The 144179-nt window shown below is 46.1% G+C and overlaps 1 protein-coding gene across 2 annotated transcripts; it reads right to left on the bottom strand.

The window, feature by feature from the left end:
- Window positions 1–73129: 73129 nt before the first annotated feature.
- On the bottom strand, window positions 73130–143949 carry LOC134932282 (uncharacterized). Of its 2 annotated transcripts, none has more exons than XM_063926581.1 (13): window positions 143707–143949; window positions 129301–129963; window positions 119137–119196; window positions 117834–117886; window positions 103777–103921; window positions 103293–103657; window positions 102898–103126; window positions 102549–102666; window positions 102257–102377; window positions 86085–86196; window positions 85457–85569; window positions 77431–77513; window positions 73130–74016 (listed from the first exon to the last, which is right to left on the bottom strand). In XM_063926581.1, the coding sequence occupies exons 1-12, from the start codon at window positions 143944–143946 to the stop codon at window positions 77447–77449; spliced, it is 2286 nt and encodes a 761-aa protein (XP_063782651.1). In that variant the 5' UTR covers window positions 143947–143949; the 3' UTR covers window positions 73130–74016; window positions 77431–77446. The 2 variants fall into 2 exon arrangements, with proteins under 2 accessions (XP_063782651.1, XP_063782652.1); XM_063926582.1 differs by having other exon boundaries at window positions 143745–143810.
- Window positions 143950–144179: the final 230 nt, after the last annotated feature.

Genomic DNA, 144179 nt, shown 5'->3' with positions numbered 1-144179 from the left:
TAGAAGCCCAGTGAATGGTACATATAATATTATTATAATTATGTGTATATTCATATCAGTGTATGTTCTGCAAGATAGCTATCGAATCTGAATCATATCATTTAAAATATAGATTATTGCAGTCATTATAGATCTGTGTGAAATCGGATACATTTGTTTGCTATATAGATAAATTTGAAGTAAATGTATTTAAGGGAGTAATTATAAAAACAGTCGTAAAGGGTTATACAGAACAAATAAATAGCAACTCCAGAGTATAATTTCCCTTAGAAAAAGCTAATCAGGCGTAATTAATAGATAAATCTGGATAAGAGAAATTGTTTCTAAAAAAGACAAAAGCAGCTCCCAGATAAATATTCTGTACTTATTCACAATAGACAACTAGATAAAATAGAGAGCTATTGCTATTTATTTGTTTATTCTAGTTCTGTTTAAGTTCAGGCTGCATTCATTGATTTTTACTATTGAATTCATTGCAATACATAAATGGCGTCAATTAGGAATATTGCTGACAGGAATCTAAGATGTAATTTGTTGTTGAATAATACTATGCAGAGGGAGACAGACTCCGAGATAATCAACCCCCTGGATATGCATCAGCTTTTTTATAAATTAAAAAATCTACTTAAGGCTGAAACACGACACTGGTTAGACCAGATGCTCCTTACTAAATATTTGAAGGAGAAAATTATTCCCAGGGGGCTGAGGATCTTTAAGTCTTGCTCCTTTAAAGATGACTCCATTTTGACTAAAAAGTGGAATGATATACTAGATAAATGTTCTTTTGAATTAATGGAAACTTTAGTAGCATATCGTGAGAATAAGGTCAAAATGGTCTCTGAGGAAATTTTGCTTATCCAGGAGCACTTGAAACCCTTTGAAGTAAATTCGGATTACAGAGATTTAGATTATATACTAAATCAACAAATTGAGGATTATGAACAACAACTCATTTCCTCAAAAAACAAGAAATTACATAGAGATAACTATGATTATAAGAACGACCAAGTGAGAACATTTAATAAGAATAGAGGTAATTTCATACAGAGACCTAAGAAAGAGTTTAGGAGATACCCCATTAGGAAATCTTCTTCTGACCCCGTTTCTGAGAATGCTGCCCATTCTCAACAGTCAGGTGATTATAAAACCAGGATCTATACACATAAATATCAGAAAACCAACACACAGGTTCCCAAACCTGGGCACTCAAGTAATATGGAGAGAGGAGCTAGACCCAAAACTAATTTACCATCTAGAGAGACCCCTAGACCATCAGAATCTTTTTTAGAGAAGGAACTGTACCCCATGTGGAAGAACAGGAACAGAGTAAACCAGTACCCAAATACCCCAAAAAGAAAACATTCAGATTTAGAGGAACAAGGGGAGGTCGAAAGAAATCAAAACAAAAACTTAAGGAAAGAATAAGGAATCAGAGTATTTTTAATCTTTCTGCAAGATCTTTGTCTGAGAGCGAAAAAGCCCTTATAGCTAAGGGTCTGAATTTCGCACCGTCTAAGGAACCTAATTTATTTGATTTGTTTGTAGAGCTTAACCGCTATACCAGAGATCTGTGCAGAAAGCGTTACTTTATGAATAAAAGTTTGAAGAACCAGGCCCAAGTAGGGATTCCAATTGTATTGGATCAGGCAGTTCTTGCAGCAGTTAAAACTCTGCAATCTTTACAACAAGAAAGTAATCCTATAGTGAACTCAACACAAATTTTTGACATAGGAGACCACTCTCTAAAAAGGTTCACAAAGAAATCAGAATTTTATCCCACCCAATACAAAACTAGTTGCATTGAAGCCTTTTACTCATCTACTCTGAGGGAGTTCCAAATCTTGTGTAATGATATTACTAAAAAGAAAAAGAGAAAGAAACAAGATAATCTGCATGGTAATGAGAGGAAAGCTTTAGAAAGTTTAAGTAAAGACCGCTCTATTATTATTAGAGCGGCTGATAAAGGAGGAGGAACAGTGATTCAAAACATTGAAGACTATCTGACTGAAGCCAAGAGACAACTAGGTGACACCAAATTCTATACAAAACTCTGTGGGGATCCCACTTCGAGTTATCAAATGGCCATAAAAATCTTATTAGAGAATGCCCTTGAAAATGGAGCAATATCAAAAAACGAGTACCAATATCTTTACTGCCCCTATCCTATCACTCCCACCTATTATCACCTTCCCAAAATACATAAAACACTCCAATCACCTCCTGGGCGTCCCATTATCTCTGGTGTCGGGTCCCTCACTACCAATCTGTCAGCCTTTGTTGATTTTTTTTTACAGCCACATGTCAGGAATCTTAGATCTCATATTAAAGACACCGCACACTTTTTAAATTTAATTGGAAACTTGGTGTGGAAAGACAATTTTTTGTTTATGACTTGTGACGTTGAGTCACTCTACACAAATATACCACATCAATCGGGTGTAGAAGCACTTTCCAGCTATTTGAAGTCAGATGTTAAACTTAGTGCGGTTAAACAACAATTTTTATTGGATGCTGTACAGTTCATCCTTTCACATAACTATTTCACCTTTAATATGGAGTTTTTTTTACAGATTCACGGTACGGCCATGGGCACCAGGTTCGCCCCAAGTTATGCCAACCTATATATGGGACTCTTCGAAGACCTTCATGTCTGGGGAGTACCCATTGGGGCGAGCCTGGTGTTCTATGGCCGTTACATTGATGATACGTTTTTTGTTTGGGAAGGAGATCACTCGTCAGCTATGGAATTTGTTTCTTCACTTAATAATAACACATTTGGTCTTAAATTTACCAGCACTATACACCCCTCTCATATTACCTTTCTTGATATTGCTTTAGATATTGTGAATGGGAAAATCTCTACTTCCATGTATACCAAAGAAGTAGATTGCCAATCTTTTCTAAATTACTCTAGTTGCCATCATAGACCTTGGGTTAATAATATTCCCAAGAGCCAGTTTTTAAGAATTCGACGAAATTGTTCAGATCAAACAAATTTTTTGAAACAGGCTTCCGAATTGGCAACTACATTCAATGAACAAGGTTACCCTGATATAATAATATCACAAGCACTTGATGAGACATTGAGACGAGATCGCAAGTCCCTTCTAGAAAGAACATCGAACGTGACCTCCGAAGGAGACTGGTCAGATAATTCACCTATTTTTATTTCCAAATTTAATAATCAGTCTCGAGAACTTAGCAATATCCTTAAAAAACATTTTTCCATCCTTAAAGGTGATAATATTCTATCTACCTGTCTCAATGATCAACCTAAAATAGTTTTTTAAAAAGCTAGAAATCTCCAAAATCATCTGCCTCCTAGCCATTTCATTATGGACAAATCAACACCTAGAGCAGAGTCCAACTGGCTAAAGATTTATCAAACAAATAAAAAAGGATGTTTCAGATGTGGAAGACTCAAATGAATTGCATGCAATTCTATCTTTTCAGGAGATCAGTTTATCTCCAACACATCAGGACAGTCCTTTAATATCACTTCTTACATTAATTGCTTATCTGAATATATTGTTTATCTCATTTCGTGTAGTTGTGGACTACAATATGTAGGCCGCACTACACGTAGTTTGAATGTCCGTTTTCTGGAACATAGAAGAAATGTGCTAAATAGATACTGCCTTCATAGCCTTTCTAGACATGTCAACAGTAAACATCAGGGTGACATGGGAGTTCTTAAGATCCAGGGTATTGAACATATTTCCAAAACGTGGCGAGGGGGCGATAGATTTAACACTCTTTGTAAACGGGAAGCATTCTGGATCTTCTCATTGGGAACCCTCTTTCCACAGGGTCTTAATGAGAATATCGAAATGAATCACATCTGATGCTTATGACTTGCTTATATTTTCTGGTAGATCATAACCATGTATTGTTCCCCTCTCCCCTTTAAACTTTTGAAATCTTTCATAATAGTAAGGCTTTGCCAAAAAACTTTTTCATAGTCTAAGGTCAACCACCAAATATGTTAGCTATCTTCTCAGTCCTCCTCCTTATCTTATCACCTTCCTCTTTTGGGTTAAATTGGTTCTTACTTATTCTCACTTATTTTTGCATTATATGCATATGCATGTGTAGCTTTTTCTTGGGTTGATGTCCTCTGAGATTTAGTGCAGCTGGTTTAAATATATCCAGTTGTATCTTGATTCCGGGGGAATTATCAACTCAGAAAAATAAAATAAAATAAATAAATATAATTTATACCATCAAAGGGCTTCCTTAGTATATGTGTATATGTGCTTTGTCCTCATATATAGCTCCATGTGAGATTATTCTTTCTATACACATATTGTTGCAATCTAGTTACCTCTAAAAAGAGTGTATGACTGCTAATTATTTTTAGTTTTTTTATATATGTAGAAAAAACGTTTTCTTTTTGGAATCTATTTTGCTCTCTAGAGAACAACCATTGGAGAGAGCCTATTCCCTCTGCATTTGGTTACATTTATTATAATTTAATATATTTTTATTGCTCTATATATATATATATATATATATATATATATATATATATATATATATATATATATATATATATATATACACTATATGTACATATATACGTTTGTGTATGTGTATATATATATATATATATATATATATATAAATATACTGTAAAGTATCTCTATTTGAAATATATGATCTCCTAAACTCTTATCATCTACAAATAGAAATAGAGAGTAATTCGTTAGAACTAATTTCCATGATACAATCAAACTTAAAATAATAAAATTATAATTATAAATTGTAGATATATATTGTTTTTGGTGTATGTGGGATTAGAACCTGTGTACATCTGCGGGTGTTGTTATGTGAGCGCGGTGCTTACTGACTGAGCCATGGAGATCAGTTCATTTACTAGCATCGTTTTTCTGTGTATCTATGTTTCATGTTCCTGATTGACGCCATGATTTTTAAAACATCTTAAAATATTTTATATTTATTATGTGTCTGTATATAAATTTCTCCTCTTCTTTATTTAGTCCCTTGATAATATGGTCTTTTTATGTACAATTATAGATGGGAATATGTTTCTTTTGAAACTAAATCTAGACACCTAACTCTGGATAGAGCTGATACCAGGTGGTTCAAGTAATTAATGGACCACATATGTTGTAATTAGTAGAAGTCTTTATGATTGGATGCCTTCTATTTAAATATCTGCTTGGACATTGTTGAGAACACCTTCTGGTGAAACCGCATATGTATGCTAGCGGAGAAACGCGTCAAGGTTGCCTACTTTCTACTCACCTATACAGACCTACTCTGATCGCTTTATCATCGACCATATACAGTGACCAACGGAGTATACAGTGATTCTCCATCTCAACTACTCATGTGAGTAATTAACATTCAAATACCGCAGTTGGGCTCATCAAATCCATCTCCCTTGGGAGCCGGTAATTGGAGCAGTGGAAACATATCAACTGTGTAGTGCCGTTTTCCAACGTAACCTCAGTGACTTATTTCAATCTGGTCACCTGCACGAGCATATTCCAGTACTGCACGTGGCTCAACAAATCCATCTTCTGCGGGAGCCGGTACTTAGAGCCGCTTAGCAGTAACTACCGTGAAACGCTGTTATCAGCTGTATCTCCGTGTCACAGCCGTCCTTGTTAACACATTCCAATAAGAGTCATCACTTGGATTTTTTAAAGCTAAATATATACAACATCTACAAGCTTCATTACTACTCCAATATCCATAAAAGGAACTGTTAACAGGACCGTTATTGGAAGCCGTTAGTCATTGCTATATAGCTGCACCCTTGCACATTCCACTGATGGGATTCCTCCTTTTCAGCTGAATAATCTTTAACATAGAGACTTTATCTCATGTGGAAATAACTACAGGAAAATAGCAGCATAAATATAAAAGTATTACTACAGAACTTTCATCAATCGGTTCATATTAATTTCTTATTTTGCATCAGTGACATACCCGTAATTTGGTGATTTTTTACTAATTAATTATAATTGTATTTATGAATGCATCCATTATATGAGTGTATATATATTTTTTTTAAATTTGGTATAAATAAATATTGTTTATATATGATAAATTAGCGCTCTCTATTTTATCTAGTTATACAGAACAAGTGTGGGTTGTGTTAAGTGAGCGATTATAGTTAGTATTGCTCACATTTATAGAGACTGTGTGATTTGTTTTATTGCGGACGCACGTTTTGTACACGTGGCCCTGACAAAGTACAGGACTGCGCATGCAGCGTAAAAGGCACGCACGGTCGCGTGTTTACGCAAAGTTGCGTAAGAGTGCGGACGCTAAGTACAAATTACACGATAGTTCGTTCAATTAAAAGTTGGGGTAGTATACTTTAAATACAATAGCACATAACTATCCGGTTTCAAAAGCAGATTAGTAACTTTTGTTTAAACTGTACTGCCTCTGGGGTAAAAGCTGCCGATCAGAAAGAGTGGAAATTTTCTGTACAGAAAAACGCTGTGTATTTGCGTGAGCTGAAAGTGGAGTGAGAGGATCTGAACCCGGGAATTCGGGATCCCGTCGTTGGTACACCAAGTGAGTGGAGGCTTGGCGGCGTGAGGCGGCTGACTCACGTTAGTATAGATAGTAAAGTACGCAAGTCGTGAGGAGACTTGCACAGGAGCGTGGTAGGGAATTGTGACCCATATAGTTTTTTTTTTTATACGCTCCGGCTGAGGTTTCGCAGCTTGTGATTCAATTCCAGTGGTCGTAGAGCGGATAGGTAACAAGTACCGCATGTTTGTGGGTGCGATACATAGCGCAACTTGATACCCCTTTACGAGCTTATGCGTAAAATCGCGGTATCATCAGCGCTGTGTAGAGCATACGCAAGTGTGATTTGTGTACAAGTGCATAGGGAGTTTTCGCTAGTCTCTCTCAGGAAAATCTTCAACGGTAGATATTTACTGGAAAAGGTAAGTCACTCCTAAAAAACTTCCAGTAAATAGAAGCCAGTTAGGGGCCCTAGGTTGGGTACATCGCGATCCACTATCGACAGTATATCGTAGTACTGGCCAACGTGGGCGAGAGCGGGTGAAGAGCGCTCTGAGAACTTTCACCGTCTGCTTGCATTGAGTATTTTGGTGTTTGTGGAAAAAGGCCCACAATTATGGGAGCCAGTTGCTCAAGTGAGAGACGTATGGTAGCTAGGGTTCAGGCTGAAGGATTGCGGCCGAGAGGGTCAGCAATGTTTATTATGTGTGAAAAATATGGTTCACACACGAGGCTTTTTGCAATGAGTGGGTACGTAACATAGAAACATAGAAACATAGAATTTGACGGCAGATAAGAACCACTTGGCCCATCTAGTCTGCACCTTTTTTATTTTATCCTTTAGGCAATCTCAACCCTTTTTTAACATTAATTCTTTGTAAGGATATTCATATGCCTGTCCCAAGCATGTTTAAATTGCCCTACAGTCTTAGCCTCTACCACCTCTGATGGGAGGCTATTCCACTTATCCACTACCCTTTCTGTGAAGTAATTTTTCCTTAAATTTCCCCTGAACCTGCCCCCCTCCAGTCTCAATGTATGCCCTCGAGTTCTAATACTTCTTTTCCTTTGAAGAATGTTTCCCTCCTGAACTTTAAGACCCTTGATATATTTGAAAGTTTCTATCATGTCCCCCCTTTCCCTTCTCTCCTCCAAACTATACATGTTAAGATCTTTTAGCCTTTCCGGGTAAGTTTTGTGATGTAGGCCATGCACCATTTTAGTTGCCCTTCTTTGTACACTCTCTAATGTATTTATATCCTTCTGGAGATAGGGTCTCCAGAACTGGACACAGTATTCCAGATGGGGCCGTACCAATGACCTATACAGTGGCGTTATCACTTCTTTTTTCCTGCTACTGATTCCTCTCCCTATGCAACCAAGCATCTGACTTGCCTTTCTCATTGCTTTGTTGCATTGCTTTCCTGCCTTCAATTCACTTGAAATAGTGACTCCTAAATCTCTTTCCTCCTCAGTAGTTTCCATTATAGTACCCTTGATACTATACTTAGCCTTTGGGTTTTTGAGACCCAAGTGCATGATTTTGCATTTTTTAGCATTAAACTGTAGTTGCCACGTTCTTGACCATTTCTCAAGCCTACCTAGGTCATTAATCATTTGTATGACCCCTCCCGGTGTGTCTACCCTGTTGCATATCTTTGTATCATCTGCAAAAAGGCATATCTTCCCTTCAATACCATCTGCAATGTCACCAACAAAGATATTAAAGAGAACTGGACCAAGTACAGATCCCTGGGGTACTCCACTGGTAACATTTCCCTCCATAGATTGCACTCCATTAACTACGACTGTCTGTTTCCTATCCTGCAACCAGGTTCTTATCCATTTAACTGATTTATAATACACCCCCAGGCTTTCAAGTTTATTTAGCAGTCTGCGATGTGGGACAGTGTCAAATGCCTTACTAAAGTCTAGATATGCTACATCTACAGCTCCCCCTTGATCTATTATTTTCATCACAGAGTCAAAAAAGTCAATAAGATTTGTTTGGCATGATCTCCCACCAGTAAATCCATGCTGTTTTGGATCCTGTAAGTTGTTTGATTTAAGATATTCCACTACTCTTTCTTTTAATAGTTTTTCCATTACTTTCCCTACTACTGATGTAATGCTTACTGGTCTGTAGTTACTTGCTTCTTCCTTGCTTCCACTTTTGTGCAGTGGAACTACATTTGCTCTTTTCCAGTCCTCTGGAATAGCACCTGTATTTAGTGACTGGTTAAATAATTCTGTTAAAGGTGTAACCAGCACATCTTTTAGCTCTTAGAGTATCCTTGGGTGTATCCCATCTGGTCCCATTGATTTATCCACTTTTAGTTTTGAAAGTTCTGTTAGGACCTTCTCCTCTGTAAATGTATTTTCATCTACCTTATATTTATGAATGTCCTTGCAACTTAACTGTGGCCCCATCCCTTCTTCTGTAGTAAATACTGAGCAAAAATAATTATTTAGGTGATCTGCTATTGCCTTGTCTCCCTCCACCAAATGCCCACTCTCTGTCTTAAGTCTTATTATTCTTCCATTTGATTTTCTCCTTTCACTTATATACGTAAAAAAAGTTTTGCCCCCTTTATCTACTGACTGGGCCATTTTCTCCTCAGCTTCTGCCTTTGCACGTCTGATCACTTTCTTAGCATCCTTTCGTCTGTCCAGATACACCTCTTTGTCGTTATTATTTTGAGTCTGTTTGTATTTCCTAAAAGCCATCTTTTTTGCTTTCACACTAGTTGATACTTCTTTTGTGAACCACACTGGCTTCCTTTTCCTGGTGCTTTTCCTAACCATTTTGATACAAAGGTCTGTTGCACTTAGCATTGCACTTTTCAGTTTTTTCCACCTCTCCTGCACTCCTTCCAAGTTCCTCCAGTCTGCCAATGAATCATTTAAACATCTCCCTATTTTTGCAAAGTCAGCATTTCTAAAATCCAACACCTTTGTTTTTGTGTGACAGGAGTTGGATCCTGTCTTTATACTAAACCATACTGCTTGATGATCACTGGATCCCAGGTGCTCACCCACATATATATCAGATATCCTATCACCATTTGTAAGAATTAGATCTAATATTGAGTCTTTGCGAGTGGGCTCCCTCACCAATTGCTTGACAGATGCTCCCTGTAAGGAATGTAGAAATTTGCCACTTGTAGCTGAACTTGCAAAAGACCCCTCCCAATTTACATCAGGTAAATTAAAGTCTCCCATGATTATGACTTCTCCCTTAAAAGCCATTTTAGAGATGTCCAACAATAGGTTCCTGTCCAAATCCTGCCCCTGGCCTGGTGGTCTATAGATCACCCCAATGCGAATAATGTCCTTCTTCCCAGTTTCTATGGTGACCCAAAGGGCCTCAGTTTTGGCTTCAATATTTTGTATTAAAGTAGCATTTATGCTTTTTTTCACATACATTGCTACCCCTCCTCCTATTCTTCCTATTCTATCTTTCCTAAATAAATTGTATCCTGGTATAGCTAAGTCCCAGTCATGATTCTCATTGCACCAAGACTCTGTAATTGCCACAAAATCCAGGTTATCCCTTGTCATTATCGCAATTAGCTCTGGAATTTTGTCTCCTAAGCTCCTAGCATTTGCACACATAGCTTTAAGAATCTTGTCTTTGCATTTGTTATTAGTAGCCATGTCCAGAGCGTACAAAATAAATTACAAGTTTAAAGTTGAAATTACCTGTTTGGGGATGTTGCTCAGTATTTGTTTTCTTTTGCTAATCGGTAATCATACTCTGTCCTTTACACCATGACTACACCTTACTAAATATAAAGATATAGTACACCTGACCACAATGGGTAAATGTTCAAAGGAGGTAAACACCAGTCAGTATGCAATAATAAAATGTTTCACCGAGCAACTTCCCCACACATGCAATGACATTTACAAGAAATCATTACATCAAGAAACATACATAAGTTTGCCAAAGAGAGAACTGTAGTGAGCAGATTGGGGATGCCTTTTCATAGGTTTTTAAAAACAGATAATATGCATAAGATGAATTACATACTTTTGAGGCATTAAGGCAGTCCTTTTGTGGTAGTGTTGGTGTGTTGATGTTTCCCTTCTGTTTTCCTTCGGTTTAACGCAGGTATAACGCTATTTTTATAATAACACTTTTATGTCAGCACTTCTATGGAAGCACTACCAGCCGATGGCTATCCAGCCGTATACTAGACTTCAAATAGGAACAATATCCATCCGAATGCAATGATTGCAAACTCCACCCAATACAACCCCCCTTTAAGCTAAGGCCATAAATTAGCTTAGAAAAACATACATTACATACCAATAAGGCAGCCAACTATATCTTTACAAAGAGAAAAAAAAAAAACTCGCTTTTTCAATATGCGTAGACTATTCAATCATGATATTCATTTGACATAATCAGCAAATGCAGTACAACTTGCTGGGATGTGTAGTTCCACGAATCATACCTAGACTATTCAATCATGATATTCATTTGACATAATCAGCAAATGCAGTACAACTTGCTGGGATGTGTAGTTCCACGAATCATACCTAGACTATTCAATCATGATATTCATTTGACATAATCAGCAAATGCAGTACAACTTGCTGGGATGTGTAGTTCCACGAATCATACCTAGACTAATCAATCATGATATTCATTTGACATAATCAGCAAATGCAGTACAACTTGCTGGGATGTGTAGTTCCACGAATCATACTTCTATGTAAGCACTACCAGCCGATGGCTATCCAGCGTATGACTGACAAAGATAGGGTATCATTCCCTAGGGTGGGCAGCTTTGAACCAGAGGTACTGCAGAATGTAGGTAGTAAAATATGTCTGATTAAATCCAGAAAACAAAGGATCAGACATAACGATTGTTTAAACCTGTGGCAACAAGATGGGGAGGTGCAAAGGGAACAAACTCGCAAAGCAAGTTCCAAACCTAGAAGGATTTAGGGCACGGACACACCATTACCGACACAGGTCGAAGGGGAAAAGATGGCTACAGTCAATGGTATATCTGTAAATGATAGAAAAATGCAGAATCAATGTGTTAACCTTAACCCGTGCAAGTTGTATTCTGTTTTGAACTCTCTCCAAGGTCATAGGTCAGAGGAAAATGATGCATCCATCCCACTCTCAGCTCTCATCCAGGCAATTGCCTTACAGGAAATGCAGGTGGGCCCTGTCCAACCGGTAAGAGCAGTAACAGTATCCCCCATTGAAAGGACTGGTGAGATCACAGACATCGGTAAGTGTGAGACTGTTCATTACACAGTGACATTAACACCTCACAGTGAGCAGATTAGGAATGGAATGGTAGGATTACATCCTGTCTTGGAAATCGTAACTCCCAATAGGAGGACCGATAGTCAGGGAGTAATCCTCACCAGGAATAATGCAATGTATTGCCCATGGTCCAGATCAGAACTTCGGTCAATCATTTCAGAATTCCCCGATCCCCAGAAGCATTTAGCCAGATGTCAGAAGTATGTAAAGGATTTGTGTAATGCATATGAACTGGCAAACAAAGATTGGCGGATACTTTTGAAAGCGTGCCTACCCCCTAATATTGACACCCAAAAATGTATTACTGATTGTAAATTAGAGTCGGATGGTCCTATGACTGACTAACACAATCAGGAGAACGTGAAACGAATTAACATGCAACTAGAGTTGTATTTCCCCACTACTGTTAAGTGGAGAAGAATTTTCTCCATAAAACAGAGAGAAAATGAAATGGCATCTGAAAATTTCCACCGGGCTCTGCAAATAATGGATAGATATATTGGGCTATCGGATATAGGGAACGATGCGAATTAGAGGGAGGTGGCTGTCTCTGTGCTAATGGACGGGCTCAATAAAACATTAAGGGACAGGGTGCAAACGTCTTTGCCTAATTGGAGAGGGGTCACAGTAGCTAGTCTTAGAGAGTGCGCTATTGGACATCACAAGAATATTGCTAGGAGCAGAGAACAGGAGGAGAAGCTGATGACAGTAAGTATACAGGCTCTGACAGGAAAGTCTCATCAGCCCAAACCCCAGACCCCTGCTGTTTGGAAAAGACAGAGAATATGTTACATTTGTAAAAAGGAAGGGCATTTCGCCAGAGATTGTAGGAGTAGTAGGACACATAGTTAATATAGACCCCCTAGACAGAAAACACAAGCCACGTCATTAAACACATAGACGGGACCAAGGGACATATAGTAAGGAATCACGAGCCATATAGAAAACACAGATTTGGTTAATGGGAAGAACGGAATAAATGCAACTTTACCCTTTGACAAAACTTGCTGGGTTAAGATGGGGCCTCTAAACTTCTGCTTCTTTCTCTAGCAGAAATGGCCCCTGATTAATTTAACAGGAGCTTTGTTAGATATGAAATACATATAATGTGCTCCCGATCAGGAAGTGCAAAGTATGTTAGTCACCCACAAAGGCTAATGTTGCATTTCAATGTTCTAGATTCATGTCCATCACAGGTAGAGGAAATTATCTCACAGATACCAGGTTCCCTATGAACTTAGGATGGACAGGACACTGGATTGATGGCTGGGATAGTTCCAGTAGAGATACGACACATAGAATTTTTTTTAGGGGTATAGACCTAGTAGAAAAGTCATTCACCATAGTGCCCAATCCAGTTGTCAAATTTTATAAAATCCTCTTTGCCTCTACAAACTTATATGTTACTAACCTCTATGTGATTTTTCTTCAAAGTTTCCTCCTCATCTCTTACGTTCACCGACAGGAGGGTACAATACATGGACCCGATTACAGTGAATGATCTAGTACAGGCCTGGTCAACCTGTGGCTCTCCAGCTGTTGTAAAACTACAAATCCCATCATGCTTTGCCACAGTTTTGCTATTAGGGAATGCTAAAACTGTGGCAGGGCATGCTGGAATGTGTAGTTTCACAACATCTGGAGAGCCACAGGTTGGCCAAGCCTGATCTAGTCACTGCTAGATCAAAAAGGCGATTACACACTACTTATTCTTCTAGATCTCTCTGCTGCTTTTGACACTGTTGACCACTTCTCATACAAACACTACAATCCCTAGGTCTTCAGGACACAGCCCTCACTTGGTTCTCATCCTACCTATCTAATCGCTCTTTCAGTGTTCACTTCTCTGATTCTACCTCCTCTTCTCTACCTCTATCAGTTGGAGTACCGCAAGGCTCAGTCTTAGGTCCTCTGCTTTTCTCAATCTATACCTCCTCTCTTGGTAAACTAATCAGTTCCTTCGGATTTCAGTATAATTTGTACGCTGATGATACTCAAATCTACCTATCCTCCCCAGATTTGTCACCATCTGTATTGGCTTGTGTCACTGGATGCCTGTCTGCCATTTCATCTTGGATGTCCTCTCGCCACCTCAAACTCAACATTTCCAAAACAGAATTAATTATTTTCCCACCAGCTAAGAGTAGTTACCAACCTGATATCTCCATAACTGTTGACAATGCAACTATCCACCCTACCCCACAAGCTCGTTGCCTAGGTGTCACCCTTGACTCTGAACTGTCCTTTGTTCCACACATTCAATCTGTCTCTAAATCATGTTACATGCACCTTAAAAACATATCCAAAATACGCCCTTATCTTACACAAGACACTGCAAAAACTCTAATCCATGCACTCATCATCTCCCGCATTGATTAATGTAATAGTCTCCTTACTGGTCTTCCCAAACATAGGCTCTCACCACTTCAATCCATTTTAAATGCAGCTGCGAGGCTAATCTTCCTCGCCAGACGTTCTTCATCTGCTGATCTGCTCTGTCAGTCCCTCCATTGGTTACCGGTATTCTACCGTGTCAAATATAAAATACTTTTACTTACATACAAGGCTATTAACCAAACTGCACCATCATACATTTCCTCACTCATCTCAAAATATCTCCCTACCAGACCTCTCCGCTCTGCACAAGATCTGCGTCTCTCATCCACATGTATTACCTGTTCCCACTCAAAATTACAGGACTTTACCCCGGATTCACCCACTCTGTGGAATGCACTCCAACGCACAATAAGACTCTCCTCTAGTCTCCAAACCTTTAAACGTTCCCTGAAAACTCACCTCTTCAGACAAGCCTACCAAATTTCAGACCGACACACAACCTTCAATGCTTCCCTATCCAGTTACATCCCCTCTGTACAGTCCACATAACCTCACATTTTGTCTTCCAACATTGCTGGGTGATCATATCATACAACCCATTAAGAACCTAGCAATCTGGGCAACAATTATGTAACAGGTAGCATCTATCCTTGTGTATCAATGCCTATTTCCCTATAGATTGTAAGCTTGCGAGCAGGGCCTTCCTACCTCTGTCTGTCTTTGACCAGTTTTGTTCTATAACTGTTCTAATTGTAAAGTGCAACGGAATATGCTGCGCTATATAAGAAACTAATAATAATAATAATAATAATACTACTAATTACAGTTCAAACGCCATATGCCTACTCGGTCCATCAGAGTTCTGCCCAAATCCAGTATATCTCACCAGCACAATGACACCAGTATTACTGCAATGTGCCTGGTCATGCACAAAGGGTGGAGAATGAGAATACTGGTGAAGGGAGACTGTGTACCGACACCAATATGCATGATGGTGTGACAGCCTGTTGGTGAATGCCAAACCTGACATTTTCTTTTTGTTTACTATTATTCCCCTCTCTTCTCTCATCCAGAGACTGTTTACTTCACACAACTGATAACACACGATAGTACATTGAAATGCAAAATTTGTGTTCCCTATAGGAAAAGGCAGTCTGGAAGTCGAAGGGGTATGGTCAGGAGTCCTCAGGACTTTGGACAGGTGGACACGGTAAGCCAGTGGCCCCCAGAACATATCTCCCAAGCCTAGCTGAGGCGGCACACGGTCTGACTCATCTAGGTAAAGAAGGTATGTGCAAGCTGGTAAGAGCCTACTGGTGTGCGCCAGGATTCTCTTCTCATGCAGGTAAGAGAGCAATGACATGTTTTACTTGCTTGAGGAAGAATATTGGTAAGACAATACCAACAGAGCCATCCCATATCCCTCCTACAGACGGACCTTTTCAGGTAATACAAATTGACATCATACAGTTACCACCCTGTAGGAATTTGAAATATGTGTTAGTATGTATCGATGTGTTTTCCAACTGGGTAGAAGCGTTCCATGCTGCCACAAATACTGCTACATTCACTGCAAAGAAAATTGTGCAGGAATTTGTGTGTAGATATGGTATCCCTAGAATGATTGAAAGTGATAGGGGTACCCATTTTACAGGTGAAGTCTTTCAGGTCATGTGCAAACTGATGGGAATTAATAGCAAGCTACATACTCCGTACCGACCACAGGCGAGTTGCAAAGGTAGAGAGAGTGAACAGCACTATTAAGAACAAGCTGAGCAAAGTGATGGCTGAAACTGGATTGCTGTGGCCAGAAGCTTTGCCACTAGTGTTGTACAGCATCAGAACCACTCCCAGGTCTCCGCTTAACTTATCACCCTTTGAAATTCTTTTTGGTCGACAACCTCATGTAATGATAGACCCCCGGGATGATTTGAAATGCAATAATGAAAATAAGAATTTACTCACCGGTAATTCTATTTCTCGTAGTCCGTAGTGGATGCTGGGAACTCCGTAAGGACCATGGGGAATAGACGGGCTTCCGCAGGAGACTGGGCACTCTAAAAGAAAGATTAGGTACTATCTGGTGTGCACTGGCTCCTCCCTCTATGCCCCTCCTCCAGACCTCAGTTAAGGAAACTGTGCCCGGAAGAGCTGACACAACAAGGAAAGGATTTGGAATCCAGGGTAAGACTCATACCAGCCACACCAATCACACTGTACAACTTGTGATAACCATACCCAGTTAACAGTATGAACAACAACTGAGCCTCAGTAACAGATGGCTCATAACAATAACCCTTTAGTTAAGCAATAACTATATACATGTATTGCAGAGAGTCCGCACTTGGGACGGGCGCCCAGCATCCACTACGGACTACGAGAAATAGAATTACCGGTGAGTAAATTCTTATTTTCTCTGACGTCCTAGTGGATGCTGGGAACTCCGTAAGGACCATGGGGATTATACCAAAGCTCCCAAACGGGCGGGAGAGTGCGGATGACTCTGCAGCACCGAATGAGCAAAGGCAAGGTCCTCCTCAGCCAGGGTATCAAACTTGTAGAACTTGGCAAATGTGTTTGAACCCGACCAAGTAGCAGCTCGGCAAAGCTGTAAAGCCGAGACCCCTCGGGCAGCCGCCCAAGAAGAGCCCACCTTCCTTGTGGAATGGGCTTTTACCGATTTAGGATGCGGTAACCCTGCCGCAGAATGAGCTTGCTGAATCGTGTTACAGATCCAGCGCGCAATAGTTTGCTTTGAAGCCGGAGCACCCGGTTTGTTGGGTGCATGCAGGATAAACAGCAAGTCCGTTTTCCTGACTCCAGCCGTCCTGGCTACATAGAATTTCAAAGCCCTGACTACGTCCAGCAACTTGGAAGCCTCCAAGTCCCAAGTAGCCGCAGGCACCACAATAGGTTGGTTCAAATAAAACGCTGATACCACCTTTGGGAGAAATTGGGGACGAGTCCTCAATTCTGCCCTGTCCATATGGAAGATCAGATACGGGCTTTTACATGACAAAGCCGCCAATTCTGACACACGCCTAGCTGAAGCCAAGGCCAACAGCATGACCACCTTCCACGTGAGATACTTTAGCTCCACGGTCTTAAGTGGCTCAAACCAGTGTGATTTCAGGAAATCCAACACAACGTTAAGATCCCAAGGTGCCACTGGAGGCACAAAAGGGGGCTGAATATGCAGCACTTCCTTAACAAATGACTGAACTTCAGGCAGTGAAGCCAGTTCTTTTTGAAAGAAAATAGATAGGGCCGAAATCTGGACCTTTATGGATCCTAATTTTAGGCCCATAGTCACTCCTGACTGTAGGAAGTGCAGGAATCGACCCAGCTGGAATTCCTCTGTAGGGGCCTTCCTGGCCTCACAACAAGCAACATATTTTCGCCATATACGGTGATAATGTTTTGCTGTCACGTCTTTCCTAGCCTTTATCAGCGTAGGAATAACTTCATCCGGAATGCCCTTTTCCGCTAGGATCCGGCGTTCAACCGCCATGCCGTCAAACGCAGCCGCGGTAAGTCTTGGAACAGACAGGGCCCCTGCTGTAACAGGTCCTGTCTGAGAGGCAGAGGCCATGGGTCCTCTGAGATCATTTCTTGTAGCTCTGGGTACCAAGTTCTTCTTGGCCAATCCGGAACGATGAGTATAGTTCTTACTCCTCTCTTTCTTACTATCCTCAGTACCTTGGGTATGAGAGGAAGAGGAGTGAACACATAAACCGACTGGTACACCCACGGTGTCACTAGTGCGTCCACAGCTATCGCCTGAGGGTCCCGTGACCTGGCGCAATATTTTTTTAGCTTTTTGTTGAGGCGGGACGCCATCATGTCCACCTGTGGTAGTTCCCAACGGTTTACAATCTGTGTGAAGACTTCTTGATGAAGTCCCCACTCTCCCGGGTGGAGGTCGTGCCTGCTGAGGAAGTCTGCTTCCCAGTTGTCCACTCCCGGAATGAACACTACTGACAGTGCTAGCACGTGATTCTCCGCCCATCGAAGAATCCTTGTGGCTTCTGCCATTGCCATCCTGCTTCTTGTGCCGCCCTGGCGGTTTACATGGGCGACCGCCGTGATGTTGTCTGACTGAATCAGGACAGATTGGTTTTGAAGCAGGGGCTCTGCTTGACTCAGGGCGTTGTAGATGGCCCTTAGTTCCAATATATTTATGTGTAGAGAAGTCTCCAGACTTGACCACTGTCCTTGGAAGTTTCTTCCCTGAGTGACTGCCCCCCATCCTCGGAGGCTTGCATCCGTGGTCACCAGGATCCAGTCCTGTATGCCGAACCTGCGTCCCTTGAGAAGATGAGCACTCTGCAGCCACCACAGCAGAGACACCCTGGCCCTTGGGGACAGGGTGATCAACCGATGCATCTGAAGATGCGATCCGGACCATTTGTCCAACAGATCCCACTGAAAGATCCTTGCATGGAACCTGCCGAAGGGAATTGCTTCGTAAGAAGCCACCATCTTTCCCAGGACTCGCGTGCAGTGATGCACCGACACCTGTTTTAGTTTCAGGAGGTCCCTGACCAGAGATGACAATTCCTGGGCCTTCTCCTCCGGGAGAAACACCTTCTTCTGTTCTGTGTCCAGAATCATTCCCAGGAAAAGCAGACGCGTCGTAGGGATCAGCTGCGACTTTGGGACATTCAGAATCAAGCCGTGCTGTTGCAACACTTCCTGAGAGAGTGCTACGCTGACCAACAACTGCTCTTTGGACCTCGCCTTTATGAGGAGATCGTCCAAGTACGGGATAATTATAACTCCCTTTCTTCGAAGGAGTATCATCATTTCGGCCAATAACCGCCCTGAGCGATTCCATTTTGAACTTGAACTTCTTTATATAAGTGTTCAAGGATTTTAAATTCAGGATGGGTCTCACCGAACCGTCCGGTTTCGGTACCACAAACATTGTGGAATAGTAATCCCTGCCCTGTTGAAGGAGGGGGACCTTGATTATCACCTGCTGGAGGTACAGCTTGTGAATTGCCGCCAGTACTACCTCCCTTTCCCTGGGAGCAGCTGGCAAGGCTGATTTGAGGTAACGGCGATGGGGAGTCGCCTCGAACTCCAGCTTGTATCCCTGAGATACAATTTGTACAGCCCATAGATCCACTTGTGAGCGAACCCACTGGGTGCTGAAGTTTCGGAGACGCGCCCCCACCGCACCTGGCTCCGCCTGTGGAGCCCCAACGTCATGCGGTGGACTTATTGGAAGCAGGGGAGGATTTTTGTTCCTGGGATCTGGCTGCCTGGTGCAGCTTCTTTCCTCTACCCTTGCCTCTGGCCAGAAAGGATGCTCCTCTGACCCGCTTGCCTTTCTGAGGCCGAAAGGACTGCATTTGATAATACGGTGCTTTCTTAGGCTGTGAAGGAACCTGAGGCAAAAAAGTCGACTTCCCAGCAGTTGCTGTGGATACGAGGTCCGAGAGACCGTCCCCAAATAGTTCCTCACCCTTATAAGGCAAAACCTCCATGTGTTTTTTAGAATCAGCATCACCTGTCCACTGCCGAGTCCATAATACTTGCATTAATTCTAGATGCCAGCAGGCAAATGTCCCTCTGTGCATCCCGCATATATAAGACGACGTCTTTTATATGTTTGATGGTTAGCAAAATAGTATCCCTGTCGAGGGAATCAATGTTGTCTGACAGGGTATCAGTCCATGCTGCTGCAGCACTACACATCCAGGCTGAAGCAATAGCAGGTCTCAGTAGAGTACCAGAGTGTGTATACACAGACTTCAGGATAGCTTCCTGCTTTCTATCCGCAGGATCCTTTAGGGCGGCCGTATCCTGAGACGGCAGTGCCACCCTTTTAGATAAGCGTGTGAGCGCCTTGTCCACCCTAGGGGATGTTTCCCAACGTAACCTATCCGTTGGCGGGAAGGGTACGCCATCAGTAACCTCTTAGAAATCACTAGTTTCTTATCAGGGGAACTCCACGCTTCTTCACACAAATCATTTAATTCATCAGATGGGGGAAAAGTCACTGGCTGCTTTTTCTCCCCAAACATAATACCCCTTTTGGTGGTAACCGGGTTAATATCAGAAATGTGCAATACATCTTTCATTGCAGTAATCATGCATCGGATGGCTTTTGTAGACTGTACATTTGTCTCATCCTCATCCACACTGGAGTCAGACTCCGTGTCAACATCTGTGTCTGCCATCTGAGGTAGCGGGCGTTTATGAGCCCCTGACGGCTTCTGAGTCGCCTGGGCAGGCGCGGGCTGAGACCCCGGCTGTCCCAAGGCTGCTGCGTCATCAAACCTTTTATGTAAGGAGTTGACACTGTCGGTTAAGACCTTCCACATATCCATCCAATCAGGTGTCGGCCCCGTCGGGGGCGACACCACATGTATCTGCCCCTGCTCCGCCTTCACGTAACCCTCCTCATCAAACATGTCGACACAGCCGTACCAACACACCGCACACACACAGGGAATGCTCAGACTGAGGACAGGACCCCACAAAGTCCTTTGGGGTGACAGAGAGAGAGTATGCCAGCACACACCACAGCGCTATATAACACAGGGATTTACACTGCTAATAAGTGATTTTCCCAATAGCTGCTTGTTTGTATCGATTTGCGCCTAAATTTATGTGCCCCCCCTCTCTTTTTAACCCGTCTTGTACCTGGATACTGCAGGGGAGAGCCTGGGGAGCGTGCTTCCAGCGGAGCTGTGATGGGAAAATGGCGCTGGTGTGCTGAGGAAGAAGGCCCCGCCCCCTCAGCGGCGGGCTTCTGTCCCGCGTTTTGTGTGACTTAATGGCGGGGGTTTTCACACATATACAGTGCTAGACTGCATTATGTGTGTCATTTGTGCCAAAAGGTAATATAATTGCTGCCCAGGGCGCCCCCCCCCCCCAGCGCCCTGCAACCTACAGTGACCGGAGTGTGTGGTGTGCTGTGGGAGCAATGGCGCACAGCTGCAGTGCTGTGCGCTACCTTAATGAAGACCGGAGTCTTCAGCCGCCGATTTCATCTGTTCTTCTGTCTCTGCAAGGGGGACGGCGGCGCGGCTCCGGGAACGGATGATCGAGGTCAGGCCCTGTGTTTGAACCCTCTGGAGCTAATAGTGTCCAGTAGCCTAAGAAGCACAAGCTAGCTGCAAGCAGGTAGGTTTGCTTCTCTCCCCTCAGTCCCACGTAGCAGTGAGTCTGTTGCCAGCAGATCTCACTGAAAATAAAAAACCTAACAAATACTTTCTTTCTAGCAAGCTCAGGAGAGCCCACTAGGAGCACCCAGCTCTGGCCGGGCACAGATTCTAACTGAGGTCTGGAGGAGGGGCATAGAGGGAGGAGCCAGTGCACACCAGGTAGTACCTAATCTTTCTTTTAGAGTGCCCAGTCTCCTGCGGAGCCCGTCTATTCCCCATGGTCCTTACGGAGTTCCCAGCATCCACTAGGACGTCAGAGAAATAAATGTGAAATATTTGGTTAGGATGAGCCGGCAGCTGAGAAATCAACAAAGAAATCAAAAGCTGGTGATTCCTGAACTACCGAACAGTAATTGTCATGACATTGAGCCTGGGGATTATGTGATGATACGAAATTTTCTACGCTCAGGTTGCCTCATTGACAGGTGAGAAGGACCGTACCAAGTCTTGTTAACCAGCACGACAGCACTAAAGGTCGCCGAAAGAGAGACTTGGGTCCACTCGTCCCACTGCAAGAAGGTCGCTGACCCGGAGAGAACTTGTGACAAAGTAGTTTGGTAACTGTGTGTTCCAAGTGAACTGTGTGTTCAAAGAGCAAGGCAAAGAGAAGAACCTCGTATCACTAGAGTGTTTGTTCCGGGAAAGTTGAGGCAGGACTGTTGAACGGCACCTGAGCGCGGAGAGCAACAAGATCAAGGACGGTTGTCGCACCATTTTCTTTTTTCTCCTCCCCCCCTCCCCCCTGCATTTTTCCTTTCTTTTCTCCTTCTTATTTTCCTTCTTTCCCCTAACGAAATGGATCTATCACAAGAGACTGCGTTTCAGGTTCTGCTAGTAATTCTGTTTTTGATCATGACAATTTGTTTTGGTGAGGGTCCCAGAGAGGTCGAGCAAGGATCTGGAATGGGTTCTGATGGCGAGTACGAATTTGTAGGATCTCAGGAGCAGCACATCACTCGAGTAAAGGCTGGTATCAGTAAGCGCTCTGGTAGTCATGGAGCTCGGAGGCAATGTGAAGGGTTATTGTCTGATGAATATTGTATTTGTAGGAATTGTGAGAAGATAGTCGAAGATGGGTGCATCCAGAGATGTCAGTCCAACATTAATATCGACATGGACCGCCATCCGTTGAGTGATTACCACTCACTAGTGGGTAAGGTCTTAAACCAGACAGAATGTTGGGTGTGCTCACAGGTACCTCAAGGTCAGAGTAAGTCAGGATTAGTACCATACCCTTTAGCAATAGATGAGGTACTCGAATTACGGGGTGGGAGACCGGTGGACAAGAAATTCAATATCTCTAGGCCCACTAGCTTGAAGCTCCACCAGTACAACATAGATAGGTCCCTGTTGTGTTTTAATATTTCCAATTTACGAAAACCAGGAAATTGGGAAGTGACTTGGAATAACCAGACAATGACCTTTTCACACAGAGCTGATAGGATTCCTATCGACTCTGAACTTGTACGCAAGATAGCCAACAGTGGAAAGTATTTTCGGTACCGGTATACACGTGGAAGCAAGACCATGTGGGTTGGAAAGGTATCGTCAGGCTATTGTGCCCATATCATCCAGCCTTATACTTGTACTGAGCAAATGAGAGAACTAGGGATTGGTTTCTTTACATGGAAAGTTTGCAATATGGTGATGTTACATTTTGTCCCCTATGTTCTCCCATATGATGCCTATTTCATATGTGGGAGGAAAGCTTACAAGTGGCTTACTCTGAGCTCTGAGGGATTGTGTTATATTGGGAGAGTACTACCAGAGGTCATGACCATAACCCACGACAAAATGAAAGACGTTCACCGCAGCACTCAGACTCCTTATACTCATACCCACTATGAACATATCATCAAGAGACACCTCATAGATAGGGCAGAGCACGCAGCCTCTGATTTGATCCATTAATCCACCGGGATTCAGTTCCTTCTCGCATTAGATATCACCCGTACTGCCAGAGGAACTATAAATTATAGGTACATCCATGCGCTAGCGAACTTGATAGACAATATCCCCGAGATGTATGATGACACCTTCAGGTATACAGGAAGGGAGTTACAAGCCTACAAGAAGGAACTGATCCAGCACAGGATGGTCCTTAATTACGTCACAGCCGTGACAGGTGGGTACTGTGTTACCCTGGCAACTCAATATGGTGTGAAGTGCTGTACGTATATTACGAACAGCACTGACGACCCCACGGAGATCATCGATCAGAAGATGGACGAGATCTTACAGTTGAAGTGGGAGTTCAGGAGGAAGCACAACCTTACCTTAGCGACTGTAGGTAATGAACTGACCGGCTGGGTCTCATGGTTGAACCCACGCAAATGGTTCTCAGGGTTAGGAGAGTGGGCTCAAAATGTCATTATGAGTGTGGGGAAGTTTCTCCTTTGTATCCTGGGAGTCATCATAATTATTGGTCTGATATTTAGGTGTGTTCGAATTCTAACGCGGCGCAAGCATAGCACAAATTTGATGAGTCTAAGGAGCGAGGGCGCTGTTACAGCAGCAGATTTAATATATGACCCCTTAATAGAAAGTTGAAACTGTGATATGATAAGGATTGTAAAAATGAATTTCATGGCCTGTTTCTTTCACCCGTTTTTCCCCTCTCTGCCCAGATACATCCAACCGGAAAAGACGTCAACCCTACCCAAAATGTTTATGTGAATGTATTTTTATATATGTGTATTCTATTCATCTCTGCGACCTCCAGTTAATGGCACACATGGTCGACAGGTGTTATACACATATAGTAGCATTCACATATGTTCCCCCTGCATGTATCATCAACTAAATGTGCTCCCCATTTGTTGGAATAAAAAGCCGAAAAGAGCTCGGTAGTGTTTGTTTGCCCATTTACAGACCCTTAATACGGGATGAGAAGGATTTAATGTATACTTCGCAATACCTTGAAGCTTATTTTAGAACATATACGGCACGATGATACATGCCCCTCAGACATGGATTCATACATACATGCTTTTTACTATCCCACTAGGTTATACTTTTCCCACCTACAACTCTCCCCCGATCATCCAAGCTTCTGTATATATTGTATAGGTAATATTTTTCTGTTTATTGATTAGTTAGTGGCAGTTATTGATGACTGCCAAAGGGTGGACTGTCGAAGTTGAAAAATATTGCAGTACACACGTCACGTACAAACTACACACAGATGGCCTCCGTGCGCGTACTTGTTCTGCCGTGCATGCGCATATTTGCAATTTGCGTATGGTCGCTCCCACGGTCCTGCGTATTAGCGCGTGATATGAGTAATTACGGTAGTGTTTGTAATCGCACGGAAAAGCCATAAAAACATATTACACATTTAATCCAAATAGTGCACAATGTACACATAGTCTCCCTGCACCACACCAGCGAGTTACACTTGTTTAAATGGTATAAGAACAAAGGGATTCACCTTTACAGGATAGGAGGGGACAGAACTAGGATATAAGGTCGGAGGGGACAGAACTAGGTTATAAGGTCGTGTTTGGTATCCAGCTGTAGGGTATTTTAAGAGCAATATTCCGGTGTTAGTTTGCAGAAGATCGCACGCTCCTGAGAATAGTTATGCGCAGGAACAGAATATAAATATTAACTGTATTTACTGTACACTTGATATGCGGCGGGAACCCAGAGGAGAACATCTGCAACTGCACCTGGAACAGACATCGCCCACCTATTCAAACTGACCTATGACCCCTCCTGTACTGTAAATGACCATCCCTGTGTCCAATGGACAAAGACATTACAGTTTCCATTGTGTTAGGTTTTGGACAAATGTATAAATAGCTAGCTGCAGGCCACGTCACTCACACAGACTCTGAAGGTCATCTACCTTGATGACTGAGGACCGGACCGGGAAGCGCAGGCGAAACCAAACGTATGTACCATTGACTGTAGCCTTTTTCTCTAATTGTATTGTAATATTGTTGTAACCTCCTGCTAGTAAAGATAACCGTTGTGGGTTGGACCTCAACATAGTTTTTAAATTACAATTGGTGTCATGTCCCATTTACTTGCTAAGGTTTAAAGTGTATTTACAGCCACTCGGGCTGCTGCATTGTGCTAACAGCGTGTAGGCCTGTGTACACATACTGTGTAGTCACTACGCCCTTTCAGCGTACGTATGCAGAGTGCGTACACCGTACGAATATGTGTACGTAAGGTGTGTAACCAATATAAGGGTAAAAGGTTAAATACAGCGGCCGCAGCGGCTCCATTTTAAAGTGTATTAAGTGCATTTAAATTATTGCTTTTAGTCCTGTAAGTAAATCAACATTTACAGCATACAGGACAAACAGAGCCTTTGTTTTCCGTAACCGAGCTGTTCCTGTGACATAAATCTTTAAAGCTCTAACCACATCTAGAGACTGTGACTCAGTGAAAGTGTCAGTAGCTACTGGCACCACAATAGGTTAGTTAATGTCAAAAGACGAAACCACCTTTGGAAGAAATTGTTGACGAGTTCTTAACTGAGCCCTATCTTCGTGGAAGATCAGGTAAGGGCTCTTGTGAGACAAGGCCCCCAACTCAGACACCCGCCTTGCCAAAAGCATCACCACTTTCCAAGTGAGAAACTTCAATTCTATCTCCTGCAGAGGTTCAAACCAAACTGATTGAAGGATCTGCAACACCACAGGAGGCACAAATGGAGGCTGGATGTGCAGAACCCCTTTCACGAACATCTGAACTTCTGGAAAGGAGGCCAATTGTTTTTGAAAGAAAACTGATCAGGACGAAATCTGGACCTTGATTGACCCCAATCTAAGGCCCGCATCCACACCAGCCTGCAGAATATGGAGAAAACGTCCCAACTCAAACTCTTCCGTAGGAGCCTTCTTGGATTCACACCAAGACACATTTTCTCCAAATACGGTGGTAAAGTTTAGACGTTACGCCTTTCCTGGTCTGAATAAGAGTGGGGATGACTTCCTTGGGAATACCCTTTCGGGCTAGGATCCAGCGCTCAACAGCCATGCCGTCAAACGTAGCCGCGGTAAGTCTTGATACACACACGGCCCCTGCTGTAGTAGGTCCTCTAGAGGAGGAAGGGGCCAAGGATCTTCTATGGGCAACTCCTGAAGATCTGGATACCAAGCCCTCCTTGGCCAGTCCGGGGCAATGAAGATTGCTTGAACTCTTGTTCTTCTTATTATTTTGAGAACTTTTGGAATCAGTGGAAGTGGAGGGAAAACATATACCGACCGAAACACCCACTGGGTCACCAGTGCATCCACTGCTATTGCTTGAGGGTCTCTCGACCTGGAACAATATCTCTGAAGCTTCTTGTTTAGACGAGATGCCATCTACTTGAGGAACTCCCCAAAGACTTGTCACCTCTACGAAGACTTCTTGGTGGAGGCCCCACTCTCCTGGATGGAGATCGTGTCTGCTGAGGAAGTCTGCTTACCAGTTGTCCACTCTCGGAATGAAAATTGCTGACAGAGTTCTTACATGTCTTTCTGCCCAGAGGAGAATCCTTGTCACCTCTGCCATTGCCGCTCTGCTATTTGTTCCGCCTTGCCTGTTTATGTATGCGACTGCTGTTACATTGTCCGACTGGATCTGCACGGGATGATCTTGATGAAGATGTACCGCTTGTAGAAGGCCGTTGTAAATGGCTCTCAATTCCAGAACGTTTATGTGAAGGCAGGCTTCCTGACTTGACCATTTTCCTTGGAAGCTTTCCCCCTGTGTGACAGCTCCCCAGACTCTGAGACTTACATCCGTGGTTATTAGGACCCAGTCGTGAATCCCAAACCTGCGTCCCTCTAGTAGGTGAGAACTGTGTAGCCACCACAGGAGCGAAATCCTGGCTTTGGGGGACAGGATTATTCTGGTGTAGGTGGGATCCGGACCACTTGTCCAACAGGTCCCACTGGAATACTCTGGCATGAAATCGGCCAAACTGTATGGCCTCGTAGGCCGCTTCCATTTTCCCCAAGAACCGAATGCATTGATGGATCGACACGCTTGTTGGTTTCAATATTTGTTTGACCATTTTCTGGATTTCCAGAGCCTTTTCCACTGGAAGAAATACTCTCCGTACTTCTGTGTCCAGAATCATCCCTAAAAAGGACAATCTTGTCGCCGGTTCCAACTGCGACTTCGGAAAATTCATGATCCAACCGTGTTGTTGGGAGTATTGACAGGGAGAGTGCGCTGTTCTGCACCAACTGTTCCCTGTATCTCGCTTTTATCAGGAGATCGTCCAGATAAGGAATTATATTGACTCCTTTTTGATGAAGGAGGACCATCATCTCCGCCATCACCTTGGTGAATACCCTCGGTGTCGTGGTGAGTCCGAACGGCAACGTCTGGAACTGGTAATGGCAATCCTGTACTGCGAATCTTAGATAAGCTTGGTGAGGAGGATAAATGGGAACATGCAAGTAAGCATCCTTTATGTCTACTGACACCATGAAGTCCCGCTCCTCCAGACTGGAAATCACTACCCTCAGGGATTCCATCTTGAACTTGAACCTTTTCATGTAGAGATTCAGATTTTTTTAGGTTTAAAATCTGTATGACCGAGTCGTCCGGCTTCGGAACTATGAAGAGGCAATTTTTGAATTGCAGTTGTTACTGCCTCTCTTTCTGGAAGAGAAGCTGGCAAGGTCGATTTGAAAATCGGCATGGGGGATATCCTGAAACTCTAGTTTGTACCCATGGGACACTATTTGTAAGACCCATGGGTCCAGGCCAGATTGAATCCAGATTTGACTGAAAAGTTTCAGACGTGCTCCCACCCGAGCGGACTCCCGCAAGGGAGCCCCAGCGTCATGCTGCAGATTTGGCAGAAGCTGGGGTGGACTTCTGCAATCCGGGAGAAGCTGCAGATTTCTTTCCTTTTCCCCTTTCCCTACCTGCAAAAAAGGGGGAACCTTTGGTCTTTTTGTATTTGTTGGGCCGAAAGGACTGAGAGTGATGTGTCTTTTTCGCCGGTGTAGGAGCATAAGGCAAGAATGTCGACTTACCTGCGGTAGCCGCCGAGACTAACGCATCCAGCCCATCACCAAACAAGGCCTCACCTTTATACGGTAGAGCCTCCATATTTCTTTTGGAATCTGCATCAGCATCCCACTGGCGAATCCACAACGCCCTCCGAGCCGATACTGCCATGGTAGCGGTTCTTGATCCCAAGAGACCAATATATTTCATGGTTTCTAGTACGTACGCAGCAGCGTCTTTGATATGACCAAACGTTAGGAGTATCTCGTCTCCATCTATTGTGTCAGTGTCTAATGACAAGTTTTCTGACCACTTCTCAATAGCACTACTCACTCACGCAGACAATGGTAGGCCTGAGTAGTGTCCCATTGGCCACATCAATAGATCACCTCACACACTTGCGCCTGTCGGCTCCTTAAGTGAAGCCATTCCAGGCGCAGGGAGAAACACCTTTTCTCTTTATGACAGGGCCCTGTCTAAAATGTGGGGTGACTCCCACCTTTTGGAAAAAGGTAAGCTGCCTGAATTCCTTTTGGGAATCTGAAATTTCTTTTCAGGTTAAATCAGACTCCCTCAAAGAGACTGTTCAACTCCTGAGGTGGAAGCGAAATTACATTACTTCTTTACTAAAGTAAACCCTCTCCTTGTGGTAAAAATAAGAATTTACTCACCGGTAATTCTATTTCTCGTAGTCCGTAGTGGATGCTGGGTACTCCGTAAGGACCATGGGGAATAGACGGTCTCCGCAGGAGACTGGGCACTCTTAAAAGAAAAATTAGGTACTATATCTGGTGTGCACTGGCTCCTCCCTCGATGCCCCTCCTCCAGACCTCAGTTAGGGAAACTGTGCCCGGAAGAGCTGACATTACTAGGAAAGGATTTGGAATCCAGGGTAAGACTCATACCAGCCACACCAATCACACCGTACAACTTGTGATAACTATACCCAGTTAACAGTATGAACAACAACTGAGTCTCATTCAACAGATGGCTCATAACAATAACCCTATAGTTAAGCAATAACTATATACATGTATTGCAGAAAGTCCGCACTTGGGACGGGCTCCCAGCATCCACTACGGACTACGAGAAATAGAATTACCAGTGAGTAAATTCTTATTTTCTCTGATGTCCTAGTGGATGCTGGGTACTCCGTAAGGACCATGGGGATTATACCAAAGCTCCCAAACGGGCGGGAGAGTGCGGATGACTCTGCAGCACCTAATGAGCAAACTCAAGGTCCTCCTCAGCCAGGGTATCAAACTTGTAGAATTTTGCAAAAGTGTTTGATCCCGACCAAGTAGCAGCTCGGCAAAGTTGTAAAGCCGAGACCCCTCGGGCAGCCGCCCAAGAAGAGCCCACCTTCCTCGTGGAATGGGCTTTTACTGATTTAGGATGCGGCAGTCCAGCCGCAGAATGTGCAAGTTGAATCGTGCTACAGATCCAGCGAGCAATAGTCTGCTTTGAAGCAGGAGCACCCAGCTTGTTGGGTGCATGCAGGATAAACAGCGAGTCAGTTTTTCTGACTCTAGCCATCCTGGAAACATAGATTTTCAGGGCCCGGACTACGTCCAGCAACTTGGAATCCTCCAAGTCCCGAGCAGCCGCAGGCACCACAATAGGTTGGTTCAAATGAAACGCTGATACCACCTTTGGGAGAAATTGGGGATGAGTCCTCAATTCTGCCCTGTCCATATGGAAAATCAGATACGGGCTTTTACAGGACAAAGCCGCCAATTCTGACACACACCTAGCTGAGGCCAAGGCCAACAGCATGACTACCTTCCACGTGAGATACTTCAACTCCACGGTCTGAAGTGGCTCAAACCAATGTGATTTTAGGAAATCCAACACAACGTTGAGATCCCAAGGTGCCACTGGAGGCACAAAAGGGGGCTGAATATGCAGCACTCCCTTAACAAACGTCTAAACTTCAGGCAGTGAAGCCAGTTCTTTTTGAAAGAAAATAGACAGGGCCGAAATCTGGACTTTAATGGATCCCAATTTTAGGCCCATAGTCACTCCTGACTGTAGGAAGTGCAGAAATCGACCCAGCTGAAATTCCTCTGTTGGGGCCTTCCTGGCCTCACAACAAGCAACATATTTTCGCCATATGCGGTGATAATGTTTTGCTGTCACATCCTTCCTAGCTTTTATCAGCGTAGGAATGACTTCATCTGGAATGCCCTTTTCCATTAGGATCCGGTGTTCAACCGCCATGCCGTCAAACGCAGCCGCGGTAAGTCTTGGAACAGACAGGGCCCCTGCTGTAGCAGGTCCTGTCGGAGCGGCAGAGGCCAAGGGTCCTCTGAGATAATTTCTTGTAGTTCCGGGTACCAAGTTCTTCTTGGCCAATCCGGAACGATGAGTATAGTTCTTACTCCTCTCTTTCTTACTATCCTCAGTACCTTTGGTATGAGAGGAAGAGGAGGGAACACATAAACCGACTGGTACACCCACGGTGTCACTAGAGCGTCCACAGCTATCGCCTGAGGGTCCCTTGACCTGGCGCAATATCTTTTTAGCTTTTTGTTGAGGCGGGATGCCATCATGTCCACCTGTGGCCTTTCCCAACGATTTACAATCAGCTTGAAGACTTCTGGATGAAGTCCCCACTCTCCCGGGTGGAGGTCGTGCCTGCTGAGGAAGTCTGCTTCCCAGTTGTCCACTCCCGGAATGAACACCGCTGACAGTGCTAGCACGTGATTCTCCACCCATCGAAGAATCCTTGTGGCTTCTGCCATCGCCATCCTGCTTCTTGTGCCGCCCTGTCGGTTTACATGGGCGACCGCCGTGATGTTGTCTGACTGAATCAGCACCGGTTGGTTTTGAAGCAGGGGTTCTGCTTGACTCAGGGCATTGTAAATGGCCCTTAGTTCCAGAATATTTATGTGTAGGGAAGTCTCCTGACTCAACCACTGTCCTTGGAAGTTTCTTCCCTGAGTGACTGCCCCCTAACCTCGGAGGCTTGCATCCGTGGTCACCAGGACCCAGTCCTGAATGCCGAATCTGCGGCCCTCGAGAAGATGAGCACTCTGCAGCCACCACAGCAGAGACACTCTGGCCCTCGGGGACAGGGTGATCAACCGATGCATCTGAAGATGCGATCCGGACCCCTTATCTAACAGATCCCACTGAAAGATCCTTGCATGGAACCTGCCGAAGGGAATTGCTTCGTAAGAAGCTACCATCTTTCCCAGGACTCGCGTGCAGTGATGCACCGACACCTGTTTTGGTATCAGGAGGTCCCTGACCAGAGATGACAATTCCTGGGCCTTCTCCTCCGGGAGAAACACCCTCTTCTGTTCTGTGTCCAGAATCATGCCCAAGAACAGCAGACGCGTCGTAGGAATCAGCTGCGACTTTGGGATATTCAGAATCCAGCCGTGCTGTTGTAGCACTTCCCGAGATAGTGCTACTCCGACTAACAACTGCTCCTTGGACCTTGCCTTTATAAGGAGATCGTCCAAGTACGGGATAATTATAACTCCCTTCTTTCGAAGGAGTATCATCATTTCGGCCATTACCTTGGTAAATACCCTCGGTGCCGTGGACAGACCAAACGGCAACGTCTGGAATTGGTAATGACAGTCCTGTACCACAAACCTGAGGTACTCCTGGTGAGGTGGGTAAATGGGGACATGTAGGTAAGCATCCTTGATGTCCAGTGACACCATAAAATCCCCCTCTTCCAGGCTTGCAATAACCGCCCTGAGTAATTCCATTTTGAACTTGAACTTCCTTATATAAGTGTTCAAGGATTTCAAATTTAGAATGGGTCTCACCGAACCGTCTGGTTTCGGTACCACAAACATTGTGGAATAGTAACCCCGTCCCTGTTGAAGGAGGGGAACTTTGATTATCACCTGCTGAAGGTACAGCTTGTGAATTGCCGCCAGTACTACCTCCCTTTCCATTGGGAGCAGCTGGCAAGGCTGATTTGAGGTAACAGCGAGGGGGAGACGCCTCGAACTCCAGAATTGTATCCCTGAGATACCACTTGTAGAACCCAGAGATCCACCTGTGAGCGAACCCACTGGTCGCTGAAGTTCCGGAGACGCGCCCCCACCGCACCTGGCTCCACCTGTGGAGCCCCAGCGTCATGCGGTGGACTTAGTGGAAGCAGGGGAGGATTTTTGTTCCTGGGAACTGGCTGTCTGGTGCAGCTTTTTCCCTCTACCCCTGCCTCTGGGCAGAAAGGACACGCCTCTGACCCGCTTGCCTTTCTGAGGCCGAAAGGACTGTACTTGATAATACGGTGCTTTCTTAGGCTGTGAGGGAACCTGAGGTAAAAAAGTCGACTTCCCAGCTGTTGCTGTGGATACGAGGTCCGAGAGACCGTCCCCAAACAATTCCTCACCCTTATAAGGCAAAACCTCCATGTGCCTTTTAGAATCAGCATCACCTGTCCACTGCCGAGTCCATAATACTCTCCTGGCAGAAATGGACATTGCATTAATTCTAGATGCCAGCCGGCAAATGTCCCTCTGTGCATCCCTCATATATAAGACGACGTCTTTAATATGCTCTATGGTTAGCAAAATAGTATCCCTGTCAAGGGAATCAATGTTATCTGACAGGGTATCAGACCAAGCAGCTGCAGCACTGCACATCCATGCTGAAGCAATTGCAGGTCTCAGTATAGTACCTGAGTGTGTATACACAGACTTCAGGATAGCCTCCTGCTTTCTATCTGCAGGCTCCTTTAAGGCGGCCGTATCCTGAGACGGCAGTGCCACCTTTTTTGATAAGCGTGTGAGCGCCTTGTCCACCCTAGGGGAAGTTTCCCAACGTAACCTGTCCGTTGGCGGGAAAGGGTACGCCATTAGTAACCTCTTGGAAATCACTAATTTCTCATCTGGGGAACACCACGCTTCTTCACACAATTCATTTAACTCATCAGATGGGGGAAAAGTCACTGGCTGCTTTTTCTCCCCAAACATAATACCCTTTTTAGTGGTAACCGGGTTAATGTCAGAAATGTGCAACACATTTTTCATTGCCGTAATCATGCATCGGATGGCCCTTGTGGACTATACATTTGTCTCATCCTCGTCTACACTGGAGTCAGACTCCGTGTCGACATCTGTGTCTGCCATCTGAGGTAGCGGGCGTTTTTGAGCCCCTGATGGCCTCTGAGACGCCTGGGCAGGCGCGGGCTGAGATGCCGGCTGTCCCAAAGCTGTTACATCATCGAACCTTTTATGCAAGGAGTTGACACTGTCGGTTAATACCTTCCACATATCCATCCACTCTGGTGTCGGCCCCGCAGGGGGCGACATCACACTTATCGGCTCTTGCTCCGCCTCCATGTAAGCGTCCTCATCAAACATGTCGACACAGCCGTACCGACATACCGCACACACACAGGGAATGCTCTGACTGAGGACAGGACCCCACAAAGTCCATTGGGGAGACAGAGAGAGAGTATGCCAGCACACACCAGAGCGCTATATAACAGAGGGATTTACACTAACACAAAGTGAATTTCCCCCCAATAGCTGCTTATATCACCTTTTGCGCCTAAATTTATGTGCCCCCTCTCTCTTTTTTACCCTTCTTGTAGTGTATACTGCAGGGGAGAGCCTGGGAAGCGTCCTTCCAGCGGAGCTGTGAAGAGAAAATGGCGCCGATGTGCTGAGGGAGATAGCTCCGCCCCCTCCGCGGCGGGCTTCTCTCGCTTTTTTAATAATGTTAATGGCGGGGGATTAGGCACATATACAGTTTATAACTGTATTATGTGCACATTTGCCAAAAGGTATACTTATTGCAGCCCAGGGCGCCCCCCCCAGCGCCCTGCACCCACCAGTGACCGGAGCGTGTTGTGTGCTGTGGGAGCAATGGCGCACAGCTGCAGTGCTGTGCGCTACCTTATTGAAGACCGGAGTCTTCAGCCGCCGATTTTCTCCTGGTTCTTCCATCTTCTGGCTCTGCAAGGGGGACGGCGGTGCGGCTCCGGGAACGGACGATCGAGGTCGGGCCCTGTGTTCGATCCCTCTGGAGCTAATGGTGTCCAGTAGCTTTAGAAGCACAAGCTAGCTGCAAGTAGGTAGGTTTGCTTCTCTCCCCTCAGTCCCTCGTAGCAGTGAGTCTGTTGCCCGGAGATCTCACTGAAAATAAAAAACCTAACAAATACTTTCTTTTCTAGTAATCTCAGGAGAGCCCACTAGGTGCATCCAGCTCTGGCCGGGCACAGATTCTAACTGAGGTCTGGAGGAGGGGCATAGAGGGAGGAGCCAGTGCACACCAGATATAGTACCTAATTTTTCTTTTAAGAGTGCCCAGTCTCCTGCGGAGCCCGTCTATTCTCCATGGTCCTTACAGAGTGTCAAAGTCAGAAAAATATCACTATGCACACTGCCATATTTGCACCTCATACATGTCCGCGCTGCACATGCGTGAGCTCTCCCGTGCGTGCGCATACTCGCTGTTGCGTGCACCCGCAGGCGCACGGTATGCGCATTTACGATAGAGTTTGTGTTCATAGCGTGCGACTCAATCGTTACATAATTTAACCATATAATGTATTTTATAAGTTAATATTCCCCTGAGTCCAGCAGGTATCAGTGGGTCTCAAATGGCTCTTTGACCTTAGAGATTCCCCAAACAATAGTTTGCATGTTGGGAGGGCTTCACATCTTCATATGCATAGTTAAGCACAGGAATAGTAATTGAAGATTAATTGTATTCCGAATCAGTATCTTTCCCGCAGACGGAGTACAATAGCCTTTAATTACACTGAGCTTTGAGACTCAATGAGGAGGGCCAACACCTGTGTTTACGAAATGGGGCTGGATTTGTCTCCAGAAGAATGATTGCTGAGATGTCATTGTCTCAACTGAAAGTGGACATCATGAATATCGAACAAAACCCAGAGACAGGGTTTTGTTTTGTATTCGCCAAACAATAGCTCTCCAGAAGACAGGAATGTGTTAGTCATCACCCAACATTTTGCATAACCAAGCTCACATGCTCAGCTCCCTGATACAAGAAAGACACACTTCCTGTGGTTGACACACCCCCACAGCTGGAATGCAGGTATGATATTATCCACTGGAAATCACAGGGCTCAGACTCTCACACAGCTACCTGGCACCCAGCAGCATGACGGCTACATCCCCAGGACTGACCTCCAAGCTAAAGGCTAAGTATTGAATTCACCTGGCTAGATAAGGAAATATAGACAGATTGCTTTAAGGTCAATGGTGCTGGTTTAAATAGGATATTGTAACTTGTTTGTGTGATAGATCTGGGAATCTGTGATGGTAGCTGGGACATTAGACAACCTGTAGCATAGCATTTGTGGTATTTGTTTGCCTATGGTGATTTAAAATAGATTGTGCTGGTTTGTTATAATATATCTTGTTAATCATGAATACCACCATGCAGTTACATTTGAATATGTGCTTGTAGCAATGGCAGGCTGATACTTGTGGGTACCTGGTGTTCTGGTCTTGTGATAGCTCATATGCTCTGGTTATTGAGATACTGTGTTTGCTTGAAATTGTGAAAGGTGATTTAGATGGTTTGGAATTGTAAAATCAGAACATATGCATTGTTTTGAGGCTTGGACATTTTGGAATAAAATGGAGTCTTGTGTCTTCTGCTATGTGATTGTGGTGTAGCAGAGAGTGCCATGTGTTTGGACCTGCAAATCTAAAATGGCTGCTAGCAACCCCCTTTCAACCATGTGTTGCAGTCCTTGGAATCATGGGAGGTTTCCCAAAATGGAGTCTAGCTTCTGTCCCATGCGGTATTGTAGGGTTGTGTATATAGGGACAGCCAGTATGGGTAAGCTCAAGTATTTTCTCCACAAAGATTCTCAGCATTGACTAACATGCGCAGCGATTGTTCCTCACATGTGTAAGCTTCTCTGCAACCATATTGTCTTTATAGTTATTGTGAGCCATATCTCTCTCTCTCTCTCTCTCTCTTCTCCTCTTTCTCCCTCATTTTTTCCCTTAAACGTAATAGTATTGTATTGTATTTCCTGTGTAGTTACCTGGTTAGTTAGTCTATGTTATATTGTAGTGTATGACTTGTACTGTATTATTCCTTTTGCAAGTATAACATTCATATAAGGCGTTAGACCCTAAGCCCGGTAGTTGTGTATTTATTATAGTGTTAAGTATTCACAGAGCGTCGGTGACGCTCAAACAGCTTTTAAGTTAATAAGGTTACACTGCATTACATCTACACATTGTCACTGCACAAATGTTTACAGTATAAGTACATTCCTTAAGGTATAGTTAAGGGAGTACCCTTGCGGTACTTTTTGAGCCAATTGCGTACTGTGTTCTTTAACCTTTAACGTGTTTTTAATAGGACAAATATTATAGACATTGTCAATTGGCGGCTCGTCGGTCCTTCACATATCTATACTAGGTAATCCCAGCAGACATTATCCATCAGCAAAGGGCGGGAGGTTATATTCCTCGTAGTGCTGTCTGGATAAGCGTCTGTTTCGCTTAGTAAAGGGTGCTGAAGTAATCCGGAACTGGAAGGTAAGAACAGTACGTTATTGTCTTTGTAAATCTGGTTTTTATTTCTATTTGGTGCCAACTACACACGCAGATTGGATGGTTTGTCTGTTTAAATAGGTTTAAAATTATTTTTAATCGCTCTGCATAGCATGATAACTTTAGGAGTTTGAATGATGACTTTCTTTGTGACAAGAAGCAGCATGGTCTGTCCACCATTTTGTGTGACCCTCATGGAGGTGGAAGGGGGAGGAGCAGCGGCCATTTTGGGAAGGTCACATTTATTTATTTATTTATTTTCTCCCTAAGCGGCTGATTTTCAGTTGACTCAGGAAATAATCAGCCATCCATTGTCAAAAAGAAATCATCATTTAATGAGTTTTTTTTTATGCATTTATTTAATCTATATCATAGTCAATCATAAGTAATAGTGATTGGTACTTATATGTAATATCTATATGCGTGTGCTTACATCAATGTATGTTATTAGATTAAATTTAGAATTGCATGTTCATTTGTGTAATTTTCACATCTCACTTTCCTGTTTGCCATTTTATAATTGATAAAACGTGCTAAGAGAGATTTGTCGCTATTTCATAGTTAAAGTGTAAAAGTAATGCGTTAAGGGATAAAGTGTAAAGCGCACACGCAACTCTACCTAAAGGTACAAGGAGAGATTGGTGTGGGGTTCAGTAGAGGATCGAGGATCATCTACATTGATAAACGTGTACATTGTGTTACGGTGGACATTGGTTTTGTGTACACGTGTCTCTAACAAAGGGCTGAGACTCGCGTACGCAAAGGCCGACGCACGCAGCGTAAATTACGCAACGGAGCGTCTGGGTACGCCCACGTAACTCAAGTCACACGATAGTGTTGATTTTCAACAGGCGATAAATAGCGCAAAACACGATAAATAGCGCAACAGGCGATAAATAGCGCAACAGGCGATAAATAGCGCAAATCTATTTTAATATCCGAAATTTAAATTAACAGATCCTTCTCCAAATTTACATAGAATAGAAACAAAAGTGTACATGTGGTGAGTGAGTGTTTTCAATTATATAAGTTTTACAATTTTGGGGATTGAACCACAGAAATCATCGAGTTCTCGTGAAGTACATACGTGTAAGTGACATACATGGTGGCTAGGGAGGCATCCCTTGTTAAACATATAAAGAGCATTAGAGTGTAGCAGACCAGGAGGTCATACTGTAACAGACCAGGAGGTCAGACCAGGAGGTCGCATAACAGACCAGGAGGTCCAGGTACAGCAGACAAGGAAGTCCGCTATAGAGTCAAGTAGCCCAACACCAAGAAGGGTTGGAGCGGAACCCATATAGGCCATAAAGCTCAGGCTGAAGGAATTCGCAGCTGCTGAATGTCGATTCCACTGGTCGCTCTGCACATAAGATTAGTTGCTTATGTGCTGAACGATTGTACCGCACGTAATTGTGTGCACTAGTTAGTCTGACCAGTACCATTTGTGTACGAACCCGGTCATAAACGCTATTTGTACATTCTGACGTGATTTGTGTAATTTTTTTTTCTGAAGGGAAGTTCGCTGGTCACTCAGGAATTATCCAACAACCCCACAGTTACTGGAAAGGGTTAATGCTCTGCGGATCACACCCACATGTTCCAGTAAACAAAGGTTCATAGGGGCCCTGGGTCGAGTACGCCAGCACTATATCAGTGTGTGGGCGTATTGGTCGGCGTGGGCGAGTAAGTGGGGTACTCGGTAAACCACCACCGTCAGCCTATCGTGAACATTTTGGTTTTTTGTAAGGGTTCGCTGAAGACCCTGATATAAAGGTCAGAGGTAGAGCAAGCAACACCTGCAAATTATGGGGGCCAGTTGTTCAGGAAGGGGGCGATCAACCTCGGTTCGGGTTGATTTAGTGAACCGACCAATCGGGTCGGCAAGGTACGTAATGTGTGAAAAATACGGCTCACACACAGAAGTTTTGTGTGATGAATGGGAGAGAATGACTGTACATGACGGGGAGAAATTCCCAAGAGTAGGCAGCTTTAGCCCAGAAGTGTTACTAAATCTAAGGAGAAGGATAGGTCTCATTAAATCAGTAAAGAGACGGATCAAACATTATGATTGTTTAAAATTATGGCAACAGGAAAGTGAAATGCAAAGAAATTTAACTTACATATCTGACCCTCATCTTGGGAAGAGAGACATGGCAATGGAGAGGATTATGGTTGCAGAGAAATGGCACAATGTTGTACGATAAAAATGCACTTAGTAACTGTATTAAGAACGAAAGTAACAAATGTAATAATGTTTATAAAAATGAAAGTGTAAAAATCACAAATGTTAACCTGTGCAAGTCGCACCCCATGTCAAACTACCCTCAGGAATACAAACAAGAAAGTGAGCCCAGAACGATGTCGGCATCTCTTCCAGAAGCCATCCTACAAGACATCCAGGTGGACGCGACCAAATCGGTAAAGGCAATAATCAAACCCCCTAACGGAGGGTCAGGTGAGGTCGTGTCCACAGGTACGTACAATGTTTTATATCACGCACAAACAAATGTACCCTATATTGTAAGACCAACACAAAGTGATGTAATTGAATTTAGTCCTGTCAGGGTGATCACAGTCCCCAATGGGAAGACTGACGATCAGGGAATCATTCCCGTCAAGGACAGTGCAATGCGCCGTCCCTGGTCCCGGACAGAATTGAGATCAATCATGTCTGATTTCCCAGATCCTAGGAAAGATCTAAGTGTATGATCAAAGATTCACAGAAGGTATATCAACTCCCTAGACAACGACATAATCATGGTATCCAAGGAATCATGGAGGTACAGGGAAAGCGGTTGATGGTGATGAGCATCCAAGCGTTTGAGGAGACATCAAATCAACCAAGACCCCATTTCACTGACACTTGGAGGAAGCCCAGGGTTTGTGATCTTTGCAAAAGAGAAGGGCATTATGCCAGTAACTGCAACAGCCCACATAAAGTCAGACCCCCTAGACATGAATATGAGCATGAATATGACACACCAAATTATAATCAGGGATCATATAGGAAGAATTTTGGGCCACACCCATAATATATAGTCAGGAAAGGGGATCACTAGGACTGATAGTAAGCCTGAGGTAACAGTTAATAAATTGGGAGGTCATTCCCTGAAGACACAGGAATGACCGGGTGAAACGTTGTAAATGTATCTGTGAAATGTTTCTTTTCTCTCCCCATCTCTGACGATTATTGATAGGACTCAAACATTGCATATCTGCTTGGTCTTTGCAGAAGTCTACCAAACCCCAGCATGACCTATCCGCATCAATGTATCCTGGCCAGATACAGAGTATGGAGGTGCTGGTGGGAGGGACTATGCAAGGATACCATTGGACATGTAGATATGACAGCCTGATGATCTGACAATGTTTTAAAATGTTTGAAATTTTTTTTTCCTGTTGTTGTTTATTGATGTGTTATGTTATATATATATATATATATATATATATATATATATATATATATATATATGAATTGTTCTCTCTCTCTTTTGTTTTTTTTTTGTTTTCTCTCTTCTCACTCATGTTTTCATGTTTTAAAGATGGTATGTCACACATCAGTTAGACAAATGGTAATGCAAGATTTTTGCTCCTTACAGAAAGTTCGCTGGTTTGGAAGGAATATTGCATCACCGGAATGTTCGTTTGGAAGACTGAGAGACAGCACCTTAAGAACAACAAGACTAGAGAACTAATTATCGTAACAAGTTTCTCTCCCCCTCAAACTGTTTTCCTGTACCCCCATTACAAATTTCTCCTTTTTCTCCTCCTGTAAGATGGACTCGCCCCAAGAGACTGTGATCCGGATTTTCCTGTTGACCATGATGTTGACCAGAGCAGTCTGTTTCGGTGAGAGTACCAGTGAGGTCGAGAAAGGATCCAGAAAGGTTCCGATGACTGAGACGGAGGTGTAAATTTCCAATAGCAACACAATCACCAAGCAAAGGCGAGTACCGGAAACGATCTAGCAGCCATGTTATTTGTAAACATTGTGAAGGATTGTTAGCTGAAGAAAACTGTATCTGTAGGCTCTGTGACAATGTAGTTGAGGATGGGTGCATTAAGAAATGCCAATCCAGTTTTAATATCCACATGGACCGGCATCCATTGAGTGACTATCACTCCTTAGTGGGTAGTGTGTTAAATAAGACAGATTGTTGGGTATGCTCTCAAGTACCTCAAGGTCATAGCAAATCAGGGCTAGTACCATTTCCTTTAACGGTAGGGGAGGTACTTGAGCTAAAGGGTGGGAGACCGGTGGACAGGAGGTTTAATATCTCCAGTCCTCCTAGCTTGAAGCTCCACCAATATCATGTGGATAGATCCCTAATATGTTTTAACATTTCCAATCCCCGAAAGCCGGGAAATTGGGAAGTGTCAGGGAGTAACCAAACCATGACCTTTTCACATAGAGCCGATAGAATGCCGACAGATACAGAACTTATACGCCACATAGCCAGTAGAGGAAAATCTTTCCGGTATATGTATACCCTAGGAAGTAGGATTACGAGAGTTGGAGAGGTATCACCAGGATACTGTGCACATATCGTACAAACTGATACGTGTACTAAACAGATGGGAGAATTAGGGTTAGGAGATTTCACATGGAAGATGTGTAATATGGTAATGTCCTACTCCGTCCCATATGTCCTCCCCGATGATGCATATTTCATATGCGGGAGGAAGGCGTATAAAGTGGCTTGCCCCAAACTCTGAAGGATTGTGTTATATTGGAAAAGTACTACCTGAGGTAATGAGTTTAAGGAGTGAGGAAATTGTAATTCCAATGGATTTGATTTATGACCCAAATGTAGAAACAATGATGTGATGAAAATGCGATTTCTACGGTCCGTTTCTTTCACCTGTTTTTCCGTTTTCTCCAAGGTAAAAAGACCCACTTGGACGAGGAATTTGATGATCCTGTATACAGACAACTGATGGATTAAAGAAGAAGTTTTGACAACCTTATACACAGATATTTGATGAACTTTGCCATAAACCCCCAGTTTCCCTAGAAATTTTAAAATTACGCTAGCCCAACACTTTTGTAAGTCTATGGACATTGACAAAGCTTTTTGCCCACACGCCTTTTGGCAAAAGCACAAAGAAGACTGCATTCAACAGACACCGAACAAGACTTCAACCGACAAATGTTCATTAACCTGACATAGAATACCACTGCATTTTACCATAAGTGTTCTTTATCTTCATCTCTACAACCTTCAGATAATTACACACATAGTCAATAGGGAATACAGGCACAGATATCAGCAATCACATATTCCCCCATTCATGTATCATCAACTAAAATGTGCTCCCCATTTTGTTACAACCACAGCCGAAAAGAGCTCGGTAAAGTTTGACAGCCCATCCACAGACCCGTACCGCGGGATAAGAAGGAATTCAAATGTATACTTCGCAATACCTCGAAGCTTGATGTACAACACGTACGGCACGATGATACATGACCCCCCAAACATGGATTCATACACACATGCTTCTGCTATCTCACTAGGTCATACCCTCTTCACACCTTCTCCTCTCTCCTCCCTTACCCAACCATGGAAATGTATTAACCCCTGACATATATTTTTCTCTTTTTGAAATGTTTTAGAAAGTGGCAGTTATTGTTGACTGCCAAAGGGTGGACTGTCAAAGTCAGAAAAATATCACTATGCACACTGCCATATTTGCACCTCATACATGTCCGCGCTGCGCATGCGTGAGCTCTCCCGTGCGTGCGCATACTCGCTGTTGCGTGCACCCGCAGGCGCACGGTATGCGCATTTACGATAGAGTTTGTGTTCATAGCGTGCGACTCAATCGTTACATAATTTAACCATATAATGTATTTTATAAGTTAATATTCCCCTGAGTCCAGCAGGTATCAGTGGGTCTCAAATGGCTCTTTGACCTTAGAGATTCCCCAAACAATAGTTTGCATGTTGGGAGGGCTTCACATCTTCATATGCATAGTTAAGCACAGGAATAGTAATTGAAGATTAATTGTATTCCAAATCAGTATCTTTCCCGCAGACGGAGTACAATAGCCTTTAATTACACTGAGCTTTGAGACTCAATGAGGAGGGCCAACACCTGTGTTTAAGAAATGGGGCTGGATTTGTCTCCAGAAGAATGATTGCTGAGATGTCATTGTCTCAACTGAAAGTGGACATCATGAATATCGAACAAAACCCAGAGACAGGGTTTTGTTTTGTATTCGCCAAACAATAGCTCTCCAGAAGACAGGAATGTGTTAGTCATCACCCAACATTTTGCATAACCAAGCTCACATGCTCAGCTCCCTGATACAAGAAAGACACACTTCCTGTGGTTGACACACCCCCACAGCTGGAATGCAGGTATGATATTATCCACTGGAAATCACAGGGCTCAGACTCTCACACAGCTACCTGGCACCCAGCAGCATGACGGCTACATCCCCAGGACTGACCTCCAAGCTAAAGGCTAAGTATTGAATTCACATGGCTAGATAAGGAAATATAGACTGATTGCTTTAAGGTCAATGGTGCTGGTTTAAATAGGATATTGTAACTTGTTTGTGTGATAGATCTGGGAATCTGTGATGGTAGCTGGGACATTAGACAACCTGTAGCATAGCATTTGTGGTATTTGTTTGCCTATGGTGATTTAAAATAGATTGTGCTGGTTTGTTATAATATATCTTGTTAATCATGAATACCACCATGCAGTTACATTTGAATATGTGCTTGTAGCAATGGCAGGCTGATACTTGTGGGTACCTGGTGTTCTGGTCTTGTGATAGCTCATATGCTCTGGTTATTGAGATACTGTGTTTGCTTGAAATTGTGAAAGGTGATTTAGATGGTTTGGAATTGTAAAATCAGAACATATGCATTGTTTTGAGGCTTGGACATTTTGGAATAAAATGGAGTCTTGTGTCTTCTGCTATGTGATTGTGGTGTAGCAGAGAGTGCCATGTGTTTGGACCTGCAAATCTAAAATGGCTGCTAGCAACCCCCTTTCAACCATGTGTTGCAGTCCTTGGAATCATGGGAGGTTTCCCAAAATGGAGTCTAGCTTCTGTCCCATGCGGTATTGTAGGGTTGTGTATATAGGGACAGCCAGTATGGGTAAGCTCAAGTATTTTCTCCACAAAGATTCTCAGCATTGACTAACATGCGCAGCGATTGTTCCTCACATGTGTAAGCTTCTCTGCAACCATATTGTCTTTATAGTTATTGTGAGCCATATCTCTCTCTCTCTCTCTCTCTCTTCTCCTCTTTCTCCCTCATTTTTTCCCTTAAACGTAATAGTATTGTATTGTATTTCCTGTGTAGTTACCTGGTTAGTTAGTCTATGTTATATTGTAGTGTATGACTTGTACTGTATTATTCCTTTTGCAAGTATAACATTCATATAAGGCGTTAGACCCTAAGCCCGGTAGTTGTGTATTTATTATAGTGTTAAGTATTCACAGAGCGTCGGTGACGCTCAAACAGCTTTTAAGTTAATAAGGTTACACTGCATTACATCTACACATTGTCACTGCACAAATGTTTACAGTATAAGTACATTCCTTAAGGTATAGTTAAGGGAGTACCCTTGCGGTACTTTTTGCGCCAATTGCGTACTGTGTTCTTTAACCTTTAACGTGTTTTTAATAGGACAAATATTATAGACATTGTCAAGAGTACCCAGCATCCACTAGGACGTCAGAGAAAGAGGGGGCTTCGTAACTTCTAACACCACATTTATAGCTAAAACATGTTTTGAATGCTTTTTTGCTAACTTAGGACCTATTCCCCTGGAATCACTAGTGTCGACACAGGAATCAGAGTCCGTGTCGGTATCAGTTTGTACTACTTGTGCAAATTTGTATGTGACCCAGAGGGGTCCCTGTGGATGAAAGGCAGAACTATTAAAAATCCCATCTTCAACAGATTATTTTCAGTTTTCTGTATGAGATTCAGTCCAATCTCTTACTGATATGATTCACACTATCATGTAACCTTTCACCCAGTCAGACTCTTGGTGCCATATTACGCCTCTGTGTCCCTAACATGTCTCCCACAGAGGAAGAGTTCCCTGCCACAGACATGTCACACACATGCACAACCACACCACAAACACTCCGGGACTTATAGGGGACAGACCCACAGTAAAATCTGTCAGAGGGACACAGATAGGATTTGCCAGCTCACAACCCAGCGCCAGTAACACAATGTCTGTGAACACAAAATACCCACTGACATGCAGCGCTTTTATGTTAATCACACAATTATATAGCACCAAATTCAATGTGGCCCCCCCTTTTTTGCACCCTGATACTTGTTCAGCAGTGGAGGAGGACCAGCGTTCTTCTCTGCAGTCTGGAAGAGAGAAAATGGCGCAGAGCAGTGTGCTGGCTGACTGAGGAGGAAGCTCCACTCTTCAATGGCATGTTTCTCCTCAGCTTTTATGAGGTAATTTTTTACACTGGCGGGGGTAGGACTGTGCCTCAGCAACTTATGCCCCTTATTTATGCCAGTTTCCATAGGTTTCATGCTGCCCAGGGCACCCCCCCGCGCCCTGCAGTGCCTGTGTATGTGTGGGCAACATGCACGCTGCGCTCCCGCCAGCCGCGCAGTACCTTTAGCCGTCACTTTCTTGATTGAAGATCTGCCTTCTAACACTCACCTGTCTTCTGACTTCTGGCTCTGTGATGGAGGTGACGGCGCGCTGTGGGAGTGAGCATCAAGGCACGGCTAGCGTTCAGTTCCCTTCAGGAGCTAATGGTGTCCTGTCAGCCAGAAGCAGAGCCATGAAACTCTTTAGGAAGTTGGTTCCTACTTCTGCCCTCTCAGTCCCACGAAGCAGGGAGACTGTTGCCAGCAGTTCTCCCAGAAAATAAAAAACCTAACATAAGTCATTTCAGAGAAACTCAGAAGAGCTCCCCTGGAGTGCATCCAGTCTGCCTGGGCACATTTCTAAAACTGAGGTCTGGGGGAGGGGCATAGAGGGAGGAGCCAGTTCACACCCTTGAAAAGTCTAAAAAGTGCCGATGGCTCCTGTGGAACAGTCTTTACCCCATGGTACTGAAGTGGACACCAGCATCCTTTAGGACGTATGAGAAAATAGGATTTTAATACCCACCGGTAAATCCTTTTCTCTTAGTCCGTAGAGGATTCTGGGGATGCTTCAAGAACCATGGGGTATAGACGGGATCCGCAGGAGACATGGGCACTTTAGGACTTTAAAAGGGGTGTGAACTGGCTCCTCCCTCTATGCCCCTCCTCCAGACTCCAGTTATAGGAACTGTGCCCAGGGAGACGGACATTTAGAGGAAAAGGATTTATTTAATTTTTAAACTAAGGTGAGATACATACCAGCTCACACCTCAAACACGCTGTACAACATGGCATTCAACAACAACACATGCAACGACATGACCAACATCAGCCACAGACTGACTGAGCTTAACTCAACACGAGTGTAACCATGACAAAACTGCAGATACAGCCCGCACTGGGATGGGCGTCCAGCATCCTCTACGGATTAAGAGAAAAAGATTTACCGGTAGGTATTAAAATCCTATTTTCTCATACGTCCTAGAGGATGCTGGGGATGCTTCAAGAACCATGGGGTTTATACCAAAGCTCTAGAACGGGCGGGAGAGTGCGGATAACTCTGCAGCACCGATTGACCAAACAAGCGGTCTTCCTCAGCCAGGGTATCAAACTTGTAAAACTTCGAAAAGGTGTTTGAACCTGACCAAGTAGCAGCTCGGCAAAGCTGTATTGCCGAGACCCCCCGGGCAGCCGCCCAGGAAGAGCCCACCTTTCTGGTAGAATGGGCTTTCACCGATTTCGGTAACTGCAATCCTGCCGTAGAATGAGCCTGCTGAATCGTATTACAGATCCAGCGCTCAATAGTCTGCTTGAAAGCAGGAGCCCCAATCTTATTGGGAGCCCAGAGGTCAAACAGAGCCTCTGTTTACCTAATCTGCGCCTTCTGGCGACATAGATTTTCAAAGCTCTAACCACATCGAGAGACTTCGATTCCGCCAGGGCGTCAGTAGCCACTGGCACCACAATAAGCTGGTTTACGTGAAATGATGAAACCACTTTTGGCAGAAATTGCTGACGAGTTCTCAACTCCGCTCTATTAGCATGGAAGATTAAATAGGGGCTTTTGTGAGACAAAGCCGCCAACTCAGATACCCGCCTTGCGGATGCTAAGGCCAACAACATGACTACTTTCCAAGTAAGGAATTTTAACTCCACCTTACGCAAAGGTTCAAACCAATGAGATTGCAGGAACTGCAATACCGCATTAAGATCCCACGGTGCCACAGGGGACACAAATGGAGGTTGGTCTGAACTTCTGGAAGGGAGGCCAATTATTTCTGAAAGAAGATTAATAAGGCCGAAATTTGTACTTTAATGGAGCCTAACTTTAGGCCCGCATCCACACCTGCTTGCAAAAAATGGAGCAAACGCCCCAGCTGAAAATCCTCCGTAGGAGCCTTCTTGGATTCACACCAAGACACATATTTCCTTCAAATACGGTGGTAATGCTTTGCCGTTACTTCCTTTCTTGCCTGAAGAAACGTGGGAATGACTTCACTGGGAATACCCTTTCGGGCTAGGATTTGGCGTTCAACCGCCATGCCGTCAAACGCAGCCGCGGTAAGTCTTGATACACGCATGGTCCTGGTTGTAATGAGCCACTCCTGAAGATCTGGATACCAGGCCCTTTTTGGCCAATCCGGAACAATGAGTATCGCCTGAACCCTTGTTCTTCTTATAATCTTTATCACCTTGGGAATGAGTGGAAGTGGAGGGAACACATAGACCGACGGAAACACCCACGCTATTGCTTGAGGGTCCCTTGACCTGGAATAATATCTCTGAAGTTTCTTGTTGAGGCGGGATGCCATCATGTCTTTTTGAGGAATTCCCCAACGACTTGTCACTTCTGCAAAGACCTCTTGATGAAGACCCCACTCTCCTGGATGGAGATCGTGTCTGCTGAGGAAGTCTGCTTCCCAGTTGTCGACTCCTGGAATGAGGACTGCTGACAGAGCGCTTGCATGTTTCTCCGTCCAGCGAAGAACTTTCGTGGCCTCGGCCATCGCCGCTCTGCTCTTTGTTCCGTCCTGGCGGTTTATGTACGCCACTGCTGTTATGTTGTCTGACTGAATCAAGACGGGCAGACCGCGAAGAAGATGTTCCGGTTGCAGAATGCCGTTGTAAATGGCCCTTAATTCCAGAATGTTTATGTGCAGACAAGCTTCCTGGCTTGACCATTTTCCCTTGGCATGGAACTTGCCATACGGAATGGCCTCGTAGGCCGCCACCATCTTCCCCAGCAACCGAGTGCATTGAAGAATTGACATTCTTGCCGGTTTCAGAATCTGTTTTACCATGTTCTGTATTTCCAGAGCCTTTTCCACTGGAAGAAAAACTCTCTGTAATTCTGTATCCAGAATCATACCCAGGAACGACAGCCGTGTCGTCGGAACCAACTCTGATTTTGGCAAGTTTATGAGCCAACCATGTTGTTGCAGAATCGTCAGTGAGAGCGCAACGTTTTTCAGCAATTGCTCCTTGGATCTCGCCTTTATGAGGAGATCGTCCAAGTACGGGATAATTGTGATTCCCTGCTTGCGCAGGAGAACCATAATTTCTGCCATAATCTTGGTGAAAATCCTCGGAGCCGTGGACTCCTTTATGTCGACTGACACCATAAAATCCCCCTCCTCCAGACTGGAGATCACTGCTCGGAGAGATTCCATCTTGAATTTGAATTTCTTTAGAAAGTAATTGAGGGATTTTAGGTTCAAAATCGGTCTGACCTAGCCATCCGGCTTCGGGACCACGAACAGACTCGAATAAAAATCCTCCCACTGTTGTGACGGGGGTACTGTGACAATGACTTGATTTTGACACAGCTTTAGTATTGCCGCGCATACTACCTCCCTTTCTAGAAGAGAAGCTGGCAAGGCCGATTTGAAAAAATAAGATTTTACTCACCGGTAAATCTATTTCTCGTAGTCCGTAGTGGATGCTGGGACTCCGTAAAGACCATGGGGAATAGCGGCTCCGCAGGAGACTGGGCACAACTAAAGAAAGCTTTAGGACTACCTGGTGTGCACTGGCTCCTCCCACTATGACCCTCCTCCAGACCTCAGTTAGGATACTGTGCCCGGAAGAGCTGACACAATAAGGAAGGATTTTGAATCCCGGGTAAGACTCATACCAGCCACACCAATCACACCGTATAACTCGTGATACTATACCCAGTTAACAGTATGAAATATAACTGAGCCTCTCAACAGATGGCTCAACAATAACCCTTTAGTTAAACAATAACTATGGGGGTCATTCCAAGTTGTTCGCTCGCAAGCTGCTTTTAGCAGCTTTGCACAAGCTAAGCCGCCGGCTACTGGGAGTGAATCTTAGCTTATCAAAATTGCGAACGAAAGATTTGCAATATTGCGAAAAGACTTCTCTGTGCAGTTTCTGAGTAGCTCGAGACTTACTCTGCCAGTGCGATCAGTTCAGTGCTTGTCGTTCCTGGTTTGACGTCACAAACACACCCAGCGTTCGCCCAGACACTCCTCCGTTTCTCCAGCCACTCCCGCGTTTTTCCCAGAAACGGTAGCGTTTTTTCACACACTCCCATAAAACGGCCAGTTTCCGCCCAGAAACACCCACTTCCTGTCAATCACATTACGATCACCAGAACGAAGAAAAAACCTCGTAATGCCGTGAGTAAAATACCTACCTGCATAGCAAATTTACTTGGCACAGTCGCACTGCGGACATTGCGCATGCGCATTAGCGACTAATCGCTCCGTTGCGAGAAAAAAATAACGAGCGATCAACTCGGAATGACCCCCTATATACAAGTATTGCAGACAATCCGCACTTGGGATGGGCGCCCAGCATCCACTACGGACTACGAGAAATAGATTTACCGGTGAGTAAAATCTTATTTTCTCTGACGTCCTAAGTGGATGCTGGGACTCCGTAAGGACCATGGGGATTATACCAAAGCTCCCAAACGGGCGGGAGAGTGCGGATGACTCTGCAGCACCGAATGGGCAAACTCTAGGTCCTCCTCAGCCAGGGTGTCAAACTTGTAGAATTTAGCAAATGTGTTTGACCCCGACCAAGTAGCAGCTCGGCAAAGTTGTAAAGCCGAGACCCCTCGGGCAGCCGCCCAAGAAGAGCCCACCTTCCTTGTGGAATGGGCTTTCACTGATTTAGGATGCGGCAGTTCAGCCGCAGAATGTGCAAGCTGAATCGTACTACAGATCCAGCGAGCAACAGTCTGCTTTGAAGCAGGAGCACCCAGTTTGTTGGGTGCATACAGGATAAATAGCGAGTCAGTTTTCCTGACACTAGCCGTCCTGGAAACATAAATTTTCAGGGCCCTGACTACGTCCAACAACTTGGAAGCCTCCAAGTCTTTAGTAGCCGCAGGCACCACGATAGGTTGGTTCAAATGAAAGGCTGATACCACCTTAGGGAGAAACTGGGGACGAGTCCTCAATTCTGCCCTATCCATATGGAAAATTAGATAAGGGCTTTTACATGACAAAGCCGCCAATTCTGACACACGCCTGGCCGAAGCCAAGGCCAACAGCATGACCACTTTCCACGTGAGATATTTTAATTCCACGGTTTTAAGTGGCTCAAACCAATGTGACTTTAAGAAAATCCAACACCACGTTGAGATCCCAAGGTGCCACTGGAGGCACAAAAGGGGGCTGAATATGCAGCACTCCCTTAACAAAAGTCTGAACTTCAGGTAGCGAGGCCAGTTCTCTCTGGAAGAAAATCGATAGAGCCGAAATCTGGACCTTAATGGAACCCAATTTTAGGCCCATAGTCACCCCTGACTGTAGGAAGTGCAGAAAACGGCCCAGCTGAAATTCCTCCGTTGGGGCCTTCCTGGCCTCACACCACGCAACATATTTTCGCCAAATGCGGTGATAATGGTTTGCGGTCACTTCTTTCCTAGCTTTAATCAGCGTAGGAATGACTTCCTCCGGAATGCCCTTTTCCTTCAGGATCCGGTGTTCAACCGCCATGCCGTCAAACGCAGCCGCGGTAAGTCTTGGAACAGACAGGGCCCCTGCTGCAGCAGGTCCTGTCTGAGCGGCAGAGGCCATGGGTCCTCTGAGATCATTTCTTGAAGTTCCGGGTACCAAGCTCTTCTTGGCCAATCCGGAACAATGAGTATAGTTCTTTCTCCTCTTCTCCTTATTATCCTCAGTACCTTGGGTATGAGAGGAAGAGGAGGGAACACATAAACCGACCGGTACACCCACGGTGTCACTAGAGCGTCCACAGCTATCGCCTGAGGGTCTCTTGACCTGGCGCAATATCTTTCTAGCTTTTTGTTTAGGCGGGACGCCATCATGTCCACCTGTGGCCTTTCCCAACGGTTCACAATCAGTTGGAAGACTTCTGGATGAAGTCCCCACTCTCCCGGGTGGAGATCGTGCCTGCTGAGGAAGTCTGCTTCCCAGTTGTCCACTCCCGGAATGAACACTGCTGACAGTGCTAACACGTGATTTTCCGCCCATCGGAGAATCCTTGTGGCTTCTGCCATCGCCGTCCTGCTTCTTGTGCCGCCCTGTCAGTTTACATGGGCGACTGCCGTGATGTTGTCTGACTGGATCAGTACCGGCTGGTTTTGAAGCAGGGGTTTTGCCTGACTTAGGGCATTGAAAATGGCCCTCAGTTCCAGAATATTTATGTGTAGGGAAGTCTCCTGACTTGACCACAGTCCTTGGAAGTTTCTTCCCTGTGTGACTGCCCCCCAGCCTCGAAGGCTGGCATCCGTGGTCACCAGGACCCAGTCCTGTACGCCGAAACTGCGGCCCTCTTGAAGATGAGCACTTTGCAGCCACCACAGCAGAGACACCCTGGTCCTTGGAGACAGGGTTATCAGCCGATGCATCTGAAGATGCGATCCGGACCACTTGTCCAACAGGTCCCACTGAAAAGTCCTTGCATGGAACCTGCCGAATGGAATTGCTTCGTAGGAAGCTACCATTTTTCCCAGGACTCACGTGCAGTGATGCACCGACACCTGTTTTGGTTTTAGGAGGCCTCTGACTAGAGATGACAGCTCCGTGGCCTTCTCCTCCGGGAGAAACACTTTTTTCTGTTCTGTGTCCAGAACCATCCCCAGGAACAGTAGACGTGTCGTAGGGACCAGCTGTGACTTTGGAATATTTAGAATCCAACCGTGCTGTTGTAGCACCTCCCGAGATAGTGCTACCCCGACCAACAACTGCTCCCTGGACCTCGCCTTTATCAGGAGATCGTCCAAGTACGGGATAATTAAAACTCCCTTTTTTCGAAGGAGTATCATCATTTCGGCCATTACCTTGGTAAATACCCTCGGTGCCGTGGACAGACCAAACGGCAACGTCTGGAATTGGTAATGACAATCCTGTACCACAAATCTGAGGTACTCCTGGTGAGGACGGTAAATGGGGACATGCAGGTAAGCATCCTTGATGTCCAGTGATACCATGTAATCCCCCTCGTCCAGACTTGCAATAACCGCCCTGAGCGATTCCATCTTGAACTTGAATTTTTTTATATATGTGTTCAAGGATTTCAAATTTAAAATGGGTCTCACCGAACCGTCCGGTTTCGGTACCACAAACATTGTGGAATAGTAACCCCGTCCTTGTTGAAGGAGGGGCACCTTGACTATCACCTGCTGGGAATACAGCTTGTGAATTGCCTCTAGCACTGCCTCCCTGCCTGAGGGAGTTGTTGGCAAGGCAGATTTGAGGAAACGGCGGGGGGGAGACGTCTCGAATTCCAGCTTGTACCCCTGAGATACTACTTGAAGGATCCAGGGATCCACCCGTGAGCGAGCCCACTGATTGCTGAAGTTTTTGAGACGGGCCCCCACCGTACCTGGCTCCGCCTGTGGAGCCCCAGCGTCATGCGGTGGACTTAGAGGAAGGGGAGGACTTTTGCTCCTGGGAACTGGCTGTATGCTGCAGCTTTTTCCCTCTACCTCTGCCTCTGGGCAGAAAGGACGCGCCTTTAACCCGCTTGCCCTTATGGGGCCGAAAGGACTGTACCTGATAATACGGTGCTTTCTTTGGCTGTGAGGGAACATGGGGTAAAAATGCTGACTTCCCAGCTATTGCTGTGGAAACGAGGTCCGAGAGACGATCCCCGAACAACTCCTCACCCTTATAAGGCAAAACTTCCATGTGCCTTTTAGAATCTGCATCACCTGTCCACTGCCGAGTCCATAACCCACTCCTGGCAGAAATGGACATTGCACTTATTTTAGATGCCAGCCGGCAAATATCCCTCTGTGCATCTCTCATGTATAAGACTGCGTCTTTAATATGCTCTACGGTTAGCAATATAGTGTCCCTGTCTAGGGTATCAATATTTTCCGACAGGGAATCTGACCACGCAGCTGCAGCACTGCACATCCATGCTGAAGCAATAGCTGGTCTCAGTATAATACCTGTGTGAGTATATACAGACTTCAGGATAGCCTCCTGCTTCCTATCAGCAGGCTCCTTTAGGGCGGCCGTATCCGGAGACGGTAGTGCCACCTTTTTTGACAAGTGTGTGAGCGCTTTATCCACCCTAGGGGATGTTTCCCAACGTGACCTATCCTCTGGCGGGAAAGGGTACGTCATTAGTAACCTTTTAGAAATTACCAGTTTCTTATCGGGGGAAGCCCACGCTTCTTCACACACTTCATTTAATTCCTCAGATGGAGGAAAAACTACTGGTAGTTTTCTCTCTCCAAACATAATACCCTTTTTTGTGGTTCCTGGGGTAACATCAGAAATGTGCAACACATTTTTCATTGCCTCAATCATGTAACGTGTGGTCCTATTGGAAGTTACATTAGTCTCATCGTCGTCGACACTGGAGTCAGTATCCGTGTCGACATCTGTGTCTGCCATCTGAGGTAGCGGGCGTTTTAGAGCCCCTGATGGCTTTTGAGATGCCTGGGCAGGCACAGGCTGAGAAGCCGGCTGTCCCATATTTGGTATGTCGTCAAACCTTTTATGTAAGGAGTCGACACTGTCGCGTAATTCCTTCCACATAACCATCCACTCAAGTGTCGACCCCGCAGGGGGTGACATCACATTTATCGGCATCTGCTCCGCCTCCACATAAGCCTCCTCCTCAAACATGTCGACACAGCCTTACCGACACACCGCACACACACAGGGAATGCTCTGACAGAGGACAGGACCCCACAAAGCCCTTTGGGGAGACAGAAAGAGAGTATGCCAGCACACACCAGAGCGCTATATAACACAGGGATGAACACTATAACTGCGTGATTTTCCCTTATAGCTGCTTATATATATACTGCTGCGCCTAAATTTAGTGCCCCCCCTCTCTTTTTTACCCTTTGTAGTCTTGAAACTGCAGGGGAGAGCCTGGGAGCGATCCTTCCAGCGGAGCTGTGAGGGAAAAATGGCGCCAGTGTGCTGAGGGAGATAGCCCCGCCCCTTTTTCGGCTGACTTTCTCCCGCTTTTTTATGGATCCTGGCAGGGGTATTTTTCACATATATAGCCTCTAGGACTATATATTGTGATTATTTTGCCAGCCAAGGTGTTAATATTGCTGCTCAGGGCGCCCCCCCCCCAGCGCCCTGCACCCATCAGTGACCGGAGTGTGAGGTGTGCATGAGGAGCAATGGCGCACAGCTGCAGTGCTGTGCGCTACCTTGTTGAAGACCGAAGTCTTCTGCCGCCGATTTTCAGGACCATCTTCATGCTTCTGGCTCTGTAAGGGGGACGGCGGCGCGGCTCCGGGATCGGACGATCGAGGTCGGGTCCTGTGTTCGATCCCTCTGGAGCTAATGGTGTCCAGTAGCCTAAGAAGCCCAAACTAGCTGCAAGCAGGTAGGTTCGCCTCTTCTCCCCTTAGTCCCTCGTAGCAGTGAGTCTGTTGCCAGCAGATCTCACTGAAAATAAAAAACCTAAAATATACTTTCTTTTCTAGGAGCTCAGGAGAGCCCCTAGTGTGCATCCAGCTCAGCCGGGCACAAGATTCTAACTGAGGTCTGGAGGAGGGTCATAGTGGGAGGAGCCAGTGCACACCAGGTAGTCCTAAAGCTTTCTTTAGTTGTGCCCAGTCTCCTGCGGAGCCGCTATTCCCCATGGTCCTTACGGAGTCCCAGCATCCACTTAGGACGTCAGAGAAATCGGTGAGGGGGCACGTCTTGAAACTCTAACTTGAACCCTTGGGTTACTATTTCTACTATCCAAGGATCCAGGTCCGAGCGCACCCAGACCTGACTGAAGAGTTTGAGACGTGCCCCCACCGGTGCGGACTCCCGCAGAGGAGCCCCAGCCTCATGCGGTGGATTTGGTAGAAGCCGGAAAGGACTTTTTCCCTTTCCTCTTCCTCTCGCAGCAAGGAAGGAGGACCAACGTCCTTTTTTGTATTTATTGGTCCGAAAGGACTGCAGCTGATAATGGGGCATTTTCTTTTGTTGTGCAGGAACATAAGGTAAAAATTATGACTTACCCGCGGTAACCGTAGATACCAGGTCAGTGAGGCCGTCACCAAACAAGACCCTACAGTTAAACGGTAGAGACTCCATAGTCTTCTTAGAGCCAGCATCAGCATTCCATTGATGAATCCACAATGCCCTCCTAGCAGAGACTGCCATGGCATTGGCCCTAGATCCCAAAAGGCCAATATCCCTTGCAGCTTCTTTTAAATATGCTGCAGCGTCCCTGATATGACCCAGAGTCAAAATCACGCTATCCCTGTCCAGGGTATCCATCTCAGATGACAAGTTATCTGCCCACTTTTCAATAGCGCTACTCACCCATGCCGAAGCAACGGCAGGTCTGAGTAGCGAACCCGTAGTGACATAAATGGATTTTAGTGTATTTTCCTGCTTACGATCCACAGGATCCTTTAGGGCTGCCGTGTCAGGAGACAGAAGCGCCACCTTTTTGGACAGACGCGATAGAGCTTTGTCCATCGTGGGGGTTGACTCCCACTTTTCCCTGTCCCCAGAGGGAAACAGATATGCCACTGGAAATCTTTTGGGAACCTGTACCTTCTTGTCAGGATTTTCCCAAGCCTTTTCAAAAAGAGCGTTCAGTTCATGAGGGGAGGAAACGTTACCTCAGGTTTCCTTCCTTTAAACATACAGACCCTTGTATCAGGAACAGCAGGGTCCTCTGTGATACGCAATACTTCTTTTATCGCCACAATCATGTATTGAATGCTCTTAGCCAGTTTAGGATTTAATCTGGCATCACTATAGTCGACACTGGAATCAGAGTCCGTGTCGGTATCTGTGTAAATGCACGTTTCTGTGACCCCGAAGGGGTCTGAGCTTGTGACAATGTATTCTCCATGGATTTTCTCCATGTCTGGTTCTTAAGACTCAGATTTATCTAATCTCTTAGTCAACCGAGCCACATTTGCATTCAAAACACTCAACATATTTACCCAATCAGCCGTCGGTGGTGCCGACACAGTCACCCCCCGTCTTTTCTGTCCCCACTCCAGCCTCCTCTTGGCAAGAGCACTCAGCCTCAGACATGTCGACACACACGTACCGACACCTACAATCACACTGGGGCTATAGGGGACAGACCCACAGCAAAGCCTGTTAGAAAGACACAAAGGGAGTTTGCCAGCTCACAACCCAGCGCCTATCCCGGTACTGAAACTTTATATACAATGCCTCAGACCTGTTAGCGCTTTTATAATAAAGATAATAGCACCAAAAGTACTGTGCCCCCCCCCCCCCCCCCCGTTTTGCACCGTTACTTGTACAGCAGTTTGGAGGTCAGGGCCAGCGTCTCTGCAGCTTCTGTGAAGAGAAAATGGCGCCGGTTAGAGCAGTGAGGGCTAAGCCACGCCCCCTCACCGTTGCGCTCCAGTCCCGCTCATTTTAGCATATTTATACTGGCGGGGGTCTATATTAAGTGCCCAGGCACTTTTCATATAACTTTTACCAGTTTATTTCAGGTCTACATGCTGCCCAGGGCGCCCCGCCCTGCACCCTGTTAGTGCCGCTGTGTGTGTGGGAGCATGGCGCGCTGCGCGGTACCTCAAGACCTGAAGTCTTCTGCAGTCACTGAAGTCTTCGATTCTTCTTTTACTCACCCGGCTTCTTTTTTCTGGCTCTGCAAGGGGGGTGACGGCGCGGCTCCGGGACCGAGCACCTAGGCGTACCAAGTGATCGGACCCTCTGGAGCTAATGGTGTCCAGTAGCCTAAGAAGCAGAGCCTTTGAAATCACAGAAGTAGGTCTGCTTCTCTCCCTTCAGTCTCACGAAGCAGGGAGCCTGTTGCCAGCAGAGCTCCCTGAAAATAAAAACCCTAACATAAGTCTTTTTTCAGAGAAACTCAGTAGAGCTCCCCTGTGTGTGACCAGTCTCCCTGGGCACAGAATCTAACTGGAGTCTGAAAGAGGGCATAGAGGGAGGAGCCAGTTCACACCCCTTTTAAAGTCTTAAAGTGCCCATGTCTCCTGCGGATCCCGTCTATACCCCATGGTTCTTGAAGCATCCCCAGCATCTAGGACGTATGAGAAATATGCTTGCAGCCGCGCAGACCCCGGCCTTGTCCCACCCAGAATCCGGGGCCAACATGCCCCCGCTCTGGGACTGCTGGCCAGGAACGCCCCCTCTACACTCCCCAAATGCCGTAGTTTCTCAATCTAGCTGTGGCTGGGAGACACTCTGAGTGGACTCGCAGATGGAGGACTGCACATGAGCAGGAACTATCCTGTGCACACACAGTCCACCCGCCATCGGAGATGTGCGATAAACATCGGTAGTGAAATTACTAAGTGGTGGGTGTGGAGAACCGCCAGGATTTCTGCATTTCCGCATCCTGATTTACAAAGCTCATCACCAAACTGCCTATTTTTTTTTTCACAAGTCACTGTCCTGATTTTGTCACATTAAAAAATATGAGTGACCTCTATACCCTAAGTTGGCAGTGACCCTCAAGGATGTGAGGTTTCCCAATCTAAATTAGAAGCATGTGCCAAATTTTCTTGTAACAGAGTAGGATAAACTTTATGAAGTTGATCAATTTTTACACTGTAGTTGGCCTGCAGTCATTAGGGTAGAATTATGCCTGAATGTTCCTAGTCATACTTACAGAATATTATCATACCAACTAGTACATGTGATTGCTGTATCCAACCCATGTGTTATAACTAGAATAAATAATTCCTCCTCCTTGAACCGAAAGGGTGAAAGCCGGAATGCTGGTCGCCAGAAGCCCGGCCGTCGGCATACCATACTACACCCATACATGGGTGGTCTTCAGTATGCCGACTGTCGGGATCCTGGCGCACAGTATACCGGCGACGGAATCCCGGCAGCCGGCATACCGACACTTTTTCTCCCTCGTGGGGGTCCACGACCCCCCTGGAGGGAGAATAAAATAGAGTGGCCGCAAGAGGCTCATTTGCGCTCGCCACGCTGTCGGTATGCTGGCGGTCAGGCTCCCGGCACCGGCATACCATACTACACCCGTAATACATAAATCGCCTATATAGCAGTGATAATAAGATTTTAAACCTACCAGTAAATCTTTTTCTCATAGTCCGTAGAGGATGCTGGAACTCCGTAAGGACCATGGGGATAGACGGGCTCCGCAGGAGACATGGGCACTTTAAGACAGACTTTGGATCTGGGTGTGCACTGGCTCCTCCCTCTATGCCCCTCCTCCAGACCTCAGTTAGAGAAACTGTGCCCAGAGGAGACGGACAGTACGAGGAAAGGATTTTTGTTAATCCAAGGGCAAGATTCATACCAGCCACACCAATCACACCGTATAACTTGTGATATACTAACCAGTTAACAGTATAAAAACAACATAGCATCAGTCCAAGACCGATGAAAACTATAACATAACCTTTATATAAGCAAAACTATATACAAGTGTTGCAGAAGAAGTCCACACTTGGGACGGGCGCCCAGCATCCTCTACGGACTACGAGAAAAAGATTTACCGGTAGGTTTAAAATCTTATTTTCTCTAACGTCCTAGAAGATGCTGGGACTCCGTAAGGACCATGGGGATTCTACCAAAGCTCCCAAACGGGCAGGAGAGTGCGGATGACTCTGCAGCACCGATTGAGCAAACAGGAGGTCCTCCTCAGCCAGGGTATCAAACTTATAGAACTTTGCAAAGGTGTTTGACCCCGACCAAGTAGCAGCTCGGCACAGCTGTAGTGCCGAGACCCCTCGGGCAGCCGCCCAAGATGAGCCCACCTTCCTAGTGGAATGGGCCTTAACCGATTTTGGTAACGGCAATCCTGCCATAGAACGCGCCTGCTGAATCGTGTTACAGATCCAGCGAGCAATAGTCTGCTTTGAAGCAGGGCCGCCGACCTTGTTGACTGCATACAGGACAAACAGTGCTTCTGTTTTTCTGATCCTAGCCGTTCTGGCCACGTCAATTTTCAAAGCCCTGACCACATCAAGGGACTCTGAATATTCCAAGTCACGTGTAGCCACAGGCACGACAATAGGTTGGTTCATATGAAAGGATGAGACCACCTTAGGTAGGAATTGAGGACGGGTCCGCAATTCCGCTCTATCCATATGGAAAACCAAATAGGGGCTTTTATGTGATAAAGCCGCTAATTCCGAAACTCGCCTAGCCGAAGCCAAGGCTAACAACATGACCACCTTCCAAGTGAGATATTTCAACTCCACTGTTCTAAGTGGTTCAAACCAATGTGACTTAAGGAAACTTAACACCACGTTAAGGTCCCAAGGCGCCACCGGAGGTACAAAAGGAGGCTGAATATGCAGTACTCCCTTCACAAAAGTCTGTACTTCAGGTAGAGAGGCCAATTCCTTTGAAAGAAAATGGATAAGGCCGAAATCTGAACTTTAATGGAGCCTAATTTTAGGCCCAAATTCACTCCAGTTTGTAGGAAGTGAAGAAAACGGCCTAGATAGAATTCTTCCGTAGGAGCATTCCTGGCCTCACACCAAGAAACATATATTTTCGCCATATTCGGTGATAATGTTTAGATGTCACGTCCTTCCTAGCCATTATTAGCGTAGGAATGACCTCATCCGGAATACCTTTTTCCGCTAGGATCCAGCGTTCAACCGCCATGCTGTCAAACGCAGCCACGGTAAGTCTTGGAACAGACAGGGACCCTGTTGCAACAGGTCCTGTCTTAGAGGAAGAGGTCACGGATCTTCTGTGAGCATTTCCTGCAGATCCGGATACCAGGCCCTTCGTGGCCAATCCGGAACAATGATTATTGTTCCAACTCCTCTTTTTCTTATTATTCTCAACACCTTGGGTATGAGAGGAAGAGGAGGGAATACATAGACCGACTGGAACACCCACGGTGTCACTAGGGCGTCCACAGCTACCGCCTGAGGATCTCTTGACCTGGCGCAATACCTTTGTAGCTTTTTGTTGAGACGGGACGCCATCATGTCTATTTGGGGCAGTCCCCACCGACTTGCAATCTGTGCGAAGACTTCCTGATGAAGTCCCCACTCTCCCGGATGCAGGTCGTGTCTGCTGAGGAAGTCTGCTTCCCAGTTGTCCACTCCCTGAATGAACACTGCTGACAGCGCGCTTACATGATTCTCCGCCCAGCGAAGAATTCTGGTGGCTTCCGCCATCGCCACTCAGCTCCTTGTGCCGCCCTGGCGGTTTACATGAGCTACTGCGGTGACGTTGTCTGACTGGATCAGAACTGGTCCGTCGCGAAGTAAGTTCTCCGCTTGACGTAGGGCGTTGTATATGGCCCTTAGTTCCAGGATGTTGATGTGAAGACAAGTCTCTTGACTTGACCAAAGGCCTTGGAAATTTCTTCCCTGTGTGACTGCTCCCCAACCTCGGAGGCTCGTGTCCGTGGTCACCAGGATCCGATCCTGAATGCCGAACCTGCGGCCCTCTAGAAGGTGAGCACTCTGCAACCACCACAGGAGAGATACCCTAGCCCTGGGGGACAGGGTGATCCGCTGATGCATTTGCAGATGTGACCCAGACCATTTGTCCAATAGGTCCCATTGGAAAGTCCTTGCATGGAACCTGCCGAAGGGAATGGCTTCGTACGTCGCCACCATTTTTCCCAGGACTTGAGTGCAATGATGCACTGACACTTGTTTTGGCTTCAACAGGTTCTTGACTAGAGTCATGAGTTCCTGAGCTTTTTCTATCGGAAGAAAAACCCTTTTCTGGTCTGTATCCAGAATCATGCCCAAGAAGGTCAGACGAGTCGTAGGAACCAACTGTGACTTCGGGATATTGAGAATCCAGCCGTGTTTCTGTAACACCTTCAGTGAAAGTGACACGCTGTTCAACAACTGCTCTTTTGATCTCGCCCTTATTAGGAGATCGTCCAAGTATGGGATAATTGTGACTCCTTGCTTGCGTAGGAGCACCATCATTTCCGCCAATTACCCTGAAATTGGTAATAACAATACTGTACCGTAATTTTCAGGTACGCCTGATGGGGTGGATAAATGGGAACATGATGGTATGAAGCCTTTATGTCTAGATACACCATAAAATCCCCCCCTTCCAGGCTGGCGATGATCGCTCTGAGTGATTCCACCTTGAATTTGAACCTTTTCAAGTATAGGTTCAGAGATTTTAATTTTAAAATAGGTCTGACCGAACCGTCCGGTTTCGGGACTACAGCCAAGGTTGAGTAATATCCCTTTCCTTGTTGAAGGAGGGGAACCTTGAGCACCACCTGTTGGAGATACAATGTGTGAATTGTATTTAATATTATCTCCCTTTCTGGGGGAGAAGCCGGTAGGGCCGATAAGGAAAACCGGCGAGGAGGCACCTCTTCGAATTCCAACTTGAAACCCTGAGAAACAATTTCTATTGCCCAGGGATCCACCTGTGAGTAAACTCAGATGTGGCTGAAGAGTTGAAGACGTGCTCCCACTGGGGCGGACTCCCTTAGCAGAGCCCCAGCGTCATGCGGTGGATTTAGTAGAGGCCAGGGAGGACTTCTGTTCCTGGGAACTAGCTGTGCTCCTCGTACTTTCTTGTTTTTCTGCGACCGAAAGGACTGCATTTGATAATGTCGTGCTCTCTTAGGCTGTGAGGGAATATAAGGCAAAAGATCAGATTTACCAGCTATAGCTGTGGAGACCAGGTCCGAGAGCCCTTCTCCACCCAATTCCTCACCCTTGTAAGGTAAATTACCCTTGTAAGGTAAATTCTATATATATGCCTCTTTTAGTCGGCATCACCTCTCCATTGCATGTTCCACAGGACACGTCTAGCAGAAATCGACATAGCGTTGACTCTAGAACCCAGTAGACCAATGTCTCTTTGAGCATGTCTTATATATAAGACAGCATCTTTTATATATCCTAGGGTCAATAACATGGTATCCTTATCTAGGGTTTCAATCTCCGCTGATAAGGTATCTGTCCACGCTGCTACAGCGCTATAATCCCCTGCCGACACAATCGCCGGTCTGAGTAGTGTACCAGAATGTGTGTAAATGGACTTCAAAGTACTTTTCTGCATGCTATCTGCAGGATCCCTGAGGGTAGCTGTATCTTGGTATGTCAGCGCTACCTTTTGGGTAAACGTGTCAACGCCTTGTCCACCTTAGGGGAGGATTCCCATCGTATCCTTGCCCTAGCAGGGAAAGGATACGCCATGAGAATTCTTTTGGGAAACTGCAGTTTCTTGTCTGGAGATTCCCGCTCTTTTTCACACAATTCATTTGGTTCATGAGAGGGGGGAAATGTTATCTCAGCTTTCTTCCCCTTAAACATGTGTACCCTCGTGTCAGGGACAGATGGGGCCTCAGTGATATGCAAAACATCTTTTATTACAATAATCATATATTGAATACTTTTCTGCCAGTTTTGGCTGTAACTTTGCATCATCGTAATCGACACTGGAGTCAGACTCCGTGTCGGTATCAGTGTCTATTATTTTGGATAGTGGGCGTTTTGAGACTCTGAAAGTCCATGCGACATAGGGACAGACATGGGTAGATTCCCTGTCTGTTCTCTAATCTTTTGTGCAATAAATTTACCTCAGCACTTAATTCCACATATCCAGTCAGGTGTCGGCATTGTCGACGGAGACACCACACACACACACATTTGCTCCATCTCCTCCTTAGAAGAGCCTTTTACCTCAGACATGTCGACACACACGTACCGACACACCACACACTCAGGGAATCCTCTTATCTGAAGACAGTTCCTCCACAAGGCCCTTTGGAGAGACAGAGAGAGAGTATGCCAGCACACACCCAGCGCTAATACCCCAGGAAAAACACACAATGTGTTTACCCAGTAGCGCTGTAATACTATTATTTGCTGACAATTATGTGCCCCCACCCCTCTTCTCTGAAACCCCCTTTCACCGTGGATAAGCAGGGGAGAGTCCGGGGAGCTTCCTCTCAGCTGTGCTGTGGAGAAAATGGCGCTGGTGAGTGCTGAGGGAGAAGCCCCGCCCCCTCGGCGGCGGGCTTCTGTCCCGCTTAAATATAATAAAAACTGGCGGGGGCTCTTTATATATATATATATATATATATATATATATAATCTCTTTTGCCAGAAATGAGGTTTTTTATTGCTGCTCAGGGCGCCCCCCCTGCGCCCTGCACCCTTAGTGACTGCTGTGTGTGAGAGCAATGGCGCACAGCTGCACTGCTGTGCGTTACCTCAGTGAAGATCATGAAGTCTTCTGCCGCCTCTGAAGTCTTTTCTTCTCATACTCACCCGGCTTCTATCTTCCGGCTCTGTGAGGAGGACGGCGGCGCGGCTCCGGGACGAACTCCAGGGTGAGACCTGTGTTCTGACTCCCTCTGGAGCTAATGGTGTCCAGTAGCCTAAGAAGCAGAGCCTTGAAACTCACAGAAGTAGGTCTGCTTCTCTCCCCTCAGTCCCTCGATGCAGGGAGTCTGTTGCCAGCAGGCTCCCTGAAAATAAAAAAAAACCTAACAAATATACTTTCTGTCAGGAAGCTCAGGAGAGCTCCCTGAAGTGCACCCATCTCCTCTGGGCACAGTATCAAACTGAGGTCTGGAGGAGGGGCATAGAGGGAGGAGCCAGTGCACACCCAGATCCAAAGTCTTTCTTAAAGTGCCCATGTCTCCTGCGGAGCCCGTCTATCCCCATGGTCCTTACGGAGTCCCAGCATCCTCTAGGACGTTAGAGAAAAAGCATTAAGATTGCCCCATATTTGTCCAAACTTCTCTGTATATTCATATTTTTAATAACATTATATATTTTCTAATTTATTTCTATGTTGCTAATTTTTTAAGGCAACTCGTTGTTTTAGTAAATTCTGCGAAGAGACTCATTTTCTGTGTGTTTATACTTTAGTCTGGCATGATGGATATTTGCAGAAAGAAAATGCTAATATTGAACTTTAGAAATATTTCTAAATGTCAGGACCCCTCCTGGATGAAAGGAACAAATAGGCAGCCTACTTGTTATACACTAACATTTATGGATGCGAATAAAGCAGTTAGTTTTTAAGATATAGAGTTTTATATTTATTGTCAGTCCCTGTAATGATGTACTGTTTATCGTAGTTCTGCTGTTACACGTAAACGCTATTATGGCTCTTCTTTGGGTTTTGCTTAATGTTGAGTCTGTGCTGAAATGAAAACAAATTCTAAAAACATTATAATAAAAGTTATTAAGAAGAATAAAGACTAAAACAAAAAAAGTGACAACTAAGTTTATTAGGTGCGGAACAGTAGGTGCGGAACATTAGTATTTATTTTGCTCCATTGTCAAATTAATATTGTATGTAAACACTTTTCTAAACTAAACATAACCAACTTTTTTGATTGTCTATGAGCAATGGATTGTATTCTCACAACATGGATAGGGTAAGTAGCTTTTATGCTCTATAATTTAAAATAGTGTTATGCTCTTATATGAATTTATGCCTGTATATCAAATGATTGATTGAGGTCTTATTTCTATGATGACTTTAAAATATATACCGTATATACTCGAGTATTAGTCGACCCGAATATAAGCCGAGGCACCTAATTCTACCACAAAAACCTGGGAAAACTTATTGACTCGAGTATAAGCCTAGGGTGGGAAATGCAGCTCTAGCCGTACACAGCCCTCAGTGCCAGATATGCCCTCATACTGCCAGACATGCCCCCACAGTGCCAGATATGCCCTCATACTGCCAGATATGCCCCACAGTGCCTGATGTGCCAGATATGCCCTCATGCTGCCAAATATGCCCCACAGTGCCAGATATGCCCTCATGCTGCCAAATATGCCCCACAGTGCCAGATATGCCCTCATGCTGCCAGATATGCCCCTCATGCTGCCAGATATGCCCCTCATGCTGCCAGATATGCCCCTCATGCTGCCAGATATGCCCTCATGCTGCCAGACATGCCTCTCATGCTGCCAGATATGCCCCTCATGCTGCCACATATGTCCCTCATGCTGCCACATATGCCCCCTCCCCCAGTGCCTGTTACTTACCCATCCGTCGATCCCGCGCTGTCTTCTGAAGGAGGGACACGGAGCACACAGCGCGCGCCTCTCCTTGTCCCTCCTGCATCTCCGGCGGCTGTGGCGGGTCTATTAAAGGAAGTGCCGGTTCGTGATCAGAGGTCACGAACGGGTACTTCCTTTAATAGACCCGCCGCTGCCGCCGGAGATGCAGGAGGGACACAGGAGAGGCGCGCGCTGTGCGCTCCGTGTCCCTCCTTCACACTGCTCTGCCTGTCACACTGCACTGCCACGGACTCGAGTATAAGCCGAGGTGGCTTTTTCAGCACAAAAAAAAGTGCTGAAAAAGTCGGCTTATACTTGAGTATATACGGTATATTTTTTTTGATACCTAGAAGGTGCGGTGTGTGTAAATAGCCATCTTTATAGGCGTACCCCTGGAATGTCACTGGTTTTTGCTGGGTCATGTATGGTAGTAAAACACTAAAATGTGTTTGCAGCCACAGGGCTCATGTGATAGGCCGGTTAAGATAATAACAGGACATATTTTAAAGGGCAACATCCAATCGCTGTAATGAAGACAATGACATGTGACTAATATAGTGCACTTGGTTCCTGATGGCAGTATACCGACATAAAATATCCAAAAAGGAAGTAGCAAAAAATGCTACAGTCAAGGACTATATATCTATTCTGATTTATCCAGACAGACTCAAAATGCAGAACAGATCATGCTACTGTAGTACTGCGAGGGCTCTGCTGTGTTACTAGACAAAAACCTGTGGCATGAAGATTTGCTTTTCTGCTCATCAGTAAATAATGAATAGCGCTTTAAAAAAAAAAAAAAATCTCTTTTGTTGGTGAGAACACAAATACATAGTAGCGATTCAATTGTTTTTGAACACCTGATCGCGCCTTATCCCCAGTCTATTTCTTTAAAATTATTATTTTGATTTTATTGTGCTTGTAGAGCCCAAATAGACCTGCTTTAGCCGCATGAAGTGGTTAAACCCATCTAAAGTGCTAGTTTGGGTGCCCAAAACCCAAATTTTTGCAGATTTCTACTTACCACCTTAGTAGGCAGTGAGCAGAAATCATGTTATTGTGCCGTCAGCAGTAACAACTGAATAGCTGTCGTCGGACATGCAATACTGAGACAGGCGGCAGAAACAACTGAATCGCCCCCAAAATGCCAGTAATAACAAAAGCTGCAAAGTACACAATTGGACACAGGATCAGTGAAGTCTGTTAGTAAATAGCAGATATACTGCACAGCTCAGGGAAAATAGGATTTTGGTACTTACCAGGTAAATCCTTTTCTTTGAATCCATAGGGGGCACTGGAGTACTCTTGGAATATGGACGGGCTTCCGTAGGAACAGCACTGAATATTTAAATTTAGAACACTCCACCCCTCCATATCCCCGAGTACCTCTCAGTGTTTTTTACTGAGCCGAACAGGAACTATAGAGAGGTTGACAATGGAGTATTACATATAACATAACGGACAATAACGAAGTTGACACATAACGTTACTGACAACTAAACAGTTGACACCCTAACCAGCACTTGTAATTTGAACCAGTCGGTGAAAGTGTGTTACCATAAGATCCTCAGAACTCACCACAACTAGGTAAAACTGCTCTGGGTGGGCGTCCAGTGCCCCCTATGGATTCAAAGAAAAGGATTTACCTGGTAAGTACCAAAATCCTATTTTCTTTATCATCCACTAGGGGTCACTGGAGTACTCTTGGGACGTACCAAAGCTTCCCCCGTGGGCGGGAGAGCTGTTTGGCACCTGTAACACTAGGCGGCCAAAGCTAGATGCTGATGCCGCAAACGTATCAAACTTGTAAAAGCGCACAAACGTGTGCACTGAAGACCATGTAGCCGCACGGCAAAGCTGCGTCGTAGAAGCTCCCCGACCAACTGCCCATGAAGTTCCCACAGAACGTGTGGAATGAGCGGTTACTGATGTAGGCGGTTGTAACCTAGCATGAAGGTAAGCCTGACGTTGTTTAGACGCTGGCCAACCCATCTTGGCAGCATCATAGAGAACAAACAACGTATCCGTCTTACGAACTGAAGACGTTCGGGATACATAAACGCGTAATGCGCGTACCACATCCAGAGTTCCAGAATGTGCTGTCAAACAGGAACTACTATTGGTTGATTGATGTGAAAAGATGACACTACCTTTGGTAAGAAAGCGGGATTCGTCCGAAGTTCCGCTCTGTCATCATGAAACACCAAATACGGTGACTTGCATGACAAGGCACCCAAATCCGAAACACGCCTTGCCGAAGCTAAGGCTAGAAGAAAAATTGTTTTCCAAGTGAGAAATTTTATATCCACTTGCTGTAAGGGTTCAAAACATGATGACTGTAAGAACTCTAAAACCAGATTCAAGTCCCATGGCGCTGTAGGTGGAATGAATGGAGGCTGTACTCTGAGGACACCTTGGAGAAAAGTGCGTAAAGACGGCAATAGAGCCAATCGTCTTTGAAAGTAAATTGACAAAGCAGATACCTGCACCTTTAGTGTAGATAAACGCAGGCCTCCATCTAACCCTGTTTGTAGAAACAACAAAAGGCGGCATAACTTGAAAGATGTCGGAAACTTCCGAGCTTCACACCAACCTATATAGGCACGCCATATTCTGTAATAATGAGCTGCCGTAACCGGCTTCCTAGCTCGTAACATGGTTGGTATAACCGAATCTGGAATGCCCTCTCTTCTTAAGAGGGCGGCCTCAACAGCCACCCCGTCAAACGCAGCCGCGCTAAATCGGGGTAAAGGAACGGACCCTGTTGTAACAGGTCTGGACGTAGTGGGAGCGGCCAAGGATCGTCTGCAAGTAGTCCTCGGAGATCCGACACCAAGCTCTCCGAGGCCAATGAGGCGCCACTAGTATGACTGTGACCGACTCTCTTTTGATCCGTTTTAGCACCAGAGGGAGCAACGGAAACGGTGGAAACAGATACACAAGACTGTACGGCCACGCGACAGTGAGAGCGTCCACCGCCACTGCCTTTGGATCTCTTGTTCTGGACACATACTGGAACGTTTGGTGATTGTGTCGAGACGCCATCAGGTCCACCTGAGGATAACCCCATCGCTGAACCAACATGTGAAACACTTCTGGATTTAATGCCCATTCGCCTGGATGAAAATCCCGACGACTGAGATAATCCGCTTCCCAGTTGTCCACTCCCGGAATGAACACGGCCGACAATATCACCTGGTGGCATTCCGCCCAATTGAGGATTCGAGCTACTTCCCGCATTGCCATGCGGCTTCTCGTTCCTCCTTGTTTGTTGATGTATGCGACCGCCGTCGCATTGTCTGACTGCACTTGGACAGGCTGAGAGCGAAGCATGTGCACTGCTTGTCGTAGCGCATTGTAAATTGCGCGGAGTTCCAGGACATTTATAGACAGCAATTTTTCGTGATCCGCCCAGAGACCCTGGAGCTGACAATTTTGAATTACCGCTCCCCAACCTCTGAGACTGGCGTCCGTAGTTAGAATTTTCCAATTCCAGCCTCCGAACCGTCTTCCTGCGGTTAAATTGTGTTCCTTGAGCCACCAGAGCAGAGATACTCTTGCCCTTGGCGACAACCTCACCCTGTGGTGAATCTGCAGATGCGAGCCCGACCACTGGGCGAGCACATTCAGTTGAAATGGACGAGAGTGAAATCTTCCGAACTGAAGCGCCTCGAAAGCTGCCACCATTGTGCCTAAGAGGCGAATGCACAAGTGTACCGACACTGTGCGTGGCTTGAGCACTAATTGTACTAGATGGCGTAGAATTTGTACTTTCTGCTGTGGTAGGTAAATTCTTTGATTGACCGTATCGAGAATCATACCTAGGAACTGAAGGCGTTGAGACGGAATTAGATGTGATTTCTTGAAGTTGACAATCCAACCGTGGTGAACCAGTACATCGTATGTTAACAGCGCATGTTGGAGAAGTATCTGTTGAGACGGAGCTTTGATGAGCAGATCGTCTAAATATGGAACTATTGTCACTCCCAGGGATCTGAGATGAGCTATCATGACAGACATCACTTTGGTGAATACCCGAGGCGCTGATGACAGGCCAAACGGTAGAGCCTGAAACTGGTAATGGTTCTGGCGTATTGCAAACCGTAAGAATTTCTGATGAGGCTGCCAAATTGGAATGTGTAAGTACGCATCCTTGAGGTCTAGCGCAATCATAAATTCCTTTGGCTCTAAACCCGCAATCACCGAACGCAGAGACTCCATCTTGAATCTGTAGTAAGTTACGTACTGATTGAGACCCTTTAAGTTCAATATTGGTCTGACTGAGCCATCCGGCTTCGGTACCACAAACAGACTTGAATAATAACCCTGACCCTGGTGGTGTACAGGGACCGGAATCAAAACTGCCGAATCCAGTAGGGACTGAATGGCAATTTGCAGAACCCTCCTCTTGTCGTCCGACAGAGGCAATCCTGTCTTGAAAAACCGCAGAGGCGGAAGACAGTCGAACTCTATTTTGTAACCTTTTAACACTAAATTGTGGATCCACCCATCCGCGGATGTGTGGAACCACGCCAAATGGAACGTCTGAAGGCGTGCTCCCACAATCGGAGAACCGAGATGGGCTGGTAGCCCGTCATGCCACTGGCTTGTCGGTAACCTTAGCGTCCTGGCGAGTTGTTTTGGTTTGTTGGAAACCACGTCCGCGACCACGTCTAGCAGGCGTGGCTGACCCTCTGCCACGTCCTCGACAGGGCTGAGGTCTAAAGGATTTGAACGAAGGTCCAGCGTACCTTCTTCTTGATACCGGTGGAGGCAATGGTAAGAAAACAGACTTACCTCCTGTAGCCTCAGCAATCCATGCGTCCAATTCAGGACCAAACAACTTCTTGCCATCGTAAGGCAACGCCTCTATACCTCGTTTGACCTCTGCCTCCGCATGATAAGCACGCAGCCAGAGTGCTCTTCGTGCCGTAACTAGCGACGATGAAATCCGAGAAGTGAGCTGACAGACGTCAGTAGACGCTGTACAGAGATACTCTACACCCTCAATCATTTGATTTACAAGAATTATAAGGTTTTCGTCCTGTAAAGCAGATTTGAGTTCTGTAAGCCATATTATGAGTGCCTTAGTGACCCAAATGCCAACCAATCCAGGTCTTAGCATCACACCTGCTGCTACATACATGGATTTTAGCATAGTTTCTATCTTGCGATCTGAAGGGTCTTTAAGCGTAGTAGCTGCTGGCACTGGTATGGTTAATTTCTTGGTAAGCTTTGACACTGAAGAATCAACTATTGGTGGATTCTCCCATGTACATGTTACAGAGTCTGGAAACGGGTAACTAGACTTAAATCTGCGAGGTATAGAAAACCGTTTATCTGGATTCTGTCGTGTTTCTACTAACATCTGATTAAGAGATTCCGACACAGGAAAACTTATTGGAGTTTTTTGTCGTTTAGTAAATACGACCTGATCATTTGTGAGAGGCTCCTCAGTTTCAGTAAACTTCAGAGACTGACGTACCGCTCTGATGAGATCATCAATGCCGGAACTGTTAAAATCCTCGCCATCTGACTCCACTTCGCCCTCCTCACCCTCATCTTGTTCCGTGAGGTCTGGCATGAAATCGTCAGAATGCAACATAGCAGACACTGGAAAATCATAAGACATATGAAATTTATCCCTTTTACCCAAAATGGATTTGGACCTTACGCAAGGCTGAGACGCCTCCGGTAGTTCTGGCGGTCTCACCCTAGACTCAGATCTTGCCGTTTCCCGCTCCTGACGAGCGGCGGTCAATTCTGATTGTAACCTATCTAGTACATTTACTAACATACCCCACGGAGGGTCCGGTGAGGACATTGGTTGTAAAACAGGAGCAGAAATTGTATTCTGAACCGAATTCACAAAACATACTGTACATGTGGTAGATCCATCCGGTAACACACTGCTACAGACTTTGCAATTATGCTTTTTAGTTTTTGCTGGTGCCTTACTCATTATGGCGACAGACAATACAATACACAAAAAACAGACACTTGCACGACTCAGTAAAATAGCAGTAAGGTGTCTCTGTATATATATCTGGCCAAGTGCAGTACACGTGGCCAGTACTATGAAATGTGATCCCAAATTCCCACTAACACCCCTGCGCCTCCGGTGGAGTAGAGATGTAGGACAGGAACGTTCTGGAATCACAGCAGGAAGACACAGGAAGCATGGTTAAAATGGCCCCCATGCTTATACATATAATCACAGTGCAGTTTCATACTGATATTATTAACAGCCTGTGTAATCATTATAAAACAGCCTCCCTGCCAGTATAAACATCATTATATAGTTATGTGTGTCTATACTATCAACAGCCTGTTGCTGCTGTCCTTTTCCCACCCCTCGCCTCTGCTCCATAGCGTGCAGTGCGGGCAGCGGGCACCCCGGGACCTGGGAGCGCGTGTCAGCGCTATGAGACACGGGCAGCAGCGTTCAAGCGGCGGCCTGAAGTACGGGAGAAGCGGCGGGCGGACCCGTTGAGAGACACGGGTATCCTTTTTCCCCTGTAAGAAGCGCCGGAGCAGCGGGAGAAGCGGCGGCCGTACCCGACTTCAGAGACGCGGGAGCAGTGTAGGACAGCGGGCGCTATGTTACCCGGCGGCCGGAGCAGCTGCGGCGGGCGGCAGACAGCCGAAAGACACCAGCGCCTTCCCCACACCTCGGGGCGGCCGCGGAAGCTGACCGCCCCGTTCTCCCCCCTCACATACCTGCAATAGTTATGGAAACGTCTGTGAAGAGGCTCCGACGGGGCTTCTTAGTAAGCGCCGGCCAGCCTGCATGAAGTGTGTGTGGCTGTGAGGGAGCTCTTTCAGAGAGGCCCGACACGCCCCTGCTGCTATCAGCAGCTGCACTATCCCTGACCCTGCCTTTTGGAAGGGGGAAAGGGATGTGTAAAATAGAAAAATATAAAATAAAAAGAATAAAAATTCAAAATAATTGTGACCTGAGCCACATAGCTGTTACTACTTCGAGCACACAAAAAACACTGGGAGGTACTCGGGGATATGGAGGGGTGGAGTGTTCTAAATTTAAATATTCAGTGCTGTTCCTACGGAAGCCCGTCCATATTCCAAGAGTACTCCAGTGACCCCTAGTGGATGATAAAGACATTTACAAAGATAATTATGAGAGGTGGTATGAGCTATATGGGCATGGGTTATACGGCATCTTATGGATACCAATGACTCTGATCCATGACGTAACATGTTAGTATCAAGGTTCTCAGTCAAAAATCTTGTATAGGCTGGCATAATTAGGCATTATATGTTGATCAAAATAGCTGGGTCATATTGCGATGAGCAATCCGGGGACACAGTACTTTTAAACCATTTCAAACTCCTCAAAAAGTGGAAAATTTATTTAACAAATCATACAAATTTTTGTGAATCAGAACAAAAAAATTATTCTACTGCAATGAAGCAACAGTGCCACCTTGTGTCCACAGCATGTATTATTATTTTGTTATGAATACATCAGTCACATATTAATACTTATCAGAAGTTTCTTAAAAAGCATTACAGTTTACTTTGTCAGGCTGAAAAACTCATGTGCAGTCAGTCTTCTGTACCATTATATTTACTTGCTATAAAGTACGAACATAAACTCTTTCCTGCCAGTTTAAGCATTAGACACATGTACCCGCAGATGCCTTGAAAGCATTCCCAGTGTATGGTACATTGGGGTATATGTATTAACTTGGAGAAGACATAAGGAAGTGATAAACCAGTGATATGTGCAAGGTGATAAAGGCAACAGCCAATCAGCTCTAATATGTAAATTAACAGTTAGGATCTGATTGGCTGGTGCCTTTATCACCTTGCACATATCACTGGTTTATCACTTCCTTATGCCTTCTCCAAGTTAATACATCCGCCCCAGAGTGGTTTACCAATGAGCTGTCCATGCTCACAAAGTTAGGTTTAATTAGCCCTTTTGATGAGACGCACCACAAATAAAAACAGTGCCTTTGCGTACAAGGGCCGTTAGGTGGGGCTGGTTAATAGTTAGTATGGATTTTAGTTCTACTTTATGATTTATGATTTATGTCAGAAGTGAAGTTGAAGGCACAACTGTGACAGGTTATTCTTCCAAGTCTCATCGATTTGTATAAATCGACTTCACCAATTAGGACTTATATACTTTTTGTAGTTTATTATGTACTCATTTTCCTGAATAAAAACTCAATAAAATATGTTTAAAAATCTACATCTGTTTAGAGGTCTTGCGGAGATACAGTTACAGGCTACTAAACTAGACAGTTAATCTAGACTGAATCAAGAATTCAATTAACGTAGTCAATCGTAAATCAAGTTTCAATTTCTACAAAATAAGGTGAGGATAGCATACAAGAAAAGAAATCAAGCTGTAGCAATGGATAGAATTCTAATTAATGCAGAATTGCCATGCTTCATTCCATAACAAGGTGGAAAAGACTGCAGAGGAAATGTGCAGTAAGCAAGCATCAGTATTACTATTACTGGCAACCTACGGCCAGGAAGCTCAATTTTAATTACGGTCTTTACCGAACAGATTTTAATGAAGTGCAATGTAATTAGTAAATGCAGTGATGCAGACATAGGGTTGGAAGGTGATGCATCGCCAGATTGAGATGAGTTCATGTCACTACTAAAGTGCTCTACGTTCTTTGGTATGTACTTGGACCCATCGATTCCCGCGCTCTGATCACACCTTTCATCCAAATCATTACATCACAAGACACTGAGGATAAAAACAAAATGAGTTATAGTACACAGACCAGATGAGACCGCAGAAAAAGATGACCAATGTTCCACTGATAAAAGCAGCCAGGTACAGATGGCTGTTAATAATGGTTCAGCTAAGTCGTTAAGAGTAGAAGGAAACGGAGGCATGATAAGTAACCGGGCATTGTATTACAGTAATTTCTATTCAACACATTATCATCATCTATGCAGGACTGAAAAAAATACTTTCCTCAAACTAAACAGCCAGTAATACTGTAAAAGAGAACTAAATTCACAAACTGATGTACAAAATTATTAAGGGTTTTGGTATACCGATAGTACTCAGCATGTGCCCACTGCACTGAAAACATTCTCTCAGAATTTAGCAGCAGTGCCCAACATATTATCCCAATAATGCCTACATACAGTATACCAGCTACAGATGTGTCCTTACATCTTTGTGTAAGAGGACTTGTGTGTGCTACAAGTCACGTTACATATAACGCGTGAGTGCCATGTGACTCAGTACTGCAGAGCATCTTTTTTGCCACGAAAATGCGTCTTATGGCCCATACACACGGTGAGATTCGGGCTATGCCCGATTCTCACTATGCGACAGGGGCTAGGTCGGCACAAAGTCAGTATCGCAAGCACACTCATTATGTGCTTGCGATACTATGTGCAATTTTGGCTAAACGTCAATTTTTACTACCTCTTTTACAGAGAGTCAAAATTGACTTGCCTGCACAGTCTATCTATTCTTGCGATGCTAACCGCACGGGACCGCGCATCGGCATCGAATCGAGATCGCAAGGTGACTTTCACTAACTTTTCTTACGATTTTGACTATATAGTCAAAATCGTAAGAAAATATCTCACCGTGTGTACACACCATTAGACGCTATGGACTGCAATAGGATGCACAAGCAGCTTCTTCTGATTAAAATAAGCAGCATGCCTATATCCTGTGTGTGACTGCGACTGTATTTGCATACAAAATGCTATGCTACAGTGTTTTCCTGGAAAACACATTTAATTTCGGATGCAGATAGAGCCACTATTATACACAGAATATAGGCATGCTGCATATCATTTTCAATCAGCAGAAGCTGCTCGTGCATCCTATTGCATTGCATGGCGTCCAAGATGCATTTTCGTGGGAAAAAAAAAAAAGAAAGGTGCTCGGCGCTACAAAGTACCGCCATGGCATGGCGTGATTTGAAGGAATGTTTAGCGTGACTGCAGCAAGGATGTAAGAGGACATATCTGTAACCCCAGCACAAAAGTCTGCTTTGTTAGTCACTGAAGGGTGTGATCCTAAATTTTCATCAAGCTGCCTGCAACTGAATCTGAACAACTGATATTAAGAGTTCCCATGCCTTACATGCATATGGTTACAGGGAGTAAATCCAAGAACAAAGGAGGTGATGTCAGGACAACTAGTAATTTGTGTGGTGAGTGTAGGCTGAGTAATGGAAAAGAGGGGAGGAGAACAGATGCTAGCACAGACAAGGAGGTAATAACAGGCTTGTATCACAGTGTGTTAAGTCTCATTTGCATCAATAAAGTGTCCAAAGGATGGAAACAGCGCTTAGTAGATTTTTCCTTGTAAAGTGTGGTTTCCAGCCAAACTATCCTCATAACAGAACATCATTTTTCCTTAAACAAGTTCAGGTATGGAGGGGTTTGCTGATTCCACCACATCTGTAGGATTCACTTCCTGGCAGCAGCCAAGATCGTTAATGCTAATTTTCTGACACCTCTAGATAACCTGATCCAGTGAGGGAGAATGCCCAGTATTGCCCATTCTGGGATAAGAGGGATGTACAGTTATTAAGCAACATCTCTGTAGTGAATATCCACACACTACCCCAGAACCCTCTAATGAGCGGGCATAACCTGAAGCAAATTACTACATCATCCCCCAAAACTCCACTCAGTACATGCAGAGGAATCGGAAAACCCCATGACATGACATCTATGAGGTAAAAGATATCTTCAATGTAAAATGTTTAAAAACACATCTACATAAGTAGAGGCAGGTAGCAATGTAAGTGAGGAATGGAAAGCTTTTATTAACGGTTCTAAATCTAATCCTGGAAAATGAGAAGACCATTTTGTGAAGGCTGCAGATAATTGAGTAGGATCTAAGGGGTTGCTCAAAGTGGGTATGGACTCAGGGTCGACAGTGTCTATGTTGACACCTATTAGGTCGACAGTGGCTAGGTCGACACGAGAAATAGGTTGACACTGCCATTAGGTCGACATAAGTTTTTCTTTCTTTTTTGTGTGTCATTTTCTTCGTAAAGTGAGCGGGAACCCCAATCAGTGCACCGTGTCTCCTCGCATGGCTCGCTTAGCTCAGGTTACCGTTCCCAATCGCAGTCCACGTGGATCGTAAAGTATGAAAAAGTAAAAAAATAAATAAAACAAATGTGAAAAACTCATGTCACACGCAGCCGCTGCAACCCGGACAGTGACGAGTGGCTTCCTGCCGGCGCGCAGGAGCTGCACTGGTAGGGAGCTACTCTTTGTACTTGTGTGGCGGGGTAGGGCCTGACATGCGGGGTGGACTAGCCCTGTGCTAGGCGTCCCCTCGCATGTCAGGGAAGCTGATCATAGATGTGCTAAATTTAGCACATCCACGATCAGGTCTGAATTAGGCCTATAGTACGTCAGTGTGTAGACAAAGGGGTGTGCTCAAACACTCACCCATCTGACAGGTCACTAACGCAAGCTTAATAAACTAATATCAGCAGCTGAGCAGGCGCGAGTGACATATTATATAATAGCATAGGGATGGTTCAAGTCCTGACTGTTCTTCCAATGTTTGCGATTGCAGCTACTCAAAGTACACCAGAGGAAGGGCTGATACTAGCTCTAACATGAAGTGCGATGCAACCACAGCAGTGTCCTACTCAGAATGACCCCCAGTGTGTTAAGGTGTACAATAAGAATATTATCATCACATGCCGTCATGTACAGTATAGAAATGTATACAGACTCTGTGTGAATGTGAATATATGCTCGGCTGAGGTGACTCAGACAAGTTTCATATGGATGTAGTATGGTATGCTGGTGGCCGGGCTCCAGGCGGCCGGCATACCACCAGCTGGACGAGCGCAAATGAGTCGCTTGCCTCGCTGCGGGCATGGTGGCGCCCTACGCACGCCACACTATTTATTCTCCCTTCAGGGGGGACGTGGACCCCCGAGATGTCAGTATGCTGTGTGTCGGGATTCCGGCGCCGGTATACTGTGCGCCGAGATCCCGACAGCCGGCAAACTGAAGACCACCCTTTCATACCACTCACTACACGCTCAATTGAAATCCAATACAACTTTCTCCTATGGTAACAAAGTGTTAACATACAGAAATAATACAATTTTTTTTATCTCTTCCTCCAGTCAGCATTAGGTAATTTTCTTACCGGATTGTTGTAGAAGTTACTTCTTGCTTACAGTCTTCCGTGACACAGTCTTTGAACAGTTTGTGTATTTTTGTCTGTCCTTCCTGCAAGTAAAGATAACAGAGACTCTATAAGCAAACCACCTGAAAAACTGCAAAGGAAAGAGTGAGTCAGCACAGGGTTTAACTAAGCCATAGTACAGCGGATACAATGCCTGTCTGGCCTTTACACCCCCAGTAGCTGGCATTGCCTCTGGCAGAATTATGCAAGTAGCTGTACTTGGCCTTAATTCTGATAAAGCATACCAATGCTATTTTACCTTGAATTTACCTGTTTATAGTGGTGCTTAAAAGTTTGTGAACCCTTCAGAGTTTTCTATATTTATGCTATCTGGCCTAAAACTACCTCAGATTTTCACACAAGTCCTAAAAGTAGATAAAGAACCAAATCAAAGAAATGAGACAAAAAAAAAAAAAAAAACACAGACGTGCTCATTTTTGTTATTGAGGAAAATGATCCAATATCACATATCTGTGAGCGTCAAAAGTATGTGAGCCTTTAGGCTCTAAAGCAGATATTTTGAAGGTGAAATTAGAGTCAGGTATTTTCAGTCTATGGAGGACAGTCTGATGTTCAAAACACAGGTTTGTGGAAGTGTATCATGCCACGAACAAAGGAGATTTCTGAGGACCCCAGAAGAAGAGCTATTGATTGCTCATTGGGCTGGAAAATGTTACAAAACCATCTCTAAAGACTTTGGACTCCACCAATCAAAAGTCAGACAGACTGTGCACAAATGGAGAAATTCCAGACCATTTACCCTCCCCAGGAGTGGCCAAACAACAAAGATCATGCCAAGAGAAAGGCGTCTAATAGTTTGCAAGGTCACTAAGTAACCCAAGGTAACCTCTAAGCAACTAAAGGCCTTTCTCACATAAGCTAATGTTAATGTTCATGAGTTCATTATCAGGAGGACACCGAACAACAATGTGTGCATGGCAGAATTGCAAGGAGAAAGACGTTGCTGTCCAAAAAGAACATTGCTGCCTTGCTGCAGTTTTCTAAAGATCACCTGGACACGCAAAAGGCTATCGGAACAATGATTTGTGGACAGATGAGTCCAAAATAGAGCTTTTTGGTTTAGTTGAGAAGCATCATGTTTGGAGAAAGGAGAACACTGCATTTCAGCATAGAAAACCTCATACAATCTGTGAAATACGATGTTGGTAGTATCATGGTTTGGGCCTGTTTTGCTGCATCTGGCCCAGGGCGACTTGCCATCATTGATGGAACAATGAATTCTGAATTATACCAGAATATTCTAAAGGAAAATGTCAGGACATCGGTCCATGAGCTGCATCTCAACAGAACGTGGGTCGTGCAGCAAGACAACGACCCAATGCACACAAGTGATTCGACCAAAGAATGGATAAAAGAAGAATACATTTAAAGTTTTGGAATGGCCAAGTCAAAGTCCTGACCTTATTCCAATCGAAATGTTGTGGAAGGACCTAAAGTGAGCAGTTCATGGGAGGAAACCCACCAACATAACAGAGTTAAAGCGATTTTGTATGGAGGAATGGGGTAAAATTCCTCCAAGACGATATTCAGGACTAAATAAGAATTTACTTACCGATAATTCTATTTCTCGTAGTCCGTAGTGGATGCTGGGAACTCCGTAAGGACCATGGGGAATAGCGGCTCCGCAGGAGACTGGGCACAAAAGTAAAAGCTTTAGGACTACCTGGTGTGCACTGGCTCCTCCCCCTATGACCCTCCTCCAAGCCTCAGTTAGGATACTGTGCCCGGACGAGCGTACACAATAAGGAAGGATTTTGAATCCCGGGTAAGACTCATACCAGCCACACCAATCACACCGTACAACCTGTGATCTGAACCCAGTTAACAGCATGATAACAGAGGAGCCTCTGAAAAGATGGCTCACAACAATAATAACCCGATTTTTGTAACAATAACTATGTACAAGTATTGCAGACAATCCGCACTTGGGATGGGCGCCCAGCATCCACTACGGACTACGAGAAATAGAATTATCGGTAAGTAAATTCTTATTTTCTCTGACGTCCTAGTGGATGCTGGGAACTCCGTAAGGACCATGGGGATTATACCAAAGCTCCCAAACGGGCGGGAGAGTGCGGATGACTCTGCAGCACCGAATGAGAGAACTCAAGGTCCTCCTCAGCCAGGGTATCAAATTTGTAGAATTTAGCAAACGTGTTTGCCCCTGACCAAGTAGCTGCTCGGCAAAGTTGTAAAGCCGAGACCCCTCGGGCAGCCGCCCAAGATGAGCCCACCTTCCTTGTGGAATGGGCTTTTACAGATTTTGGCTGTGGCAGGCCTGCCACAGAATGTGCAAGCTGAATTGTACTACAAATCCAACGAGCAATAGTTTGCTTAGAAGCAGGAGCACCCAGCTTGTTGGGTGCATACAGAATAAACAGCGAGTCAGATTTCCTGACTCCAGCCGTCCTGGAAACATATATTTTCAGGGCCCTGACTACGTCCAGCAACTTGGAGTCCTCCAAGTCCCTAGTAGCCGCAGGTACCACAATAGGCTGGTTCAAGTGAAACGCTGAAACCACCTTAGGGAGAAATTGAGGACGAGTCCTCAATTCTGCCCTGTCCGCATGAAAAATTAGGTAAGGGCTTTTATAGGATAAAGCCGCCAATTCTGAGACACGCCTGGCTGAAGCCAGGGCTAACAGCATTACCACTTTCCAAGTGAGATATTTTAAGTCTACAGTGGAGAGTGGTTCAAACCAATGTGATTTTAGGAACCCCAAAACTACATTGAGATCCCAAGGTGCCACTGGAGGCACAAAAGGAGGCTGTATATGCAGTACCCCCTTGACAAACGTCTGAACTTCAGGAACTGAAGCCAGTTCTTTCTGGAAGAAAATCGACAGGGCCGAAATTTGAACCTTAATGGACCCTAATTTTAGGCCCATAGACAGTCCTGTTTGCAGGAAATGCAGGAAACGACCCAGTTGAAATTCCTCTGTAGGGGCCTTCCTGGCCTCGCACCACGCAACATTTTTACGCCAAATACGGTGATAATGCTGTACGGTTACATCCTTCCTGGCTTTGATCAGGGTAGGGATGACTTCATCCGGAATGCCTTTTTCCTTTAGGATCCGGCGTTCAACCGCCATGCCGTCAAACGCAGCCGCGGTAAGTCTTGGAACAGACTGGGTCCCTACTGGAGCAGGTCCTTTCTTAGAGGTAGAGGCCACGGGTCCTCTGTGAGCATCTCTTGAAGTTCCGGGTACCAAGTCCTTCTTGGCCAATCCGGAGCCACGAGTATAGTCGTTACTCCTCTCCTTCTTATGATTCTCAGTACCTTGGGTATTAGAGGCAGAGGAGGGAACACATACACTGACTGGTACACCCACGGTGTTACCAGAGCGTCCACAGCTATTGCCTGAGGGTCCCTTGACCTGGCGCAATACCTGTCTAGTTTTTTGTTGAGGCGGGACGCCATCATGTCCACCTTTGGTTTTTCCCAACGGTTCACAATCATGTGGAAGACTTCTGGGTGAAGTCCCCATTCCCCCGGGTGGAGGTCGTGTCTGCTGAGGAAGTCTGCTTCCCAGTTGTCCACTCCCGGAATGAACACTGCTGACAGTGCTATCACATGATTTTCCGCCCAGCGGAGAATCCTTGCAACTTCTGTCATTGCCCTCCTGCTTCTCGTGCCGCCCTGTCTGTTTACGTGGGCGACTGCCGTGATGTTGTCTGACTGGATCAGCACCGGCTGACCTTGAAGCAGAGGTCTTGCTAGGCTTAGAGCATTGTAGATGGCCCTTAGCTCCAGGATATTTATGTGAAGTAATGTCTCCAGGTTTGACCACAAGCCCTGGAAATTCCTTCCCTGTGTGACTGCTCCCCAGCCTCTCAGGCTGGCATCCGTGGTCACCAGGACCCAGTCCTGAATGCCGAATCTGCGGCCCTCTAGAAGATGAGCACTCTGCAACCACCACAGGAGAGACACCCTTGTCCTTGGTGACAAGATTATCCGCTGATGCATCTGAAGATGCGACCCGGACCATTTGTCTAGCAGATCCCACTGTAAGGTTCTTGCGTGGAATCTGCCGAATGGGATTGCTTCATAAGAAGCCACCATCTTTCCCAGGACCCTTGTGCATTGATGCACTGAGACTTGGCCTGGTTTTAGGAGATTTCTGACTAGTTCGGATAACTCCCTGGCTTTCTCCTCCGGGAGAAACACCTTTTTCTGGACTGTGTCCAGGATCATCCCTAGGAATAGAAGTCGTGTCGTCGGGATCAGCTGTGATTTTGGAATATTGAGAATCCAATCGTGCTGGCGTAGCACTATCTGAGATAGTGCTACCCCGACTTCCAACTGTTCCCTGGATCTTGCCCTTATCAGGAGATCGTCCAAGTAAGGGATAACTAAAACTCCCTTCCTTCGAAGGAGTATCATCATTTCGGCCATTACCTTGGTAAAGACCCGGGGTGCCGTGGACAATCCAAACGGCAGCGTCTGAAACTGATAGTGACAGTTCTGTACCACAAACCTGAGGTACCCTTGGTGAGAAGGGTAAATTGGGACATGTAGGTAAGCATCTTTGACGTCCAGAGACACCATATAGTCCCCATCTTGAATTTGAACCTTTGTATGTAAGTGTTCAAGGATTTTAGGTTTAAAATTGGTCTCACCGAGCCGTCCGGCTTCGGTACCACAAATAGTGTGGAATAGTACCCCTTTCCCTGTTGTAGGAGGGGTACCTTGATTATCACCTGCTGGGAATACAGCTTGTGAATGGCTTCCAATACTGCCTCCCTGTCTGAGGGAGACGTCGGTAAAGCAGACTTTAGAAAACGGCGAGGGGGAGACGTCTCGAATTCCAATTTGTACCCCTGAGATACCACTTGAAGGATCCAGGGGTCCACTTGCGAGCGTCATGCTGAAGACTTTGCGGAGGCGGGAGAGGGCTTTTGTTCCTGGGAACTGGCTGTTTGTTGCAGCCTTTTCCCTCTCCCTCTGCCACGGGGCAGAAATGAGGCGCCTTTTGCCCGCTTGCCCTTATGGGGCCGAAAGGACTGCGCCTGATAATACGGCGTCTTCTTAGGTTGAGAAGCTACCTGGGGCAAAAAAGTGGATTTTCCAGCAGTTGCCGTGGCTACCAGGTCTGATAGACCTACCCCAAATAACTCCTCCCCCTTATAAGGCAATACTTCCATGTGCCTTTTAGAATCCGCATCGCCTGACCACTGCCGCGTCCATAAACCTCTTCTTGCAGAAATGGACAGCGCGCTAACTCTTGATGCCAGTCGGCAAATATCCCTCTGTGCATCACGCATATATAGAAATGCATCCTTCAAATGCTCTATAGTCAGTAATATACTGTCCCTATCTAGGGTATCAATATTTTCAGTCAGGGAATCCGACCACGCCAGGCCCGCACTGCACATCCAGGCTGAGGCGATTGCTGTCGCAGTATAACACCCGTGTGAGAGTATATACATTTTAGGATATTCTCCAGCTTTCTATCGGCAGGTTCCTTTAGGGCGGCCGTATCAGGAGAGGGTAGTGCTACCTGTTTAGACAAGCGTGTGAGCGCTTTATCCACCCTAGGGGGTGTTTCCCAACGTGTCCTATCCTCTGGCGGGAAAGGGTACGATGCCAATAACCTTTTAGGAATTATCAGTTTTTTATCGGGGGAAACCCACGCCTCATCACACACTTCATTTAATTCCTCGGATACAGAAAAAACTACAGGCAGTTTTTTCTCACCAAACATAATACCCTTTTTAGTGGTACTTGTATTATCAGAAATATGCAATACATTTTTCATTGCTTCAATCATGTAACGTGTGGCCCTAGTGGAAGTCACGTATGTCTCCTCATCATCGACACTGGAGTCAGTATCCGTGTCTGTGTCTGCCATTTGAGGTAACGGGCGTTTTAAAGCCCCTGATGGCGTTTGAGACCCCTGGACAGGCACAAGCTGAGTAGCCGGCTGTCACATGTCGTCAACTGTCTGTCGTAAAGAGCTGACACTATCACGCAATTCCTTCCATAAGCTCATCCACTCAGGTGTCGACTCCCTAGGGGGTGACAACTGTATAATAGGCAATTGCTCCGCCTCCATCTCATTTTCCTCCTCAAACATGTCGACACAATCGTACCGACACACCGCACACACACAGGGAATGCTCTGATAGAGGACAGGACCCCACTAGCCCGTTGGGGAGACAGAGGGAGAGTATGCCAGCACACACCAGAGCGCTATATATAGACAGGAATACCACTATAAAATGTGCTTTTCCCGTTATAGCTGCTGTTAGTATCAAAACTGCGCCAAATTAGTGCCCCCCTCTCTTTTTTACCCTTTTCTGTAGTGCAGGACTGCAGGGGAGAGTCAGGGAGACGTCCTTCCAGCAGAGCTGTGATGGAAAATGGCGCCCGTGTGCTGAGGAGATAGGCTCCGCCCCCTTCTCGGCGGCCTTTTCTCCCGCTTTTTAGGTGAGTTCTGGCAGGGGTTAAAATACATCCATATAGCCCTGGGGGTTATATGTGGTGTATTTATGCCAGCCAAGGTGTTTTACATTGCTGCTCAGGGCGCCCCCCCCTAGCGCCCTGCACCCTCAGTGACCGGAGTGTGAAGTGTGCCTGAGTAACAATGGCGCACAGCTGCAGTGCTGTGCGCTACCTTGTTGAAGACTGATGTCTTCTGCCGCCGATTTTTCCGGACCTCTTCTTGCTTCTGGCTCTGTAAGGGGGCCGGCGGCGCGGCTCTGGGACCGAGCTCCGAGGCTGGGCCTGTGTTCGGTCCCTCTGGAGCTAATGGTGTCCAGTAGCCTAAGAAGCCCAATCCACTCTGCACTTCAGGTGAGTTCGCTTCTTCTCCCCTTAGTCCCTCGATGCAGTGAGCCTGTTTGAAAATAAAAAAAACCTAAACTTAAACTTTCACTAAGAAGCTCAGGAGAGCCCCTAGTGTGCACCCTTCTCGGCCGGGCACAAAAATCTAACTGAGGCTTGGAGGAGGGTCATAGGGGGAGGAGCCAGTGCACACCAGGTAGTCCTAAAGCTTTTACTTTTGTGCCCAGTCTCCTGCGGAGCCGCTATTCCCCATGGTCCTTACGGAGTTCCCAGCATCCACTAGGACGTCAGAGAAATCAACAATTACCGGAAAAGTTTATATGCAGTTATTGCTGCAGATTGGCTACGGGATCCCGGCGGTCAGTATACAGACGCTGGGATCCCGACCGGCAGAATGCCGACAGGGGGGGGCGAGCGCAATGAAGCCCCTTGCGGGCTCGGTGGCTCGCTCCGCTCGCCACATGTTCTATTCCCACTCCATGGGTGTCGTGGACACCCAGGAGTGGTAATAGTTGTAGCGGCGCTGCCAGCATTCTGGTGGCCGTGATCCCAACGTGTGTATTCTGACCGCCGGGATCCGGACTACATCCCATTGCTGCACAAGGGGGGCATACCAGATACTGAAAGCAACTTGCCACTCACAGATATGTGATATTGGATCATTTAACTCAATTAAAAATAGAACACGTCTAATTTTTGTGTCTCATTAGGTTGATTTTATCTCAATCTACTTTTAGGACTTGTGTGAATATCGGAGGTAGTTTTAGGCCAAATTTCAGCAGAAATATAGAAAATTCTGAAGGGCTCACAAACTTTCAAGCACCACTGCATATCCTCAGTCTGTCACTTTTCTTTTTTTTTCATGCTATATTCATTTATATTTACCATACCTGCTGGAGTGCAGAGAATCCAGTCATATTCCACCTCACCGGTCACTCAAAATTCCTTTAATTACTAGGAAGGCATAATCTACTTTTCCAGCAGTGAAAAGGATTTTAGAACAAAATGTTTTGCTGCTAAGTTCAGGAAATAGTGCTAAGCGCGTGGGTGTTAGGGTAATCACTCCAATTGCCTTCCATGGCAAACTGCAGTGGCTGGCACAGTCTGATCATCACTAAGGAGACGTACATTACGGTGAGATTAGTGTGTTGCTGCATAATCAGGACATATATACTGTACCTGGACATCTTCACCTTGCTTCTGCAGCCTTTGCCTCCCTCCCAGTGTATGGAATTGATGTTCCTATTCATCATGTTCCCACATGAAATGCAAGGCTTCCTATTGCTATACATCTGCAAGAAATGGACAAGGAGCAAATGCTTCAAGAAACAGGAACACAAAAGAAAGGATATTGTGAGGGGTAAGAGAAAACTGCATGAGAGAAGTAAAGCTAAGGCTTGTACCACACACTAGTGCTAATCCTTTATTTGCCAGTGCAGAGTAGGCAGTGTGCCCAGTGACTTCCTGCCACGTGTGCACCGATACGCTGTACAAGCTCTGCATGTAACATATCCATGTCTGTGGACAAGAAGTCAGCGTTTACAATGCTATTAACATGCAGAGGAATTTACAGTATTAAGGCAAACATCCTGAGGTTAGCACACAAAGCACCTGTGTGACTCAGGCCTTACTGCACAAATAAGTCAGGAGGAGAGGAAATATATTTCTATATCGTATATTGCATATGGGATATCAGCGGATGTAATAAGCGAACTTTGCTATCATCTACCAAATTTAACTTACATCATGATCTGCCCATGTGCAACGCCAATATATTGGAGGATACAAGTAAAATGTAAACATTTACCTGCTCTTTAGCACAAAAACCACATAACATGCGTGTAGCCAACTCCGACTCATGGTCTTCAGCTTCAATGTGACAAACATCACATGGGTAGGTTTTCCCACAGCATGGAAATCTGCCATACAAGATGTTAGAAAGGGATGGCGGGGTGTAAGAATAGCCAAACTGCACTACATGGAAATAAACACAACCTGACAAATTTTACACAATTGTAAGTACATATGAGCAGAAGTGTCCCCAGCCATTACCAATTGTGAAACATTAGTTATGTGAATAAACTATTTTATAAAAGTTTTTGTTATAGTGTAATTTGGGTAAACCTATGAGCTGTGTTATGGGGGAATATGGATGAAAAGGAAACCATTATTAATTAACGCAGACACAGGTGTGGATGGTTAACACATGGAGAGCATCGGTAGTGGAAATATGGAAAGCAATCCCCTAGAGCCAGCATTAGTAGACACATAGGGGTATATTCAATACCTGTGGGAAACTGCCGCCTTGACGGAAGGACGACAGTTTCCGACAGGTTTAGGTCGGGAGGGGTTCCAACCTATTCAATGCCGGGCCATTTTTTCCGACTTGTCGGAAACCACATGGATTGTCGGATTAGCCGCGGATCCACGTGTTCCGCGACCAAATACGACCTTGTCGGGAACGGGGCGTGGCCTGGCAGGCAACGAGTGCAGGCGTACCCCATTAGAGCTCCCGACCGCCGTCCACTTAACTCGTATCGCCGCAGCCACGGGATCCTGGAGACTCCCTCATTCTGCCCACCCGCCACGGCCTTCTACCTGCTGAGCTGCGGCTCGGGCGCGGACACCTATTACGGACGGAGAGTGGTGCTGTGTCCCGGCTGCCGTGACCGGAAGTTCCAGAGCCTGCCTGCTAATCTCTCCTCCGGAGCTCCTCCTTCTCTCACGCTCTGGCTGCTACTGCTCCTCTGTCACTGGGCACTGGCTGGTAAGGAGCTTCTGCAGGAGGTGGGTGCACTCCCCTATGGCCAACTCCAAAACCTATCGAGTTTGGCCAAGTCAATTGAATACTCAGATTTCGGATCGACATCAATTGAATATACCCCATAGGCAGAAAGCCCATAATGGTGGTAATCATCTGCTCACTGGTGACTATGTAAATGTGCGGATTCAGACTGTTGGACAAGTTTGGTGTGTCTCAGTTTCCCTGAAATATGTCATTACCAATAAATGTTATCTTTTTTTTTTAATAAAGAGCCATAGCCCTACTGGGAACTGGATAATGGTCAAAATAGAGCAAACACAATCAGGGACTTTGGTAGTGAGGGCCCTGCTCAAGATGAGCATACAATCTAGTGGGAAGAGGACAGAACTAAGGAAGGAGGAGTGAAAGTGGCTCAGAGTGGAGTAGCAAAGGTATACCGGTATCTGCACCTGTAATATAACTGGGAGTAGGTTAGCGTGGATAAAAAGTTGTGTTTTCAGAAAGTGTTTTAAGATATGAAGACTAGGGAAGGGTGTGGTAGGGAAATTCAGCATGGCAAAACGCTTGTAGGCAGGAGTGACATGTGGTTTTCATGGTGCAGGTCATAAACTGAATTCAAATGTTGAGAGCGTATTCTGAGATGAGGTATAACATGTATGAATGGTTATTGCCGATATTATAGGAGAGAAGGGAGTAGTTATCAAACTACTCCCTTCTCTCCTATAATATCGGCAATAACCATTCATACATGTTATACCTCATCTCAGAATACGCTGGAAGATATGACGAGTCAGTGTAGGGGTTTGTAGGTGTGGGGGATGTAGAGTGAAGGAAAAGGAAGATCAGCATTGTCACTGCACTAAAGTGGGAGCAGATGCATGAGTGACATGCCAAATACACTTATATTCCAATAAGGATTGCACACACACTAGCCACAATTATTTTTGCAAATGTGAAGTTTGGGAACAAATGGAAAGAAATGAGAACTAAAAGTATGCTACATTCACAGAATGTCCCTAGAATGCACTAACAACACAGTACTCCGTATGCCATCTTCTATGCAAGCATTCATTTCAACCAAACAAATATGCCCAATATCAATACGAACACAAGGCGTGGGCATTTATTTCAGCTGAGATGCCCATTGAACAAGTGTTAGTGTTGAAGGCTGCACAGAAAATAGTTTTTCATTTTCGTAACAAAGCCACACGCTTCTTCATTATACACTGCCTCGCAAATCCCAACCATCTGAGACAGTGTGTGATACCACACGACTCAGATGTAGCAGTGAAGTTCTCAGGCAGTCCAGATCCCTTCCAACCCTTTGCATCATGCACTTTTTGTGTGCTGTATGCAGGTTGTGGAGGGATAAGAGACAACAGGCCAGACCCAACTGCCTGAAGGCCTGCATATGAATTTTATGTATACTAATATTTTGCCCACTTTGGACGGGATACGGTCATTAGGTCGAGAACACTTACTGTAGGTCGACCACTATTGGTCAACATGTATTAGGTCGACATGGAAAAAGATAGACATGAGTTTTTCACATTTTTATTATTTTTTACTTTTTTATACTTTACGATCCACGTGGACTACGATTCGGAATAGTAACCTTGCCCGAAGCATGGCGAGCAGACACGGTGCACTAATTGGGGTTCCCCGTCACTTTACGTAGAAAACGACACCAAAAAAAAAAAAATAGGATTTTATATACCTATCGGAAAATCCTTTTCTCGTAGTCCGTGGAGGATGCTGGGGTCCTTTTTAGTACATGGGGGTATAGACGGGTCCACTAGGAGCCACTGGCACTTTAAGAGTTTAATAGTGTGGGCTGGCTCCTCCCTCTATGCCCCTCCTACCAGACTCAGTCTAGAAACTGTTCCCAAGGAGACGGACATACTCCGAGAGAAGGAATACACAGATAGTGGTGAGATTCACGCCAGCTCACACAGAACAAAAGGAAAGCCAAGCTAACCAATGTGAAACGATTCAGCAATGGCTGAAACAACAATACTTAACCAAGTAACTGCAGGAAACACGAAGCACTGGGGGGGGCGCCCAGCATCCTCTACGGACTACGAGAAAAGGATTTACTGGCAGGTATATAAAACCCTATTTTCTCTTACGTCCTAGAGGATGCTGGGGTCCATTTTAGTACCATGGGGAGGGAGGGAGAGTGCTGAGGTTTCTGCAGACCAGATTGACCAAACTTTAGGTCCTCAGAAGCCAAAGTATCGAACTCGTAGAACTTAGCCAACAAGTTCGACCCTGACAAAGTAGCTGCTCGGCAAAGTTGAATAGCCGAGACACCCCGGGCAGCCGCCCAGGAAAAACCCACTTTACGAGGAGAGTGGGCCTGAACCGATTTTGGAATCGGCAAACCCGCCGTAGAATAAGCATGCTGGATAGTAAGCCTGATCCAGCGACAAATTGTCTGCTTAGAAGCAGGACACCCGTTGGGATCATAAAGGACAAATAGTTCTTCCGATTTCCTGTGACGAGTAGTTCTCTTCACATATATTTTCAAAGCCCATACAACATCCAAGGACTTTGAGGTAATCGAGGTGTCAGTAGCCACTGGCACCACAATAGGTTGGTTAATATGAAAAGCCAATGCAACCTTTGGAAGAAATTGCTGACGCATTCTGAGCTCAGCTCTATCCTCATGAAAAAAAAAGTGGGGGCACTTGTGCAACAATGCCCCCAATTCTGACACACGTCGAGCAGATGCCAATGCCAACAGTGTGACCGCCTTCCAAGTAAGAAACTTCAAAGTCTACCTCCTGTAAAGGCTCGAACCAATCCAATTGCAGGAACTGCAGGATCACATTAAGATCCCAAGGTGCCGTGGGAGGCACAAAGGGTGGTTGGATGTGCAGAACCCCTTTCAAGAATGTCTGAACTTCAGGAAAAGCAGCCAATTGTTTCTGGAAGAAAATGGACAAAGCCAAAATCTGGACTTTTATGGAGCCCAAGTGTAGGCCCACATACACACCTGCTTGCAGAAAAAAAGAGAAAACGACCTAGTCGAAAATCCAACGTTGGAAATTTCTTAGATTCACACAGAGACACATATTTTTCCAAATCCGATGGTAATGCTTAGACGTTACTCCCTTCCTAGCCTGGGTCAGAGTAAAAATGACCTTGTTCGGAATGGCGTCAAACGTAGCCGTGGTAAATCTTGATAAGCGAACGGCCCCTGTTGCAGAAGGTCCTCGCGAAGAGAAAAAGAGTCCTCGGATCCTCCAGGAGTAATTCAGAAGATCCGCGTACCAAGCCCTTCTTGGCCAGTCCGGAGCAATGAGGATCGCCGGAACTCTTGCTCTTTTTATAATCTTGAGAATCCTTGGGATGAGTGGAAGTGGAGGAAACACATACACTGACCGGAACACCCACGGAGTTACCAGGGTGTGCATCGCCACTGCTTGAGGGTCTCGTGACCTGGAACAGTACCTCCGAAGCGTCTTGTTGAGGAAAATAGGATTTTGGTACTTACCAGGTAAATCCTTTTCTTTGAATCCATAGGGGGCACTGGAGTACTCTTGGGATATGGACGGGGCGTAGCCGGAAATGGCACATTTAAATATTTAAATTAGTAACTGGTCACCCCCTCCATACTCCCATAGAGACTTCAGTATTTTTACTGAGCCGAACAGGAGCGATAGAGAGGATGAACCTATAACGGTCAACTCTAAAGTTGACACATAACGTAAATAATAACGGTCAACACTAAAGTTGACACATAACGTAACTGACAACCAAGCAGTTGACACCACAAGAGATATCACCGTAACATCGTATCCATTGGTGATAATGTGTTTTCATAAGATCCACTGAGCTTACCACAAGCCAGGTAAAACTGCTCTGGGTGGGCGTCCAGTGCCCCCTATGGATTCAAAGAAAAGGATTTACCTGGTAAGTACCAAAATCCTATTTTCTTTTTCATCCACTAGGGGTCACTGGAGTACTCTTGGGACGTACCAAAGTTTCCCCCTTGGGCGGGAGAGCTGTTTGGCACCTGTAACACTAGACGGCCAAAGCTATATGCTGATGCCGTAAACTTAGCAAACTTGTTAAAGCGTACAAACGTGTGCACTGATGCTCATGCACCGATGACCGTGTAGCAGCTCGTCTAAGTTGTTTTTTAGAAGGTTAACGACCTGCTGCCTATGACGTTCACAAGGAACGTGTGGAATGGTCCGACACTGATGCAGGCGGTTGTAACCTGCCTATGACGTTCGTAAGAACGTGTGGAATGGTCTGACACGGATGGAGGCGGTTGTAGCCTATGAGCCTGACGTATGGTATAAGGTCTGCTTGGAATCTGGCAAATCCAAGTTAACTACATTAGAGAGAACAAACTGTGTGTCTGTTTTACGTACAGTTAATGTTTGGCCTACATAAACGCGTAATGCGCGTATCACATCTTAAGTAACTGAAGTTCCTGAACCTACTGATAACACAGGAACTATGATTGATTAAGTGATGTGTAACATTTTTGGTAATAAAACGGAATTTGTGCGAAGTTCCGCTCTATGATCATAAAACACCAGATACGGTGGCTTGCATGACAATGCACCCAATGTTAAAACACGCCTTGCTGAGGCTAAGGGAAACTCTTTTCCAAGTGAAAAACCTCCACTTGTAAGGATTCAAAACATGAAGATTGTAAGAAAAAAATTAAATCTAAACCCAGATTCAAGTCCCATGGCGTAGTAGGTGGTATAAATGGAGATCGTACTCTGAGGACACCTTGCAGGAAGGTGTGTACAGTCGGCAAAGGAGCCAAACACCTTTGAAAATAAATTGACAAGGGAAAGACCTGCACCTTGAGTGTAGAAATGTAGTCCTCCACCTAATCTAGCCTGTAAAAAAAAAAATAAAAGATGTCGGAAACGTCCGAGCTTGCCACCAACCGATACAGGCACGCTATCCTGTGATAACGAGCTGCTGTAACTGGCTTCCTAGCACGTAACCTGGTTGGTAGAACAGATTCTGGAACGCCCTTCCTTCGTAAGAGGGCGGTTTCAACAGCCACCCCGTCAAACGCAGGCGCGCTAAATCGGGGTAAAGGAACGAACCCTGTTGTAACAGGTCCGGACGTGGCAGAAGCGGGCAAGGATCGGCTGCGAGTAGTTTGCGGAAATCCGAGAACCATGCTTTCCGAGGCCAATAAGGCACCACTAGTATGACCGTCGTGGACTCTCGTATGGTCCGCTTTAGCAACCAAGGAAGCAGCGGAAACGGTGGACACAGGTACAAAACTGTACGGCCACGTGATCGTGAGAGCATCCACTGCCTTTGGAGCGCTTGCTCTGGACACATACTGAAATGTTTATTTATTTATTTATTTATTTTATTCTTTGCTAGATGCCATTAGATCCCCTGAATTTTCATCCAGTTTCCTGGATGAAAATTCTGACAGCTGGGATAATCTGCCTCCCAGTTGTCCACTCCAAAACAAAACACTTCCGACAATATCACCTGGTGACGCTCGGCACAATTGAGGATTCGAGCAACTTCCCGCATGCCATGCAACCTCGAATTCCTCCTTGTTATGTATGCGACCACCGTCGCGTTGTGTGGCGGCATCTGGACAGTCTGATACCGGAGCATGTGCACTGCTTGTTGTAGCGCGTTGGAAATTGCCCTGAATTCCAGGTCATTTAATTGACAGCAATCTTCCGTGATCTGACTAGAGACTCTGAAGTTGACAATTTTGGACCACAGCTCCCCAACCTCTGAGACTCGCGTCCGTTGTAAGAATTATCTAATTCCAGACGCCGAACATTCTTCCTGCGGTGAGATTGTGTACTTGGAGCCACCAGTAGTGATACTCTGGACCGTGGAGCCAACCGCACTATCTGATGAATTTGTAGATGCGTGCAATAACATTCAGGTGAAAATGACCTGAGTGAACTTCTGCAAACTGGAGTGCGTCGAAAGACGCCACCCTCCTTCCTAGTAGTCGAATGCCCCAAATGCACCAAGATAGTCCGTGGATTGCGTACTAACTGTACGCGATGACGAACACTTTGTGTTGTGTTCAGGCAGGGAAATCCGTTTATCCACGGAATCAGTGTTCTGCATGAATCATTTGAAACGGAATGAGGGTTGATTTCTTGAGGTTGACAATCTAACCGGGCTGAACAACGCCAGTGTACGTTAGTAATGCACGTTGCAGGAATAAGCGTTGAGACGGAGCATTGATGAGCAGATCTCCAAAGTACGGAACTGTTATCCTTCTTAGGGATCTGGGATGAGCTATCATGCCAGCTTTTACTTGTGACTACCCGAGGCACCGATAAGTAGCCAAACAGTAGCATTTGAAAGTAAGAATGGATTTTTACAGCAAACCATAAGTAGGCGTGATTCGTGTAAATACGAGATCCACTGTAATCCAGTATTACTGCGGATCCCAAGCTGCCGTCACCGACTGTAAGTATTCCATGATGAATCTGTAGCAAGGACCTCATGGTCAGTATCTGACTGACAGAGTCATTCAGTTTTGGAACTATCCGAAACCGAAATATAACCGCGACTCGGGTGTTGACTGCGGCATCAAACTACTGAGCCTACTATAGCCTGTGTCTCTGTAGCACCGCCGTCTTGTCCTGTGATCTAGGCAGACCTGTCTTGCCAATGGCAATGACGGGAAACCGTCGACTGTATTTTCATAATCTGTGAATCCAACTCTGCGGATCCACCTAACTGTGGATGTCCACAACTGACGATCGGAGATGCTGGAACGCCATTATGGCATTGGCTTGTTAGTGGCTTAGATGTAAAGGCCACTGAAACTTGGATAGAGACCTCTCGAAGTAGGTGGCAGTAACATAACCGCAGTCCACCACATGTCCAGTAGCACGGCGCCGAATGGACCGAGGTGTAAAGACAATATCCTGAGTAGTTCTATTCAGGAATTTGCGTAGACAATGGTAGGAAATCAGATATTCCCCCTAGTGGTCTGCGAAAGGCAGGTGTCCAAGACAGGACCAAACCTCTAGCCAGCGCAAGGTAATGTCTCTATTCTCGTTCGAAATCCGTCCTCGCCTGGTAAGAACGTAGCCAAAGTGGACGTTGTGCCACCACTAGTGAAGCTGAAAAGCGAGAACAAACTGGCCAACGTCCGCAGAAGCAGTAATCAGCGGGAAGTGTAAAGCGTTCTTCTTGTAGGGCAAACGTGACTTGAGTGCCATGCCCCTACAGCCTTTTTAACCGAAACTCCCACCAAAGCAGGGGAAAACAACACCCCTACTGCTGTATACTGTAGGATCCGGTCCGACGGGTAAATAAACGTCGTATGCTGAAACTGACAAGGGATAACAGTTGAGAACTGGACATACAGGCCTGTTCATATGAAGGCTGGCGGTGAATCGACCGCAAACAATCCCTGAAAGTCAATTTATAAGACAAATAATCACAATTTGTCCCCCCAGGCAGTACATGCGCCCGCATTCCTCCAAAGAGGATCGGCAAGGGTCCGTTTGTGCAGTCGTATTTGTCCGACACACTGTCTAACCGACTTTGCAGCGAAGCTGCTAGTTTGACTTTGTATTAAACTTATTGATTATGTACACCGACCAGCAACAATGGAAGGACAGACCCGTACCGTGACGTAGGACCACATTAGTAACATGTGTATAAATCTGCATTACAGTGCACGTGAAAACAGCTGCTGTACAAAACAACTAAACATTCCTAACAACACCCCGGCTCCTCCAGAGGCTGAGTGTTGTAGGGCAGCAACTTCCGGGGAAGAACCAGGAAGTAACGTCAAAATGGTGTCCGCCATGTGCTTTGGTAGCCGATACACCAATCTCTATATATATTATATTCCATATACACACACATATATATGTACTCATATACACACACAGCAAGCTACATATATATTTCTATAATCATATATATATATATCTATATACACATTGTACACTGTACAGGAAACAGAGGCTGTTATAGTGCCCTACTTTAACCCCCTCATAGGCTTAAAAGCTTGAGCTGTCTGCTGCATAAAACGCAGCTTAGTTATTGGGGCCTCCCTGCGGGCATTCCTCCCCCCCACTCTCTCTGATCTCCTCTGTAGCTTCGGACCGCGGCAGCAAGAAGAGCTGTCCGCGGTCATCTGTGTAAGCGGCAGACTTCCCTCCACTGCCTCCCCCCCTCGAGCTCCGTCTATTTCAGCGGACGGGAGCCAGAGAGCGGCGGAAGCAGGGAGCAGAGAAGTCACGGTGCAGGGAGCGGCTTGAGCGCTGAGACTGGGGAGCGGATCAAAGAGCGTGCCGCGGCAGCAGGGAGAGCTGTCCGCGGCCGCTGCCCCACTCTCCCCTCCAGAGGCGCTGGTAACGGCGGTAGGGAGGAGGGATGTCTGGCCCCTAGTCCGGCGTCTGAGAGCCGTGGAGCGGCGAGCGTCCCTGCGGCAGTGCCGGGGACTGCTCGCTGGCTCCCTCTGCAAGCGCCCAGCCCACCGGATCCTCACACTGGGCGGCGGGTAGGGAGTGCGGCTAGAGCGAGCGGCGAGGGAGCGCTGGGGAGCGACGAGTGGCAGGCAGCAGGGGTTGTAATAATACATTGTATAAATAAAATACAGTCCCCACATAGAGGGCGGCAGCGTGAGCTGACCGCCCGCAATAAACAGTAATAGAAAGTAAGTGAGCGGCGGCAGAGAGAGCTGCCAAACCGCTCAGTACCTGCACCACCTGTGGAGGCCATGACGGGGCTTCTCTGCTAAGCTCCGTCCTGCTTCCTTGTGCAGCCTGAGGCTGCCATCAGCTCTGCTGATGTTTGTCAATGGCGGGGCTCCTTTTATGAGCACCGGCAGACCATCTGCTGCCTTCTGCAGCACCAACGATCCCGGACCCACGCTTTTTGATAAGCTGGGAAGGGATCGGGTAGAAAAAATTAAAAAATAATCTTGTTTGAAGAGTCTAAGGACATTCTGTCCACTTGTACCTTCCGACTAGAGGCACAGAAAAATACTGAAGTCTCTATGGGAGTATGGAGGGGGTGACCAGTTACTAATTTAAATATTTAAATGTGCCATTTCCGGCTACGCCCCGTCCATATCCCAAGAGTACTCCAGTGACCCCTAGTGGATGAAAAAGAAAGAGGCCATCATGTCTATCTGAGGTACGCCCCAACAGCTTGTTACCTCTGCGAATATCTTCGGGTTCGGCCCCATTCTCCTGGATGAAGATTGTGTCTGCTGAGGAAGTCTGCTTCCCAGTTGTCTACTCCCGGAATGAAGATCGCCGACAGCACCAGTGCGTGTCTTTCTGCCCAGAGGAGGATTCTTGTTACCTCTGACATTGCAGACCTGCTCTTCATTCTGCCCTGGCTGTTTATGTAGGACACCGCTGTGACGTTGTCCGACTGAACCTGAATGGCTTGATGTAGCCGCTTGTAGAAGGCCATTGTATATGGCCCTTAGTTCCAGAACGTTTAATGGACGGAGAGATTCCTGACTTAACCATCTTCCTTGGAAGTTTTCCCCTTGGGTGGCTGCTCCCCACCCTCTGAGACTTGCATCCATGGTTAGAAGGATCCAATTCTGAATGCCGAACCTGTGGCCCTCAAGTAGGTGAGAAGCTTGGAGCCACCAGAGGACAGAAACTCTGGATTTCAGCGACAGGCGTATCCGCTGGTGCATGTGAAGATGTGAACCCGACCACTTGTCCAGGAGATCCAGCTGGAAGAACCGTGCATGGAATCTTCCATATTGTAGAGCCTCGTAGGAGGCCACCATCTTTCCCAGAAGGCGAATGCACTGATGAACTGATACCCGGGCTGGCCTCAGGACATCCCGGACCATCGATTCGATCACCAACGCTTTCTCCACCGGTAGGAACACCCTCTGCACTGCAGTGTCGAGTTTCATCCCCAGGAAGGGCAGTCTCCTTGTCGGCTCCAAATGTGACTTGGAAGGTTCAGGATCCATCCATGATCCAGGAGTAGTTGAGTTGAGAGAGCAATACTCTGCAACAGTCACTCCCTGGAAGATGCCTTTATCAGTAGATCGTCCAGGTATGGAATTATGTTCACTCCCTGCCTGCGGAGGAGGAGCATCATCTCGGCCATGACCTTGGTGAACACCCTCGGTGCTGTGGAGAGGTCAAATGGCAATGCCTGGAACGGATAGTGACAGTCCTGTAGTGCGGTTTGTAGGTAAGCTGGATGGGGCGGCCAGACCGGAATGTGAAGGTACGCATCCTTGATATCCAGGGATACTAAGAATTCCCCATCCTCCAGACCTGAGATTACCACTCGCAGAGAATCCATCTTGAATTTGAATACCCTCAAGTAGGGGTTCAATGACTTTAGGTTCAATATAGGCCGTACCAAACCGTCCGGTTTCGGTACCACAAACAGGTTTGAGTAATAACCTTTGTGTGTTAGGTGAGGTGGAATGGGAACAATGACATTTGTCTGTAGCAACTTTTGAATGGCTTCCTGTAGGATAGCCCTTTCTGTCAGCAAAGCTGGTAAGCCTGATTTGAAGAATCAGTGAGGAGGGAGTTCCTGAATCTCCAGTCTGTACCCCTGGGTAACAATATCTTTTACCCAGGGGTCTAGGCACGATGACGCCCAGGCGTGACGGAAGTCCTTTAGTCTCACTCCCACCTGCCCAATCTCCATGCTAAAGATTTGGAAGAAGCAGAACCAGGTTTCTGTTCCTGTGAACCTACTGGTGCAGGTTTTCTGGATTTTCCCTGACCTCCTCTAAAGAAGGTGGGAGAGCCTATAGATTTTTTACATTTTGCGGTCCGAAAGGACTGCAGTGTAGGCGTAGGATTAAGATTTCCGAGCTGGTGCAGCTGCGGATGGAAGAAAGGTCGACTTACCCGCAGATGCCGTAGTTATCCACGCATCCAGTGCGTCCCCAATCAGGGCCTGGCCTGTGAAGGGTAGTGATGAGCGAGGTTCGGTTTTACTCGGTTTTACTCGGTTTTACTCGGTTCTCAAAACGGCATCTTATTGGCTATCCAAAACACGTGACATCCGTGAGCCAATAAGATGCCGTTTTGAGAACCGAGTAAAACCGAATCCGCTCATCACTAGTGAAGGGTAGGTTCTCCACACTTTTCTTGTATTCTGCATCCGCAGTCCCCTGCGTGCCGACACTGCCATAGCTGTAGCCCTTACGTTAACTAGGCCAATGTCCTTCATGGCCTCCACCATGAAACCCGCAGAATCCTGTATGTGACGTAAAAACAAATCAATGTCACTCCTACCATAGTATCTAATTCCTCCAGTAATGTGCCTGACTACATTACTATGGCTTTAGAAATCCATGCACAAGCAATAGTGGGTCTTAAAGCCACGCCTGTAGCAGTGTATAGTGATTTGAGCATAGTCTCAATCTTGAGGTCAGCCGGCTCCGTTAAGGCGGTTGAACCGGGAACAGGTAAAACCACCTTTTTAGACAACCTAGATACAGAAGAGTCTACTATAGGAGGGTTTTCCCACTTCTTTCTGTCTTCTTCAGGGAAAGGGAAAGCAATGAGAATTGTTTTAGGGATCTGGAATTTTTTCTCTGGGTTTTCCCAGGATTTTTCAAACAAGGAGTTTAACTCCTTAGAAGCAGGGAAGGTAAGGGAGGATTTCTTATTTACGGTAAAATAAGTCTCCCTCTTCCTGTTCAGGTACCTTCTCAGTAATGTGCAAAACCTCCCTAATGGCTTCAATCATTAGTTGCACCCCCTTAGCAAGGGATGCATCCCCCCGTGCATATCCCCATCGATGTCTCCTGTATAAGAGTCGGCATCAGTGTCAGCTTGCATCTATCTGGGCAAGTGCACGTTTTTGCGGGTATGTAGGTGGGGTTTTTGACAAAGTAGTGGGGACTGAATACTGTAAGCCCTCCACAGAGCTCCTCAAAAACTGCGTCTCTTTCTCAGCATGTGACATCCTTGCTGAAATCTGGGATATCATTCCCCTTAAAGAATGTACACAAGGAGGTTCGGATTCAGAAGGCTAAGAAAGTATATTGCAGTACTAAGTACATGGAATAGACTCCTCAGGAGAAGATAAACACTCTGCCGCACAGGACACAGAGTCCTTAGACATGGTAATGTGGGATATACACATTTACACACACACACACACACACACACACACGAAAATGTCAGATACAGTTTCCCCCCAGAGTACCTTTAGAGAGTCACAGAATAGAAGGAGCCAGCCACACAGCGCCCCTGTAGACAGTTATTATGATAAAAGCCTGGCGCTTACTAACTATCCTTAATAGGGTAGTTAGAACTGTTATCACACTCCCCCCTGTCTATAACACCCTGGTACCGAGAGGTATTGCTGGAGTTATGTGGAAGGCAGTGCTCCCTGCCAGCGTCTCTTCCTTCTGATCTGCAGGGAGAAAATGGCGCTGGTGAGTGCTGGATCCGCTCTGAGAGGAATCCCCGCCCCCTGTAATGGCGCGCGGCTTCCCGCACTAATTCTTTATACTGGCCGGAGGATTTTTAGTGTTAACAGCGGGATTAGCCCCTGTTCACGATGGGACCAGTGTAGGGTTAAAGCGCTGGCTCAGGACGCCCCTCCAGCGTCTACATGTGTAATGTTGCTGAGCCTTCCAGGAGCGCAGCCTGTGAGAGCTGCGCTTCAACCCTTGTGCCGCCATGCCCACCGGCGACCCGCTAACCGTGATGCCGGCTCTGTTCTCACCACTCTTATAACTTCTGACTGTTAGGGGGTGGCGGCCATGCTGCGGGAGTGAGCGGTCACCTCGTGGGCTTGCGATCATCACCCTCAGGTGCTCAGTGTCCTGTCAGTGGAGTAGAGAACCATTAACTCTCCATTAAGTTGGTTCCTACTCTCCCCCTAAGTCCCACGAAGCAGGGAGGCTGTTGCCAGCAGCCTCCCTGTAAAACAACAAACTCTAAAAAAAAAAAAAACTCCTAGGAGCTCCCCTAGCTGTGACCGGCTCCTCCGGGCACATTTTCTAAACCGAGTCTGGTAGGAGGGGTATTGAGGGAGGAGCCAGCCCACACTATTAACCTCTTAAAGTGCCAGTGGCTCCTAGTGGACCCATCTATACCCCCATGGTACTAAAATGGACCCCAGCATCCTTTAGGATGTAAGAGAAAGTAAAAACAAACAAACTCACGTCGACCTTTTTCCATGTCGACCTAATGCCCATATCGACCAATAGTGGTCGACCTAATGACTGTCGACCTAAGTGTGGTCGACCTAATGACCCATATCCCTTTGAACTTACACTATAATAATTTGGTTAGTTCACAGTAATTACATTTGTGACAAGATCACTGGAATAGTGGTGGAACGCAGGTATATTTGCCCCCGATTTCTTACCTATGTATTTTAAAACCCCAGGAATAGTGTGCTGGTTTTGCTGAAAGCTTTTGGCAAGAACTGGATTAGGGTCCTGGGGTTGGATGTGAGAAGAGAGGGTGTGTTCTACATCCATTTAGGCCCAGTTTGGGTCTTTGGGCTTTTAGCTGCATGGGTGTGTTAAAAAGGCGGTCTGCCTGATCAGTGTGCTCTCACACTGCTTGGGGAAAAGGAGAGACTATGGAGTCTTTGAGAGAGAAACCTGCTCTTGAAATCCAGTAAGATGTGCCTGTTAAAAACTTCCAGTATGTTTTTTTTTTTTTTTTTAAGGAAATTAGGATTATCCTGTGTACAGTTAGCGTCGGAACGGCAAGGTATTTATTTTCATGTTTCTGCACAATAAAACTGGTTGAGGCCAGTTGCACCAAACCAATAGCTTGTGTGATCTCTCAGCTGCTGCATCCTGCCATCTATCCTGGGAGACGGTACCGGCTCCCCTGAGTCTGTTGCACAGTAAAGTGCAGCTCCTGCACATTAAAGAGGGAAAACTGGGCCTGAACATTTTATTTACAATTCCAGCAGAACAGAAAAAATTACATTGAACAATCCTTGTCCCTGGTTATGTGCCAGTTACCTAAACACGTGGAAGGGCAATGGCCGTGATCAGCACACGAGACAGCTTTAAAGTATTGTTTTGGTAAACTGACCAAAGTTCAAGCAACTTGAAAGTAGGAGAACAGTTGAGCCTGTATATAAAATATTGCTAGCAGCAGTCCCATCTCTCCCTGGGTGTCGTACGGTATGCCGGCGGTCGGGCTCCCGGCGACCAGCATACCGGTGCGGGGAGCCCAACCGCCGGCATGGCGAGCGCAAAGGAGCCCCTTGCGGGCTCGCTGCGCTCGCCACGCTGCGGGCACACTATTTTATTCTCCCTCCAGGGGGGTCGTGGACCCCCACGAGGGAGAATAGTTGTCGGTATGCCGGGTGTCGGGATTCCGGCGCCGGTATACTGTGCGCCGGGATCCCGACATTCGGCATACAGAAGACCACCCCTCTCCCTCAGTGTCAGCACACTATCAGCTGTCTGACTGCTAAGTCTACATGAGTGGAGGCCTATATTTATTGGTGTAGCTCACTATACTGAAGGGATGGAGTTTCTATGCTGGAGGATTAAGAAAACACAAATGGAATAAATATCACACTTTATCCTTTCATTAGCCAAGATGAAACCGATAACCTTCCATAACTTAAAAATAAAAATGCCCGCACTCTGCTTTACCCATACTGTACACAGTGCCAGCTGCGTGGTACCAATGGTGTGCTTGGCATATAGGCTAGTGTAGGGTCTTGCAGAAAATTGGGGTTCCTTAACAATGGGCTGCAAGCTTAAATGTTTTGGTAAAAATTATGACAAAATCCCGTCTGTTTTATTTGCAGCACATTATTCTTAGCGCCGATAGACAAATTCTTTATGTTTTAGATAACTCTCCATAAAGCTTAGGTAGAGACTTTAGATTATAAACGCCACTACGACAATGGGGATATGTCAGTTTTGAGGTGGCATTTATCAAGTTACACTGGGACAATGGGGGAGATGTATCCAGCAGTGTAAAGAGAGGAGAAGTTGCCCATAGCAACCAATCAGCTTTAAGGAAGCATTTGTCAGGTACATTCTATAAAATAACACTGCTGGATACAATCTCCCCTAATGATTTATGAACAAATTAATATTCTGATTATACAATGCTATGTAATATGTTGGTGCTATATAAAGGGTAATAATTATACTTTTCTGATGAAATGAACATTAATTACTAAAACCATTTCAGAGAAGGGTTAAGTAGAGAGTACTAGGACCAACCATGTTATTACTCCTGTTCACGTACAAACCTCTGCGCAAGACTCACCTCAGCCATCGACAGCTCTTTCGGAAATGTCTACAAGTGCCGTTGTCTATAAGAGGTTTCCCATGTTGTATTGACGGATCTCTTATAGTCTTCCTGCCAAAGCCATTCAGATCTTTGTTACCTGTAACAATACTTCCGTTATTCTAAATTCCCTGCGCTTTCCTGTGCATGCATACATATATAGCTTATCAAACTTGTTATATAATTTCACACATGGTGATATTTCAATATGTATATGAATAATAGTTGACCTCTGTTTGCCAAACAACTTGCTTAAGAGAATGTATCATACCACTGGCTTTCTTTGGGTATCTTTCAAGCTTCTGTAATATGGCGGCTTCTATACATATGCTGAGTTTGCTGTGGCAGTGCAGACAATTCAAGTCTTTAATGATGCCAAAAGTGAGATTCTACAGACCAATAAGACAGATAACATTATTGGAGTATGTACCAGCATACTCCGTAGCACTTTATAATTGCGAATAAACAATAATAAAGATTGGGCATTAATAGACAGAGAGGTAAGGGTGACATTCTTGTAATCTAACAATCTGAGAGAAAAGACAAGGCCATTTAACCTCTAGAGAAGAAGAAAAGGAGCAGATTAATCTGGAGATACAGACCCTAGTAGTTACTGGTACCTGCAAAGGCTCTTCATGAGAACAATTTAAGCAGCCAATCATGAACGTAGACTCCAGCAAAATGAGGTCCTTGGCAACGGCACCCTGTATGTCTACATACCCCAGCACAGTAGTGTACTGGTGCAGGATGCTAGGATGGAAGGTCCCAGAAATATGACTGTTACATTTATCACACTGTGCTGTGCATGGCTGCTTTTCAGTCAGGGAGAGGTCTGCTGTAACTTTACACCTAACAAGACATTGGAAGCGACATTTATACAGTGCATATACAGCGCATAGCTACACACAGAATACAGAGTTTAGAGCTAAGAATATACAGTATTAAATATTTTACAGGCTCTAATCAGACAACTATTTTTCTCCTGATATTCCACTTAGTTGTGGTTCCTCCTCACCTGCTGCACTGCAGTGACAGTGCTATGCGATGTGCCAGCAACGTCCCCACTCCTTCTCCCAGTTTTAAGCCCAAGAACCGGATTTCGGTTCCCTTTCTTGGGCCTGCTCCTGCCCCTCCCTCCACATTTGTCATCCCATCTGTGGCACCAGTCGCTCTGTCAGATTCCAGATCGTCGTCATCACAGCTAACCCAGCTCTCAGAGTCATCATCTTCCAAGTCTTCAACTGGGCATTCCTCGGTCTCCTGTAATGTGCTGTTTGCAACATTTTCATCCTCACTTGATTTAACAGCAACAATTGCTTGCAGTTGCTGGTACGGTACAAACTCTAGACCAGCCTTCTCAACATCAATGTCTCTCTTTAACTGGATCAGCGTAAATAAAAACAAAATAAAAAAAATTGTAGTAACTGATAACATGAATAAAAATAATCAAATTAATATAATTTTTCTTATTCTCTGAAGAGATGTAAAGACTGCATTACCAGACGAGCTCCTTCTGTAAACAGTCGCTCCATGTTACGATCTAGCCAGTGTAGAAAAGGTCGGAATAAAAGCTCCACCTTCCCAATGAGCTGATTGGTGGCATGCTTTGCTTCTATCCACTCCTTAGAGGCTTCACAAACATGCCTGTAACAATTTATTAATGATACAATTTTTTATTTTCTTAATTGCTAGACATTGGCGTTTGGGTGTAATCATTGCATTCACATGTTTGGTGTCATTATGTAAAGCGCATTAGAGGCTTGGCCAATAAAGGTTTGTGTCCATCAATTTTAAGGACACAAATTTCAAGGATAGCTAAAAAATAGGATTTCAATACCTACCGGTAAATCCATTTCTCGTTGTCCGTAGAGGATACTGGGAATCCATTTAGTACCATGGGGTATAGACGGGTTCACTAGGAGCCTTGGGCACTTTAAGAATTTGCTAGTGTGCGCTGGCTCCCCCCACCAGACTCTAGGAAACTGTGCCAGAGGAGACGGACATACTTTGAGAGAAGGATAGATATAGTGGTGAGATTACGAACCAGCACACAGAACAATAGGAAAGCCATGCTAACCAAACTTGAAACATGAACAGCAACACCTGAACAAACCAGAATACGTAACCAAGTAACAGTGCAGGAAGAACGAAGCACCGGGTGGGCGCCCAGTATCCCCTACGGACTACGAGAAAATAGGATTTTGGTACTTACCAGGTAAATCCTTTTCTTTGAATCCATAGGGGGCACTGGAGTACTCTTGGGATATGGACGGGCTTCCGCAGGAAACAGCACTGAATATTCAAATTAGTAACACTCCACCCCTCCATATCCCTGAGCACTTACTCAGTGTTTTTTACTGAGCCGAACAGGAATTAAGAGAGGTTAATAATGGAGTATTACATATAACATAACTGACAATAACGAAGTTAACACATAACGTTACTGACAACTAACAGTTGACACCCTAACCAGCACTTGTAACTTGAACCAGCCGGTGAAAGTGTGTTACCATAAGATCCTCAGAACTAACCACAAGTAGGTAAAACTGCTCTGGGTGGGCGTCCAGTGCCCCCTATGGATTCAAAGAAAAGGATTTACCTGGTAAGTACCAAAATCCTATTTTCTTTATCATCCACTAGGGGTCACTGGAGTACTCTTGGGACGTACCAAAGCTTCCCCCGTGGGCGGGAGAGCTGTTTGGCACTTGTAAAACTAGGCGGCCAAAGCTAGATGCTGATGCCGCAAAAGTATCAAACTTGTAAAAGCGCACAAACGTGTGCACGGAAGACCATGTAGCCGCCCGGCAAAGCTGCGTCGCAGAAGCCCCACGACCAGCTGCCCATGAAGTTCCCACAGAACGTGTGGAATGAGCGGTTACTGACGTAGGCGGTTGTAACCTAGCATGAAGGTAAGCCTGGCGTATGGTCAGTTTTATCCATCTGGATAAAGTTTGTTTAGATGCTGGCCAACCCATCTTGGCAGCATCATAGAGAACAAATAACGTATCCGTCTTACGAACTGAAGACGTTCGGGATACATAAACGCGTAATGCGCGAACCACATCCAGAGTTCCAGAATGTGCTGTCAACACAGGAACTACTATTGGTTGATTGATGTGAAAAGATGACACTACCTTTGGTAAGAAGGCGGGATTCGTCCGAAGTTCCGCTCTGTCATCATGAAACACCAAATACGGTGGCTTGCATGACAAGGCACCCAAATCCGAAACACGCCTTGCGGAAGCTAAGGCTAAGAGAAAAATTGTTTTCCAAGTGAGAAACTTTATATCCACTTGTTGTAAGGGTTCAAAATATGAAGACTGTAAGAACTCCAAAACCAGATTCAAGTCCCATGGCGCTGTAGGTGGTATGAATGGAGGCTGTACCCTGAGTACACCTTGGAGAAAAGTGCGTATAGACGGCAATAGAGCCAATCGTCTTTGAAAGTAAATTGACAAAGCAGATACCTGCACCTTTAGTGTAGATAAACGCAATCCTCCATCTAAGCCTGTTTGTAGAAACAACAAAAGGCGGCATAACTTGAAAGCTGATGTCGGAAATTTCCGAGCTTCACACCAACCTATATAGGCACGCCATATTCTGTAATAATGAGCTGCCGTAACCGGCTTTCTAGCTCGTAACATGGTTGGTATAACTGAATCTGGAATGCCCTCTCTTCTTAAGAGGGCGGTCTCAACAGCCACCCCGTCAAACGCAGCCGCGCTAAATCGGGGTAAAGAAACGGACCCTGTTGTAACAGGTCTGGACGTATCGGGAGCGGCCACGGATCGTCTGCGAGTAATCCTCGAAGATCCGAGAACCAAGCTCTCCGAGGCCAATGAGGCGCCACTAGTATGACTGTGAGCGACTCTCTTTTGATCCGTTTTAGCACCAGAGGGAGCAGCGGAAACGGTGGAAACAGATACACAAGACTGTACGGCCACGCGACAGTGAGAGCATCCACCGCGACTGCCTTTGGATCTCTTGTTCTGGACACATACTGGGGCGTTTGATGATTGTGTCGAGATGCCATCAGGTCCACCTGAGGATAACCCCATCGCTGAACCAACATGTGAAACACTTCTGGATTTAATGACCATTCGCCTGGGTGAAAATCCCGACGACTGAGATAATCCGCTTCCCAGTTGTCCACTCCCGGAATGAACACGGCCGACAATATCACCTGGTGGCATTCCGCCCAATTGAGGATTCGAGCTACTTCCCGCATTGCCATGCGGCTTCTCGTTCCTCCTTGTTTGTTGATGTATGCGACCGCCGTCGCATTGTCTGACTGCACTTGGACAGGCTGAGAGCGAATCATGTGCACTGCTTGTCGTAGCGCATTGTAAATTGCGCGGAGTTCTAGAACATTTATAGACAGCAATTTCTCGTGATCCGCCCAGAGACCCTGGAGCTGACAATTTTGAATTACCGCTCCCCAACCTCTGAGACTGGCGTCCGTAGTTAGAATTATCCAATTGCAAACTCCGAACCGTCTTCCTGCGGTTAAATTGTGTTCCTTGAGCCACCATAGCAGAGAAACTCTTGCTATTGGTGACAACCTCACTCTGTGGTGAATCTGCAGATGCGAGCCCGACCACTGGGCAAGCACGTTCAGCTGAAATGGACGAGAGTGAAATCTTCCGAACTGAAGCGCCTCGAAAGCTGCCACCATTGTGCCTAACAGGCGAATGCACAAGTGTACCGACACTGTGCGTGGTTTGAGTACTAATTGTACTAGATGGCGTAGCATTTGTACTTTTTGTTGTGGTAGGTAAATCCTTTGATTGACCGTATCGAGAATCATACCTAGGAACTGAAGGCGTTGAGACGGAATCAGATGTGATTTCTTGAAATTTACAATCCAACCGTGGTGAACCAGTACATTGTAAGTTAGCAGCGCATGTTGGGTAAGTATCTGTGGAGACGGAGCTTTGATGAGCAGATCGTCTAAATACGGAACTATTGTCACTCCCAGGGATCTGAGGTGAGCTATCATCACAGACATTACTTTGGTGAATACCCGAGGCGCTGATGACAGGCCAAACGGCAGAGCCTGAAACTGGTAATGGTTCTGGCGTATTGCAAATCGTAAGAATTTCTGATGAGGCTGCCAAATTGGAATGTGTAAGTACGCATCCTTGAGGTCTAGCGCAATCATAAATTCCTTGGTCTCTAACCCCGCAATCACCGACCGTAGAGACTCCATTTTGAATCTGTAGTAAGTTACGTACTGATTGAGGCCCTTTAAGTTCAATATTGGTCTGACTGAGCCATCCGGCTTCGGGACCACAAATAGACTTGAATAATAACCCTGACCCTGTTGGTGTACAGGGACCGGAATCAACACTGCCGAATCCAGTAAGGACTGAATGGCAATTTGCAAAACTGTCCTCTTGTCGTCCGACAGAGGCAAGCCTGTCTTGAAAAACCGCAGAGGCGGCAGACAGTCGAACTCTATTTTGTAACCTTTTAACACTAAATTGCGAATCCAGCCCTCCGCGGATGTGTGGAACCACGCCCCATGGAACGTCTGAAGGCGTGCTCCCACAGTTGGAGAACCGAGATGGGCTGGTAGGCCGTCATGCCACTGGCTTGTCGGTAACCTTAGCGTCTTGGCGAGTTGTGTTGGTTTGATGGAAACCACGTCCTCGACCACGTCTAGCAGGCGTGGCTGATCCTCTGCCACGTCCTCGAAAGGGCTGAGATCTAAAGGATTTGAACGAAGGTCCAGCGTACCTTCTTCTTGGCGCAGGTGGAGGCACTGGTAAGAACACAGACTTACCTCCCGTAGCCTCCTTAATCCATGCGTCCAATTCTGGACCAAACAACTTCTTGCCATCGTAAGGCAACGCCTCTATACTTCGTTTGACCTCTGCCTCCGCTTGATAAGTACGCAGGTAGAGTGCTCTTCGTGCCGTAACTAGCGAAGATGAAATACGAGAAGTGAGCTGACAGACGTCAGTAGACGCTGTACAGAGATACTCTACAGCCTCAATCATTTGATTTACCTGAATTATCAGGTTTTCGTCATGTAAAGCAGATTTGAGTTCTGTAAGCCATATTATGAGCGCCTTAGTGACCCAAATGCCAACCAATCCAGGTCTTAGCATCACACCTGCTGCTACATACATGGATTTTAGCATAGTTTCTATCTTACGATCTGAAGGATCTTTAAGCGTAGTAGCTGATGGCACTGGTATGGTTAATTTCTTGGTAAGCTTTGACACTGAAGAATCAACTATTGGTGGATTCTCCCATGTACACGTTACCGAGTCTGGAAACGGATAACTAGACTTAAATCTGCGAGGTATAGAAAACCGTTTATCTGGATTCTGTCTTGTTTCTACTAACATCTGATTTAGAGAATCCGACACAGGAAAACTTACTGGCGTCTTCCGTCGTTTAGTAAATACGACCTGATCATTGGTGAGAGGCTGCTCAGCTTCAGGAAACCTTAGCGACTGCCGTACCGCTCTGATGAGATCATCAATGCCGGAACTGTTAACATCCTCGCCATCTGACTCCACTTCGCCCTCCTCCCCCTCATCGTGTTCCGTGAGGTCTGGGATGGAATCGTCAGAATGCAACATAGCAGACACTGGAAAATCATAAGACATATGAAAATTATCCCGTTTGCCCAAAATGGATTTGGACCGTACGCAAGGCTGAGACGCCTCCGGTAGTTCTGGCGGTCTCACCCTAGACTCAGATCTTAACGTTTCTCGCTCCAGACGAGCAGCGGTCATTTCTGTCTGAAATTTCTCCAGTACATTTACTAACATACCCCACGGAGGGTCCGGTGAGGAAATTGGTTGCAAAACCGGAGCAGAAATGGTATTCTGAACGGAATCCACAAAACATACGTTACATGTGGTAGATGCATCCGGTAACACACTGCCACATACTTTGCAAATATGCTTTTTAGTTTTTGCTGGTGCCTTACTCATGGCGACAGACAATACAATACACAAAAAACAGACACCTGCACGACTCAGTAAAATAGCAATAAGGTGGCTCTGTATATATATATGGCCCAGTGCAATACACGTGGCCAGTACTAAGAAATTTGATCCCAAATTCCCACTAACACCCCTGCGCCTTCCGGTGGTGTAGAGATGTAAGGCAGGAACGTTCTGGAATCACAGCAGGAAAACACAGGAAGCATGTTAAAAATGTCTGCCCTGCTAACTTATACATATAATCACCGTGCTGGTACAACTTTCACTGATTATACTGTAACAATCTCCTCTGCTGCTGCAGTATTTCTCTGCGACATTATTATTGTCCCCCCTGTAATGGCTGCCTGCTCTTTTAGCTTATTACAGCGGCAGCGCAGCGTGTGGGCCCCCAGCGGGTATCGTAGAGCGCTATGTGCCTCGTGTGTCCCAGCGGTGGCCTCGTGTATAATAGCGGCGTCAGCTAATCAAGGTAGCGCTGCGGCGGGCGGCGGCCTGTAAGAATCGATCAGCGGTGCCTGCACGGAGGTCTGTGGCCGAACGTGCGGGCGCCTGAGCGGGGAGAGCCGCGGTGCCCGCACGGAGGTCTGTGGCCGACCGTGCGGGCGCCTGAACGGGGAGAGCCGCGGTGCCTGCACGGAGGTCTGTGGCCGACCGTGCGGGCGCCTGAGCGGGGAGAACCGCGGTCGAACGTGCGGGCGCCTGAGCGGGGAGAGCCGCGGTACCTGCCGGAGGCTGAGAGGGGAGAGCCGCGTAACAATCCCTCTGCCGTCACCAAGCACTATGTCCCCACACGTCGGGGCGGCAGCGGGAGCTGACCGCCCCGTTTCACATACCTTACTCCCGCAGACGTGCGGAGGCTCCGACGGGGCTTTTCAGTAAGCGCCGGCTAGCCAGTGCAGGAGGATGTGAGGGCTGTGAGGGAGCTCTTTCAGAGAGGCCCGACACGCCCGTGCTGCTATCAGCAGCTGCACGATCCCTGACCCTGCCTTTTGGAAGGGGGAAAGGGATGTGTACAAATAGTAGAAAAAATAAAAATAAAAATAAAAGTTTCTTCAACAAAACCGTGACTTCAGGTATTAAGCTGCTACCACGTTCAGCACAGAAAAAACACTGAGTAAGTGCTCAGGGATATGGAGGGGTGGAGTGTTACTAATTTGAATATTCAGTGCTGTTTCCTGCGGAAGCCCGTCCATATCCCAAGAGTACTCCAGTGACCCCTAGTGGATGATAAAGAAAAGTATTTACCGGTAGGTAATTAAAATCCTATTTTCTTTTACATCCTAGAGGATACTGGGGATCCATTTAGTACCATGGGGAAGTACCAAAGCTCCCAAACCGGGTGGGAGAGTGCTGAGGTTCCTGCAGAACTGATTGACCAAACTGAAGGTCCTCAGACGCCAAAGTATCAAACTTGTAGAACTTAGCAAACGTGTTTGAACCAGACCAAGTAGCCACTCGGCAGAGCTGTAAAGCAGACACACCCCGGGCAGCCGCCCAGGTAGAACCCACTGACCTAGTAGAGTGGGCCTGTACAGATTTTGGAACCGGCAAACCTGCCGTGGAATAAGCATGCAGGATAGTGAGCCTGATCCAGTGCGCAATTGTCTGCTTTGAAGCAGGACACCCAATCTTATCATAAAGAACAAACAGCAAGTCCGTCTTTCTGGGATGAGCTATTCTTTTCACAAACACCTTCAAAGCCCTCACGACATCCAAAGACTTTGAAGTAGCCAAAGTGTCGGTGATAACCGGAACCACAATAGGTTGGTTGATGTGAAACGCTGACGAGTTCTGAGTTCAGCTCTGTCCTCATGGAAAATTATGTAGGGGCTCCTGTGAGACAAAGCCCCCCGCTCCGTCACACGTCTTGCTGAAGCCAAGGCCAACAGTGTGACGGTCTTCCACGTAAGATATTTTACGTCCACCTCCTGTAATGGTTCAAACCAGTCCGACTGTAGGAACTGCAGCACCAAATTGAGATCCCAAGGTGCCGTGGGAGGCACAAAGGGAGGTTGGATGCGCAGAACACCTTTCAAAAACATCTGGACCTCAGGGAGGGTAGCCACATTGGTTCTGGAAGAAAATGGACGAGGCCAAAATCTGGACTTTTATGGAGCCCAGACGTAGACCCGCATCCACACCTGCCTGCAGGAAAAGCAGGAAATATCCCAGGTGAAATTCCACCGCAGAATAAGTTCTGCTCTCACACCAAGAGACGAATTTCTTCCAAATACGGTGGTAATGTTTAGACGTTACCACCGTATTTGGTGGTTCCTGGCTTGAATCATAGTCGGGTTAACTTTGTTAGGGATCCCTCTTCTGGATAGAATCAGCTGTTCAACTTCCATGCCGTCAAACGTAGCCGTGGTAAGTCTTGATAGACGAACGGGCCCTGTTGCAGAAGATCCTCGCAAAGAGGTAGAGACCACGGATCTTCGAGGAGCATCTCCAGAAGGTCTGCATACCAAGCACTTCTTGGCCAGTCCAGAGCAACGAGTATTGCTTAAACCTTTTCCCTTTTTATTCTTTTGAGAATTCTTAGGATCAGAGGAAGAGGAGCAAACACGTACACCATCTGATAGACCCATGGAGTTGTCAGAGCGTCTACCGCCATAGTCTGTGGGTCTCTCGACCTGGAACAATACCGCTTGAGATTCTTGTTGAGACGAGAGGCCATCATGTCGATTTGTGGATATCCCCACAGACGTGTCAAGCACATGAACACTTCCGGGTGAAGGCCCCACTCCCCTGTTTGCAGGTCGTGTCTGCTGAGGAAGTCTGCTTCCCAGTTGTCTACTCCCGGAATTAAGACAGCTGACAACGCCACAGCGCTTTTTTCTGCCCTGAGGAGAATTCTTGACATCTCTGACATTGCTGCTCTGCTTTTTGTTCCGCCCTGTTGGTTTATGCACATCACTGCCGTTACATTGTCCGACTGAACTTGAATGGCACGATCCTGAAGAAGATAAGAGGCCTGCAGAAGGGCGTTGTATATGGCCCTGAGTTCCAGAATGTTGACTGGAAGGACAACTTCTTGACTTGACCATATTCCTTGAAACTGCACCCCCTGGGTAACTGATCCACAACCTCGGAGGTTTGCGTCCGTGGTTAACAGGATCTGGTCCTGAATTCCGAACCTCCGTCCCTCGACGAGGTGTGAGGTCTGTAGCCACCACAGAAGAGAGATCCTGGCTTTTGGTGACAGATGAATACTCTGGTGCATGTGAAGATGCGGATCGCACCATTTGTCCAGCAGATCGAGATGCGGACCATTTGTCTAGCAGATAGAGATGGAAGGGTCTTGCGTGAAACCTTCCGTATTGAAGCGCCTCGTATCACCAATGTCTTTTCCAACGGAAGGAACATTTTTTGCGACTCCGTGTCCGTGTCCACTATCATCCCCAGGAATGGGAGCCTCCGTGTTGACTCTAGGTGAGATTTCGGAAGGTTCAGAATCCACCCGTGTTCCTGGAGAAGTTTGGTTGAGAGGCCAATGCTGTCCAGCAACCTTTACCTGGATGGCGCCTTTATCAGAAGATTGTACAGGTACGGAATTATGTTCACTCCCTGCTTGCGGAGTATAAACATAATTTCTGCCATCACTTTGGTGAACATCCTCGGTGCCGTGGAGAGACCAAATGGCAGGGCCTGGAACTGGTAGTCTCTATAAGAGCTTCTATTCCTTGTGACAGAGTAGCATCCCCCCTCTTCCAAATCCACCTCACCCTCCTCCATGTCTGACCCGTCAGCGTCAGAGTCAGACTGCAGGATATGGGCTAGAGATCATTTTTGCAGACAAATGGGAGGGGATTGAGACGCTGGTTTGGGGACTGAGTCTCTATTCATCAACTCATCCGCAGTCTGTCTTAAGTATTGCGTCTCTTTCTCATTGCGGGATAGCTTTGTAGTAATATTTGAGATCATTCCCTTGATGGAATTAACCCATTCCGGTTCAGCCCCGCAATTCTGGGAAGGTGCACTGCCCTAAGTACCCAGTAGTGAGCCCGCTGGTGAAGAGGAACACTTTTTGCCTGACATAATGTAAATGTGACAGCACACACACACAGGAAAAGGTTAAGTACAATTAACCCACAAAGAGCCCTTCAGGGAAACCCAGAGTAATTTGGAGCCAGCCCCCAGCGCGCCCTTATCGCTAATGCCAAGTCGCAGACTAAGTACCTTAATAATCGCTCCCCCTCTGCTATGACCCCCTGGTACTGCTGAGGTAATCTGGAGTCACACTGGAGGAGCTGCGCGTGCCTGACAGTCAGCGTCTGTGTCCCCTGCAGAGGGAAAATGGTGCTGGTGAGCTGCTGGATCCTCTCATAGTGAAGCCCCGCCCCTTCAATGGCGCGCGGTCTTCCCGCTTTTTTTTTTATATACTGGCTGAGGTAATCTGTTGCTTAAAATGGAGAAAAAAACGTTTTAAGGCTGTTTTTGCCAGTGTGGGTACTGTGTACAGTGTACTGAGACACAGCTGTGTACTGTATCTGGAGACGCAATCCGCCCCGGTTAGAAGCCATGCGTCTCCGTACCCTCATGCCGCCATAATTGACCGGCGACACGCTAGTCAGGACGCCGGCTTAGCACTCACCACTCTTCTTTCTTCTGGCTCTGTTAGGGGTGGCGGCTTGCTGCGGGAATGTACGCTCACCGTGGTGGGGCGTGCGAATAGTTCCCTCGGGAGCTCAGTGTCCTGTCAGCGGGGAACGGGACCATTAACCCTTCAAGAGGTCGGGCCCCCTTTCCTAAGTCCCACAAAGCAGGCAGGCTGGTGCCAACCAGCCCTGCCTGAAAATAACAAACATATAAAATAAATGCAGAAAACTCTTCAGGAGCTTCCATAAGCGTGACCGGCTCCTCCGGGCACATTTTCTAAACTGAGTCTGGTAGGAAGGGCATAGAGGGAAGATCCAGCCCACACTATCAAATTCTTAGAGTGCCCATGGCTTCTAGTGGACCAGTCTATACCCCATGGTACTAAATGGAACCCCAGTATCCTCTAGGACGTAAGAGAAAATAAACCAAAAAAAAATACAAGCTTACACGATGTATATATATGATGTCTGGGGTTCAATGGTCTGGCAGGAAAACCAATACACACAGTAGGTAGAAGTGTTTCCACTGGATAACTTTGGAAAGCATGCTAGAAGTGTTTATTAAGTCATTTATGCACTAATGTAGAGTTGGACATATGATTTTTTGCGTAAAATTTGCATCTGTGTATCATGCATGTGCACAAAAAGACTTCTGCAATCGAATCTGTATATAGATGCAAGCATGTTACTTAAAACTCCCTATGTTTAGAGAGGCATAAAGGGGGTAGGAAGAGACGGGCAAGCGTAGACCAAATACAGCAAGTGCACTTTCATGGAAATGCGACAGAAGTAGACCTGGACACGTACAGGCCTATCAGGAGGTTTATCCCTTGCGGGTGCAGAACCTGTGGTTCACAATACACACTGATGATATTGACAATCAGAAGCTGTTTTTGACTGTGTGACTGCATCCCAACCCCTCATACTGACAGTATATAAACCGTTGGTTTCGCTGCTATATGTGAATTTGTGGCTATCTATTCTCATAACTTAACATTTTCTTACATTCAGTCCATGGAAGTTAAGAATAATCCCATTTGATTCTTAAAAGGGGAAGGCAACAGATGTTTGTATTTACCAGAATTAAATTTTTATTTTTACTTTGTATTTTTGTCTGTTTAATTGTATTTTATATTGTAATTGCAGCATTCACATTTATTAGGCTAATACCACTAGACGGTCCATTCACTATTCGTATGTGACTGACACTTCATTATAGCATTATAATGGATAATATGACTTTAGCATTTCAACACTCTTATTTTTACGACTGACATAAACCAGGTGCATACTGTATGCTGCTGTTTTCTTCTGGTGCAAGCCTGGTAGCTATGCTTTTTTTTCCGCCTATTAAAAGCCTGACAGATATGCTGCTGTTTTCTCCTGGCGCAAGCTTGGCAGATATGCTGCTGTATTCTCCTGGCGCAAGCCTGACAGATATGCTGCTGTCTTCTCCTGGCGCAAGCCTGGCAGATATGCTGCTGTCTTCTCCTGGCGCAAGCCTGGCAGATATGCGGCTGTCTTCTCCTGGCGCAAGCCTGGCAGATATGCGGCTGTCTTCTCCTGGCGCAAGCCTGGCACATATGCGGCTGTCTTCTCCTGGCGCAAGCCTGGCACATATGCGGCTGTCTTCTCCTGGCGCAAGCCTGGCACATATGCGGCTGTTTTCTCCTGGCGCAAGCCTGGCACATATGCGGCTGTTTTCTCCTGGTGCAAGCCTGGCACATATGCTGCTGTTTTCTCCTGGTGCAAGCCTGATAGCTATGCTTTTTTTTTCTCCTAGTAAAAGCCTGACAGCTATGCTGCTGTTTTCTCCTAGTAAAAGCCTGACAGATATGCTGCCGTTTTCTCGTGGTGCAAGCCTGGCAAATATGCTCCTGTTTTCTCCTGGCGCAATTCTGGCAGATATGCTCCTGTTTTCTCCTGGCGCAAGCCTGGCAGATATGCTCCTGTTTTCTCCTGGCGCAAGCCTGGCAGATATGCTCCTGTTTTCTCCTGGCCAAGCCTGGCAGATATGCTCCTGTTTTCTCCTGGCGCAAGCCTGGCACATATGCGGCTGTTTTCTCCTGGCGCAAGCCTGGCACTTATGCGGCTGTTTTCTCCTGGTGCAAGCCTGGCAGATATGCTGCTGTTTTCTCCTTGTTTAAGCCTGGCAGATATGCTGCTGTTTTCTCCTGGTGCAAGCCTGGCAGACATGCTGCTGTTTTCTCCTGGTGTAAGCTTGGCACATACTGTATGCTGCTGTTTTCCCCTGGTATAAGCCTGGCACATATGCTGCTATTTTCCCCTGGTGCAAACCCAGCACATATGCTGCTTTCTCTTGATGCAAGCCTGGCGCATATGCTGCTGTTTTCTCCTGGTGCAAGCCTGGCACATATGCTGCTGTTTTCCCCTGGTGTAAGCCCGGCACATATGCTGCTATTTTCTCCTGGTGCAAACCCGGCACATATGCTGCTTTCTCTTGATGCAAGCCTGGCATATACTGTATGCTGCAGTATTCTCCTGGTGTAAATCTGGCAGATATGCTGTGCTTTTCTCCTGGTGTAAGCCTGCCAGTTATGCTGCTGTTTTCTCCTGGTGTAAGCCTGGCAGATATGATGCGGTTTTCCCCTGTGTACAGTAAATCTGGAACATATGCTGCTATTTTCCCCTGGTGTAAATCCAGGAGCAGTTCTAGGTGCGGGCAACAGTCCGGACGCCCGGGTGCTGCAGCCAGAGGGTGCGGCCGCAGTCACCGCGCAGATGGCCACCTAAACCAGGCGCCGAGGGTTGCGTGGGTGCCCGCTGCAGCCAACACCATTGAGGGAGACAGGCGCTAGAGGTTCCACTTGACCTCTAGCATCCATCTCCCTGCTCTCCTCCAGACACTAGAGGTCAATTGGGACGTCTAGCGTCTGACTGTCTCCCTCAATGGTGTCGGTTGCAGCGGGCACCCACGCAACCTGCTGCAGCCGGTGTGTGGGGTGGCGGGAGTAGAGGTATGAACCCCGTGGCAACAAGCATGAACTCCGTGGCGGGGTGCGGAGGGAAGCGGGAGTAGAGGCATGAACCCATGGCAATGAGCAGGAAACCCAGAGCATGAAACCCCTGACAACGAGCCAATGAGCATGAAACTCTTGGCAACGAGCATGAGACCCTTCACAATGAGCAGGAAACCCCTGACAATGAGCATGGAACCCAGTGCATGATACCCCTGGCAACAAGCAGGTAATTTGGAAGTAATTACAAGCCTTACTGTGGGGCATCATTTGTAAGGGACATTATTGTGTGTGGGGCATAAAATGGTGTCAGGGGCATAACTGTATGTTGCATAATGTCTTATGGGTATTACAGTGTATGGCATAATGTGTGGCATAACATGTTACGGGCATTACAGTGTATGGCATAATGTGTGGCATAACATGTAATGGGCGTTACGGTGTGTGGCATAATGTGTAAGGGGCATTACTATTAGGAGGAAAAATGACGAATAATGTAAAAGGGCATGAATCAGTTTTTTTTCTTTTCCTGTGGTTTTGTATCGCCTGTGTTGTATAAGGGGTACTACTGCGTGGTGTAATGGTAATTGGTATTGTTCTGTGGCCACGCCCCTTCCCCATGAAGCCACGCACCTATTTTTGACACATTAACCCTATTTAGACTTGGGAGGGGGCAGCTCCAAAGGAACCTGTCGCCCTGGGTGCCACAAGACTTAGAACCGACCCTGTGTAAATCTGGCACGTACAGTATGCTGCTGTTTTCTCCTAGCGTAAATCTGGCACATATGCTGCTGTTTTCCCCTGGTGTAAAACTGGCAGCTATGCTGCTCTTTGGTTTACATCAGCAGTAAACTAGCTGCTCTTTACACCTGTGCTTTTCACATAAAATGTGTCCAAATCTACATTACTGTAGCTCTTAGTACGCAATTCTTGATTCATTCACTATGCAAGAACAGTCACAATTAAGACTAGAGACAATGGTTTAGTAGATGAATTTACTGCATGTTTGCCACCTTACCTGCCCATAATGGAGGGTAAACCTTGATCCTCTGGAATCAGTATTGTGAAAACCTGAAAAACAAATAATGTATTTTCCTCTAGTACTCAATTGTTAAAAATTCTTTATTTTGTGCATGAAAGTTGGATTAGGCTCCAGTGTCCATGGTGGGGTTGTGGCACTAGAGACTTTATGGGTATAAAGGTACAGGAGTATGGGCACTTTTAATGTATATCATTTAAAATGAAAATTATCGTTTCTCAAAATGAAGGTGTGTCGTCTCCATTTTGTGGGAGTGTGGAGGCCAGTGTCTGCGCCTTCCGATGCAAATTTACTGGCCTTGGCAGCGAAGACGAGGCGGCCATTTTCAGTAAATTTGGTTTTACTCAGATGGAATATGTTACAACCGGTGTTCGATATGGTGATCCCATGCGCCATTTTTTTCAGACACAGCACTCGTCCGACACAGCACTCGTCCGACAAGGCACCCGGCAGTAGGCGTCTTTGCCTTCAGACACATCTTGCAACATTAAAATATTTTCGCAAAGCAGTTGTGTCCAAAGACATTGTTGCTCTGCTTTCTACGTCCATCTCTGAATCAACCCAAATACGCAGGAGTCACGTATTTAAACATTTTAAATGTTTTAATGCCGCAGAGTAGGATGGGAATAGAGTTTAATAAACTGGGCTCCAAAGAGGGGCAACAAGATTATGTTTTCGAAGCTGCCCACTGTCAATCACCACATTTTTTTTTTTATAATTCAACAAAAAGGGTTGCAGAGACGCATGAAATGATGAAAATACATTGAACGTCATCTCAAAGCCAACAAAGATCTTATTAAATCCTCTTTGGGAGACAGTGTGGGGACAGCTTTAATCTCCTGAACGTAATCTTGTAAAAAAGCAGGGAGGAAAGGGCGGTGGAATTAATTGGACTGAACAAAGTTGTAGAATGATCCCAGTTCTCTGAACGAGGAAGATGAAAGAGGGAGATAGAAGAGAATGACTGCTTTCTAAGATAAGAGAATTCATAATGCTTGGGGGGAAAAAAAAGAAAACCAACATATCAACTTGTAAACCTTTAAACCCCTCACAATGCATAATAAGTAAAATCTGCAATATGTTCAGATCTCCCACCCCATAGGGACATAACAGTCTGCAAACTATACGAGAATTAAAGGACTAAAAGGAGCCTGTTTTACTTGGGAATGAAGTCATAAGTGACAAGTCAGGAACATGTTATCTTTATGAAAATGCTGAACAGGTTAAAGGTTCAATTGCATGTAATTAGAGCTACAAAAAATTAGTTTTGTAAAATAAATACCTGCAAGGGATAATCCTCTGGGAACTCCAGCAAGATTTCAATCTCTTTTAGGTCAAAAGGCTGAGGGAGAGATAAATAAACAGATGAGTTTATGATCCTGGTGATTAGTTGCTGGGATGAAGAATACAGGTGATAAATACGGTCTCTGTAGTGACATGGGGATGGGTTTATAATGGAGCATAGAACTACAAATGTAGTTCTATACCCTCATATTTTTTGCCATACAATATTGCCATATATTTTAAACCAGAGATTCAGTTGCTTTCATATTGAGTAAAGAATGAGAAGTGAAAATGATTTCAAAAACATCTGAGTGTCTAAAGAAAGATATGTAGATAAAACGAAGACTACAACATTGAAGCAGATTACCTCTTATTTCTTGCTACCTCTGTTTATTAAAATTGATTAATGACAAGTTAATTATCATATAGTTCTATGTTAAAGAGCTAGATTTTTTTTTATATTATCATGTGATCATTTCATTGGTAACAATATGTCCAGAGATAAAATAAACATTATCAGCCCAAGAGTCAGTGAGCTATTCTAGGCCTTATTTGTGTGGAATTTGTATGTTCTCCAAATGTTTGTGCGGATTTCCTCCAGGTGCTCTGTCCCAATTCCAAATATTTAATTAGGGTTAATTCTGGGAGAAGCCATTAACCTTAGTGGGGTCAATTTGATTGTTAGTTATATTGTCTAAAGCAGTGGTTCTCAAACTCGGTCCTCAGGACCCCACACAGTGCATGTTTTGCAGGTAACCCAGCAGGTGCACAGGTGTATTAATTAATCACTGACACATTTTAAAAGGTCCACAGGCGGAGTTAATTATGTCACTTTGATTCTGTGAGGAGACCTGCAAAACATGCACCGTGTGGGGTCCTGAGGACCGAGTTTGAGAACCTGTGGTCTAAAGTAATGGGCATCTATCGGAACTATTCAATTGTTGCTCTGGTCAGACGCCCACTAGCCGCGGCAGTCACATATCAACTCGCACTCCCCAGAGGTGGCGAGCTGAAATGTGTGAGAAGTCGGCTGTTTGGGCACCCAAACGCACTTTTCCTGGTGCATATAGTACAGAATACAGCATGCTGAACTTCTTTATTCAGTTCCCAGATATATACAGGTAGTTGTAGTATGGAAAAGAGTCTTTATGAGCCACAGAATCCCGAATCGCAGACCGGAAGTCCCGGGGCCGCCATTTTGAAGAGGAAGCCGCCATTTTGATTAAGGGAACATAAAATGGAAACTGTTTAAGAGATTGTATTTTAGGTTTCTGTGATATTGTAATTCTCAGATACATTCCCCAGGCATGATGATTCTAATCATAATTTTATCCCAGTATGATTAGAATCATCATGCCTGGGGAACTTATCTCAGAATTACAATATCACAGAAACCTAAAATACAATCTCTTAAACCGTTTCCATTTTATTTTCCCTTAATCAAAATGGCGGTTTCAACTTCAAAATGGCGGCCTCAGGACTTCCGATCCGCGATTCTGTGGCTCATAAAGACTCTTTTCCATACTACAACTACCTGTAAATATCTGGGAACTGAATAAATAAGTACAGCATGCTGTAATCTGTACTATATGACTATTTCCATACCGCTGAGGTCACTTCCGGTTCCGGGTATGATGGAGCCAGGATGTACCTCAGCTTCAGGCTTTATAAACCTTTGGAAGCATGGAGGTGCATATACGCCTTGAAAAAGGAACATCAAGTTCCAAAACGCATCAAGCTCCTCCACTTCCAGAGACAGTGGAGGAGATTTTGCCAGGGAGGACTTTTAGATCTGGGAGCTTGTGCAGGTTAAGTCCGGACTGCTCTGCACTACTTTGTGACCTTCAGCTCCCCTACCATCCTTCCAGTAGGACTCCTATTTTTATGAATGTTATTATACTTTTATTACATTTTTTTTCATTACGTTTTATAAATTACATTTTATACGTTTGCAACTGAGTAGCGCAATTTTTTACCTACCATTGTATTCTGCCTGTGATGTTTTTGGGGGTTTAGGATTACCCCTCTTTTCGGTAACAAAGGCAAGCTGATATTCAGAGAAGTGCCCATGGGTGTCTGTCATCTATCTTGTTGTAAGGTGTAAAAAATGTAAAGAAAACCTTAAAAAGTGGTGTCGACCTGGACATTGTCTGTCTATACATTGGAACCCATTATTCACTGCAGTGCTCTTTAATGGTGATAAAAAAAAATAAGAATTTACTTACCGATAATTCTATTTCTCGGAGTCCGTAGTGGATGCTGGGGTTCCTGAAAGGACCATGGGGAATAGCGGCTCCGCAGGAGACAGGGCACAAAAAGTAAAGCTTTAGGATCAGGTGGTGTGCACTGGCTCCTCCCCCTATGACCCTCCTCCAAGCCTCAGTTAGGATACTGTGCCCGGACGAGCGTACACAATAAGGAAGGATTTTGAATCCCGGGTAAGACTCATACCAGCCACACCAATCACACTGTACAACCTGTGATCTGAACCCAGTTAACAGTATGATAACAGCGGAGCCTCTGAAAAGATGGCTCACAACAATAATAACCCGATTTTTGTAACTATGTACAAGTATTGCAGATAATCCGCACTTGGGATGGGCGCCCAGCATCCACTACGGACTCCGAGAAATAGAATTATCGGTAAGTAAATTCTTATTTTCTCTATCGTCCTAGTGGATGCTGGGGTTCCTGAAAGGACCATGGGGATTATACCAAAGCTCCCAAACGGGCGGGAGAGTGCGGATGACTCTGCAGCACCGAATGAGAGAACTCCAGGTCCTCCTCAGCCAGGGTATCAAATTTGTAGAATTTAGCAAACGTGTTTGCCCCTGACCAAGTAGCTGCTCGGCAAAGTTGTAAAGCCGAGACCCCTCGGGCAGCCGCCCAAGATGAGCCCACTTTCCTTGTGGAATGGGCTTTTACTGATTTTGGCTGTGGCAATCCTGCCACAGAATGTGCAAGCTGAATTGTACTACAAATCCAACGAGCAATCGTCTGCTTAGAAGCAGGAGCACCCAGCTTGTTGGGTGCATACAGGATAAACAGCGAGTCAGATTTTCTGACTCCAGCCGTCCTGGAAACATATATTTTCAAGGCCCTGACAACGTCAAGCAACTTAGAGTCCTCTAAGTCCCTGGTAGCCGCAGGTACCACAATAGGTTGGTTCATGTGAAATGCAGAAACCACCGTAGGTAGAAATTGAGGACGAGTCCTCAATTCCGCCCTGTCAGAATGAAAAATTAAGTAAGGGCTTTTATATGATAAAGCCGCCAATTCTGACACACGCCTGGCTGAAGCCAAGGCTAACAGCATCGACACCTTCCATGTGAGATATTTTAAGTCCACAGTGGAAAGTGGTTCAAACCAATGTGACTTTAGAAAACTCAACACCACATTGAGATCCCAAGGTGCCACTGGAGGCACAAAAGGAGGCTGTATGTGCAGGACCCCTTTTACAAATGTCTGAACTTCAGGTACTGAAGCCAGTTCTTTCTGGAAGAAAATCGACAGGGCCGAAATTTGAACCTTAATGCACCCTAATTTTAGGCCCATAGACAGTCCTGTTTGCAGGAAATGAAGGAAACGACCCAGTTGAAATTCCTCTGTAGGGGCCTTCTTGGCCTCACACCACGCAACATATTTACGCCAAATGCGGTGATAATGTTTTGCGGTTACGTCCTTCCTGGCTTTGACCAGAGTAGGGATGACTTCTTCTGGAATGCCTTTTTCCCTCAGGATCCGGCGTTCAACCGCCATGCCGTCAAACGCAGCCGCGGTAAGTCTTGGAACAGACAAGGCTCCTGCAGTAGCAGGTCCTTTCTTAGAGGTAGAGGCCACGGTTCGTCCGTGAGCATCTCTTGAAGTTCCGGGTACCAAGTCCGTCTTGGTCAATCCGGAACCACGAGTATAGTTCTTACTCCTCTCCTTCTTATGATTCTCAGTACTTTTGGTATGAGAGGCAGAGGAGGGAACACATACACTGACTGGTACACCCACGGCGTTACCAGAGCGTCCACTGCTATTGCCTGAGGGTCCCTTGACCTGGCGCAATATCTGTCCAGTTTTTTGTTGAGGCGGGACGCCATCATGTCCACCTTTGGTTTTTCCCAACGGTTTACAATCAGGTGGAAGACTTCTGGGTGAAGTCCCACTCTCCCGGGTGAAGGTCGTGTCTGCTGAGGAAGTCTGCTTCCCAGTTGTCCACTCCCGGAATGAATACTGCTGACAGTGCTATCACATGATTTTCCGCCCAGCGAAGAATCCTTGCAGCTTCTGCCATTGCCCTCCTGCTTCTCGTGCCGCCCTGTCTGTTTACGTGGGCGACTGACGTGATGTTGTCCGATTGGATCAACACCGCCTGACCCTGAAGCAGAGGTTTTGCTTGACTTAGGGCATTGTAAATGGCCCTTAGTTCCAGAATGTTTATATGAAGAGACATTTCCAGGCTTGACCACAGGCCCTGGAAATTCCTTCCCTGTGTGACTGCTCCCCAGCCTCTCAGGCTGGCATCCGTGGTTACCAGGATCCAATCCTGAATGCCAAATCTGCGGCCCTCTAGTAGATGAGCACTCTGCAGCCACCACAGGAGAGACACCCTTGTCCTTGGCGACAGGGTTATCCGCTGATGCATCTGCAGATGCGATCCGGACCATTTGTCCAGTAGATCCCACTGAAATGTTCTTGCATGGAATCTTCCGAATGGAATCGCTTCGTAAGAAGCCACCATTTTCCCCAGGACCCTCGTGCACTGATGCACTGAGACCTGTCCTGGTTTTAGGAGGTTCCTGACTAGCTCGGATAACTCCCTGGCCTTCTCCTCCGGGAGAAACACCTTCTTCTGGACTGTGTCCAGAATCATTCCTAGGAACAGTAGACGTGTCGTTGGAATCAGCTGCGATTTTGGAATATTTAGAATCCACCCGTGCTGACGTAACACTACCTGAGATAGTGCTACTCCGACTTCTAACTGTTCCCTGGATCTTGCCCTTATCAGGAGATCGTCCAAGTAAGGGATAATTAAAATGTCTTTTCTTCTTAGAAGAATCATAATTTCGGCCATTACCTTGGTAAAGACCCGAGGTGCCGTGGACAATCCAAACGGCAGCGTCTGAAACTGATAATGACAGTTTTGTACTACAAACCTGAGGTACCCTTGGTGAGAAGGGTATATCGGGACGTGGAGATAAGCATCCTTGATGTCCAGAGACACCATATAGTCCCCTTCTTCCAGGTTTGCTATCACTGCTCTGAGTGACTCCATCTTGAATTTGAACCTTTTTATGTAAGTGTTCAAGGATTTCAGATTTAAAATTGGTCTCACCGAGCCGTCCGGCTTCGGTACCACAAACAGCGTGGAATAATACCCCTTTCCTTGTTGCAGGAGGGGTACCTTGATTATCACCTGCTGGGAATACAGCTTGTGAATGGCTGCCAAAACTGCCTCCCTGTCGGAGGGAGACTTTGGTAAAGCAGACTTCAGGAAACGACGAGGGGGAAACGCCTCGAAATTCCAGTTTGTACCCCTGCGATACTACCTGTAGAATCCAGGGATCCACTTGCGAGTGAGCCCACTGCGCGTTGAAATTCTTGAGACGGGCCCCCACCATATCTGAGTCTGCTTGTAAAGCCCCAGCGTCATGCTGAAGACTTGGCAGAAGCAGGGGAGGGCTTCTGCTCCTGTGAAGCGGCTGCATGGTGCAGTCTTTTTCCTCTTCCTCTGCCCCGGGGCAGAAAAGAGTGGCCTTTTGCTCGCTTGTACTTATGGGAACGAAAGGACTGAGTTTGAAAAGACGGTGTCTTTTTCTGCTGATGTGGAGTGACCTGGGGTAAAAAGGTGGATTTTCCAGCCGTTGCCGTGGCCACCAGGTCCGATAGACCAGCCCCAAATAACTCCTCCCCTTTATACGGCAATACTTCCATGTGCCGTTTGGAATCCGCATCCCCTGACCACTGTCGCGTCCATAACGCTCTTCTGGCAGAGATGGACATAGCACTTATTCTTGATGCCAGGGTGCAAATATCCCTCTGTGCATCACGCATATATAGTAGTGCATCCTTTAAATGTTCTATAGTTAACAAAATATTGTCCCTATCCAGGGTATCAATATTCTCGGTCAGGGAATCCGACCATGCGACTCCAGCACTGCACATCCAGGCTGAGGCGATTGCTGGTCGCAGTATAACACCAGTATGTGTGTATATACTTTTTAGGATATTTTCCAGCCTTCTATCAGCTGGTTCTTTGAGGGTAGCCGTATCAGGAGACGGTAACGCTACTTGTTTTGATAAACGTGTGAGCGCCTTATCTACCCTAGGGGGTGTTTCCCAACGCGCCCTAACCTCTGGCGGGAAAGGATATAATGCTAATAATTTTTTAGAAATTAGCTGTTTTTTATCGGGGGAAACCCACGCTTTTTCACACACCTCATTTATTTTCTCTGACTCAGGAAAAAATATTGGTAGTTTTTTCTCTCCCCACATAATACCCTTCTTTGTGGTACTTGTAGTGTCAGAAAGGTTCAATGCCTCTTTCATTGCCGTGATCATGTAACGTGTGGCCCTACTGGACATTACGTTTGTCTCGTCACCGTCGACACTAGACTCAGTATCTGTGTCAGGGTCTGTGTCGACCCACTGAGGTAACGGGCGTTTTAGCGCCCCTGACGGTGTCTGAGACGCCTGGACAGGCACTAATTGATTTGCCGGCTGTCTCATGTCGTCAACAGTTTTCTGCAAATTGCTGACATTATCACTTAATTGTTTAAATACAATCATCCAGTCAGGTGTCGACTCCCTAGGGGGTGACATCACCAACACAGGCAACTGCTCCGCCTCCACATAATTTTCCTCCTCATACATGTCGACACGCGTACCGACACACAGCACACACACCGGGAATGCTCTGATAGAGGACAGGACCCCACTTAGCCCTTTGGAGAGACAGAGGGAGAGTCTGCCAGCACACACCCAGCGCTATATATATATATACAGGGATAACCTTATATAAGTGTTATTCCCTTATAGCTGCTGTTATTATCGTTATTTGCTGCCAAAAATGCCCCCCCTTCTCTTTTTTACCCTGATTCTGAAGCAGGACTGCAGGGGAGAGTCAGGGAGCCGTCCTTCCAGCGGAGCTGTGAGGGAAAATGGCGCTTGTGTGCTGAGGAGATAGGCTCCGCCCCTTCACGACGTCCTTATCTCCCGCTTTTCTGTGTAAAATGGCAGGGGATTAAAATACATCCATATAGCCCAGGAGCTATATGTGATGTATTCTGTTTTGCCACCTAAGGTATTCCGTTATATTGCGTCTCAGGGCGCTCCCCCCCCCCAGCGCCCTGCACCCTCAGTGACCGGAGTGTGAAGTGTGCTGAGAGCAATGGCGCACAGCTGCGGTGCTGTGCGCTACCTTAGTCTGAAGACAGGATGTCTTCTGCCGCCGATTTCACCGGACCTCTTCGTCTCTTCTGGCTCTGTAAGGGGGACGGCGGCGCGGCTCCGGTGACCCATCCAGGCTGAACCTGTGATCGTCCCTCTGGAGCTAGTGTCCAGTAGCCTAAGAAACCCGATCCACTCTGCACTCAGGTGAGTCCGTTTCTTCTCCCCTTAGTCCCACGATGCAGTGAGCCTGTTGCCAGCAGGACTCACTGAAAATAAAAAAACCTAACTAAACTTTTATTCTAAGCAGCTCAGGAGAGCCACCTAGATTGCACCCTTCTCGGCCGGGCACAAAAATCTAACTGAGGCTTGGAGGAGGGTCATAGGGGGAGGAGCCAGTGCACACCACCTGATCCTAAAGCTTTACTTTTTGTGCCCTGTCTCCTGCGGAGCCGCTATTCCCCATGGTCCTTTCAGGAACCCCAGCATCCACTAGGACGATAGAGAAAATATATTCACTACTCTGTTCTGATTGGCCAAGCACTTTGAGATATGCGCAGCATCTCTATCAATAGGACTTCCACAAACCCTACAAAACTGACACTTTCCTTTAAGCTGGACTTGTTACCTACACAATAAACACATAACTGTAAACAGGCACTATATAAACATGTCTTGCGCCCTATGAATTCCAGATATACATTGTCTTCTCTAGCCACCATTTAAGATATCAATATGTAGGCAGTTATGGAACATGCCAGATTATTCATGAGTTTGCACCACTTGTTACTGGCAAGCATGGTCTATGTACTCACAAGCAACTTTCTTGAACATTAAACTGTAAAGAATGTTACACCAGAAATTTCCACTAATACAGTCTCCCGATTGGCTTTGTGTTTCCACATAATTACAGTGGAACAAACCTTCTCTGAAAACCTGCGTCATTCAAACAGATAATTTAACCATTATGTCCTAACCGCTAACTGCTCTGCTACAAAAAGTCGCAGTGGCGTAACTAGTAGCTTGGAGGCCCCTGGCAAAACTATTTGACCCCTGGGATTGGCAGTGCTGTGTTTCACACCGGAGGTTGTACTCAGGACGCAGCATTCAGCTTCAGTTCTCCTTCCTGTATAAGACTGCCCCCAGACTACCATTGGCTTGCTCCACAGGAGTCTGGGGACGGGCTTATACAGAAAGTAGAATTGTGTCCCAATAGCAGTGGCCACTGTGAAACAAACAGCGCTTCAGACTACAGTATTTAGTGACTGATTTTGGGGTGGGCCCCAGGACATTTGCTAGCATAGTCATCCTGTAGTTACCCCACCGATTTCATTTTAGAATGTTTCCTTATCCGGAAATGTTTCACGTGTGACTCTTTTTCAGGCAGACACCCTGAGTAGTCTTACCTGCTGCCCCAGTCACATGATGTCAGAAAATGAAACGGTCATGATGACAGAGTGGAGACATCAGGTATTGATGTGGTGGTGAGGGATGTGCTCACACACAAGAGTGCTGGTGGCTATTTATGCCAATCAGGCAAACATTTTGAAATGGTTTAGTGTGTTATATTTGCCTATAACTTCAACGGTGTGCTAGTTTATTAAAATGTAATCTAGTCAAACATGCATTATACATTTAAGTTTCTAAAGTTTTTCAGATCAAGCAGTTTGTTCAGAGTTGGGGACAGAAGTGAGGTAACTACGGGGATAGATAAAAATAGAAAAAAAGAAATTAATTAGACATTTCTAACATGTCCCTTATCTGCATTGTTATTATTATTATAATGAATTCATTTGAAGGGCAGATCCTCTCAAGAGGAGCATAAATCCATGTAAACGGTGTTCTATTAAAAAAATGCTATATCTGGCATCAGTTTTCATGGTCATGGACATGTAATAGGAAAAAGAAAAACACACGAAATAAGAGGGGCTTGCATCCCCTAACACTTGTTCCTCTCTGTGGGCCAGCTGGATTCTGAAAAGTGCTATACTATGCAAATGAAAGGCTAAAGAGATCCAACAGGCATTCCTGACATTTAAAGTGAATGCATTGTAGAAGAAATTGCTACAACTAATGAGACAGGTTTGCAATCTGAGATTCTATAGATACTGTTATTTTGCAGAGAAACCAAAAACAGAGTCAGAACTTGTGCTCAACCAACAGCTGCAGTGGGATAAGAGCAATGGTAACACTGTGGGGTAAATGTAATAGGGTCCAAGTTGCCGGAGGTGCAGGACTTTGGACGAGAATGGGCGTATTTTTCAAGCGGGTTGGATCCAGGTTGGTTTGGACTTGTAAATGATTGCTTCTTTAAAAATACGGCCAATCTTGCCCGAAGCCCCGCACCTGTGGCAGCTCTCACTATAATACATTTACCCCCGTGTGTGATCAACTACTTGGTCGCACATTCTCTCATCTTCTGAGATGAACAGAGATCTCCTGGGTGACTTACAGGTAGATTCTAATATACAGATGGGGTAATAAAACAATAACTGGCTCCATAGCATGTGCGTCTATACAAGCTGTTTACAGCTTTTTAATTGAAATTTGTGATGATGCATAAACTCAACATTATTTGGCAAAAATCTTTGCTCAAGGCCTTGTTCACACATAAAAATAAGACAATGAATGCCATCTTCAGACATGTCGCTTTCATGTTCTAATGGTGCAAACTACACTACTCACTCTAATTTGTATGGCTATTAATAGACTTCTTATGTTTTTATTAAAGGATAAACATTTAAGTCAGTGAGAACAATGCCCCAGTGTTGGACCCATAACTAACCCAGTCTGGATCTGTAGGCTCCACAGTAACCCTGTAATAGGTAACCTTTCCATCCTCTCTCTCCTGAATGATCACTTTATCCTTAGGAAACCTCTTCAGTAGCTGAGATATTTCCGTGGTTCTAAGTTGTGCCGCCATTTCTGCAGTCAGATTTGCAGCTCTGATTTCTTCTGGAACTACTGCCTGCGGCACCACCTTATTCCTTACAGATGGTTTCTTGTTTCCAGAGTGATCATCACGTACTGAAGGGAGCTTCTCTGGGTGCCAAAACCTGCAGTTTCCCTCCATGGAACAGTATCCAGAAACAAAGTAACGACATGGCCTTCTGTTTCGATACTGCCTGTTTGTTGTTTCAGGGTGATTTTTGTATTGGAGTGGATTCAACTCAGAGTTGCTCTGAGCCGCAGGCACTTCTGCAACACCACTTTCCTCCGCTGTTGCACACTGTAATGCTGGCTTAATATTTTTCTCAAGGGCACTGGCATCTAAACGTTGGTGTAGAAATCGACATCTTCGGCCAAACTGGCAATAGCGGCCCTGGGAGTAAAATCTGCACAAGCGCGGTAATTGCTTCTGCTGGGTCGTAACTGGCCTCTGAACTGCTTCCTCTTTTATAAGAGAAGGGACTTCTGCAGTTTGTACTTCACATTCAGCCATTGTAACCTATAAACAAAGAGAAGACGGATATACTAGTGTCAATCATAAAAGACTGAAATCGTCATTGGTTTGCTTGTATAAAATTCCATGTCGTACTATCCACATGGAAATCTCCAATACTACATACATAATTATATAATGGAAAAATGGTGAGATACTAATCTAAATGACATAGGAACCAACTTTTTAAAATGATAAGGTGTGCTCATCTTACCTACACAAATGACACGAATAATCATGGCTAGTAGATGAGGCAGAATGGGAGTCCCACGTGTTTAAAGGACCATACAGCTGGCTCTTATGCTATATAATATCAGCCAACACAGATGGTAAGCAGGTGAAACAAAAGGCAATCCAACACAGAAAACATAAGTCTGCACATCTCTCTGAGTGTGAGTAAAGTCAGACCCATATTAAATATATTGAAAAAAAATTATCCACATAAAAAGACGATCTATACCAATAACACAGAAAAATCTAGCTTAATAGAAAAAGCTCGCCACACTGCAGGCTCGGTGACAAATAGTCCCTACTAGACGGCATGTCGACTGTCGGGATTCAGAGCAAGCAGGTTGTAGGGGGTCGGAATTTTGACTGGCAGTCTCCTAACCGTCGGTCACATATCTACATCCCTTTAATACAGAAGAATCTGTGGGTGTGTCCAGCTTTTTGTCTACACTTATTATAGACATGGCTTTTCTTATATAGTTAGTATAAATCTGGCTTTTACCCTCTTCCCAACTCTATTAATGTATGTGACCTTAAAATGGCAAATGAAAAAATAGGATTTTAATACCTACCGGTAAATCATTTTCTCTTAGTCCGTAGAGGATGCTGGGGACTCCAAAAGGACCATGGGGTATAGACGGGATCCGCAGGAGACATGGGCACTTTAAGACTTTAAATGGGTGTGAACTGGCTCCTCCCTCTATGCCCCTCCTCCAGACATCAGTTATAGGAACTGTGGCCAGGGAGACGGACATTTTGAGGAAAAGGATTTTTGTTAAACTAAGGGAGAGATACATACCAGCTCACACCACAACACACCGTACAACATGGCTTTTAAGAAAATACCAGTTAACAGCATGAACTAAAAACAGCAACAGGCTGAACATAACCGAAACACAACCTCTGTGTAACAAAAGCAATAACTATCAACAAGTACTGCAGATAGGGTCCGCACAGGGACGGGCGCCCAGCGTCCTCTACGAAGAGAAAAGGATTTACCGGTAGGTATTAAAATCCTATTTTCTCATACGTCCTACAGGATGCTGGGGACTCCAAAAGGACCATGGTGTTTATACCAAAGCTCCAGACCGGGCAGGAGAGTGCGGACAACTCTGCAGCACCGATTGAGCAAACATGAGGTCCTCATCAGCCAGGGTATCAAACTTGTAGAACTTAGGAAAAGTGTTTGAACCCGACCAAGTAGCTGCTCGGCAAAGTTTAACCGCCGAGAATCCTCTGGCAGCCGCCCAAGAGGAGCCCACCTTTCTGGTAGAATGGGCCTTCACTGACTTCGGTAACGGCAATCCAGCCGTAGAATGAGCAAGCCGAATCGTATTACAGATCCAGCGTGCAATAGTCTGCTTAGAAGCAGGAGCCCAAATTTTGTTGGGAGCATACAGGATAAACAGAGCCTCTGATTTCCTAATCTGATCCATTCTGGCGACATACATTTTCAAAGCTCTGACTACAATCGAGAGACTTTGAATCAGCCAAGGCTTCAGTAGCCACAAGCACCACAATAGGTTGGTTCGTGTGAAACGAAGAAACCACCTTAGTCACCCGCCTTGCGGACGCCAAGGCCAAAAGCATGACCACTTTCCAAGTGAGAAATTTTAACTCAACCTTTCGTAAAGGTTCAAACCAGTGTGACATAAGAAACTGCAACACCACGTTAAGGTCCCATGGTGCCACTGGGGGAACAAATGGAGGTTGGATGTGCAACACTCCTTTCACGAAAGTCTGAACCTCTGGAAGGGCAGTCAATTCTTTTTGAAAAAAATAAGATTTTAAACCTACCGGTAAATCTTTTTCTCCTACTCCGTAGAGGATGCTGGGGACTCCGTAAGGACCATGGGATATAGACGGGCTCCGCAGGAGAAATGGACACCTAAAATAACTTTCTAGTATGGTGTGCACTGGCTCCTCCCTCTATGCCCCTCCTCCAGACCTCAGTTAGAGAACTGTGCCCAGAGGAGATGGACAATACGAGGTAAGGATTTTGTTAATCTAAGGGCAAGATTCATACCAGCCCACACCAATCATACCATATAACCTGGAATACATTAACCAGTTAACAGTATGAACAAACAACAGTATCGGTCCAAGACCGATTCTAACTGTAACATAACCCTTATGTAAGCAATAACTATATACAAGTCTTGCAGATTTTCCGCACTGGGACGGGCGCCCAGCATCCTCTACGGACTAGGAGAAAAAGATTTACCGGTAGGTTTAAAATCTTATTTTCTCTTACGTCCTAGAGGATGCTGGGGACTCCGTAAGGACCATGGGGTTTATACCAAAGCTCCCAATCGGGCGGGAGAGTGCGGATGACTCTGCAGTACCGACTGAGCAAATGCTAGGTCCTCATCAGCCAGGGTATCAAACTTGTAGAATTTAGCAAAAGTGTTTGACCCCGACCAAGTTGCTGCTCGGCAAAGCTGTAATGCCGAGACGCCTCGGGCAGCCGCCCAAGAAGAGCCCCCCTTCCTAGTGGAATGGGCTTTTACTGAATGCGGTAACGGCATTCCAGCCGTAACATAAGCCTGCTGAATCGTGTTACAGATCCAGCGAGCAATAGTCTGCTTCAAAGCAGGCGCGCCAATCTTGTTGGCAGCATACAGGACAAACAATGCATCTGTTTTCCTAATTCTAGCCGTCCTGGCTACATACATTTTTAAGGCCCTGACTCCATCCAGGGACATGGAATCCTCCAAGTCACTCGTAGCCACAGGCACCACTATAGGTTTGTTCATATGAAATGAAGACACCACCTTGGGTAAAAATTGAGGACGAGTCCTCAATTCCGCTCTATCCACATGAAAAATCAAGTAAGGGCTCTCGTAAGACAAGGCCGCCAATTCTGACACACGCCTCGCAGATGCCAAGGCTAACAACATGACCACCTTCCAGGTGAGACATTTTAACTCCACCGTTTTAAGGGGTTCAAACCAGTGTGATTTAAAGGAACTGCAACACCACGTTCAGGTCCCATGGTGCCACAAAAGGAGGCTGGATGTGCAGTACTCCTTTTACAAAAGTCTGGACTTCTGTAAGAAAAGCCAATTCCTTCTGAAAGAATATTGACAAAGCCGAAATCTGTACTTTAACAGAGCCTAACTTTAGGCCCATATCCACTCCTGTCTGTAGGAAGTGGAGAAAACGACCCAGATGGAAATCTTCCGTAGGAGCATTCTTGGTTTCACACCAAGAGACATATTTCCGCCAGATACGGTGATAATGTTTTGACGTCACCTCCTTCCTAGCCTTTATTAGAGTAGGTATGACCTCCTCCGGAATACCCTTCTCCGCTAGGATCCGGCGGTCAACCGCCATGCCGTCAAACGTAACCGCGGTAAGTCTTGGAACAGACAGGGCCCCTGCTGTAACAGGTCCTCTCTTAGAGGAAGAGGCCAAGGATCTTCTGTGAGCATCTCCTGAAGATCTGAGTACCAGGCCCTTCGAGGCCAGTCTGGAACAATGAGTATTGTCTGTACTCTTTTTCGTCTCATGATCCTCAACACTTTTGTGATGAGAGGAAGCGGAGGAAACACGTAGACCGACTGGAACACCCATGGCGTTACCAGAGCGTCTACTGCTATTGCCTGAGGGTCCCGGGACCTGGCACAATACCTCCAAAGCTTCTTGTTGAGGCGTGACGCCATCATGTCTATTTAAGGAACTCCCCAGAGACCCGTATCTCTGCAAAGACTTCTTGATGAAGTCCCCACTCTCCTGGATGGAGATCGTGTCCGCTGAGGAAGTCTGCTTCCCAGTTGTCCACTCCCGGAATGAAGACAGCTGATAGAGCGCTTACGTGATTTTCCGCCCAGCGAAGAATCCTGGTGGCTTCCGCCATCGCAACTCTGCTTCTTGTCCCGCCTTGGCGGTTCACATGAGCTACTGCTGTGACATTGTCTGACTGAATCAGAACCGGTAGGTTGCGAAGAAGATTTTCCGCTTGTCGAAGGCCGTTGTATATGGCCCTTAGCTCCAACACGTTGATGTGTAGACAGGACTCCTGGTCCGACCATAGTCCCTGAAAATTTCTTCATTGGGTGACTTCTCCCCATCCTCGGAGGCTCGCGTCCGTGGTTACTGGATCCTGGTAACCTGGTTACCAGGATCCAGTCCTAAATGCCGAACCTGCGACCCTCTAGAAGGTGAGCATTTTGTAGCCACCATAGAAGAGACACCCTGGCCCTGGGGGACAGTGTTATTTTTTTATGTAATTGTAGATGGGACCCGTACCATTTGTCCAGAAGATCCCATTGAAACGTCCTTGCATGGAACCTGCCGAAGGGAATGGCCTCGTAAGTTGCCACCATTTTCCCCAGAACCCGAGTGCATTGATGAGCTGACACTCTTTTCGGCTTTAGTAGTTCTCGGTCCATGTTCTGGAGGTCCTGGACTTTTTCCAACGGGAGGAAAACTTTCTTTTGTTCCGTGTCCAGTATCATGCCTAGGAACGGTAGTCGAGTTGTCGGAACCAACTGTGACTTTGGTAGATTGAGAATCCACCCATGTTGTTGAAGCACTCTCTGAGAGAGTGACACGTTCTCCAGTAATTGCTCTCTTGATCTCGCTTTTATCAGGAGATCGTCCAAGTATGGGATAATTGTGACTCCTCGCTTGCGCAGGATCACCATCATTTCCGCCATTATCTTGGTGAAAATCCTCGGGGCCGTGGACAGCCCAAACGGCAACGTCTGAAACTGATGATGACAATCCTGTACCGCGAATCTCAGGTACTCCTGATGAGAGGGATATATGGGGACATGAAGGTAAGCATCCTTTATGTCCAGTGACACCATAAAATCCCCCCCTTCCAGGCAGGCTATCACCACTCGGAGCGATTCCATCTTGAATTTGAATCTTTTCAGGTACAGGTTCAGGGATTTTAGGTTTAAAATGGGCCTTACCGAACCATCCGACTTCGGAACCACAAATAGGGTTGAATAATACCCTTTTCCCTGTTGGCTCAGGGGAACCCTGATAATCACTCGCTGTTGACACAGCATTTGAATTGCAGCTAGCACTACTTCCCGCTCTGGGGTAGAAGCTTGTAAGGCCGACTTGAAAAATCGGCATGGGGGCACCTCTTCGAATTCCAGCTTGTAGCCCTGGGAGACTATTTCTATCACCCAAGGGTCCACGTCTGACAGAACCCAGACTTGGCTGAATAGTCAAGGCGTGCCCCCACCTGTGCGGACTCCCGCAGGGGAGCCCCAGCGTCATGCGGTAGACTTAGCAGAAGCCAGGGAGGACTTCTGCTCTTGGGAACCAGCCGCAGCAGGTGTCCTCTTGCCTCTACCCTTACCTCTGGCGAGGAAAGAGGAGCCCCGACCTCTTCTGGATCAATGCAACCGAAAGGACTGCATCTGATATTGTGGGGGGTTTCTTTTGCTGTTGGGGAACAAAAGGTAAAAAGGTCGACTTACCCGCGGTAGCTGTAGAGATCAGGTCCGCAAGGCCGTCCCCAAACAATACATCACCTTTGTAAGGTAAAACCTCCATATGCCTTTTTGAGTCTGCATCCCCCGGCCATTGGCGGATCCATAAGGCTCTTCTTGCCAAAATAGCCATAGCATTGGCTCTTGAACCCAGTAAACCAATGTCTCTTTGAGCATCCCTCATATATAAGACTGTGTCCTTTATATGAGCTAATGTTAACAAAATTGTATCCCTATCTAGGGTATCAAGGTCAGCTGACCGTGTATCCATCCAAGCTGCTACTGCACTACATACCCATGCCGACGCAATTGCCAGTCTAAGCAAAGTACCAGTATGAGTGTAGATAGACTTAAGTGTAGTCTCTTGCCTGCGGTCCGCAGGATCCTTGAGGGCCGCTGTGTCAGGGGACGGTAGCGCCACCTTCTTGGAAAGGCGTGTTAAGGCTTTGTCCACTGTGGGAGAGGATTCCCAACGTACCCTGTCCTGTGTAGGGAAAGGGTACGCCATAAGAACCCTTTTGGGAATCTGCAGTTTCTTATCTGGAGTTTCCCATGCTTTTTCACATAACTCATGAATTTCATGGGAAGGAGGAAAGTTTATAACTTGTTTCTTTCCCTTAAACATGTGTATCCTCGTGTTGGGCACAGAGGGCTCATCAGTGATATGTAACACATCTTTTATTGCAATAACCATGCACTGAATACTTTGTCACCCTGGGGTGCAATCTTGCTTCATCATAGTCGACACTGGAATCAGAGTCCGTGTCGGTATCTGTGTCCCTTATTTGTGAGAAGGGACGTTTGAGACCCCGACGGGTCCTGTGAGTCGGTATAATCCGTAGATTGATTACCTGCCGACGCACTGGACTCTGCTTTGTCCAGTCTTCTATGCAGTGAAGCTACACTAGCATTTAACATATGCCACATATCCATCCAATCCTGAGTCGGCACCGCCGACTGAGACACACCACTCATCTGTTCCACCTCCTCTTTGGATAAGCCTTCCGTTTCAGACATGCCGACACACGTACCGACACCCCACACACACTGGGATATAACTATAAGGGGACAATTCCCTAAAGAAGGCCCTTTGGAGAGACAGAGAGAGAGTATGCCAGCACACACCAGCGCCAACTGACCCAGGAAAAAAAACAAAAAACCCCAGATAGCGCATACACATATATATATATATATATATATATATATATATATATATATATATAATGTATATAGATTTCCCCACTCACTGCGCCTTAATTATGTGCCCCCCTCTCTTTTTTTCAGCCCTCTGATGCTCAGCAGGGGAGAGTCCGGGGAGCCAGCGTTCTCTGCAGCCTCTGTGGAGAAAATGGCACTGGTTAGTGCTGAGGGATCAACCTCCGCCCCCTCGCGCAGCGGGCTTCGGTCCCGCTCGTGAATTTGAAAAAAAATGGAGGGGATCCGTAGTTTACTGCCTCCGCAGCCTCACTACATACTTTTTTGCCTAAAACGAGGTTTATTGCTGCCCAGGGCACCCCCCCTGCGCCCTGCACCCATCAGTGCCATGTGTGTGTAAGTGTGAGAGCAATGGCGCGCAGCTTCAGATCTGAAGTCTTCTGCCGCCTGATGTCTTCTTATGTCTGACATACTCACCCGGATTCTTTTTTCTGGCATCTGTGAGGAGGATGGCGGCGCGGCTCCGGGACGAACCCCAGGGTGAGACCTGTGTTCCGACTCCCTCTGGAGCTAATGGTGTCCAGTAGCCTTAGAAGCAGACCCCTTAACCTTTAAGAAGTGGGTCTGCTTCTCTCCCCTCAGTCCCACGATGCATGGAGTCTGTTACCAGCAGAGCTCCCTGAAAATAAAAAACCTAACAAAATTCTTTTTACAGAAAACTCAGGAGAGCTCCCTGTAATGCACCCTATCTCCTCTGGGCACAAGATCTAACTGAGGTCTGGAGGAGGGGCATAGAGGGAGGAGCCAGTGCACACCATACTAGAAAGTTCTTTTAGGTGCCCATGTCTCCTGCGGAGCCCGTCTATACCCCATGGTCCTTACGGAGTCCCCAGCATCCTCTAGGACGTAAGAGAAAAATTGATAGAAATCTGCACTTTAATGCAGCCTAACTTTAGGCCCGCATCCACACCTGCCTGCAAAAAATGGAGAAAACGACCCAGCTGAAATTCTTCCGTAGGAGCCTTCTTGGGTTCACACCAAGACACATATTTTCTACAAATACGGTGATAATGCTTCGCCGTAACCTCCTTTCTAGCTTTAAGCAGAGTGGGGATGACTTCACCGGGAATACCCTTTCGAGCTTGGATTTGGCGTTCAAACGCCACGCCGCCAAACGCAACCACGATAAGTCCTGGAACATGCACGGCCCTTGCAGTAACAGATGCTCTCTTAGAGGAAGAGGCCAGGGATCTCCTATGAGTAATTCCTGAAGATCCGGATACCAGGCCCTCCGTGGCCAATCTGGAACAATGAGTATCGCCTGAACCCTTGTTCTTCTTATGATCCTTATCACCTTTGGAATGAGTGGAAGTGGAGTCATATACAGACTGAAACAGCCACGGTGTCAGCAGGGCGTCCACTGCACTGGCTTGAGGGTCCCTCGACCTGGAACAATATCTCTGAAGCTTCTTGTTGACGTGAGACGCCATCATGTCTATTTGAGGAATTCCCCAATGACTTGTCACTTCTGCAAAGACCTCTTGATGAAGACCTCACTCTCCTGGATGGAGATCGTGTCTGCTGAGGAAGTCTGCTTCCCAATTGTCCACGCCCAGAATGAAGACTGCTAACAGAGCGCTTGCATGTTTTTCCGCCCAGCTGAGAACTTTTGTGGCCTCCGCCATCGCCGCTCTGCTCTTTGTTCCACCCTGGCGGTTTATGTACGCCACTGCTGTTATGTTGTCCGACTGAATCAGGACGGGCAGACCGCGAAGATGATGTTCCGCTTGTAGAAGGCCGTTGTAGATGGCTCTTAATTCCAGAACGTTTATGTGCAGACAAGCTTCCTGGCTTGACCATTTTCCCTGGAAATTTTCCCCCTGTGTGACTGCCACCCAGCCTCGGAGGCTTGTATCCGTGGTCACCAGGACCCAATCCTGGACCCCGAACCTGCGTCCCTCTAGGTGAGAACTTTGGAGCCACCACAGGAGAGATATTCTGGTCCTGGAAGATAGGATTATTTTCCGGTGCATGTGCAGGTGAGACCCGGATCACTTGTCCAACAGGTCCCACTGAAACACCCTGGCATGGAACCTGCCAAACGGAATGGCTTCGCAGGCTGCCACTATCTTCCCCAGCACCCTAGTGCATTGATGAATCGACACTCTTGCCGGTTTCAGAATCTCATTGACCATGTTCTGTATTTCCAGAGCTTTTTCCCCTGGGATAAACACTCTCTGCAGTTCCGTGTCCAGGATCATGCCCAAGAAAGACAGCCGTGTTGTCGGAACCAACTGTGACTTTGGCAAATTTAGGATCCAACCATGTTGTTGCATGACTGTCAAGGAGAGCGCAACGTTTCTTAGTAACTGCTCCTTTGATCTCGTCTTTATCAGGCGATCATCCAAGTACGGGATAATTGTGACACCCTGCTTGCGCAGGAGCACCATAATTTCCACCATTACTTTGGTGAAAATCCTCGGAGCCGTGGAAAGACCAAACGGCAACATCTGAAATTGGTAATGACAATCCTGAATAGCAAACCTCAGGAAAGCTTAATGTGGAGGATATATTGGGACATGTAAGTAGGCATCTTTGATGTCAACTGACGCCATAAAATCCCCCCCTTCCAGACTGGAGATCACTGCTCGAAGAGATTCCATCTTAAATTTGAAACTTTCAGATATAAATTGAGGGATTTTAGGTTCAGGATCGGTCTGACCGAGCCATCCGGCTTTGGGACGACGAACAGGCTCGAATAAAACCCTTCTCCGAGTTGTGACGGGGGGTACCGTGACAATGACTCGCTGTTGACACAGCTTTTGTATCGCAGCGCACACTACCTCCCTTTCTGGAAGAGAAACTGGCAAGGACGATTTGAAAAATCGGTGGGGGGGCACGTCTTGAAACTCCAGTTTGTACCCTTGGGACACTATTTCTAACACCCAAGGATCCAGGCCCGAGTGAAACCAGACCTGACTGAAGAGTCGGAGACGTGCCCCCACCGGTGCGGACTCCTGCAGAGGAGCCCCAGCGTCATGCGGTGGACTTGGCAGAAGCCGGGGAGGACTTCTGCTCCTGGGAACCTGCCACAGCAGGTGACCTTTATCCCCTTCCTCTACCTTTAGACACGACCCTCTTCCTTTTTTGTATTTATTGGGCCGAAAGGACTGCATCTGATGAGGCGTCTTTTTCTGATGTGCAGGGACATACGGTAGAAATGATTACTTACCCGCGGTAGCCGTAGATACCAGATCAGTGAGGCCGTCACCAAATAAGACACCACCTTTATACGGGAAAGCCTCAATAGCTTTCTTAAGAGTCGGCATCAGCATTCCATTGATGAATCCACAGTGCTCTCCTGGCCGAGACTGCCATGGCATTGGCCCTTGATCCCAACAGGCCAATATCCCTCGCTGCATCCTTTAGGTAGGCTGCAGCGTCCCTGATATAGCCGAGAGTCAAAAGAATACTATCCCTATCCAGGGTATCTATGTCAGATGCCAAGTTATCTGCCCACTTTCCAATAGCACTACTCACCCATGCCGACGCAACGGCAGGTCTGAGCAGCGTACCCGTAGTGACATAAATGGATTTTAAAGTAGTTTCCTGCCTACGATCCGCAGGGTCCTTTAGGGCAGCCGTGTCAGGAGACTGAAGCGCCACCTTTTTGGACAGCCGTGACAGAGCTTTGTCCACATTGGGGGTTGATTCCCACTTTTCCCTGTCCTCAGAGGGGAATGGATATGCCATCAGAATCCTTTTGGGAATCTGTAACCTTTTGTCAGGAGATTCCCAAGCTTTTTCAAAAAGTGTGTTCAGCTCATGAGAGGGGGGAAACGTCACCTCAGGTTTTTTACCCTTATACAAACAGACCCTTGTATCAGGAATAGTAGGGACTTCTGTGATATGCAATACGTCTTTAATTGCCACAATCATGTACTGAATACTCTTAACCAGTTTAGGATTCAAACTGGCATCACTATAGTCGACACTGGAGTCAGAGTCCGTGTCGGTATCAGTATCTGCTATCTGGGTAAATGAACGCTTTTGTGACCCCGAGGGGGTCTGGACCTGAGAGAAGGCGTCCTCCATGGATTTTCTCCATGTATGGGTCTGAAAATCAGATTTATCCAGCCTTTTATTCAATAACGCCACATTTCCATTCAACGTACTCAACATATCTACCCAATCAGCTGTCGGTGGTGCCGACAGGGTCACTCCCAGCGCCTTATCTGCCCCCACTGAAACTTCCTCCGGGGAGGAGCACTCAGCCTCAGACATGTCGACACACATGTACCGACACGCACAATCACACTGGGCTAAAGGGGACAGACCCACAGGAAAGCCTGTTAGAGAAACACAAAAGGAGTTTACCAGCTCACCACCCAGCGCCTATCCCGGTACTGAGACTTTCTACACACTGCCTCAGAACTGTTAGCACTTTTATATCAAGTGATAATAGCACCAAATTACTGTGCCCCCCCCCCCCGATTTGCACCCTGTTACTTGTACAGAAGTGTGGAGGTCAGGGCCAGCGTCTCTGCAGCTCCTGTGAAGAGAAAATTGCGCTGGTTAGCTGTGAGGGCTAAGCCACGCCCCCTCACCGGCGTGCTTCAGTCCCGCTCATATTCAAAATTTTGATACTGGCGGGGGCTATATTTAGTGCATAGGCACTTCTAATATATATTTTTGCCAGTGCTTAACTTCAGTAATCATGCTGCCCAGGGCGCCCCCCCCCCCCCTGCGCCCTGCACCCTGCTAGTGCCGCCGTATGTGTGTGTGGGAGCATGGCGCGCAGCGCGGTACCTCAATACTGAAGTCTTCTGCCGTCACTGGGTCTTCTTTTCTTCGTAATACTCACCCGGCTTCTTTTTTCTGGCTCTGAGGGGGGTGATGGCGCGGCTCCGGCAACGAGCAGCTAGGCGCACCAAGTGATCGGACCCTCTGGAGCTAATAGGTGTCCAGTAGCCTAAGAAGCAGGTCCTTTAACTCACAGAAGTAGGTCTGCTTCTCTCCCCTCAGTCCCACGATGCAGGGAGCCTGTTGCCAGCAGTGCTCCCTGAACATAAAAAACCTAACAATGTATTTTCCGATAAACTCAGTAGAGCTCCCCTGTGTGTGACCAGTCTCCCTGGGCACAGAATCTAACTGAGGTCTGGAGGAGGGGCACAGAGGGAGGAGCCAGTTCACACCCATTTAGTCTTAAAGTGCCCATGTCTCCTGCGGATCCCGTCTATACCCCATGGTCCTTTTGGAGTCACCAGCATCCTCTAGGACGGATGAGAAATGATATTGATATGGAAGTTACATTCTTAGGGGGATATCCAGTTACCCCCTGTAATTTACCTGGGCTAATTGTCCCGCCGGGAGCTATCCAATTATCCCCGATAAGCCAGCACAAGCGGTAGCTTATCAGGGGTTAACTGATGCTGCACCGGGTTCCGGCTACTGACAGCTCCCAATGCAGCGCTGCTCCTCTGGTTCCCCCCGGTCACATGGGTACTCACTCTTCATGTGACTGCTGCCGGGGGATGTGGTCACGGCGCTGCCCACTGCTTCTCCGCCAGGGGTCACCGCGGCATGTGGCAGCTTCCAGGCCGCGGTGCCATGCCTGCAGTCCCAGCCAGCTGCAGCGGGCATGAGACACTGCAGGTTGTCTCGGTCATCAGGAATTTTGTTTCGCCCGTCTCAGGCAGGCGAAACCAAATCCCCAGAAACAGACCAGCTTTTGTGCAATAACGGGGCTGTTTCTACCGAAAACACACAGGTTTCACTGAATCTGTGTGTTTTCGGGAGAAAGGGCCTTTTTTTTTTTTTTTTTTTTACAGGTGATCAATCTGGATAGCTTGTAAATAAAATAAATAAAAAAATTAAAATCGGTGAAGCACCGGGAAAAATTGCAAAAAACATACTTTTTCGCACCCGATGTTTTACCGGCGCTAATACGATATCCCCCAAAATAGTGGGGGGTTTTCCATAGCATAATGGAACATCACACCATTTACAGCTAACTGAATTGATCATTTTCCCCACTTATTACGATAACCGATTCTGCTCAGTCCGACACAGGCTGTGATAAAAACCTGCATCTACCAGTTACATGTGGGGAAGCCACTGGAGCGAATCCTATGCGCTTAACTGAATCTGACACAGAAATAAACGTATGTGTAAGCAGACTGATAACCGATTAGAGCTAGAATTAGAAAGCAGATGCAGTTACTGTATATCAATTCAGAATGGATGAGACATTTTGAAAGCACTCTGTTACAATCTAGTGTGTTTCTCCCTGTTATGCCATGCACTGTGAGGCAATATGCTGCTTGGGCAGCTGCCAGGGCATGTTCAGCCTACAACACCTTCTGGATTTCCTATTATCTGATACGCTTACTCAACTTCCGCACTCTCAGGCCTAGAGTGTTATCTGTATTTATTCATTTTTGTCTGTAACGTAAAAATCAATAAAATAATGTATTAAAAAAATTAAAGCATTAAATGCGCTCATCTACACATAACTACTTACACTTTTGTACATTCGACATCAACAAAATGCATTATGATTTCAACATTACATCATTTTTTTATTTTTATTTTATAAGTCTTCTATGTACAGCACTATAGTGAGTCAGGAATTCCGTACACTAATGCCTATACATCGAAGTTCAGTCTAAGAATATACATGGAGTGACCCCTAATAACTAATAAAGGCTTGGGTTCCCTTTTCTGTATATATCAGATTATTATCTGCTTCTCTACCCAAATTCAGCCTGGTCATATTTCAATAAGCAGATCCTGTAAACAAGCCCAGTACACACACAGCTCAGCAGTGTAATAATAGCTGAGAGCTGCTGCTGCTGGCGGGCATGGGGCGGCTGCCAGTACAGGGGGCGCACCCTACAGGCACAGGACATACTTGTATGCACTGCGCTGCGCTCTCCTCTTCACACTCACGCTCTTCACTCTTCAGCCTCGGAAACTCGGAAACCTCTGACAGCTCTGTACGCCCACCTGGGATGCAACCTTTCGTTCTAGTCCCACTAAAAAATCCGCCCCCCTGTTCTACCGTGTCCCTCTCAATAAGTTTCCCCCGCGCACTGTATCCGGCGCTCGTTAGTTCCGTGTATCTCACATACCCATAAGATGCAGGACACATAGCACAGGCATCGGAACTTGAAAGAAGTAGATGCTGTAATGGTCTTATTCATTAAACAGATGCAGCATTTCACCGTTTAATAACATTTTATAAATGTTTTTGCATCTCCCTGATTTTAATGGAATTTAAAATCAATTTGTATTGTATTGAAATACAAAGGTTGCAGGGTTGTATTGCAAGTAGCTTACGTTTATGCTGCAGGATTGCATTTTATACTGTGTAAAAATAAAGGG

Source organism: Pseudophryne corroboree, chromosome 6 (assembly GCF_028390025.1).
Source record: "Pseudophryne corroboree isolate aPseCor3 chromosome 6, aPseCor3.hap2, whole genome shotgun sequence".
Taxonomy (NCBI): domain Eukaryota; kingdom Metazoa; phylum Chordata; class Amphibia; order Anura; family Myobatrachidae; genus Pseudophryne; species Pseudophryne corroboree.
Note: the sequence above shows the minus strand (reverse complement) of the source record. Positions and strands in the feature narration are given on the sequence as shown.

What these genes read in the sequence shown, in the direction of transcription:
- LOC134932282 (XM_063926581.1), bottom strand. Translation starts at nt 143,946, where the DNA reads ATGTGTCCTGCATCTTATGGGTATGTGAGATACACGGAACTAACGAGC. An exon ending in CTGTCACTGCAGTGCAGCAG is followed by an intron (nt 103,127 to 103,292) that starts GTGAGGAGGAAC and finishes ATGTCTTGTTAG; the next exon opens with GTGTAAAGTTACAGCAGACC. An exon ending in AGCAAGGTGAAGATGTCCAG is followed by an intron (nt 77,514 to 85,456) that starts GTACAGTATATA and finishes CTTTACTTGCAG; the next exon opens with GAAGGACAGACAAAAATACA.